Source organism: Littorina saxatilis, linkage group LG9, assembly GCF_037325665.1.
Source record: "Littorina saxatilis isolate snail1 linkage group LG9, US_GU_Lsax_2.0, whole genome shotgun sequence".
Classification (NCBI taxonomy): domain Eukaryota; kingdom Metazoa; phylum Mollusca; class Gastropoda; order Littorinimorpha; family Littorinidae; genus Littorina; species Littorina saxatilis.
The window spans coordinates 63,822,322-63,953,226 of NC_090253.1; the positions used below are offsets into that span (position 1 = coordinate 63,822,322).

Here is a 130,905-nt window from a genome sequence, read left to right on the forward strand (position 1 = left end):
GCTTTACACATTTTTCCTACCAAAATACATGTGACCTTGAGCCAAGGTCAAGGTCATCCAAGGTCATGCAACACAAAGCTGTTAATTCAAGACATAGGAAGTACAATGGTGGACTGGGTGGCCGAGTGGTAACGCACTTGCGCTCGGAAGCGAGAGGTTGCGAGTTCGACCCTGGGTCAGGGCGTTAGCAATTTTCTCCCCCTTTTCCTAACCTAGGTGGTGGGTTCAAGTGCTAGTCTTTCGGATGAGACGAAAAACCGAGGTCCCTTCGTGTACACTACATTGGGGTGTGCACGTTAAAGATCCCACGATTGACAAAAGGGTCTTTCCTGGCAAAATTGTATGGGCATAGATAAAAATGTCCACCAAAATACCCGTGTGACTTGGAATAATAGGCCGTGAAAAGTAGGATATGCGCCGAAATGGCTGCGATCTGCTGGCCGATGTGAATGCGTGATGTATTGTGTAAAAAAAATTCCATCTCACACGGCATAAATAAGTCCCTGCGCCTTGAATATGTGCGCGATATAAAATGCATAAAATTAATAAAATTTAAAAAAAAAAAAATCCCTGCGCTTAGAACTGTACCCACGGAATACGCGCGATATAAGCCTCATATTGACATATTGACTGACTGGCTTATTGGCTCTTTCTACCATGAGATATGGTCACTTTTAGTGGTTCACTACCTTATTTTGGTCACATTTCATAAGGGTCAAAGTGACCTTGACCTTGATCATATGTGACCAAATGTGTCTCATGATGAAAGCATAACATGTGCCTCACATAATTTTTAAGTTTGAAACAGTTATCTTCCATAGTTCAGGGTCAAGGTCACTTCAAAATATGTATACAATCCAACTTTGAAGAGCTCCTGTGACCTTGACCTTGAAGCAAGGTAAACCAAACTGGTATCAAAAGATGGGGCTTACTTTGCCCTATATATCATATATAGGTGAGGTATTCAATCTCAAAAACTTCAGAGAAAATGGGAAAAATGGGAAAAATAGCTGTTTTTTAAACAACATTTATGGCCCCTGCGACCTTGACCTTGAAGCAAGGTCAAGATGCTATGTATGTTTTTTGGGGCCTTGTCATCATACACCATCTTGCCAAATTTGGTACTGATAGACTGAATAGTGTCCAAGAAATATCCAACGTTAAAATTTTCCGGACGTCCGGACGGACGGACGGACGGACGGACGACTCGGGTGAGTACATAGACTCACTTTTGCTTCGCATGTGAGTCAAAAATTGAAAAATAATATTTAATTTTTTTTGTCTTTTTCAAATCAACTTTAAGGTGGCAGTACTACCTAAGATTTTGACAAAAAATCTATTTTCCATTCCATAATGTGTTATTTTAAAACAGAAATGCCTCAAAATTGTCAAACATTTTGAATTTGTTGTCGTAATTAGTGCCAATATCGTATTTCTACACAGTTGATGTGTCAATTTTGACATTCTCATTTTGACGCGTAAAAAAAGTTTGCGATTTCCTGTGATGTTTTTTGAAGTATTATAGATACAGTGTTGACATGTTGCACAGTTTTAATATGTTTCAAAACATTCTGGTGTTCATTGTGTTTGAATTTCTAAAACAACAACCACACTGTGGAGCTGTGTGCCATACATCAATAAACCAATTTCTGCACACCCCAGTCTGCACGGAGTATTGAGGCAATGTTGTCTCAACATTGGTTTATTGTTGGATATCAAGCTCACTCTCACAAACGGTGTTTCTTCCATCGCCACACCGCGATCGGCAATCTCTTGCTGCGCCGCGGGCGCAGCTGTCACCGAGTGTTGCTCGATCGAGATAGCAAACGTTGGCTCACAGCGAATTGCGGGCTCGCGCAAGATTGTGATGTCAGACGACTTTCGACGCATGCGCCAATCAAGAAAATCGCCAATCTCTCGTGCAGTCGGTCCCTTCTGCGGGATGGGTTACACCTTGGAGTAGCGTGTTCGGCGGATGGGTCGGGCTGCACGTGAGAGGGGTCCTGTATCGTGTGGCAGTTGTGTGTGTAGGGCCTATTGAGTAAAATATTCCTACGCCTAGATATGTGATTGTTAGCTTTTGCATTCAGTGTAGTCAGTCAGCTTTTGTACACCGGCGCAGCAGCAGCAAAGTTTTTTGCCAGCAAAGCTGACTTGGACATTTTTACTCAGTTCTTTTTACTTCAAAAATTCTATACGCAGCAGTGCAAAATGACTGACAGAGACAGTTCCAAATTCAAGTTTGACAAGTGGGTAAAACAGCTCCCTTCTACGGTGGCAGAAATTTTGGTGGAGGCCGGTTTTGACACGCACATCGCACTGGTAAATGCCACGAGGGCCAGTGTGACTGAACTCAAACTAAAGCCGGGCCACCATGTTGCTACTTTGGCTCTGATACGTGAACTTCAGGGTGACGATGGGCCACTGTCAAGAGAGCAGGCAGCGGCGACATCATCGGCGACGACAGCGGCTACGGCAGCAACGTCCCTCGACGAGTTATTGCAGAGGTCAACGACCGGCACGGGCGCCGCGACGCCGCTGGACGGAGGCCGTGTAGACCTGGATCCTACAGTTTTTCTGAACACACAGCGTGTGTGTGATGGGGTCGGGGGTGTCTGTAGCTTTCCCATTCCTGAATTAAATTGAACCTTGAAAATCGACTCTTTCTACATACACGAAATTATATAAATTTAAGAAGGCTATTAAAATTATACTGCTCATTGATCTGAATACGGTTCTTAAAAATTGAGTGAGACTTGCGTGTGTGCTTGATAGTATATTTGAAGGTGTGTTTTCTGGAATATTGTATGTGTATTTGAAATGTTACATGCTTGTGGTTATATGCGTGCATGTGTGAGGCCTCGTGAGTATGTACGGGTTTGTGTGTTGATGTGTGTATGTGTGTGAACGTCGCTAAAGTACTGACGCCTTCCCTGTCAATTATTTGTTATATTTTTCACCACGTATGAATGAATTCTTGACACACACATTCAACTTAATTTCAAATGCCGGATGCAAATGCAACACATTTGAAATAGTTTTAATCTTAAAGAGTATCACTGTATGTGAATAGGTTTTAAAAGTTATATAAAATGCTAGGGGCAATATTGGTGCAATGTTGTGATAGTGCTGATAGTATTTGTTTTCATTGACATGCTCACAATTAATCCTGTGCAAAAAGTTCATTTTTGAAAGAACAAAATAGAATGAACTTTTTTCACAGGCTTAATTGTGAGCATGTCAATGAAAACAAATACCGTAAAGTACCTTGTAAGCGCCCACCCCCCCTGTGCACCAATTCCGACCCAAAGTAGGGGGTGGGCGCTTACTAGGTACTACACCCTATGCACGAGCAGTTTTCAGTAAGAAATGTGATCTTTGATCACTTCGTAATCATATCTTCTTTCTTTTTTCATCTTCCATTGTTTTTTTTTCTTGTTCGTATTGTCATTAGAAGAGCTTGGGGAGACAAATGTCGTCGCATCCTTTTCTTGTCTGCAGAGGTGCCGCTGTCGGCCGCACTGTGTCTCTGTTTCCCTTGAACAAGGGGTACGTCTTCTGGATATGGGCAGCAGTCTATTTTACTTGGCCAAAGACTGTTTTCGGCACAGACAGAGAGAGAGAGAGAGAGAGAGAGAGAGAGAGGAAGGAGAGAGAGAGAGAGTGTGTGTGTGTGTGTGTGTGTGTGTGTGTGTGTGTGAGTGTGTGCGTTTCCATTGACGTTATTATCCAAATAGTCAAGAGCTGACAGCTTAAATGCAACAGTGTACGATTTGATCCGCAGCATCTTGTAATCATTGACTTGCAGGCGTTTAGATCCAAGGCGTGCAGACACACGTGATAGGGTTTGCAAGAAAGGGAAATCATTCACAAAACTAGCAGATCAAGTGCGGAATTTTTATTTCCCCTGATTTTAATGGTGTAAAGTGGGGGATGGGCGCTTACAAGGTACTATACCCTATGCACGGTTTTGGACTAAAAGTGGGGGGTGGGCGCTTACTCGATACTGGGCGCTTACAAGGTACTTTACGGTACTGTCAACGCTATCACCATATTGCCCCAACATTGTCTCAACATTGAAATCCAACATTGTTCCAACATTGAAATCCAACATTGATCCAACATTGAAATCCAACATTGTTCCAACATTGAAATCCAACATTGAAATCCAACATTGTTCCAACATTGAATTCCAACATTGATCCAACATTGAAATCCAACATTGTTCCAACATTGAAATCCAACATTGATCCATCATTGAAATCCAACATTGTTCCAACATTGAAATCCAACATTGTTCCAACATTGAAATCCAACATTGTTCCAACATTGAATTCCAACATTGATCCAACATTGATCCAACATTGAAATCCAACATTGCCTCAATATTGAAAAAATTTGCACTTCCAATGTTGATCCAATATTGACTTTCAATATTGAGCCACTGTGACCGGCAATGTTGCCTCAATATTGGGGCAATGTTGATGTGCTGACTGGGACTATGTTTATTGTTCCTTAACATTGAATGTATGATTTAATTTGTGACCAAAGTTTTACTGAAATTGGATGATATATATATATATACCACCAACATAATGCCAGGTAGAACGGTCAACTTCCCTTCACAACTTAGTTAATCACAGGAATTCTTTAGGGGAAAAGAACTCCATTCCTTCAAACAGCGCAATATTCGTTACACTTTTCCTTTCTATACATACCTTCAGCGCTCTTACGTATTACATTTTGACGAAGCTCACTGAAATATGCCACACAAAAAAACCCTAGAGTCTGCCAAAGATCAACTAAAGCTGAACATGTTTCAAACTAGATTATAAAACAATCTAAGCACAAATATTCTTTGTATATGACTGTGTGTGTGCGTGTGTGTGTGTGTGTGTGTGTGTGAGTGTGTGAAAATATTAAGCTTTTCCTTGAGCGTATGATTTTGGAGCCATTCCATGGAATGTGTTTTGCACAAAATTATGATGTCCATTGACGTTTCTAAAAGCGTTCAAATGTCCTATTGATGTTGAAGAGCTAGAGGACATTAAATTTGTCCTGTGAACATGTATGAATTTGTAGGAACATCCCTGATATGCTGCAAAACAGACACTTAAAACTCTTTAAACTATATGATTGACTTTCAAGGGAATATTAATAGAACCTACCATCAAATATGGGCAAATGAAGCTAATTGCATTATCCGCAAGTTTAAGCAAACGTGCGGCGGAACAGTTGACACAAGGTCACAGCGCGCGCGTGATATGTGATATGTACCGCAAAGTTTCTCAGCACTCATTGGAATATGGGGAAGATGCACACACCTACAAAGTTTCTGTTCTATGCATGCTCAGCTCACATAGGATCTTGAAATGAAAAATGTACACATGATCAGCAAAGTGTTTGTTCACTGCATGTTCAAAGTCAGGAATGAATCAGGGTCTCCCTGAAGACTGGGTCTTGCCACCTGATGACCTGTGCTTTCGCAAAAATGGCCTGGTCAAAAACGAGGACAATGTGTTGCAGTTCCAGTTCCCTTGAAGCCTGAATGTATGGCAAGAACCGTCGATGTGTTTGTTGGACTGCTGACTATCATAGGCAGGCACCGAACCTGTACAAGTAGGAAAACGTACAAGCGGGGTAAAAGAGCATAATTGTGCTTGAAGTAGATAAAAAGAACAACAAGTTTGTTTGTGTAAGTACGTGTAAATGAATGTCTGTTTAAAATAATAAAACATTTTGGTTGCTTGTGTTTAAATTTTTTAATTTTTTTTTATTTGTGTGCCTGTGCTAGGAACAAAGATAAAAGAAACACCTTTAAGGATCCAGTGTTTAAAAAAACCACAAACAGACATGTCCAATAAAGTGGAAGGGTAACAAAAACCAAAATAAACATTTTAGGTGTATACATGTTTCTTTTCGGTTATTTTGTTAAACAGGTACCCAATCTGTACAACACATTACACAGGAAAACGTGCAAGCCGAGAAAACAATCAGATGCTTGAAGCAGAAAAAACAACGAAAAGTTTGTGTGAGAAAGTGTAACTACATTTTTGCTTAAAAAAACCCACCATTTTGGCTGCTTGAAAAATAATAATAATGAAAGTATATTTGGTGTGCCTGTGCTAAGAACAAAGATAAAAGAAACAGTTTATGGTCCCAGTGTTTAAAAAAAAGAAAAAAGTTACATTTCCACTAAAGTGGTTAGTTACAAAAAACATGTTAGGTTTATACGTGTACAGTGGAACCCACATTTATGACCTCTAAAAATCTGAGAAAACCAGGTCTTAAAAAGGAGAATCTTAAATCGGGGGTAAATTTAGAGAAGTTATGAACAGAAAATTTGAAATAGTAAGGTCTTTAAATGGAGGAAGTCTTAACTTTGGGGGTTCCACTGTATACACTTACAAGACAAGAGGCGAAGCCATCAAGGCTCACGTAAGAAATCGACAAACAGTAACACAAACTCAATCACTCCGTCACACACACACACACACACACACACACAAACACACACACACACACACACACACACACACACACACACACACACACACACACACAGAAAGAGCATAGGTGAAACTGTGCAAGAAAGCGAGACACTAGATCTAGATCTGTCTGTCTGCATGTACACTAGTCTCGGCCCGCTCAAAATAATAATGACCGAGACTTTCAGTACTTCCTTCGCGTGACGTCTAACCCTCTTACGTCATAATGTGACGTCAATGTAATGTGACGTCTTCAAATGTTAGAGTTTCTACCACAGACATACACACGCACGCACGCACATACGCACATACGCACGCACGCACAGACAGACAAAGTTACGATCGCATAGGCTACACTTACGTGAGCCAAAAACAAATGTCCTCACTTCCTTTCAACTTTAAAAAAAAGTGACAGCGTGTTAGAAAATGTTAGTGGAAACCAATTCCAATGTATTCGTTACACTGTTACTGTTAGTATATATATCTATTTTGTATGGAACACAATTCATCAAACCTACTTTCGACATTGGCGGAATCTGCAATCTTGCGCTGCAGCATTGAATCCAGTCCAATTGGGTAAGGTCTGTAGATGCAGCATTGAATCCAGTCCAATTGGGTAAGGTCTGTAGATGCAGCATTGAATCCAGTCCAATTGGGTAAGGTCTGTAGATGCAGCATTGAATCCAGTCCAATTGGGTAAGGTCTGTAGATGCAGCATTGAATCCAGTCCAATTGGGTAAGGTCTGTAGATGCAGCATTGAATCCAGTCCAATTGGGTAAGGTCTGTAGATGCAGCAGAGTAAGCTTTGCAAAGAAGGCTAGTTGGTCAAGTGCCAAGGGGAGGAACTGCAGGAGAAATAATCAGATACATAAATGGTGGAAATGTATAAAAAAAACACGCTGTCGCTGGACCCGAGTACTCTTCAGACTGGCTCGCTCCCCCAGTATGAAAGTTTTTGTCTTGTGCACGTGGATTTAAAAAAAATTAAATTTTTTTTAAATTTATTTTACACAATTAAAAAAATTATTAGAGTAAAATAAAACATTAAAACGTTCATAATAAACAAAAGTAAACAAGAATTAAAAAAAAAAAAAAAAAAATAGACCGCCCATGCCGGGAATCGAACCCGGGTCACTTGAATTTAAAAAAACAAACAAAAAAAACCAAATTATTTATTTTACACAATTAAAAAAATTATTAGAGTGAAATAAAACATTAAAACGTTCATAATAAACAATAGTAAACGAGAATTTAAAAAAATAAAAAAAATATATAGACCGCCCATGCCGGGAATCGATCCCGGATAACTTTGGCCATAGACTCTCTGGTGCTCTCTGTCTCTCTTTCACCGAGACCAATAGTTTCTTTGCCGAGACCAAATCCCCATCGGCTGTCTTGCAAATCATGCTTTTCTCGTCACTGCGTGACGTGTTCGGCTCAGCCGCCTACAAGTCTCCCCTTTAGTTCAGGCTGTTCGCAAAGCGACCAGCCTCCCACCGCAAAAACTCCCCCCTTAAGAGTCGTTTTGGTGAAATATTTCGCATTTAGGTCCCAGGTAACACTATGAAGTTTTAATACGATCAATCAAGTTAGTGTATCGACTTTTGAACGAACTGCGCCCAGTAGTTTCCCAGCAATAAGCTGTTAAGTCGAGACAGACAGACAGACAGACAGATACACACACACACAGACACACAATTAAAGTCTGCAGGACCCTCATACTGCGTACTCGGGGATAAAAAACGCTGGCGCTGGACCCGAGTACTCTTCAGACTGGCTCGCTCCCCCAGTATGAAAGTTTTTGTCTTGTGCACGTGGATTTAAACAAAAAAAAAATATTTATTTTACACAATTAAAAAAATTATTTGAGTAAAATAAAACATTAAAACGTTCATAATAAACAATAGTAAACAAGAATTAAAAACAAAATTAAAAAAATAGACCGCCCATGCCGGGAATCTAACCCGGATCCCTTTGGCCACCAAGCCACCACCTTGAATCACTGACAGAGTGTCCCTGTCGCTCTCTCTCGTGCTCTCTGTCTCTCTTTCAGTCTCACCGAGACCAAACCTGCACTGTAGTTTCTTTGCCGAGACCAAATTAATCCCCACCCGCTGGCTGGCTTGCTCGCATGCGATACGCATGCTTTTCATGACGCACGCGTTTGGCTGTTATATCAGCTCAATGGCTGGCTGTCGCTCCGATTGAATTCGTCCAACCGTCAAGAACTTTTGTGTTTTTTGGGGCATTTAGGTCCCAGGTAACATTATGAAGTTTTAATACGATCAATTGGACCTATTATCAAGTTAGTGTATCAACTTTTGAACGAACTGCGCCCAGTAGTTTCCCAGCAATAAGCTGTTAAGTCGAGACAGACAGACACACACACACACACACACACACACAGACACACAATTAAAGTCTGCTGGACCCTCCTACTGCGTACTCGGGGATAACATCATTATAGGGGGTGTGTACAATGTGTTTCAACTATTTATCTGTGCAGTTAAAACTCAGATCTATACAAAAACAATGACATGTAAACAGAACAGAACATGTGTGTGTCCAAGCATTAGGCCAAAAAAAAAAAGTCTGTTTACGGTAACCCGACCGACCCTAGTTTTTAGGCCCGACCCTAATCTTTTTTTTGGATCGTCTGAAAAAACAACAACAAACGCATCCAAAATAGAGCTGTTTGCGCTCAAACAGCAGACGACAGAAGGGAGGTAAGCTCAAAGTACTGTTTGGAGTAAAGGGTCGTCACTCGTGTTACTTCCGTTCAAAATGGATGCACGCAGTGGTGTTTGCCACCCGCTAGCTGTAAAGCTTGATAAATGTTGTCATGAAAAGGATGGGGTGAAAATTATCAGTACCTGTCCAGCGAGTTTTAGTATCATTAACGTTTTTCATGAAAATTGAAAAAAAACAGAAAAAAACAAGAAGGGCAAAGCGCATACGACTCACATGCTTGACCTTGACCTTTACATGACCTTGACCTTCAGCTAAACCTAGCAATGACATCATACACTAAGAACTGCTTTACACATTTTTCCTACCAAAATACATGTGACCTTGACCCAAGGTCATGCAACACAAAGCTGTTAATTCAAGACATAGGAAGTACAATGGTGCTTATTGGCTCTTTCTACCATGAGATATGGTCACTTTTAGTGGTTCACTACCTTATTTTGGACCGGCACGGTTGGCCTAGTGGTAAGGCGTCCGCCCCGTGATCGGGAGGTCGTGGGTTCGAACCCCGGCCGGGTCATACCTAAGACTTTAAAATTGGCAATCTAGTGGCTGCTCCGCCTGGCGTCTGGCATTATGGGGTTAGTGCTAGGACTGGTTGGTCCGGTGTCAGAATAATGTGACTGGGTGAGACGTGAAGCCTGTGCTGCGACTTCTGTCTTGTGTGTGGCGCACGTTATATGTCAAAGCAGCACCGCCCTGATATGGCCCTTCGTGGTCGGCTGGGCGTTAAGCAAACAAACAAACAAACCTTATTTTGGTCACATTTCATAAGGGTCAAAGTGACCTTGACCTTGATCATATGTGACCAAATGTGTCTCATGATGAAAGCAGAACATGTGCCCCACATAATTTTTAAGTTTGAAACAGTTATCTTCCATAGTTCAGGGTCAAGGTCACTTCAAAATATGTATACAACCCAACTTTGAAGAGCTCCTGTGACCTTGACCTTGAAGCAAGGTAACCCAAACTGGTATCAAAAGATGGGGCTTACTTTGCCCTATATATCATATATAGGTGAGGTATTCAATCTCAAAAACTTCAGAGAAAATGGGGAAAATGTGAAAAATAGCTGTTTTTTAGACAACATTTATGGCCCCTGCGACCTTGACCTTGAAGCAAGGTCAAGATGCTATGTATGTTTTTTGGGGCCTTGTCATCATACACCATCTTGCCAAATTTGGTACTGATAGACTGAATAGTGTCCAAGAAATATCCAACGTTAAAGTTTTCCGGACGGACGACTCGGTTGAGTACATAGACTCACTTTTGCTTCGCATGTGAGTCAAAAAGCTTGAGTTATTTTATTTTCCTTTTTTTTCTCCCATATTTAAACTTTCAAACCATTTCCAAGTGAAGAGAAAGTTACATTCGGACAGGACACAGACACAGAATGGAGCTCTGCAAATCACAGAAAGGAAAGGACAAGGCGGTACACAAAGGTTACTGCTATCGGACAGAAACGACAAGGCGGTACACAAAGGTTACTGCTATCGGACAGAAACGACAAGGCGGTACACAAAGGTTACTGCTATCGGACAGAAACGACAAGGCGGTACACAAAGGTTACTGCTATCGGACAGAAACGACAAGGCGGTACACAAAGGTTACTGCTATCGGACAGAAACGACAAGGCGGTACACAAAGGTTACTGCTATCGGACAGAAACGACAAGGCGGTACACAAAGGTTACTGCTATCGGACAGAAACGACAAGGCGGTACACAAAGGTTACTGCTATCGGACAGAAACGACAAGGCGGTACACAAAGGTTACTGCTATCGGACAGAAACGACAAGGCGGTACACAAAGGTTACTGCTATCGGACAGAAACGACAAGGCGGTACACAAAGGTTACTGCTATCGGACAGAAACGACAAGGCGGTACACAAAGGTTACTGCTATCGGACAGAAACGACAAGGCGGTACACAAAGGTTACTGCTATCGGACAGAAACGACAAGGCGGTACACAAAGGTTACTGCTATCGGACAGAAACGACAAGGCGGTACACAAAGGTTACTGCTATGGGACAGATCGTGTCAATCAGACATCTGGGAACGAGCGCTTGTGACACGCACAATAGGTACTCGAAGCAGAATTTTTTTGACAAATGGACACAGAAAATAAAATCGAAATTTTTAATCCTCGACCTTTTTTTTAATTTTTAAATACCCGACCTTTTTTAATCATCGACCTTATGTCCCCTAGACGTTTTGCTGTTGACCTTTCGTCACCCTCGACCTTTTGACTCTTGACCAAAATGTCCTCAACCTTTCGTGCCTCGACCTTTTGGTTCACACCACTGAAGAGGGTTTTGTGTTGTGCGTACGTCTGAGGTATTCTTTGCTGTACTTTGCCATACAGTTTTGAAATGTATGTGCATGGGCGCGCGCATGGTGTGTTTGTGCCCGCGTGCTCTTTTCTGTGGAAGAAGACACATTTTCCTGCTATGGACATGAATTGTAATAGATACTGTACATGTTTTACACCGGATACTCAAAATTGGGCTCTTTTCACTGGTCAACACATGCATACTATAGTGCAGAAGGGCCGTCTATGTCACCAAAAGTGGGTGGATTCCCTGTAGGTGGATTTCCTGTATACAGGGATTACACCCGGGTGCATTTCCTGTAGCGTTCCGCCCATCTCAGTGAAAGTCATGTGATGCTTAGACGGACATTGGTAGAATTTGATGTTTTTCTATCTTTATTTGATTTCATACGATTCCGTTTTGCAATTTGTATTGAAAAAAAGTTGAAATCGATAACTAAATGAAAGAAAACACAGCTAAAATAAATTACTCGCAGTAACGACATACTGCAAAGTGTTCCAGTCTTTTCACTTCCGTTAGACACCATGAAATTACTTCAAGCTTACGAGAGTGAAAGTGAAAGCGATTCAATGGACGAGAGTACAATGTGGTGGAGAGATGTTTCAGATTATCCGTCTTTCTCGCTGCGCCAAAGCACGTTTGCTCGCCTGAATGCTGCATGCGAATTCAGAAATTTTAAAAGATTCTTCTGTCAAACTGCCATTTTGGAAGGGGAAGTAACACCAGGCAAATTCAAATCGGTTTACAGCATTTATACATGCTTGGAACGAGATTGAGCGTTATCGTACTTTCCACTTTCCTACAGGGAATCCACCCGGGTCTATTCCCTGTATACACGGAAAACGCCTACAGGAAATCCACCCACAGGGAATCCACCCATTTTTGGTCCACATAGACCCCCTCAGCCATCGTAGTCCATGCAAGCATTGTGTTTTTGAAACATACGCACACACGCACACTCACTCAGGTTGGGACGATTAGCACAGTCCACGAAAAGAGTCATTTATTCCGGTCTCTTGGCAGCAGAATACTGACCAGTGATTTACACATGAATACCTCCACACCAGGGAAGGCTGCTGGTGCAGTTTTTTGTATGTTGAGTATAGATTTCAACCTCTCTCTCAAGAGCTGTTGCACAACTTTCCATGTCAAGTATAGATTTCAACCTCTCTCTCAATAGCCGTTGCACAACTTTTTATGTCAAGTATAGATTTCAACCTCTCTCCCAATAGCCGTTGCACAATTTTCCATGTCAAGTATAGATTTCAAGCTCTCTCTCACCACAGATTAAGAGTTGTTAAACAACAGATCAAAACCACTCGGTCGAAAGCATACACAACTTATTTGGAAGCAGTGAATGTCAGTGACGAGCTCTACACTGAATCACACACTGGCTGCTATAAGAGAACCATTTCTCTTGCACATGCTGCAGGCAAATAACCCAAAACAAAGAAATAAACTTTAAGGGAAGTCAATTTTTTTTCAGTTCCAAAATCTAGCCACAATTTCTTGTAAATAAAGTACCCTTAATGCAGCCCTCACAAAGAGAATAAGCAAACGAATAACCAAAGGATTGCTACTATCAGCTGCTGTGAATATCAAATAAAGAAAGCTTTTACCATATGACAAGCACAATTATTGAAGATCCCGAGACAAAAAATACAAGTCTATTATCCAAGACATATTGTAAAGTGACTGGAAACACAAATGTAGCTTGCAACATAATGTTATAAATACACATAAACCAGAAACCTAAGGCCAAAAAAAAAAGGTCTGTTTACGGTAACATAGGCCAAAAAAATAGGGTCGGTAGGTCGGGATTTTTAATTTTTTTCCCCCAAAAAACCATATTTTTACGTTATTTTGCCAAAAAAACAAGATTTTTTTTTTCCCCCCCCAAATGCCAAAAAAAAGTCTAGGGTCGCGCGAAAAAACTAGGGTCGGTCGGGTTACCGTAAACAGACCTATTTTTTTTTGTGGCCTAATCTCAGGTTTTCAGGATTAACTGCACATTATAAGACATAACTCAAATGAAAAATAAAATAATGATTTAACTTCACATAGACAACTCAAATGAAAAGAAAACTTGAAACCAAATAAGTGTGTAACTATTCCCTGTATGCAATAATCCTGAACAATGGAGAAACAACAAGTCGCGTAAGGCAAAATTACTACATGTAGTCAAGCTGTGGAACTCACAGAATGAAACTGAACGCACTGCATTTTTTCACAATGACCGTAGTCTGCCGCTTGTGCAAAACGGAGTGAAACTGACGAGCCTGTTCAGCGCGGCAGTGGTTTCGCTGTGCTGCATAGCACGCTTTTCTGTACCTCTCTTCGTTTTAACTTTCTGAGCGTGGTTTTAATCCAAACATATCATATCTATATGTTTTTGGAATCAGGAACAGACAAGGAATAAGATGAAATTGTTTTTAAATCGATTTCGGAAATTTAATTTTGATCATAATTTTTATATTTTTAATTTTCAGAGCTTGTTTTTAATCCAAATATAACATATTTATATGTTTTTGGAATCAGGAAATGATGTAGAATAAGATGAACGTAAATTTGGATCGTTTTATATATAAAAAAATATTATTACAATTTTTAGATTTTTAATGACCAAAGTCATTAATTAATTTTTAAGCCATCAAGCTGAAATGCAATACCAAAGTCCGGCCTTCATCGAAGATTGCTTTACAAAAATGACAATCAATTTGATTGAAAAATGAGGGTGTGACAGTGCCGCCTCAACTTTTACAAAAAGCCTAGCCGGATATGACGTCATCAAAGGTATTTATCGAAAAAATGAAAAAAACGTCCGGGGATATCATTCCCAGGAACTCTCATGTCAAATTTCATAAAGATCGGTCCAGTAGTTTGGCCTGAATCGCTCTACCCACACACACGCACAGACAGACACACACACATACACCACGACCCTCGTCTTGATTCCCCCTCTATGTTAAAACATTTAGTCAAAACTTTACTAAATGTAAAAACAGAAAGAAATTTGAAGAAACAAATCCATATACACAAAAATCTATCCCGAAAAATCTGATTAATTTCAACCATGCCACTGACATAAAAATAAGTGGCGATACATTTCAAAACAGACTGGGTAAAGAGACGAAAGACAGAAACCAAGCCTGCGTTGAAATCAACTCCAGAAAGAGACAGATTTTAAACATTTTCTACCCAAAACAGTCCCTGTATATATATAATCTTATGGAATAATGACATGTCCTATCTTTTTCTCCACAATTCGGACAGTCTGTCAGCTTACAAACAATACTGGACAGGTTGTACACCTACACTATCTTTGTCACACAATTTTACTAACATCAAGTATCTTCCAAAAATAAACAAAATCTATGAATAACTTAACAAGTTCCTGCTGACAACCACAGACTCGCACATTCAAATCCATTCACAACCGTTTATCAAAATGACCTATATGTAGATATGTAATCTAAATTTGACAAAAACAGTAGCTAATCTACCCATATAACTTTTGTTACCCCCCCCCCCCCCCCCCCCCCCCTACTGTTAAATAATGCATGAAGATATTTGCTAAGACTGAAGGATATTGTGTTTGATCTCGCTGATCCCTACTTTTAACTTGCACATCTGCAGACTGCTTGAAATGAAAAAGGACCTTCTGGGAGAAGAGAATCAGACGTTGTGTAAAGCCGCAATGCAGGGAAAAGGGGGGAAAACTCAAATTCATATGGCAAATATTCAATGACCAACATTGTGTAGAATTTACACAATTGTAATCACTCTTCTTCTAAAAATATGGTGTCACCCTGAAAACTATGGACATAGTTAACACAATGTTGTGTCCCAAGAAATACTGAACCTTGCCTACAGCTTTCCTCCAGTCAACTCTTTCCCTGCACAGGGCAGGCTGAAGACTGAGAGAGTCCACAGAAAGAGAAAACACTGCTTCACACATCACAGTTTTCAGCTGACAGTAACCTGGCAATGCCATCCACACACACTAAGCAAAGTCTGTCGCTCTGAAGGACGCATGGTATGCCGTCAGGTACACGGTCCAGTGGTCTACTGAGACTGTGATTCAGCACACCATGGTCGACTGACGTGAGCCGTCTTCGCTGGAAGCTACATCAGGGGCGAGAAAGGCGTTGGTATCAATATGCGAGACTGCATGTGACGAATTAACGGAACTGAAAAAAAACCAAACCATTTTCAGTGTTATCATTTTCAAATGAACAAGCAGAAAGCATTTTCATCCTTATAATTTTTGTTTTATTTTCATTGGATTAATTTTTTGTGAGAGTTATACTGTTCATGTCTCTGAGTATGAGATACACCAAGTTTATATCTCCTCATGTCATTAGCAGACACGGGTCATGTAGGTAAACTTGTGTTTCATCCTCCCATATCAAATTTTCCTAAGATATTTTTCTCTCCTTTAAATTAAGTCACGTTGTTATATGTCAAAGCAGCACCGCCCTGATATGGCCCTTGGTGGTCGGCTGGGCGTTAAGCAAACAAACGAACAAACAAACAAAAGTCACGTTGACCGGTGTTTTGAAGAGGTGTAGAATTCACCGAATGTTCAATGATGGCTCTGCGGATTGGAGATTTACTTGATTAGAGGATTATCAATAACTCTTGTGCTTGTATACTGGTACATGTAAACAGAGACCTCAGTGTTAACCTTCACCCGGCTTCCTTGGGCGTGGACGACCCAGAGCCTCACAGAAGTGTCTGTATCTCAGCAACTATTGGGAGTTTTTTGATTGAGACTTGAAGGTTAACATTACTAACTTCTTGGATCTTAAATCATGAGGGGGGGGGGGGGGGGAGGAGGACAGGTGTACCATTGCATAAGTGGTTACATCCCATGCTGCAGTACGTACCTGTGTAGGCAACACACTCGTCCCAACCCGGTCTCTGCCACGCCGCCTCTCGCGTCTGTTTCCTCGACTCCAGGTCAGTGTAGGCTGTGCACACAAACATTGCATTACACCATCAGTCAAGCTGTCCACCACAACTTTCTTTCTCCCTAGCTCTTTAAACAAAGGATGATACCTAAGAAAAAAAGGTCCTAAGATTGCTTCAAAAGTTATACCACAAGATTGTGTGTTACAACTGATGCTATGCTACCTTGCTCATGTTTTAGACCATCATGAATGTAGGACTCCTCATGTTTTAGACTGTCATGATAGTAGGACTGCTCATGTTTTAGACCATCATGAATGTAGGACTCATGTTTTAGACCGTCATGAATGTAGGACAACTCATGTTTTAGACTGTCATGATTGTAGGACAACTCATGTTTTCGACCGTCATGATTGTAGAACAACTCATGTTTTCGACTGTCATGATTGTAGGACAACTCATGTTTTCGACTGTCATGATTGTAGGACAACTCATGTTTTCGACTGTCATGATTGTAGGACAACTCATGTTTTCGACCCTCGTGAATGTAGGACAACTCATGTTTTAGACCGTCATGATTGTAGGACAACTCATGTTTTAGACCGTCATGATTGTAGGACAACTCATGTTTTAGACTGTCATGATTGTAGGACAACTCATGTTTTAGACTGTCATGATTGTAGGACAACTCATGTTTTCGACCGTCATGATTGTAGGACAACTCATGTTTTAGACTGTCATGATTGTAGGACAACTCATGTTTTAGACTCTCGTGAATGTAGGGCTGCTCATGTTTTAGACCGTCATGATTGTAGGACAACTCATGTTTTAGACTGTCATGATTGTAGAACAACTCATGTTTTAGACTGTCATGATTGTAGAACAACTCATGTTTTAGACTGTCATGATTGTAGGACAACTCATGTTTTAGACCATCATGAATGTAGGGCTGCTCATGTTTTAGACCGTCATGATTGTGGGACAACTCATGTTTTAGACCATCATGATTGTAGGGCTGCTCATGTTTTAGACCGTCATGATTGTAGGACAACTCATGTTTTAGACCGTCATGATTGTAGGGCTGCTCATGTTTTAGACCGTCATGATTGTAGGACTGCTCATGTTTTAGACCGTCATGATTGTAGGGCTGCTCATGTTTTAGACCGTCATGATTGTAGGACAACTCATGTTTTAGACCATCATGATTGTAGGGCTGCTCATGTTTTAGACCGTCATGATTGTAGGACAACTCATGTTTTAGACCATCATGATTGTAGGGCTGCTCATGTTTTAGACCGTCATGATTGTAGGACAACTCATGTTTTAGACCATCATGATTGTAGGGCTGCTCATGTTTTAGACCGTCATGATTGTAGGACAACTCATGTTTTAGACCATCATGATTGTAGGGCTGCTCATGTTTTAGACTGTCATGATTGTAGGGCAACTCATGTTTTCGACTGTCATGATTGTAGGGCAACTCATGTTTTAGACTGTCATGATTGTAGGACAACTCATGTTTTCGACTGTCATGATTGTAGGGCAACTCATGTTTTAGACTGTCATGATTGTAGGACAACTCATGTTTTAGACTGTCATGATTGTAGGGCTGCTCATGTTTTAGACTGTCATGATTGTAGGGCAACTCATGTTTTCGACTGTCATGATTGTAGGGCAACTCATGTTTTAGACTGTCATGATTGTAGGACAACTCATGTTTTAGACCATCATGATTGTAGGGCTGCTCATGTTTTAGACTGTCATGATTGTAGGACAACTCATGTTTTAGACCATCATGATTGTAGGGCTGCTCATGTTTTAGACCGTCATGATTGTAGGACAACTCATGTTTTAGACCATCATGATTGTAGGGCTGCTCATGTTTTAGACTGTCATGATTGTAGGACAACTCATGTTTTAGACCATCATGATTGTAGGGCTGCTCATGTTTTAGACCGTCATGATTGTAGGACAACTCATGTTTTAGACCATCATGATTGTAGGGCTGCTCATGTTTTAGACTGTCATGATTGTAGGGCAACTCATGTTTTCGACTGTCATGATTGTAGGGCAACTCATGTTTTAGACTGTCATGATTGTAGGACAACTCATGTTTTCGACTGTCATGATTGTAGGGCAACTCATGTTTTAGACTGTCATGATTGTAGGACAACTCATGTTTTAGACTGTCATGATTGTAGGGCTGCTCATGTTTTAGACTGTCATGATTGTAGGGCAACTCATGTTTTCGACTGTCATGATTGTAGGGCAACTCATGTTTTAGACTGTCATGATTGTAGGACAACTCATGTTTTAGACCATCATGATTGTAGGGCTGCTCATGTTTTAGACTGTCATGATTGTAGGACAACTCATGTTTTAGACCATCATGATTGTAGGGCTGCTCATGTTTTAGACCGTCATGATTGTAGGACAACTCATGTTTTAGACCATCATGATTGTAGGGCTGCTCATGTTTTAGACCGTCATGATTGTAGGACAACTCATGTTTTAGACTGTCATGATTGTAGGACAACTCATGTTTTAGACTGTCATGATTGTAGGGCTGCTCATGTTTTAGACTGTCATGATTGTAGGACTGCTCATGTTTTAGACTGTCATGATTGTAGAACAACTCATGTTTTAGACTGTCATGATTGTAGGACAACTCATGTTTTCGACTGTCATGATTGTAGGGCTGCTCATGTTTTAGACCGTCATGATTGTAGGACAACTCATGTTTTAGACCATCATGATTGTAGGGCTGCTCATGTTTTAGACTGTCATGATTGTAGGACTGCTCATGTTTTAGACTGTCATGATTGTAGAACAACTCATGTTTTAGACTGTCATGATTGTAGGACAACTCATGTTTTCGACTGTCATGATTGTAGGGCTGCTCATGTTTTAGACCGTCATGATTGTAGAACAACTCATGTTTTAGACTGTCATGATTGTAGGACAACTCATGTTTTCGACTGTCATGATTGTAGGGCTGCTCATGTTTTAGACCGTCATGATTGTAGAACAACTCATGTTTTAGACCATCATGATTGTAGGGCTGCTCATGTTTTAGACTGTCATGATTGTAGAACAACTCATGTTTTAGACCATCATGAATGTAGGACAACTCATGTTTTCGACTGTCATGAATGTAGGGCTGCTCATGTTTTAGACCGTCATGATTGTAGAACAACTCATGTTTTAGACTGTCATGATTGTAGGACAACTCATGTTTTCGACTGTCATGATTGTAGGGCTGCTCATGTTTTAGACTGTCATGATTGTAGGGCAACTCATGTTTTCGACTGTCATGATTGTAGGGCAACTCATGTTTTAGACTGTCATGATTGTAGGACAACTCATGTTTTAGACTGTCATGATTGTAGGGCAACTCATGTTTTCGACTGTCATGATTGTAGGGCAACTCATGTTTTAGACTGTCATGATTGTAGGGCTGCTCATGTTTTAGACTGTCATGATTGTAGGGCAACTCATGTTTTCGACTGTCATGATTGTAGGGCAACTCATGTTTTAGACTGTCATGATTGTAGGACAACTCATGTTTTAGACTGTCATGATTGTAGGGCTGCTCATGTTTTAGACTGTCATGATTGTAGGGCAACTCATGTTTTCGACTGTCATGATTGTAGGGCAACTCATGTTTTAGACTGTCATGATTGTAGGGCAACTCATGTTTTAGACTCTCGTGAATGTAGGACAACTCATGTTTTAGACCGTCATGATTGTAGGACAACTCATGTTTTAGACTCTCGTGAATGTAGGACAACTCATGTTTTAGACCGTCATGATTGTAGGACAACTCATGTTTTCGACCCTCGTGAATGTAGGACAACTCATGTTTTAGACCATCATGATTGTAGGACAACTCATGTTTTAGACTGTCATGATTGTAGGACAACTCATGTTTTAGACCATCATGATTGTAGGACAACTCATGTTTTAGACTGTCATGATTGTAGGACAACTCATGTTTTAGACTGTCATGATTGTAGGGCTTAGTCTTAAAACACCTGAAGCTTAGCTATAAGGTCTTGAGCTTGAAACTAAAATCCCAAAAAACATCCTCAACTGTTCAATTTTCTTTTTTTTAATGGTCCATCTTTACCCCAAAGTGACTTTGGCTAAAACTTTAATTAGAAGGAAAAAAGTGAAATAAAGAAATGTGTTCAAGTTTGTGGAGAAGGTTGTCCTTAAATAAAGAAATGTGTTCAAGTTTGTGGAGAAGGTTGTCCTTGAATAAAGAAATGTGTTCAAGTTTGTGGAGAAGGTTGTCCTTGAATAAAGAAATGTGTTCAAGTTTGTGGAGAAGGTTGTCCTTGAATAAAGAAATGTGTTCAAGTTTGTGGAGAAGGTTGTCCTTGAATAAAGAAATGTGTTCAAGTTTGTGGAGAAGGTTGTCCTTGAATAAAGAAATGTGTTCAAGTTTGTGGAGAAGGTTGTCCTTATAGATAAAGAAATCACTGTCTTTAAATAAAAAAATTCCTACCTCCGCAGAAAAAACAACAAGATACCTTGAACAGTCAAACTAAAAGTAATTCACACATACAAACACATGCATACGCAAACATACACACAATCCATACAACATGCACTATGTTCAATGAGAAGAAGATCAAATTAATACCAAAAAAAACCATCTCCGTTAGTCACACATGCAGACAAATTGATCATTTTTCTGAATATTCAGTTAGTACAGGATGGTATATTCATATAATATGTCATGCCTATACAAGTTTAATCTCTGAACTATCAATGTACACTACAGTTAATCTACATTCTGATACACTGAGGTAGACAAAAAGATTTATAATCATATAAACATAAAGCCAAATAACATAATACTATCAACTTACCTTAAATTTATATTCATGTCTTAAAGGATTTTTTTAAGTGGCTCAACTCATTTACAAATTAATTCTGACAACTGTGATAGATCATCTCAGAAATCAAGCCAAGTACAGAAATTAACAGAAATCTTTTTTTTAATGATAAATCTGACTTTGATAAAGACTGAATGTAGTAATCAAGTTTGTAACAATCTCACGGTGAGGTTTTCATAAACACCATATGAAGTGTTTACTTGTGATTAAATATAAAGTTTCAAATATAAACTTTGATTTAATTAATATATACTTACCAACTCACATAGATAGCAAAAACTTCATTTTGTTGCTAAGGTATTGAAGCACTCATCCGTGATAACACGGGAGGTAACTCTTAAAAACAAAACTCTATACTATATAAGGCATGGTCCATGGTAGTTACCTCCCCTACCAGTGTCCTGCGCATGCGCCAGACATACACCGGTGACACTCATTCCGTTCTGAAACACATACCCCTTTAACACAATATGCGGGGCAGGTTGGGAGGGAATTCAGTATGTGAGTTGGTAAGTATATTAATTAAATCAAAGTTTATTTCAAAATATTTTCGAGAGCGATGATCTGATTCATTCTTCGGGGTCCGGGAACGGGGAGACGAACATCGGCAGACGGCGATAGTACCACATGCGCCCGGAGGCGTAGAAGCGCGTGGTGAGATAGAGTCCATTCTGTGTGGACCATCTTGGCCGACCGACTTAGAGAGTGCGCCAAGCTATTCAGCCTCCTAGAAAGGTACTTCGCTGATAATAAGATCTCATGGTGGTAACACCACATCTGAATCTCGCAAGCTCGATGTGAAAGCAATAGTGAGCGAGAGCGCCCCTGCTAGTTGAGATAAGACACCACTGTGGTGTTGTCTGATTGCATCAACACATGTTCTACCCTGACAAGTGGAAGGAATTCTATAAGAGACAGAAAAACTGCTTCCATCTCTAGCATGTTGATGTGCCAAGAGGCCTGCGCCAGCGTCCACTGACCGAAAGTCGTGTGGTCGTCTATATGAGCCCCCCCACCCCATGAGAGATGCATCCGTGAAGAGAAGCTTCGATGGTGGAGGGAGAACCAATGGGAACGCCTTGCATGAGCAATGGCGTGAGTATTCATTGTTTGGTCGTGTCTGTGAACCAGTCGTGAAAAGACACTAACATGTTCCAGCCCTGCAATTCTGGTTCCACTTGGAGTTCAGGGCTTCTTGAAGGGCCGCTTGTACAGACTCACCCAAAGGGATCAAAACGGCCATGGATTCCATTGACTTAGAATCGAAGTCAGCGCCCTGACTGAGGCTCTGAATTAAATTTTTTAATTTTTTTAAATTTCAAAAAATAAAATAAAATGTAGCTACTTCTGATCTGTTTTGTGTATCAAAATGTGGAAGTAAGCGTCGGTTCGGTCAATGAAAGTGACCCAATAGGAAGGCCTCAGTGCCTCCCTCAATGAAGTGGGTGTCTCCCTTGTAAACGTTCTCTTTCTAAGAAAAGGTTTAAATGAGACAGTTCTAGAACCGGACGCTATGTGCCCAAGGCTTTTGGAATGACAAACAGAATTCCACAGCCACAGCTCTCCTCTGAGGCAGAAGGGAGACCCCGGCCTGTAATAGAATCCCTGGCTTCTACTCTGGCCGGAAACGAAAAACAGGAGTTCTGGTCAATGTGCTCTGTGCGTGCTAAATAGGAAGCTCTGCCAGGGGAGCGTCATTAAGGGTTAGGCTTACGGCCTGACCCCCGCTCTCCGAAGAAGGGCCAGTTCTTGGGGAAGGTTCGAGGCCGATTCTTATCCCGAGAAGACGAACCAGACTTCGAACTCTGGTCAGTGTTAGCTGGCGCCGAGAACTAAGGAGCGGGAGGTCCGCTGCGTTTGGCTTGTTTCTTGAAAATGCCAGCTCCGAAAGCTTAACAGACTGTAAGTCTTTGGCCTGCTGGTGCTGCTAATGCAGTGCGTCCAGCAGATCATGTTCGAGAAGAAAACCTTCGAGAAAGGAAGCGATTAAAGTCTCGCCTAAAGAACCATTCGTTCAGCTGAGACCTTCTCCCAAGCTGCGAACAGCAAAGCTACATCCTTTGGCTCTGCGTCCTGAAGGAACACAAAGGGATCCAGTGAGGACGTAATTGCACGAGAGAGATAACGAATCAAAGTCTCAGACAAAGACGATAATTCTAAAGAAGTGGAGCCGCATTCTTCCACAGCTCGGAGATCCTTGTCCTTGCAAAGAGACAGTTTCTCTTTGCTATAATCATCCTAAAGGATGTTCGTCAAATCCGGTGTAACCGGAAGCGGTTCCGTAGTTAGAACAAAAGAATAAGTTAAGTTCTTAGGTTTGGTGTTAACCGAGGCCTACGGATAGCGCTCAGCGAGTGATGTGCTAGTCTTGCGCAGGTGACGCAGGCCAAGGCAATGCCGCAGCAGGTGCTTCACCGAGCGCTGCCAACGAAGGAAGTGGTGGAAGATGAGAATCATTTGAGAAAACTTTTGCAAGTTCAAATGCCACCGAGGGATGCTCTAAGAACTTGAAGTTTGAAGATTTTCCTGAGAAGGCTCAAATCAGCAAAGCTGAAGGTGGAGGAACAGCAGATAACGACGCTACCGCTACTCCCTCCGGGAAATAGTGTGTAGTGACCTCTGCGGCTAAAGCCAACTTAGTTGGCAGAAACTGGAAGTCGAAAAAAGGGCATTCCCATCTGCCTCAGAGGCATCGTCTTCCACATCCTCATCACCCTGTTCCGGAGTATCCCAACGATCATCGAAAGTGTGAGATCCGGAAATCGACCCCGCAGAGGCAACATCGGCCGAAGCCGGAAATGATTGGGAAAACCCCCCGGAAGTTGGACATCCTTGAACGGATCCTCCATCGACCTGCCTCATGCCAGCTGAACAACTGGAAGCGGAAATGGTTGTAGCCTGTATAACGGCGCCGGAAACCGCCGAAGCGAACCGGAAGCCAAAGGCTGATGAGTGCCGACCGCCAACACCGACAGTGTTATTGGCGGAAGGCGATACCATCCTGCTATCGGAAACCCAACCGAAGAAGCGAAAGCGGATCCAACAGCGGATCGATAAGCATCAGCCTCCGACCACCCGGAAACCGCCGAAGCGAAACCGGAAGCCGAGGCTGATGAGTGCCGACCGCCAACACCGAAGTGTTATCGGCGGAAGGCAATACCATCCTGCCACCGGAAGCCGCAGCCGCGGAAGCGGAACCAGCAGTGGATTGGTAAGCATCAGCACCAACCGGACCCATAGAATGGCAACCGGAAGATCCTGTTGTCCTACTACCGGAAGTAGCGGACACATGCTCTTCACACCCCAACCCGTACCCCGGTAGGGCATAAGGCTGACGTGAGGAATGAACCTTTTGGCTGGGTATGCACTTCCGCTAAAGCGGAAACTGTTGCCGCAGGTTTGCGTACTTCGCCAAGAACACCTCCTGCCGACGCGTAAGCGCCGAGAGGACCAGGAGGTGCTGATGTCTGAAAATCAGACACAAATTGGTTCTGCAACCACGTCGGCAGACGTAATGGTTGCAGCTGGCTCTGAACGAACCCGCGCAAGAGACTTTGCGTTACCAAAACCTGACGCGGGTTTGCGTGCTTCGCCAAGGCAAACACCGCCTGCGACGCCAAAGTGCCGAGAGGACTGGGCGGTGCTGATGTCTGACAGGCAGACAAAAGTTCGTTGACAGGAAAACCTGACTACGACCTAAACGCATCTGTCGGCTCTGCAACAACGTCGGAAGACGTAATGGTTGCAGAAGGTTCGTAACGAACCCGTGCGAGCGACTGTGCGTTATCTACTCCGGAACGGAGCAGCAGAGAAGCCTAACTTGCTATTAGTTTACAATCAGCAGTTAACATGTCCTGAACCTCAGAATAAACAATGACAAAAAGAGGACGAGAAGCTCCTCTCGCTTAACTTCATTATGGTTGTAACACCTGTGGTTATTAACCGAAGGTGAAATGTCAACTGAGGGAGAAGCGGTATCTATCAACAATAGAATAGAATGCTGCTTATCAGGTTAAAGTCCCAACCAAAGACGGCTTCTCACTAAGGAACCTTTTAGAATTTTGAGAGCTATGCAGAGTAGTAGAAAAAGTTTGTGGTTTAGCGCCAGCTTTAACCGTTTTGCCCAATTAAGAAACAGGTGAGCAAGTCTGCTTGGCAGAGCTCTTAGTTTTCTCTTTATGTCTAGGTTGTCGGCCATTTTAAAAGAAACAAGAAGGGCAAAGCCCATACGACTCACATGCTTGACCTAAACCTAGCAATGACATCATACACTAAGAACTGCTTTACACATTTTTCCTACCAAAATACATGTGACCTTGACCCAAGGTCAAGGTCATCCAAGGTCATGCAACACAAAGCTGTTAATTCAAGACATAGGAAGTACAATGGTGCTTATTGGCTCTTTCTACCATGAGATATGGTCACTTTTAGTGGTTCACTACCTTATTTTGGTCACATTTCATAAGGGTCAAAGTGACCTTGACCTTGATCATATGTGACCAAATGTGTCTCATGATGAAAGCAGAACATGTGCCCCACATAATTTTTAAGTTTGAAACAGTTATCTTCCATAGTTCAGGGTCAAGGTCACTTCAAAATATGTATACAATCCAACTTTGAAGAGCTCCTGTGACCTTGACCTTGAAGCAAGGTAAACCAAACTGGTATCAAAAGATGGGGCTTACTTTGCCCTATATATCATATATAGGTGAGGTATTCAATCTCAAAAACTTCAGAGAAAATGGGAAAAATGTGAAAAATAGCTGTTTTTAGACAACATTTATGGCCCCTGCGACCTTGACCTTGAAGCAAGGTCAAGATGCTATGTATGTTTTTGGGGGCCTTGTCATCATACACCATCTTGCCAAATTTGGTACTGATAGACTGAATAGTGTCCAAGAAATATCCAACGTTAAAGTTTTCCGGACGTCCGGACGGACGGACGACTCGGGTGAGTACATAGACTCACTTTTGCTTCGCATGTGAGTCAAAAATGGCGGACCACTGTTAGGGTTACAAAAGACAAGTGGCAAAACTTTCAAAAACGCTAAGAAATCTTCTCGTTAAACAAAACAGGAACGCTCTCACCCATTCCTGAAGAAGTGAAGAAGGACGTTGATATGTTACCAAGATTCGATGGCCTTCCCTGAAAGATAGGCCGATGGCCTAAGAAAAAGCCTGAGCACCTCAAACACGTCATGCAACGTGGGTTGAAGGAAAAGGAATGAGTGTCACCGGTGTATGTCCGGCGCATGCGCAGGACACCGGTAGGGGAGGTAACTACCATGGACCATGCCTTATATGGTATAGAGTTTTGTTTTTAAGAGTTACCTCCCGTGTTACCACGGATGAGTGCTTCAATACCTTAGCAACAAAATGAAGTTATTGCTATCTATGTAAGTTGGGTAAGAATATGTAATTTAATGTTAAAATATATCCCACATTAAAGTGTTTACTAGTTTACATACTCGTGATTTAATGTTAAGTGTTTACAAAATGCCCCACGATTAAGTGTTAACATATTCATGAGCAAAGTATGTTTACATACCTGCAGTGATCGTTTACCCTATTACTGAATATCAACATACCTCACAGTAAATTGTTTACATACCTCACAGTAAATTGCTTACATTAGCCCACTGTAAATTGCTTACATAGCCTACAGTAAAGCAGAAGTGGTCTATGTCGACCAAAAGTGGACAATTTCCATGTAGGTGGATTTCCTCTAGGCATTTTCCCTGCATACAGGGAATACACCCAGGTAGATATCCTGCAGCATTTCGCCAATCTCGCTGAAAGTCACATGATCAGCGTAGCACAATCAGTAGAATTTGAGGTTTTTAACTTTTTGGGGGGTATTTCTTAGAAATCTAATTTCTAAAGCAAATTTTATTGAGAAAAAAAGTTGAAATCGATAAGTAAATGAAAGAAAACGCAGCTAAAATAGATTACTCACAATAACGACATACTGCAAAGCGTTCCATAGTCTTTTCACTTCCGTTAAACGCCATGGAGTGACTTCAAGCTTACGAGAGTGAAAGTGAAGGCGATTCAATGGACGTACCAGCGATGAAAATAGTATACCTGTTGGGGGTGTGGGAGAGATGTTTCTTTAACTACATCCATTCGGATTATCCGTCTTTTTTTTCCAAAGCATGTTTGCTTGGCTGAATGCCGCACACGAATTCAGGATTTCCAAAAGATTCTCCTGTCGAACCGCCTTTTTGGAAGGGGAAGTAACGCCAGGCTAATTCAAATCGGTTTACGGCAGTTATGCGTTTGGCGCGAGATTGAACGGTATTATTCTCTCCTACAGGGAATCCGCCTGGGTGTAATCCCTGTATACAGGAAATCCACCTACAGGGAATACACCCACTTTTGGTTGACATAGACCCCTTCAGCTGTACTGTTCCCATAGCCCACAGTAAAGTGTTGACATAGCCCACAGTAAAGTGTTGACATAGCCCACAGTAAAGTGTTGACATAGCCCACAGTAAAGTGTTGACATAGCCCACAGTAAAGTGTTGACATAGCCCACAGTAAAGTGTTGACATAGCCCACAGTAAAGTGTTGACATAGCCCACAGTAAAGTGTTGACATAGCCCACAGTAAAGTGTTGACATACCCCATAAGTGGTGCACCACATATTGCTGGCCTAAGTGACTGAAGTAGCCGGCTACGGGTTCGTTGTTTCCCTGCCTATGCATTATACCGCGAGCCCTATATCGCGGGACAGAAAACACAACACATGCACAGGGCGTTGCCATGGCTGCCAAGACCCACACAGCACACGCCGACTTCACACCTTTCTTTGCGGCCCGGTGACGTTGCTTGTCTGTCTTAACGTTATACGTCGAGCCCTAAATGCCATTCAGACAAAAAACACATGCACGGGATGTTATCATTCCCAAAACCCAAACAGCAGGCAGTGAGTATTGTAACATCCTAAAGGGTACTCGGCTCACCATCAAATGCCCGTGTGCATGAGCTTCCCACCGACCTACAGAAACGTTTGAGCTGCCAGTGATATAGAAGGATAGTGGGCAAAACAACATGCACCTCCAGGTTCACGTCTTAGAAGCTGAAAGGCTAATTTTCTTTGAACAATGTTTTGATTTTGCACATCTGAATGTATCCAAAAAGGATCATCTAACAAAATTACAGTCAACGTCTATTTTTTACTCTGCAATATGCAAGGAAAAATAGCCTTCAGCTTCTTTTGCATAAAAGAAAAAAATGCAGCATAAACTGAACAGTTTGAAAACACTGAAAGATGATAAATATACAAATGAAACAAAGAATTTCAAACTGAACGGATGAACAGCAGACACAATTTCATCTGATGCATCTCCCTGAAGGCAAGAGCAGTCACACATGAAGGGGCAGCTGACAATGCCATGGCAACAACTGGCCATTTGGGGGCGAGCCAGACTGGAGGCAGGGGTTGGCGGGGATTACACTGCTACACAATGTCACAGTTGAACATTGAAAGAATCCCCGTGACAAAGATGAGCAACACGCTCTGAGAGTTGTCAATAAAGGGAACCTCTTCATAGTGATCGACCCAAAAAAAGCAACGACACAAAAGAAAGAACACAAATCAGAAGACCAAAATCCATCTTTTACATGGGATAAGATTATCCCTCCCCTTGCACACATGCCAACATTCAACAGCCTTGGGGTTTCTGTTCACAGTGCTATTTGTATCAATCAATTTTCTAAAAGCCACTATGGGCTCTGAACAATTCGATTCAACAAACAAATTCCAACTCCTTGCAGGAAGCAGTCAGAGTGTTGATTATTGTCATGTGTCTAAGTGGAAGTATGGTATGATCCCAGAAGCCTTGCCAGACAACAAATGGCGAGCAGAACTTTTTTTCCACAAAAAAGATGGTTACCGACCGTACTCTAATGCAAGAGAAAAATGGAAGAGGTTCACCCTTATGACGAGCCTGTCAGGCTGGGGATCTATCAAAATGGGTAGATGTTCACACTGCAAATATCAACCTCAACTGGCTACAAATTAGTCTCTACTCTACACATATAATCAGGGTTTTCCCTACAAGCTGAAAGTTAACAATTATTTGTGCCTTGCTGTCAAACAAACAAAAACGACAGGTTATAAATTAGTGTTAAAAAAATACACTCAGTCCCTCTCTCAGAAAATAAAACAGAAATGTTTCACTTTGCACACTGAAATGTTAAAATAAACGTACGTGGCATATTTGAACAGAAAGCAAAAGCAAAACATTATTCAAAGTTGGTAATTCTGAGTAAATACTTCTCTGTATATTTTGTTCCAGTTATCACAATTCATTTGTGTGCGCAAGTTACTTACTTAGTATGCTTTTACATAACGAACCATTTTTATTTCTGTTCACATACTACTCCGTCTTTTCATTTCTGAGAGAGGGTAAAAGTATAAAAGATAAAAGCATGCATATTAAATATTCACCACTAGTAAAGTAAAAGTACAATCACTCTGCCAAAACTGCAAAATGTCAGGCAACGACAAGTCAAAACAGGCAGACAAGCACTGGAATACACACAACAACATCTCTAACAAGTCTACACAACCAACACATGTAGCAGCACCAGGCAGGCTCATGACCAGATGTGAAAGTAACTTTACAGTGTGTTTGAATTAGTTTTACTGGGACTTCACTCATTTAAAAACTCTTTCAGTCAATATCAATATGTAAAGTTAAAAGAAAGAAGTGCAATACTTTTCTTGGCTTCACAACACATTGTACTTCAAAACACTTAAAACTGATGCAATTTCATTTGCACATTATAGTTCTCTCAAATGTTTATCCCCTTATTAAAAATGATATTTTCTTATTCAACAGTTACTGCTGCTAGTAAATCCTGTTCCATGACTAAATCATGATACAATTCAGCTATGGATACAGTGACACCACAGTACAGCACGACTCTTTGCTTTGTCACAGCCACACAAAACCAAGACCTGGCCAGGCAGCTGTCTACAAAAAACGTCAAATACACTTCACACAAAGAATAAAGCAAACAAAGCATCCAACGTGCTAAAAGATGTGAATGCAAGCAACAACAAACGGTAAGCATCAAGACAGAAACCGACGTCAGTGAACCACAGACGACGGGTCCAGCTGTCGGCAAGCCTGGGTCGTGGGGCCACTTACCCCAAATGTGATGCACCATATACAAGTCACCCATCTGCGAGAAATACCCCGCTACTGGCTCATTGTTTGTTCCGCGGCTTTTAATGCCTCGCGCCCTTTTAGTGGAAATTGGAAAAGAAAAGACTGACTGGATTAATCACCTGTGCAAAATGTTGATGCCATCATGTACATGAAACAGCAACACAATGTCACAACACCTGTTTGGAAGCTGAACACTCAGCTGATGAATATGTCAAACAGAACATAATTAGGCCTAAAAAAAAAATAGGTGTGGTTACGGTAACCCGACCTACCCTATTTTTAAGGGCCGATCCTATAACTTTTTATTACATTTGTCAAAAAAAAAAAAAAAAAAAACCCAGTGCAAAAAACGCAATGAAAGCGAAAGCGCCCGTGTCGCACACTTATTTCCCTGTCAAGTAGGTTTAATTTGTATACATTAGAAAAAAAAGTAAAAAAAAAAAAAAAGTGATTGCCTACCTACCTACCCTATTTTTTTTGGCTCGTAACCACACCTATTTTTTTTTTTTTTGCCTTAATGTAAGAATCATAACATTTTGTTAGGAAATGTAAAATAAAATTGAAATAGCCCCAACAGTAAAGGGAAACAAGAACAAGCTACAGTGGAACCCCCTTTTAAGACCTCAAAGTCTGAGAAAATCAAGTCTTATAGGGAGTCTTGAAGTGGGGGTCATTTTACACAGGTTATCAACACAAAGTCTGAGAAGACAAGGTCACAAAGGAGGGAGTCTTAAAAGGGGGGGTTCCCAGGGGCTCACATCCACGTCGGACATACACGGATATTTTTTCCAAATGTCCTTTTCATTTTTCATGCAAGAGGACATATGTCCTATTGTTTTTGTCACAAAGTGGTCATTGTCCGATTATGCTTTCATTTGATCTGGAAATTGTCAGTACTTTCCAATTTACAGTAGTTTGATTTGCTACGATGCGTATCTCCAAGCAGACAAAACCATGCCGTTAGTGTACGTTTTGTTGCCAGAAAAAAAAGGTCCTATTCATTTTTGTTTTGTTCGGGACAAATGTCCTATCGCTTTTGCATTGTCCAGGACATTTGTCCTATGCCATCTCTCATGGATGTGAGCCCCTGGGTTCCACTGTAAATAAAACTACAAAGTGAATGCAACATATACAACCTTGCTTCAGCTAAAAGCTTTACACCTGCCCTGTAAAGCACAAGTTTGGCTTGACAACAAGTGTAACACGGTACCGACAGTATATTATTTCATTTCTCTCACACACCTTCCTCCATGTATACATCGCCACAAATCCTCACAGATTTACAGAGATGGCCAAATCGTCCGCCCGATCGCCAGGGGCGAGTAAAAAATCCACCGGGCTAGTAGAAACCGCCTGGCAACTCGCCCGGCTGGCCAGTGAACAATCTGGTCCATTGCGACTATTTTGGTTGTCATATCGAGTTTCAAAGCCATATAAACACCGCAAATGCAGCAACAGTGGTATGTACCTGGCCAGCAAAATTTCTGGTGGGCTAGTGACTTTCTTGAATTACTTGCCTGGCTGGTGAGTTAAAATGTTGATATTTGACCATCCCTGATCTATCAAGGCCTTCCCACACGACAAGACCATCCTTCCCCTCAGTCATACAGTGGAACCCACATTTTAAAGCCGACCCCGCCCCCAACCCGAATTTAAGACCCCCCCCTTTTTTTTAATAGATTTTCTGGGCATAACCGCAGTATTCTACTCCAATTATAAGACTTATCCCTCATTTTTAAGACTGGGTTATCAGATTTTTGGAAGTCTTTTCAGGGGGGTTCCACTGTCTATGGAAAGTCTTAAAGCTGGAATGCTTTCTCCACAGAGTGACGCTCTTTGCTGAGTTTACTTTTCCACTGAAACTAATAAGGCGAATCTGCAAAACTCATTCAGCACAAAACTGGTACTTTGCACAGGACGCAGCTGGGCTGTGGATGACCGATGTCATCTATTTGGTGCACGTCCCATGGCCCAGCCCAGAGATGCTCTTATCACATGACAAGAACAACAACAAAAATTGATTCCGCCATATAGCATGACAGCCATTGGTATTATAAAGTTTCAAAAGTAAACTTTGATTTAATTAATATACTTACCAACTCACATAAATAGCAATAACTTCGTTTGGTTGCTAAGACATTGAAGCACTCTTACATGGTAACATGGGGAGATAACTCTAAAACAAAAACCACATGCCATATAAGGCATGGTCCGTAGTGGTTATCTCCCCTACCGGTGTACCGCGCATGCGCAGGATGTATACCGGTGACACTCATTCCGTCCTGAAACATTTACCCCTTTTACAATTTGCGGGGCAGGCTGGGAGGGAATTCAGTATGTGAGTTGGTAAGTATATTAATTAAATAAAAGTTTACTTTTGAAACTTTATATTAAATAACATATTCTTACCCAACTCACATAAATAGCAGATTGCTAATTTAGGCGGTGGGAAAATGTACTGACAGTTAACATGTTGTAAGTATCTGGCCTGCAGCTACCATAGCTGGCAGACCCAAAGTTCCATCCTGTTGGGCTGGCAGACCATGTGTACTATAACAGCGGGTACTTAAAATATCCCGCAGATAGAAACTCTTTTGCTGTGAGCTTCTCTTTGTTAGAGAAGAGTCCGCGTGCAAAGAAGAGGATTCGAAAAGAGAACCTTCGAGCAAGGAAGAGATTAAAGTCTCGCCAACAGAACCATACTGTCGGCCGAGGCCTTCTCCCAGGCGAACAGCAAAGCTACTTCCTTTGTATATGAGCCAATGTCAAAAGGTGCTGTCTAACAGCTTCGAAAATCAAAGTACATCCACAGTAAAATGACTGGTGTTTTGAGTAGCTTAACACATTCAGTATATAGTTTCTGAAGGAGAGAAGGTGACATCTTTCACAACGGCTGTGTTATTTGGCCGTTAAGTTGAGGCTTGACGAGTGTCTCTTGTGGCATGTAAGGACATAAACCTGATTTTTTCCATTTTTTTTCTAGAACTTTCATTTCTACTGAGCTCGCATATGAGTATTGGGGTGTAGATTAAATATAATCAAGGTAAAAGCGCATAAAAGAAAGAAATTAAAAATTTTGTGGAAAAAAATTAAATTTGATAAAAAAGTGTCTAGTGTGACATTTTACGACAAAGCTTAAATTAGCCAGAAATGGTACCAAACTTCAAAATATAGTGGTTATTTTCATTGTTTTTCCTTTTCACCGACAGTTTTTGTTCAAAACTGGTTCTTTTGTGTATCTAGTTGAACAACAACATTTTTTGGAAGCTTTTTTAAAGTTTGAGTTTTTGTGACGCAAAGAGTCACGCTAGACACGCAATTTTCAAACTTTAATAATTTCTTTAAAAAGCGGACAAATGGGACGAAAAACACACAGAACTATGTATTGGGGTTCATGCAATCATTTGGTTTAAATCCAACTGCCCAGAAAAAAGCTTATTAGCATTTTTTCTAAAACTATCGAGAGTACTCAAACACCTTGTCAAAATACGTCCCTAAAAAGCACTAATTTGCGTAATGAATGAGGAGCAGAATTTTAACTGTTTATAGTTAGTCTTTGGTTTTTCTCTGCGATCATCTTTATTCATTAATCTCTCAGAAAAACCAAAAGTTCCATCTGAGTGTACATTCAGTAAATAGTTACAGAACTTATAAAATACCTAGCGTACCCACAGCACCTTTTGACATTGGCTCATATGCGTCCCGACAGAACACAAAGGTATCCAGTGAGGACGTAACCGCACTAGGGAGAGAACGAATCAAAGTCTTGGTCAAAGACGATAATAAAAAGAAGTGCGGCCACAATCTTCCACAGCCAGGAGATCCTTGTTCTTGCAAACAGACAGTTTCTCCTTGCTATAAACATCCAGATGGATGTTCGTCAAGTCCGGTGTAACCGGGAGCGGTTCCGTAGTTAGAACAAAAGAATAAACTAAGTTCTTAGGCTTGGTGTTAACCGAGGCCTACGGATAGCGCTCAGCGAGTGATGCGCTACTTGCGCGGGTGACGCAAGCTAAAGCAACGCCGCAGCAGGTGCTTCGCCGAGCGCTGCCCACAAAGGAAGTGGTGGCAAAGGAGAATCATTTGAGAAAACTTCCACAAGTTCAAATGCCAACGAGGGAGGATCTAAGAACTTAAAGTTCAAAGATTTTCCTGAAAAGGCTCAAATCAGCTGAATGTGACGCAAGCCACGGCAAAGCCGAAGCAGGAGCTTCCCCATGTGATGCCAGCAAAGGCAGAGGTGGGGCAAAAACATCGTTTGAGAAAACTTTTACAAGTTGAAAAGCCACCGAAGGAGACTCTAAAAACTTAAAGTTCGCAGATTGTTCCTGAGAAGGAGCAAAATCAGCCAAAGCTGATGGTGAAGTAACGGCAGATGACGATGCTGCTGCTAACCCCTTCAGGGAAATAGTGCGTAGTAACCTCTGCTGCTAGTGCCAACAAAGATGGCAGCTTAGCCGAAAGTCGAAAAGAGGCATCCCCATCTGCCTCAGAAGCTTCGTCTTCCATATCCTCATCACCCTGTTCAGTAGTATCCCAACGATCATCTAAGGGATGAGAACCGGAAACCAATCCCGTTGAGGCAACATCTGCCGAAACAGGAAAAGGTTGGGAAAAAAGATTCCCGGAAGCCGGAACTCCGTGAATGGATCCCCCATCCACCTGCCTCATGCCAGCTGAAACACTGGAAGAGGAAGTGGATGCAGCCTGTGTAACAGCAGCGGAAACCGCAATAGCGGAACCGGAAGCCGAAGGCTGATGAGTGCAAACTACCAACACAGACGTGTTAGCGGCAGAAGGCAATACCATCCTGCCACCGGAAGCCGCAGCCGCAGAAGCGGAAGCGGAACCAGCAGTGGACTGGTAAGCATCAGCACCAACCGGACCCATAGAATGGTAACAAGATCCTGTTGTCCTACTACCGGAAGTAGCGGACACATGCTCTTCACACCCCAACCCGTACCCCGGTAGGGCATAAGGCTGACGTGAGGAATTAACCTTTTGGCTGGTATGCACTTCCGCTAAAACGGAAACCGTTGCCGCAGGTTTGCGTACTTCGCCAAGAACACCTCCTGCCGACGCGTAAGCGCCGAGAGGACCAGGAGGTGCCGATGTCTGAAATCAGACAAAATTTGTCGAAAGGAACCCCTGACGACAAGTCCAACACCACTGTTGGATCTGCAACAACCTCGGCAGATGTAATGGTTGCAGAAGGCTCTGAACGAACCCATGCGAGAGCGCAAAAAACACCGCCCACGACGCTAAAGCGCCGAGAGGACTGGGCGGTGGTGATGTCTGACAGGCAGACAAAAGTTCGTTGGTAGGTAAACCTGACGTCGACCTAAACACATCTGTCGGCTCTGCAACAACGTCAGTAGACGTAAAGGTTGCAGAAGATTCGGAACGTGCGAGCGACAGTGCGTTACCTACTCCTGAAGGGAGCAGCAGAGTAGCCTAACTTGCTATTTGTTTACAATCAGCAGTTAACATTTCCTGAACCTCAGAATAACGATGACAAAAAGTCAAGAGGATCCTCTTGCCTAACTTCATTATGGTTGTAACACCTGAGGTTATTAACCGAAGCCGAAAAGTCAACTGAGGGAGAAGCGTTCTCTATCAACAATAGAATAGAATGCTGCGTATCAGGGTAAAGTCCCAAGCTAAAGATAGCTTCTCGCTAAGGAAACTTTAGAACTTTGAGAGCTATGAGTAGTAGAAAAAGTTCGTGGTTTAGCGCCAGCTTTAACCGTTTTGCCCGATTGAGAACCAGGTGAGCGAGTCTGCTTGGCAGAGCTCTTAGTTTCTCTTTATGTCTAGGATGTCGGCCATTTTGAAAGTCAAACATGGTGGACAAAAGTTCAAAAGACAAGTGGCAAAACATTCAAAAACGCTAAGAAATCTTCTCGTTATACAAAAAAGAAACGCTCTCACCAATTCCTGAAGAAGTAAAGAAGGTCGTTGATATGTTACCAAGATTCGATGGCCTTCCCTGAGAGATAGGCCGATGGCTTAAGAAAAAGCCTGAGCACTTCAAAACACGTCATGCAACGTGTGTTGAAGGAAAAGGAATGAGTGTCACCGGTATACATCCTGCGCATGCGCGGTACACCGGTAGGGGAGATAACCACTACGGACCATACCTTATATAGCATGTGGTTTTTGTTTTTGAGTTATCTCCCCATGTTACCACGTAAGAGTGCTTCAATGTCTTAGCAACCAAACGAAGTTATTGCTATTTATGCGAGTTGGGTAAGAATATGTAATTTAATTGTCCTGGTGAACCTCCCTGGACAGATTGGTGGTGGTCAACAGCAATTCCATGCACAGAAAGGAGGTATCTTTAAGTGCTACATTATGTTGCTTTTTAATTTCAACAGGAAAAGCATAATGGAATATTCGACTTCAAAAGTTTACTTCACAAAGCTTGCTGTACTTTGGCACTGAATTATCGAAAAAAAGACTGTAAAATCTTGGTGAAGCCAACTTGGGGCTCAATAAAGGGGGGCTTTTACAGTCAGACCAGAGCCACAATTCAGGACACATGAACTTCATTTTGGGACTGACCGAGGCTGGTGCCTTCTGTGACACAAACACAAAATAAGGAGAAACCTCCAGTGAAACTTCAGTATGAAGCTAAGCTAGTCTAACATACACACATAACTGAGACAACTGTAAGAGACAGAATGAAGACCACCACTCACCAGTTGTTGCCCCACTCGATCATCGTCCCTGGCTGAAAACAAAACACAACTTTATTCATTCACTGTCGGTCCGAAGTCAAGCATCACACACAATGTGCAGAAGTTATTTCCCTTCTTCAGCTGTCAAATGACCATGGCATACACTTTGTGTGTGTGTGTGTGTGTGTGTGTGTGTGTGTGTGTGTGTGTGTGTGTGTGTGTGTGTGTGTGTGTGTGTGTGTGCATGCACATGTGTGTGTGCATGTGTGCGTGATTGTGTGTTTGTGCATGCATGCGTGCGTGTGATGATCGCCTTATTATCTGCTGTACAGGTGAGTGTGATGAAGTTGACCACAAAATATTTAAGGACAGACTATAATTATGCCATTAAGTTTCACTGAAATTGATGTTGACCGATGTTGCCAGTATTACAAGAATAGCACACGAATACACAGGAACACAGAGCAGCCATGCCTTGAGTGTGTAGCTGCGGAGTTCATAGATGTTGCTCGGCGGTCGGGGCTTCAACTCCGGCCAGAAGCTAAAGGCCAGCAGGATCTGATTTTTACGATACCTCAACATCTTGTTGCGGTTCTTGCGAAACTCGATGAAATCCTGAAATATCACATCAAAAAGGTTAGCCCAGGACGCTACGAGCAGCAAAATACAAAAGATATATATAATATAAATCTCTGTGGCTGGGATGCCAGTAATATCAAAGCAAAGGATAAGCCCCCTCTATATATGTAAAGCGCTTAGAGAACGTCAAGCGCTATATAAATCGCCCCATACATACATACATATACAGCATTTTTAAAAGAATCCACGCTATTCTTAGCTCTGTCTGCTCAACAGTTTCACCACATGACAGCCAGCAGTTGTATGACTATCAAAATATTATGAAACAGCATCTATTTGTTAGTAAAAAAAAAAAAAAATTCAATATAAGGAAAAAGATTAAAAATCAAACAACATTCACCCTTGTTGTATCACTATCAGAACGTGATGTAGCAGTGATGGCGCTAGTATTTTTTCAAACCGGTACGCAAACTTTAATGATGCACACAGTCAAGAAAAATCCATGTAGGCTGGTCATTGGAACCAGTAAGAGTCCAACTCAGAGTACTGCTTTTGTTGTTTTACCAGCAAAAAAAACGGTAGTTCTAAAAATCAACCGGTAGGTCATACCGGCAGCCAATTTTGTTCCGGTATTTTCTCATTTCAACCGGTAAAATACCGGTAATTACCGGTTAACGCCAATACTGTGTAGAACGTGCAAGTACCTGGTCTGTTCTGTATATCCTGTTGGCTTCGTTCAACACTGGATAGCCTCCCTTGTACGACCAGATGTGAACTGTCAACACAGAAACAGGCAAGAGTAGAATGAACATTTCTTAAAATCATAAATCTTAAGATTAAAATGGCAAGGGGTCCCCTCTAAGAACAAACAGCTCAGAGTCTTACACAACACAGCTCTGACACAAGAACAGACACTAACGCTAAACAACAACATGCAAAGACATCTTTTAGCTCAGTCTCGCACAGCAATATTCTGTCCAATTTAACGAACGGTAAGAGCACGACAGAAAGATCATGTCCAGTAGTTTTGTCATAACCTGTCTGTAACACTTCCACAGCACAGTAATAATTATGCAGCAGACACAACTCAGCATACATGTGTCTCAGTGGCCATACATGTGTCTCAGTGGCCATACATGTGTCTCAGTGGCCATACATGTGTCTCAGTGGCCATACATGTGTCTCAGTGGCCATACATGTGTCTCAGTGGCCATACATGTGTCTCAGTGGCCATACATGTGTCTCAGTGGCCATACATGTGTCTCAGTGGCCATACATGTGTCTCAGTGGCCATACATGTGTCTCAGTGGCCATACATGTGTCTCAGTGGCCATACATGTGTCTCAGTGGCCATACATGTGTCTCAGTGGCCATACATGTGTCTCAGTGGCCATACATGTGTCTCAGTGGCCATACATGTGTCTCAGTGGCAATACATGTGTCTCAGTGGCCATACATTCACATGCTTAACAGTTGAACGAAAAAAAACCTCGAAAAGCAGTGATGTTTTGTGATCATTACTGTGGGAAAGAGAAAGGGTCTTTCTCTACCTCCTATCATTTAACAGTTTTTTCCAACCATCACTTATCTCTTTTTGCTCAGTAGCTGGATGCACCTTCTTTTTCCTGTTACATTTTGTCTTTTGTGGGTTAGCTGGATAGTAAATTTGTATAAGTCATGTCTGCAGTGAGCAAGTATCAGTTGAATTAAACTCACTTTTTGATGCCTCGGAATGACAAGAATACAAGTGTTTGAACGACAAGACATCATTCAAAAGTAGGACCAAAAGCGTATGAAATAGGAAACTGCCCTTTGGTAGGACTACTACACAGAGCAAATCAGTTCACTTACAATTTCACGATCGAAACTGTTTTGAATTAACACCGACCTATTTGCATGTTTGGAACACTGCTTACTTGCTTCATCCTGGTCACCAATCTCCACCGTCCAGCTGCCAATCAACTCAGACCCCGCCTTCTTCTCGTCCATCAGCTGCTTGAATATTTTGCTGCCAAGTCAACAAAAACCAACTGTTATCACACCAATAGATTTTCGGAAATAACTCCGTTGGGTTTGTATGGGTCGTGGAAGGGTGAATACTCTCGTGATTCCTCTGACAAACATTGGAGGGGCCAATCACTAGTGGCCCCTCCAGTGTTCACGTGTTTCCGACACACCCCTCACTAGTGACTGGCCCCTCCAGGTATTTTTTTTTTTATAAGACTCATCCCACCACACTCCCTCCCCCAGTATATATATACTGAACGGCTAAAGTTAGGGACCGCCCTTGAAAAAACCAGCTGACTTCATCTGTGCCAAACGCCTTGTTCCTAAGTTTATAAAACCAAATGGCTGTCAGGCCGTACACACCAGTGGGTGAGCAATGCTGTGTTAGCAGAAAACTTGCTCGGGATCCACGGAGGCCTGGCTAGGGCACGAGACAGAAACTGCCAAACTGCAAAAAGTGGACTATTTTTACGCTGGTGCGTGGGCAAGCCTGGGCGGGAAAGATGAAAAATTCGTTATGCACGTGCAGGGGGGATGTGTTGAGAGTGAACTGTTGTCACCAGTTAGGCTTTATAGCCCCGCGATTTTCCACTAGCCACCATCTTCTCACTATGCCTCCCAGACGAAAGGTGACCACCTTCAACAAAGCCCGGGCCATCGCATGGCTGCAAGATGGCGTAAGCAAGCGATAAGTGGGCAGACGACTTGGAGTGTCCCATTCTGTCGTGGTCAGGCTGCATCAGAAGTTCCAGGCCACCAACAGCGTTCTGGAGAGGCCCAGGTCAGGACGGCCTGGTTTTGTCAAGGGCGGTCCCTAACTTTTGCCGTTCAGTATATATATCTCCTCTCGGCAGATTTGAAGGTTCACATATAAAGTTGAGTTTGAGACTACCAGTAGTATATGATTACCTATTAACCTGCATTAATTATTTAAACATTATGCAACCACCCCCCGTCCCATCCCCCTTTCTGGAACACTTCTGTGGAAGAACAGTTACTTACAACTGGTTGAGATAGTCCTCCATGCAGTCTGGTTTCACGGCATGAACTGCAAATGTTAAACAGATATGATCAACGGTCAGCCGAGGGTGTACAGACTTACACCTTTAAGCTACACCGAGCACATTACAGATAACTCACACTGATAATGAAAGCAAACTCAAGTCTCTGGAAAGAGTTCAAAGTTCTTAGTTACTTTCTCAGCCCACTTTCACACACCCAGAGCTCAATGTAACAAGCAATCTTATAAGCTTGAACATCATCTCGTTTCAGTCACAATCAGGTAGGTGCGGGACATTAGCAGGGTTTGTACAGTGCTTTTGTTATAAAATTCAAGGACTTTCAAGACCTTCTGAAGAGAAAATCAAGCACCTTCTTACCTTCAAAGCTCGCAATGCAACCATCGTTGGTTATTATACCCCCTTCCCGCACGCCGATTTAAATCATTGGATGTTCAAAAATGAATGATTTAATTTTTGTCAAAGGCGACAGATTCGTAGCAGATGATGGGTTTGAAGCAGACAGACTCAAAAGGGACTGTAGGTTACTGTTCAACTTTTTCTTTGAGGTTATCAAATACAAAATCATAGCATTGTTTATTGTGGGTGGTTGTTGTGTAATCAGTTTGCAGCCTTAGAGTTTTTAAGGACTTTCAAGGATCTTGTCAATTTTTTAAGCACTTTCAAGGCCTTGAAAGTGACCCCTCCAAATTCAAGCACTTTCAAGGATTCCAAGCACCTGTACGAACCCTGCATTAGTATTCATGCTTGAACCAGGAATGCTTAAATCTAAATAAATTAACTCGCCAACCGGACGAGTAAACATAACGAGAGTCACTAGCCCAACAGAAATGTCACTAGCCGGGCAGTACCACAAAAAGTTATGATGATACAACGGCTGTCAGATTATTTTGAAGACACAAAGTAGTGGTGATAGGACAGACAACTTGGCTGCGGTCAGCGATAAATAGGTTTTCCCAGATGCCGTCTTGAAGACACAAAGTAGTGGTGATACGACAGACAACTTGGCTGCGGTCAGCGATCAATTATTCAATAGATTTTTCCAGATGCCGTCTTGAAGACACAAAGTAGCGGTGATAGGACAGACAACTTGGCTGCGGTCAGCGATAAATAGGTTTTTCCAGATGCCGTCTTGAAGACACAAAGTAGTGGTGATAGGACAGACAACTTGGCTGCGGTCAGCGATCAATAGGTTTTTCCAGATGCCGTCTTGAAGACACAAAGTAGTGGTGATACGACAGACAACTTGGCTGCGGTCAGCGATCAATAGGTTTTTCCAGATGCCGTCTTGAACACACAAAGTAGTGGTGATACGACAGACAACTTGGCTGCGGTCAGCGATCAATAGGTTTTTCCAGATGCCGTCTTGAAGACACAAAGTAGTGGTGATACGACAGACAACTTGGCTGCGGTCAGCGATCAATAGATTTTTTCAGATGCCGTCTTGAAGACACAAAGTAGCGGTGATAGGACAGACAACTTGGCTGCGGTCAGCGATAAATAGGTTTTTCCAGATGCCGTCTTGAAGACACAAAGTAGTGGTGATAGGACAGACAACTTGGCTGCGGTCAGCGATGAATAGGTTTTTCCAGATGCCGTCTTGGCTGGCTTTTTTGCATTGTTTTTCACAGAGATTGCACTCAAAGTATCAGCAACATTATGATATGCTTCAGACGACTGGACATTTTACAACTTGAGCAATTGTTGCCACAGTCGGCTCCTGCATTGGGAATTCAGATTCAGAAACCAGAATTATTGCTCTCCCACCTAGCCACCTCCGAGACAGTTTTTACTAACCCGGTGGATCTCTGACTTAGTTTTACCAGCCTCTGGCGGGTGATTTGGCTATCCCTGTTGTACCTTAACGGATACATCCAAATCTTTTTCACAGCCTCTAAAAAAAAAAAAGTGTTTTCATTTCAATTAGGCCTAAAAGTTTCCTGTTACCCTGACCGACCCTGTTTTATCCTCCCACCCCAGAGCTTGTTTTACCCTTAAAATAAACAGAAAAAAAGACTCAATTTTACGGACTTTACAATGAAAGCTACGCTTCTCCGACATCTAGGGGACACAGCTCACATGTGTTCGGACTAACAAAAAGCTACATGCACCTTGGGATTTTATTTTTTAAACCCTGACAACAAAATGTTACAGACCTACCAACACTAATTTCATTGGCCATTTCATTGGAAACAAACAATTTTATTTTGGCCTTAGGCTTATCAATATCATTATCACACCAAAACTATCATGTTGACCTTACACTGAATCTCATAGACGGTCTCTTTGCTAGAGAGCTGCATGGAGTGGGATTCCCTGCTGGGTTCCAGGGTTCGAACTGACAGCAGATTTGTCAGCCATCCGCGTTTCTTTTCGTCCCCTGATCCAGCGGCCTTGTTTTCATCTTCACTGTCCTGCTCTTGTGGAGGTTTCTTGGACATAAACCTGCAACAGAAATGAAAACAAGAAGAGCAAACGCTCGATCGAGTCACTTTCGCAGTTCTGAATATTATATGAGGCATCAGATGGACAGGAAGAAATTGCTATTCACAACACAATGCATACCTGAAGCATACCTGTGACCTTGAAAAAGGTCAAAGGTCACCAAAGCAGACGTCAAAGTGTAGAGGTCACTGGGAGTCACGTTCACATAAAATTTGAGCCCGGTCACTTTTATAGTTTCCGAGAAAAGCCCAACGTTAAGTTGTGTGTTGCCGAACAGAAAAGGCTAGTTATCTCCCTTGTTTTTCTGATAACGTTCGTAAAAGGCTACAGATGTAAATACTTTGATGTAAAGAATAATCCTACAAAGTTTCAATCACATCCGATGAACTTTGTCAAAGATATAAAATGTCTAATTTTTCCTTTGACGCTGACCTGTGACCTTGAAAAAGGTCAAAGGTCAACGAAACCATCGTTAAAGTGTAGAGGTCATTGGAGGTCACGACTAAACAAAATATGAGCCCGATCGCTTTGATAGTTTCCGAGAAAAGTCCAACGATTACCTGTATTGACCGGAATTGACAACTCATAGTTTTAAAGTGTGTCCTTGGTGTACACATCATCTTAATTTAAATAAATTCTTTCTTTATTTGGTGTTTAACGTCGTTTTCAACCACGAAGGTTATATCGCGACGGGGAAAGGGGGGAGATGGGATAGAGCCACTTGTCAATTGTTTCTTGTTCACAAAAGCACTAATCAAAAATTTGCTCCAGGGGCTTGCAACGTAGTACAATATATTACCTTACTGGGAGAATGCAAGTTTCCAGTACAAAGGACTTAACATTTCTTACATACTGCTTGACTAAAATCTTTACAAAAAGTGACTATATTCTATACAAGAAACACTTAACAAGGGTAAAAGGAGAAACAGAATCCGTTAGTCGCCTCTTACGACATGCTGGGGAGCATCGGGTAAATTCTTCCCCCTAACCCGCGGGGGGTATTTAAATAAATAAGCAACACACACAACGCACACATGTCATGTGCAGTTTGTTGCCCACTAAAGGAATCCACCCAGGACGTCAGCTGATGTCCTACAGGCAGCGTAAGGGTTTAGACAATTTACCTTTCCAGAACTCAGGACAGTGACTCAGGTATTGTTCATTTGAGCTCAAACTGCGGGACCTTCAACATCCAAGAAATTGGATCCGGTGCCCCACGGGAAGAAGAAGAAACTCCTTTCTGTGTGCCTGTCTCTATTTTCCATGATTAGGTTTGTTTGGTTTTTAGTATGTGTGTGTGTGTGTGTGTGTGTGTGTGTGTGTGTGTTCTTCTCTATAATCTATTCCCCTCCTCCTCCCTCTCCCCCCCCCCCCTCCCCTCCCTCCCTCCCATCCATTTCCTTCCACGTCTCTTGAATTTGAAATTGCAGATTGTTGGGTTTTGCATTGTGCAGATGCGTGTGACTAAGCTCATCTAAATCAAAGAGCAGTTACAGTACCCTTCACCTTTAGTTCATGCGACAACCCACAGCTGTATACATGCACAACAATGAAAGCTGGTTGATCTGGACTGAAATTTGAAGACAACAACCTGAAGGTCAGCAAAACGGCAAAGTTTTTCAAGTGTACAATTACAACCAGATCATGCTAATAAATAATGCAGCACGTATGCAAAATTGTCCTCGTTTAGTTTAACTAACCTTGCGCTGATGGGACCTTGCCAACCCTGCAAAGAGGGAAGACAACTGACTGGACGAAAGAGTCTTCTGCTAAGCCCGGCCATTGCAGCCATGTTGCTTGCGTAAAAATACTCACTAAGCAACACACAAACTAATGTAGCGTGTCCGCGTATACAAAACCAAACAGTTACAAGTTTAATAAGGAATGATAATTGAATTTAATTTCAAATGTGTCTCCAAAGTTGTAGAGTAAAAAAATTTCTAAGTGGGGCAAATTTGTGATATTACTTTTAGCCTCTTTACAAAACTGTAAAAAGTTGGAATGACACAATCGAGAAAACCAACAGAGTAAAAATAGTTCAAAAAATTAAACACAAATTAAAAGTCAAGATGTTTCGTTTTATTGAATGAAAACACCTAAAACTCACAAAACAGCACGCAAAAAAATAACGGATGCACTCGACTAACTTGATTTCTACTTTTGGGATTACCGTCTGTTTTGTTCGACAAACCGTCGTCTGCTGTTTTGTTGATAGTGTTCGTTGCTCGCAAATTCAGCAGCCATGGATTTGAATTACGATGATCAGTCCGCGCTGGAGGACTATTTCAAGCACACTTTCCAAAAGAAACTCCTTCTGTAAGTGTTGTGTTTGGTTTGTCACACTGATGTCACACAATGACTGACCGACTCAGCCATACTAGATACTGACGAATCCACTGCTACCCCTCCCACACCCCCACCGGCCCCTCGCTCTCCGACGCTTGTGCTTGCTTGTTGGTTTGTCTGCTTGCTGGTTTGTCTGTTTGTTTGTTTGTTCATTTTTTGAACAAGTAAACAATCTACTCTGCACGGGTTTGAAATGAAGCCCGCTCTAAATTCAACTGAGCGGTCTGCTGTCTGGTCAGTTCTCATCATAGTAAGACAGCCGACCACAAAGGGCCATATCAGTCAGGGCGGTGCTGCTTTGACATTTAACGTGCGCAACACACAAGACAGAAGTCGCAGCACAGGCTTCGTGTCTCACCCAGTCACATTATTCTGACACCGGACCAATTAGTCCTAGCACTAACCCCATAATGCCAGACGCCAGGCGGAGCAGCCACTAGATTGCCAATTTTAAAGTCTTAGGTATGACCCGGCCGGGGTTCGAACCCACGACCTCCTTACCACTAGGCCAACTGTGCCGGTATTATTATCGGTGTGTTGCGTGGCAAACCATTAGCACAGATTATGTTCTTAGTGGATGATGACAAAATGTCATGGAATTACATTACTGTTGTTGTTTGTTGCTGTTGTTTTCCTCGGAATACTGTAGGCAGGTTTTCCGTGGCATTTTCTGCATTTACTTAAGCTTTTTCCTCGGATTAGCCTGGTTTGTCACAGTTTTTCATACAACAATGCTACGGTAAAGAGGCCGTCGTTTTCCACTGCCACCAGGTCCCCCAGACATAACTTTATCCTGTCCAGCATGTAGACCAATTCGAAAAAGGATGGTAATACAAAATGCCGCAGAAAACCCGAATTTTGTCACCATACGCCAAGAATACATATGATGCCCGCCGTGTTGCTATGCCAACAGGTACATGCCGCAGCGCGAGAAGGAGCACCTGACGCCCGCCACGCAGATCCTCGAGAAGAGGCGAGAGTTGGAGGAGGTGGAGAAGGCTCGCAAGGCGGAGAAAGAGGTACGGAGGTGGTGTTTGTGGTGTTGTCAACAAAGGGGGGGGGGGGGGGGGAGGGTACGGTCTTTGGTGGTTATGGTGGTGCTTGCGGAAGGTGTGAAGAAGGCATATTTGATAGTGTTGGGGATAATGCAAGCTGAAGGATGACGAGAATGCTGTTGATGATATCGACAACAAGTACGACGACGACGATGATGTCTTTTTACAATGTCAACCGGAAAGACTCTTGCAACACACTGGGGTGAGGTAGATATCCAGCAAAACAAGTTGAACAACGATGACGACGTTGATGATGATGATGATGATGATGATGATGATGATGATGATGATGATGATTATGGCGATGATGATGATGATGCTGATGATGATGATGCTGATGATGATGATGATGATGATGATGATGATGATGATGATGCTGATGATGATGATGATGATGATGATGATGATATTGCAGGAATTCAGGATGAAGATGGAAAGTCTTGCGGCACGCAGGGACGAGATAGAGATCCGGGAAAACCAACTGAAGGAATCCCTCCTCAAGTTCGACACTTTCATCAAGGTCAGTGTCAAGCTCTGTCTTCTTTCTCACTCAAAATACACGGACAAATAGCAGGCAGCCAGACGCAAAGGTAGTCAGACAGACAGACAGTACAGATAGACTTGTAATGCTTTTAGTTGCTGAAGGCTTCTCAAGGGGAAAGGTTTGTGCTGTGTGCACCGAGCAAATGTAGTCAGACAGACAGACAGTACAGATAGACTTGTAATGCTTTTAGTTGCTGAAGGCTTCTCAAGGTGAAAGGTTTGTGCTGTGTGCACCGAGTGAGCACCAGCCATACCGATACACCGTCAAGTGTCACTATTCACCACACCTGCACACAACAAGACCAACTCCGGGCATAACTCTGTCGTGTTTGACAGGGTTGTGAAAGAGTCAATGCTCTTGATTTTAGTGAGGCAAGTTTTCTACACATGTCCACGTGTTTCGAGACACCCCTCGCTTAGTGACTGGCCTATAATGTCACGTGGGAAAGTTTGATTCAAAACACTATATTCACTCTTTCACTACCCACTCAAACCCGAAAGAGTTATTTCCGAACATCGTCTCTTGACACCTGTGTTGTCATGTGATAAGCACACCTGTGTTGTCATGTGATAAGCACACTTTCATTCACCTACAAATACAAAATCAGATCGGTTGATATTGACACTTGTTTACACCTATAGGGATAGAGATAGCTACCTGTTATGACCATAGTGTGTGTGACGTAATGACTATGATGTGTGTGGCGTAACGACCAAGGTGTGTGTGACGTATTGACCATCAATCAATCAATATGAGGCTTATATCGCGCGTATTCCGTGGGTACAGTTCTAAGCGCAGGAATTTTTTTGTTGATTTTTTTTATGCAATTTATATCGCGCACATATTCAAGGCGCAGGGATTTATTTATGCCGTGTGAGATGGAATTTTTTTACACAATACATCACGCATTCACATCGGCCAGCAGATCGCAGCCATTTCGGCGCATATCCTACTTTTCACGGCCTATTATTCCAAGTCACACGGGTATTTTGGTGGACATTTTTATCTATGCCTATACAATTTTGCCAGGAAAGACCCTTTTGTCAATCGTGGGATCTTTAACGTGCACACCCCAATGTAGTGTACACGAAGGGACCTCGGTTTTTCGTCTCATCCGAAAGACTAGCACTTGAACCCACCACCTAGGTTAGGAAAGGGGGGAGAAAATTGCTAACGCCCTGACCCAGGGTCGAACTCGCAACCTCTCGCTTCCGAGCGCAAGTGCGTTACCACTCGGCCACCCAGTCCATGATGTGTGTGACGTAATGTCCATGGTGTGTGTGACGTCATGACCACGATCTGTGTGTGACGTCATGACCATGGTGTTTGCGACATAATGCCCATGCTGTGTGTGACGTAATGACCATGGTGTGTGTGACGTAATGCCCATAGTGTGTGTGATTTAATTCCATGATGTGTGCAACGTAATGATCACGGTGCGTGTGACGTAATTCTTTCTTTCTTTATTTGGTGTTTAACGTCGTTTTCAACCATTCAAGGTTATATCGCGACGGGGAAAGGGGGGAGATGGGATAGGGGAAAGGGGGGGGAGATGGGATAGAGCCACTTGTTAATTGTTTCTTGTTCACAAAAGCACTAATCAAAAAATTGCTCCAGGGGCTTGCAACGTAGTACAATATATGACCTTACTGGGAGAATGCAAGTTTCCAGTACAAAGGACTTAACATTTCTTACATACTGCTTGACTAAAATCTTTACAAACATTGACTATATTCTATACAAGAAACACTTAACAAGGGTAAAAGGAGAAACAGAACCGTTTGTCGCCTCTTCCGACATGCTGGGTAGCATCGGGTAAATTCTTTCTCGTCCCAACCAATATGGGACTCCCCCTAACCCGCGGGGGGTGTGTGACGTAATGACCATGATGTTGTGACGTAATGACCATGATGTTGTAACGTAATGACCATGTGTGTGACGTAATGACAATGATGTGTGTGACGTAATGACCATGCTGTGTGTGACGTAATGACCATGATGTGTGTGACGTAATGACCATGCTGTGAGTGACGTAATGACCATGATGTGTGTGACGTATTTACCATGATGTGTGTGACGTAATGAACATGGTGTTTGTGACGTAATGAACATGATGCGTGTGACAGGAAAACGATGCCAAGCTGACCAGGGCACGCAACAAGGCCAACAGGGAGAGAGAGGCCATATATCAGAAGGAACATGAGATTGATTGGTAAACCCGGCTCTCATCTATCTGTCTGTCTGTCTGTCTGTCTGTCTGTCTGTCTGTCTGTCTGTCTGTCTGTCTGTCCGTATGTCTGTCTATCTGTGTCTGTCCGTCCATCATTCCGTCCGTCCGTCAACCCCCCCACCCCCCCCACACACACACACACACTGACACACTTAAACACAAAAAAGAACGCATGGTCACAGAGTGGTAATCGGTCTGTGTCGTATAGCGCTGGGGCCCAGATGGCATCCTTTGTAGAGGAGAGCACGGGCTGTCCCGTGTGGTTCTCGCCATGCCCGCACGGACCACCCGCTGCACGTGAAGGACCACTTGTCATTTTCATTATTTTACTACATGTTCATGTATCCCATTGCTTGATCATTCGGGTGGCGTTGCCTAAGTGACACAAGTTGGCTACCAAAGAATATGGGTATATTTAGGTGGGATCAGCCAGCTCAACTTCTGGCAGAAAGACTGAGGTGTTCAACGTGAAACACTGAGTGGTGACGCGGGGCTGGGCGCGGATATCAACGTGAAACACTGAGTGGTGACGCGGGGCTGGGCGTGGATATCAACGTGAAACACTGAGTGGTGACGCGGGGCTGGGCGTGGATATCAACGTGAAACGCTGAGTGGTGACGCGGGGCTGGGCGTGGATATCAACGTGAAACACTGAGTGTTGACGCGGGGCTGGGCGTGGATATCAACGTGAAACACTGAGTGGTGACGCGGGGCTGGGCGTGGATATCAACGTGAAACACTGAGTGGTGACGCGGGGCTGGGCGTGGATATCAACGTGAAACACTGAGTGGTGACGCGGGGCTGGGCGTGGATATCAACGTGAAACACTGAGTGGTGACGCGGGGCTGGGCGTGGATATCAACGTGAAACACTGAGTGGTGACGCGGGGCTGGGCGTGGATATCAACGTGAAACACAGAGTGGTGACGCGGGGCTGGGCGTGGATATCAACGTGAAACACTGAGTGGTGACGCGGGGCTGGGCGTGGATATCAACGTGAAACACTGAGTGGTGACGCGGGGCTGGGCGTGGATATCAACGTGAAACACTGAGTGGTGACGCGGGGCTGGGCGTGGATATCAACGTGAAACACTGAGTGGTGACGCGGGGCTGGGCGTGGATATCAACGTGAAACACTGAGTGGTGACGCGGGGCTGGGCGTGAATATTAACGTGAAACACTGAGTGGTGACGCGGGGCTGGGCGTGGATATTAACGTGAAACACTGAGTGGTGACGCGGGGCTGGGCGTGGATATCAACGTGAAACACTGAGTGGTGACGCGGGGCTGGGCGTGGATATCAACGTGAAACACTGAGTGGTGACGCGGGGCTGGGCGTGGATATCAACGTGAAACACTGAGTGGTGACGCGGGGCTGGGCGCGGATATCGTCTCACCAGTGTCCGTCCCGGACTGGATTGGAACCCATGGCCAGAGCCCAGTGCTCTGCCGACTGAGCTAGCATGCTTATAGTCATAATAGCACCTGTGTGGTTTCCCGCAAGGGGTTCACATGCACTTGTCATAGTCTACTTGGATCATGACATTACACGTTATGTTCTACAGCCTCCTGGAAGAGAAACAGAACCTGGAGTGGCAGCTATGCAAGCTGAAGCACCACACGACGCGATACGACATGTTCCACGAATTCCTGCGTGTCGTTATGGCTGAGGGTGGGGGGTACGATGAGCCTCGCGCAGTCATGACTCGACACAAAACTCTTACCAGTCTCCTCGTGGTGAGTGGGTCTGTCTGTGCGTTTGTCTGTCTGTCTGTCTGTCTGTCTGTCCGTCTGCCACAGAGCAGGGTCCCCAGTAAGATAAATTGCGTGCCGTTATGACTCGACTCAAAACTCTTACCAGTCTTCTCGTGGTGAGTTTTTCTATGTGTGCCTGCTTGTATATCTGTCTGTATATGTGTCTGTCTGTTATGGCTGAGGGTGGGAGGGTACGATGAACCTCGCGCCATCACGAGACGACAGGAATCCGCTCTGTGGGTGTCTGGCCTGTATTGCTGTGGTTCACAGGGCTGAGATGCACGACAAAGTTGCCACCCAAACTGGAGCCACCCGCAGTGTTGGATTGGTTGAAAATGAGATGTGTTGTGATTTCAACGAATCAGAACCCGCGGTTTTTTCTCTCCTGTTTGGGTGGCACCCACTTCCGGTTCGTGCCCCTCAGCCCTGTTCTCCACAGGTAACATGGCCTAATTAAACTTGTCGTGAATTGAGCCTACCGCTCTCTGGACATGATTCGATGGCCTGGCTTGATTTCTGCTGTCAGGCTTATATGGGCTGCGGTGAGGTGCTTTTCCTTGGAAAAAGGGCAATCAAACTCACGTGACAAAATAGGCCTATCTTTGAATTATCGAGTGGCTAGTGATTGGCGTACAATGTCTCGCGGGTTTCTTTGCCCTCTTTTTTCTCTTTAGGAAAAACAACCCTCTGCAGCCCATACATTTTATGTTATGTTATCTTATATCGCGGGCGTATCTCCAGACTCGGACTCAAGGCGCAGGGATCTATTTATGCCGTGTGAGATGGAATTTTTTACACAATACATCACGCATTCACATCGACCAGCAGATCGCAGCCATTTCGGCGCATATCCTACTTTTCACGGCCTATTATTCCAAGTCACACGGGTATTTTGGTGGACATTTTTTATCTATGCCTATACAATTTTGCCAGGAAAGACCCTTTTGTCAATCGTGGGATCTTTAACGTGCACACCCCAATGTAGTGTACTCGAAGGGACCTCGGTTTTTCGTCTCATCCGAAAGACTAGCACTTGAACCCACCACCTAGGTTAGGAAAGGGGGGAGAAAATTGCTAACGCCCTGACCCAGGGTCGAACTCGCAACCTCTCGCTTCCGAGCGCAAGTGCGTTACCACTCGGCCACCCAGTGGAGCCTCCGTCTTAAAGTCAGGTCTTACAAAAGAGGGAGTCTTAAATTTTGGGGTCTTAACATGGGGGTTCCACTGCATTTCCGAAGATCGTCAAGTCTCTGTATCTGTTGCTATAACTACGCGTGAAGCATTGATCTGTATGTGTCGCTGTGAGCAACTACACACAAAGGAATGATCTGTATGTGTTGCTCTCAGCAACTTCACGTGAAGCAATGATCTGTGTGTGTTGCTCTCAGCAACTGCGCGTGAAGCAATGATCTGTGTGTGTTGCTCTCAGCAACTGCGCGTGAAGCAATGATCTGTGTGTGTTGCTCTCAGCAACTGCGCGTGAAGCAATGATCTGTGTGTGTTGCTACCAGCAACTGCGCGTGAAAGAGAAACTGCGCAACGCCATGCTGGAGGCGTTCCGACGCAACATGGCGGGGTTCAGGGAGGAGATGGAGGACGTGATCATGCGGCAGCACAACACCATCTCCAAGCTGCAGAAGAAGCACGAGCTGGCCAACGCCAAGCGCCTCCACTGGGAGAACGAGTACAACCAGGCCGTCACCGCAGCCTCAGAGAAAACCATGTTGGAGGGCAAGCTCAGGATGTGAGTATGGTAGAATAGAGTATGACATAATATTATATCACACGATACAATACAAAGCGATATCATGTTTTACCGCACAATACATATGAGAACGAGTACAACAAGGCCGTCACCTCCGCCTCAGAGAAAACCATGCTAGAGGGCAAGCTCAGGATGTGAGTACGGATACAGACACAATGCAATACAATGTAATGCAACACAACACAACAAAATCAAAACACACCACAATACCATACCATACCATACAATACAATACCATACAGTACAATGCAATGCAATACAATACCCCCCGCGGGTTAGGGGGAAGAATTTACCCGATGCTCCCCAGCATGTCGTAAGAGGCGACTGACGGATTCTGTTTCTCCTTTTACCCTTGTTAAGTGTTTCTTGTATATAATATAGTCAATGTTTGTAAAGATTTTAGTCAAGCAGTATGTAAGAAATGTTAAGTCCTTTGTACTGGAAACTTGCATTCTCCCAGTAAGGTCATATATTGTACTACGTTGCAAGCCCCTGGAGCAATTTTTTGATTAGTGCTTTTGTGAACAAGAAACAATTAACAAGTGGCTCTATCCCATCTCCCCTCCCTTTCCCCGTCGCGATATAACCTTCGTGGTTGAAAACGACGTTAAACACCAAATAAAGAAAGAAAGAATGCAATACAATACAATACAATACAATACAATACAATACAATACAAAACAATACAATACAATACAATACAATACAATGGGAATGCAATGCAATGCAATGCACCTGGGAGAAAACCTTGCTAGAGGGCAAGCTACGTATTTGAGTTCGATAGAACAGAATACCATACGATACAATACAGAGCGATGCAATACAATGAAATACAATACAACACAGCACAAGACAGTGTTTTGAACGCTTTCATCTGACCTTGTTCGTACCATTACAATGAAATACAATACAACACAGCACAAGACAGTGTTTGAACGCTTTCATCTGACCTTGTTCGTACCATTACAATGAAATACAATACAACACAGCACAAGACAGTGTTTGAACGCTTTCATCTGACCTTGTTCGTACCATTACAATGAAATACAATACAACACAGCACAAGACAGTGTTTTGAACGCTTTCATCTGACCTTGTTCGTACCATTACAATGAAATACAATACAACACAACACAAGTCAGTGTTTTGAACACTTTCATCTGACCTTGTTCGTACCATTACAGGGCAGCGCGTAACATGTACGTCATTGTCAGAACCCGGATGAAGAGACCAGCGCTTTCCGAAGAATTCCGCGAACACATGAAACACGTAACGTGCATTCCGTGGCGCTGTCACAGCGCTGTGTTGCTGCATGTACCTCTGTTCCTTTGTATGTTTCGCACGTGCTTGTCAAGTTTGGTTTGGTTTAGCCGTCTGTGTGATTAACCCGAGTTTTTGCTTCATATTCACGTTGGCAGTTATAGCCAATCACAAAATGCTGATTGTTCGTATTCTCCATTTGAAGAGAATAATACTGATTCCCCCCTCTGCTTCTCTCCCACTGTAAACTGGAAGGGCCGTTTATTTTTCGGTAAACACCCATCAACCAAAAAGCAAATGCACACCACGCTTTAACACAAATAGTAATGGTTAATGAATTTTGTGGTCAAATGACTTGAAGAGAAAAACGGTGCATTTTCATGGAAGCTCCTACCCTTGATCGAAAGGCAACTTCGCGAAGTCTGGTAACCGACAATTCCGTGCCAAAGCTTCATGCAGCCAGCGTCGTCAAGTCTGGTAACCGACAATTCGGTGCCAAAGCTTCATGCAGCCAGCTTCGTCAAGTCTGGTCACCGACAATTCCGTGCCAAAGCTTCATGCAGCCAGCGTCGTCAAGTCTGGTAACCGACAATTCCGTGCCAAAGCTTCATGCAGCCAGCGTCGTGAAGTCTGGTCACCGACAATTCCGTGCCAAAGCTTCATGCAGCCAGCGTCGTCAAGTCTGGTAACCGACAATTCCGTGCCAAAGCTTCATGCAGCCAGCTTTGTCAAGTCTGGTAACCGACAATTCCGTGCCAAAGCTTCATGCAGCCAGCTTCGTCAAGTCTGGTAACCGACAATTCCGTGCCAAAGCTTCATGCAGCCAGCGTCGTGAAGTCTGGTAACCGACAATTCCGTGCCAAAGCTTCATGCAGCCAGCGTCGTGAAGTCTGGTAACCGACAATTCCGTGCCAAAGCTTCATGCAGCCAGCGTCGTGAAGTCTGGTCACCGACAATTCCGTGCCAAAGCTTCATGCAGCCAGCGTCGTCAAGTCTGGTAACCGACAATTCCGTGCCAAAGCTTCATGCAGCCAGCTTCGTCAAGTCTGGTAACCGACAATTCCGTGCCAAAGCTTCATGCAGCCAGCGTCGTGAAGTCTGGTAACCGACAATTCCGTGCCAAAGCTTCATGCAGCCAGCGTCGTGAAGTCTGGTAACCGACAATTCCGTGCCAAAGCTTCATGCAGCCAGCGTCGTGAAGTCTGGTAACCGACAATTCCGTGCCAAAGCTTCATGCAGCCAGCTTCGTCAAGTCTGGTAACTGACAATTCCATGCCAAAGCTTCATGCAGCCAGCGTCGTCAAGTCTGGTAACCGACAATTCCGTGCCAAAGCTTCATGCAGCCAGCGTCGCGAAGTCTGGTAACCGACAATTCCGTGCCAAAGCTTCATGCAGCCAGCGTCGTGAAGTCTGGTAACCGACAATTCCGTGCCAAAGCTTCATGCAGCCAGCGTCGTGAAGTCTGGTCACCGACAATTCCGTGCCAAAGCTTCATGCAGCCAGCTTCGTCAAGTCTGGTAACCGACAATTCCGTGCCAAAGCTTCATGCAGCCAGCTTCGTCAAGTCTGGTAAACGACAATTCCGTGCCAAAGCTTCATGCAGCCAGCGTCGTGAAGTCTGGTAACCGACAATTCCGTGCCAAAGCTTCATGCAGCCAGCGTCGTCAAGTCTCGTAACCGACAATTCCGTGCCAAAGCTTCATGCAGCCAGCGTTGTGAAGTCTGGTAACCGACAATTCCGTGCCAAAGCTTTATGCAGCCAGCTTCGTCAAGTCTGGTAACCGACAATTCCGAGCCCTAGCTTCATGCAGCCAGCTTCGTCAAGTCTGGTAACCGACAATTCCGTGCCAAAGCTTCATGCAGCCAGCGTCGCAAAGTCTGGTAACCGACAATTCCGTGCCAAAGCTTCATGCAGCCAGCGTCGTGAAGTCTGGTAACCGACAATTCCGTGCCAAAGCTTCATGCAGCCAGCGTCGTGAAGTCTGGTAACCGACAATTCCATGCCAAAGCTTCATGCAGCCAGCTTCGTCAAGTCTGGTAACCGACAATTCCGTGCCAAAGCTTCATGCAGCCAGCGTCGTGAAGTCTGGTAACCGACAATTCCGTGCCAAAGCTTCATGCAGCCAGCGTCGTGAAGTCTAGTAACCGACAATTCCGTGCCAAAGCTTCATGCAGCCAGCTTCGTCAAGTCTGGTAACCGACAATTCCGTGCCAAAGCTTCATGCAGCCAGCGTCGTGAAGTCTGGTAACCGACAATTCCGTGCCAAAGCTTCATGCAGCCAGCGTCGTGAAGTCTGGTAACCGACAATTCCGTGCCAAAGCTTCATGCAGCCAGCGTCGTGAAGTCTGGTAACCGACAATTCCGTGCCAAAGCTTCATGCAGCCAGCGTCGTGAAGTCTGGTAACCGACAATTCCGTGCCAAAGCTTCATGCAGCCAGCGTCGTGAAGTCTAGTAACCGACAATTCCGTGCCAAAGCTTCATGCAGCCAGCTTCGTCAAGTCTGGTAACCGACAATTCCGTGCCAAAGCTTCATGCAGCCAGCGTCGTGAAGTCTAGTAACCGACAATTCCGTGCCAAAGCTTCATGCAGCCAGCGTCGTGAAGTCTGGTCACCGACAATTCCGTGCCAAAGCTTCATGCAGCCAGCGTCGTCAAGTCTGGTAACCGACAATTCCGTGCCAAAGCTTCATGCAGCCAGCGTCGTGAAGTCTGGTAACCGACAATTCCGTGCCAAAGCTTCATGCAGCCAGCGTCGTGAAGTCTGGTAACCGACAATTCCATGCCAAAGCTTCATGCAGCCAGCGTCGTGAAGTCTGGTAACCGACAATTCCGTGCCAAAGCTTCATGCAGCCAGCGTCGTGAAGTCTGGTAACTGACAATTCCGTGCCAAAGCTTCATGCAGCCAGCGTCGTGAAGTCTGGTAACCGACAATTCCGTGCCAAAGCTTCATGCAGCCAGCGTCGTGAAGTCTGGTAACCGACAATTCCGTGCCAAAGCTTCATGCAGCCAGCGTCGTGAAGTCTGGTAACCGACAATTCCGTGCCAAAGCTTCATGCAGCCAGCGTCGTGAAGTCTGGTAACCGACAATTCCGTGCCAAAGCTTCATGCAGCCAGCGTCGTGAAGTCTGGTAACCGACAATTCCGTGCCAAAGCTTCATGCAGCCAGCGTCGTGAAGTCTGGTAACGGACAATTCCGTGCCAAAGCTTCATGCAGCCAGCGTCGTGAAGTCTGGTAACCGACAATTCCGTGCCAAAGCTTCATGCAGCCAGCGTCGTGAAGTCTGGTAACCGACAATTCCGTGCCAAATCTTCATGCAGCCAGCTTCGTCTAGTCTGGTAACCGACAATTCCGTGCCAAAGCTTCATGCAGCCAGCGTCGTGAAGTCTGGTAACCGACAATTCCGTGCCAAAGCTTCATGCAGCCAGCGTCGTGAAGTCTGGTAACTGACAATTCCGTGCCAAAGCTTCATGCAGCCAGCTTCACGAAGTCTGGTAACTGACAATTCCGTGCCAAAGCTTCATGCAGCCAGCGTCGTGAAGTCTGGTAACCGACAATTCCGTGCCAAAGCTTCATGCAGCCAGCTTCGTCAAGTAGACTTTGCGCAATTAATGTGAGGCTTTATTGTTATCCTTTGAGACATGAAACGTAGGCGATACTTTTTCTAAGGAAAAGTACATGATCAAGATGAAGAGCAAAGTCTGGACTATAAGGCCAAAAAAAAAAAGGTCTGTTTACGGTAACATAGGCCAAAAAAAATAGGGTCGGTAGGTCGGGATTTTTTTTTTTTTTTTTTTTTTTTCCCAAAAACCATATTTTTACGTTATTTATTTATTTTTTTTCCCCCCCAAATGCCAAAAAAAAGTCTAGGGTCGCGCGAAAAAAATAGGGTCGGTCAGGTTACCGTAAACAGACTATTTTTTTTTTGCCTAATGAAGGCGTGTGTTGTTGCAGGTGCACAACTACATAACAGACCTCAAGAAGATCATCGCAGAACTGAATAAAGGTACAGTACCTGTGTTTTGAGGATTTGACCCTCCAAATACTCTCTTGGTTTAAACAAGTTTATTCAGTAAATTTCATTAGAATATTGCCGCATACATGAAATAAGGAACATGGAGCACAACAAGCTAGGCTTATGAGCGTACTCTTAAAAGCAAATGAAATTTGGCGGACGATTGTAATATAACAAGTTTGAAATAATGTCAAAATAATAATGGTGAATTATGGTAGACAATCATATAACAATAAAAGGAACAACAAGTCGCGTAAGGCGAAATTACTACATTTAGTCAAGCTGTGGAACTCACAGAATGAAACTGAACGCACTGCATTTTTTCACAATGACCGTAGTCCGCCGCTTGTGCATAACGGAGTGAAACTGACGAGCCTGTTCAGCGCGGTAGTGGTTTCGCTGTGCTGCATAGCACGCTTTTCTGTACCTCTCTTCGTTTTATCTTTCTGAGCGTGTTTTTAATCCAAACATATCATATCTATATGTTTTTGGAATCAGGAACCAACAAGGAATAAGATGAAATTGTTTATAAATCGATTTCATAAATTTAATTTTGATCATAATTTTTATATTTTTAATTTTGAGAGCTTGTTTTTAATCCAAATATAACATATTTATATGTTTTTGGAATCAGAAAATGATGTAGAATAAGATGAACATAAATTTGGATCGCTTTATATAAAGAATATTTTTATTACAATTTTCAGATTTTTAATGACCAAAGTCATTAATTAATTTTTAAGCCACCAAGCTGAAATGCAATACCGAAGTCCGGCCTTCGTCGAAGATTGCTTGGCCAAAATTTCAATCAATTTGATTGAAAAATGAGGGTGTGTCATTGCTGCCTCAACTTTTACAAAAAGCCGGATATGACGTCATCAAAAGTATTTATCGAAAACAAGAAAAAAACGTCCGGGGATATCATTCCCAGGAACTCTCATGTCAAATTTCATAAAGATCGGTCCAGTAGTTTGGTCTGAATCGCTCTACACACACACACGCACAGACACACACAGACACACAGACACACACTCACAGACACACACACACAGACACACACACACACACACACACACACACACACACACACACACACACACACACACACACACACACACACACACACACACACACCACGACCCTCGTCTCGATTCCCCCTCTATGTTAAAACATTTAGTCAAAACTTGACTAAATGTAAAAAACATAATGCTAAACTAACAACAGTACTCACACGCGCACACAAATACTCTCGTATGTTATGCACTTTATTTGTCACATGTGTATGACTCCCATAGTTTGTTCTTGACCACCTCCCCCCCCCCCCCTTTTTTTTTAAATTTTTTTAACTTTTTTTTTATACAAAGCCGAGTTTTCCCGTGTAACATTCCCCTAATGGCTTTGCCGTGAGGGCGTAAAACTTACATTTTCTCCCCGTCTCCCTCTACCCGTGTCTCTCTCTTCCTACTCCTCTTCCTCTCCCTCCCTCTCTCCCCCCTCTATCTCTCTTTCTCTCCATTATTTGTCTATTCACATTCTCAAGTTTATAACGTTTTTGAAGATACGCCGTGACATGCTAAGAATGCTTTTATACTAAACGGCAAAAGTTAGGGACCGCCCTTGAAAAAAACAGCAACAAGTGGACCATTTTTACGCGCCAGCAAGCCTGGGCGGGAAAGATGAAAAATTCGTTATGCACGTGCAGGGAGGATGTGTTGAGAGTGAACTGTTGTCACCAGTTAGGCTTTGTAGCCCCGCGATTTTCCGCTAGCCACCATCTTCTCACTATGCCTCCCAGACGAAAGGTGACCACCTTCAACAAAGCCCGGGCCATCGCATGGCTGCAAGACGGCGTAAGCAAGCGATAAGTGGGCAGACGACTGGGAGTGTCACATTCTGTCGTGGTCAGGCTGCATCAGAAGTTCCAGGCCACCAACAGCGTTCTGGAGAGGCCCAGGTCAGGACGGCCTAAGAAGACAACACAGCGTGAAGATCGCTTCATCAGAAGACAAGCTCTGCAGCAGCGAGGCACCACTGCAAACATCATCAGGGGCCAGCTGAGGGTGGCAACAAACACCAACGTAAGCACGAAAACCATCCGCAAACGCCTGCACGAAGTTGGCCAGCGATCACGTCGTCCAGCTCTACGGCCACGATTGACAGCAGCTCATCGCCAGGCTCGTTTGGCGTTCTGTCACAACCATGCCAGGTGGACACGCCAGCAATGGGCCGATGTGCTGTTCAGCGATGAATCCCGCTTTAATCTGCACCATCATGACGGTCGGGCTCGTGTGTGGAAGCGTCAGGGTGAGGGCCATCGAGCACCTGTTGGATGAGCTGGACAGGCGAGTGAGGAACAACCGCCCACCCCCAAGGAACCTGCAGCAACTGCTTCAGTTCCTGCAAATCGAATGGCAGGCCATTCCTCAGGCCTTCTGCAGGAAGCTGGTAAACTTGATGCGGAACAGGACTGCAGAAGGCATCGCAAAACGCGGCGGACACACCCATTACTGAACTGTTCGGAACTTGCAAATTTTGTTTTCGACCCCCATGTTGTTTCAGAGCTTGTTGACACGTAATGCGTGAATGAAATGTCACCATATTTTGGAAAAGGATCGCAGAGATAATGAATTAAACATGTCACAAATTTGATTCGATTTTGTTGGGTGGTTTGGAAGCTGTGTTAACTGTTTGTTTGAGTAAGTGGTCCCTAACTTTTTCCGATGAGTATATTTTCTAACCTGTGCTGTGGTTGCAAATGTTACCCATTGTTGTAGTTCTGCTGACACTGAGAAAGCAGAAATAGGAAACAAATACTGAGTGCTAACTGCCAAAGATTTAAAAAAACAAGAAATTCCTCCGAGGTAGGAAAAACACCCCCGTCCTTACCATTCTCACTGCCACCAACTGAGAAGGTTATTTCCCTTTGACCATTAATATGTCCCTCTATAAGTCCTTGTAGAATCTTAATCCACCAATAACTCCCTAACCGTGTGTTTGACTGGTCCCAATTTTTGTAAGGACCGTCTCAGGAATGTATAGAACCTGTTCACCAAGTTTGGTGACGATCGGTCCGTTCATTCTTGAGATCTATATGCGAACACAAACACACACACAAACAAACAAACAAACAAACACATCGACCGAATCCTATACACACCCCTATACCGGGGGTGTAAAAATGAGTACAAATACGGCTCTGTGAATGTGGTATACAAGGCCCTCTATCTTCAAATGTCCAATATAAAAAACACACAAGACAGGTTGGTTGTTGGAACGTTTGTTATTGACAAAACAATACGTTACATTCACACATATATTCAATGTGTTCAATGTTTCTGGTGTCAGAAAACAAAGGGAAGTAAGCGCTGTAAGTAAGTATCTGTGTTAATATGGAAATGTAATTGTAAGAAGTCAGCTAAGAGACATTAACCAATGGTCTCCCCTTTCCAGAGGAAGCGGCCAAGAAGAAGGAGGAAGAGAAGAGGAACTCAGCACGGAAGTCACATACGTCGTGAGTGGGGAGCAGGGAGAGGCTACTCCAGCCATACCTATCTGCTGCAGCGAGCAACAGACTTGGGTCGCTTTTCGTTTGTTTTGGGTGTTATTATTATTTTTATTTATTCCCACAGAGTTTTGTATGTTTTTTGTATGAAAGATCCATCCACTGTCAACGTAAGATCAAATTTAGTTGAGAAACTCGCATAGAAAATGGCGTCTTGCTAAATCTGCATATGATGTGTAAGCGCATGCTTGTGGTTTGAACGTGTTGCAAGAATTGTACACATATAAGACGACTGTTGACAGTTTGAATGACACTGTTGTACTAGAGATGCGGAGAGTAACGTGTGTCTGTGAGTCATTAACTGCGCAAGGGAAGTTCACCTTGTTGTTTTACTACAATCACTGTATGCATGGTGTCAGGTGAAAATAAATGTCTTGTTTGAGTTGCAGCTGCCTTTGACAGAATGGATGGACCTGAATACGGTTCAACAGACATACACGTAAAAAGAGATTGACACAGAGTTATAGAATGCACCCACATTTACCACCATAAGTACACACACACACACACACACACACACACACACACACACACACACACACACACACACAAGCGCGCGTGCGCATTTTTATGCACGTTTCGAAGAAAAACAGACAATTCTGGTACAAACTCACAGTTTTAATAACGGACACAATTTGACACAAGCAGCGAAATCGCATATGACAGAAAATCAGATTGAACATATTGAGATATTTGGTTGTAACTGAGTAGGAACAGAATTAAAACAATCTCGTGCGATTTGCACTTTCTAGAAGTTGATTAATAAGTTATTGTATGACACTGATAAGAGACACAGGTCATCATTCTAATCTGTTGAGGGCCGTTTATTAGACCATTATTAGTCGTTTTGATTTGTCAACAAATTAACTGATAAAGGCGACCAAAAATGAAGATGAATGCAGAGTTATCATATGCTCAAAATCTACGCAAAAATAATTATGTGAGAAAAGAATCGTGAACATGCGTATAAGCTAGACAGCGACGGCAAATAGGTGTGTTCAAGGTCCCCACTGTCAAGGTCAAGTTCAAGGTCCCCACTGCATCCAGCGAGGCCAGGAGTCGTGAGTCTCCTTCTCCTTCCCCTGCTCCTACATCTTCCTCTCCTGCTGCGCGTGCCACGCCATGAACTTCTCCCATTCGCTCTTCTCCTCCTTCTCCTCCTGGGGGTCCTGGCTGTTCTTGGGATGCCAGCCCTGCCAGCCTTGCCAGTTCTGCCACTGCGGCCATTCGTTCTTCATGTCCTGCATCTTCTTGTCTTCTTCCTCCTTCTTCTTCTCTTCCTTCTCCATCTTCTTCTTCTCTTGTTCCTCTTTGTACCAGTCCATGAACTTGTCAAAGGCTCCCTTCTCCTCCTCCTCCTCCTCCTCCTTCTTTCCTCCCTCCGGCTGCCACTCCATCCACGCTGGCCAGCTCATCCCCTGCTTCTCCTCCCCCTCCTTCTTCTGACCCTGACCCTCCATCTCACCCATGACCCCCCACACCGAGCCGTGACCTTGAACCATACCCATGGCTTTGTGGTTGTCCATCCTCATGGTGTTCATCGTCCACGTCATCCACTCAGCCATCTCGTTCACCCCGGGCATGGCCTGGTTGTCGCCCTTGGCCTGCTGTTGCATCATCTGCATGGCGTGCATGAGGAGGTGCATCATCCGCCAGGTGGCGTCGCGCTGCCCCCAGTGCTGCATCATGTTCATCTTCTGCATCGCCTCCATCATCATCTGTCGTGCATACAGTCACAGTGTCAATGTTCATCATCAACATACATTATGTCGTGCATACAGTCACAGTGTCAATGTTCATCATCAACATACATTATGTCGTGCATACAGTCACAGTGTCAATGTTCATCATCAACATACATTATGTCGTGCATACAGTCACAGTGTCAATGTTCATCATCAACATACATTATGTCGTGCATACAGTCACAGTGTCAATGTTCATCATCAACATACATTATGCATACAGTCATATTGTTAATGTTTAGCTTCAACATACAATATGCATACAGTGACATTGTTAATGTTCATCTTCAACGCCTTGCAGAACAGCGAAGACTTTAAGCCGCTACGTACGTTGGCCCCGCATGGGCTCACATTAACACTGTCGTAGGCACGCACGCACTCACATTGAGAGAGAGACTCAAAGAGAGAGAGAGAGAGGGGGGGGGGGGGGGGGAGGGGGAGTGGGAGAGCATACCTGTCAAGTCTTACGTTTTTCGCGTAATTCTTACGGAATTTTGATGTTTTTCAAGTCTTACGGCGTATGCCGAAGATCTTACGGTTTTTACAAAACAATTTGGTCAAATAAAAAAAAGATCGCAAAGGTTCGTCCGAGAACAAAGTAACAGCTAAAAAATCTCGCGGTAACTGATCCGGCGGAAGTACAAGGCAACGCGCATGTGCACACCGTCAGCGCGATCTGAATGAGTACTGTGCGACAACGCTTGACCACACGCGACCTCAAATTAAAGCAGTTACATGTACTATTGTTGTTGTTCTCGTTATCTTCCAGGTATTTTCTCACGTAGTACGAAGTTTTAAGCAATAGAAACGAAACTAAGGGAGTTGTGATGCATTTTCGAAGAGCTAGCGATCGAAAGTGAAAGTAGCCGGATTCCTGTCACATCCGATCATGTCGGACTTGTTTTTAGAACACGCGCGACCTCAAACTAAAGCATTTACATGTAATATTTTTTGTTGTTCTAGTATCTACACAGTATTTTCTCACGTTGTACCTAGTGTGAAGCCATATACATAAAAATAAGGGCGTTATGATGCATTTTCGAAGAGGTAGAGAGCGAAAGTTGGCACCGGATGTCTTGTCACAACCGATCATATACGACTTGTTTTTAAAACATGCGCGACCTCAAACTAAAGCATTTACATGTCATATTTTTGTTGATCTGGTATTTGTCCTTGATTGTTGAGACACACATGAGTTTCTGGCTTGTAACTTGTGTGTTTTACATGTTCTCTTTGGATCAAATGTTCTCTTTTGCACATTGTGGTGGGGGTTTCCATTCATGATTGAATCACTGTGCTCAATGAATGAATGTTGTTAAAACACACTTGTCTTGTGCCTTTACTATCAAGTGGTGTTTTTGTGCATTCTGGGAACAAACGTGTGAGGGGTGTAAATCACTAAATTTGTGTCTGGTTGAAAGTGTACTGTCTTTGTCCAATTTAGGTGATTCTGGGTACAATAAATTTACATTTAAACATGCTTTGCATTTCAAAATTACATAAAATAGTGCAGTTCTCTGTTGAGAAAAGTTTGTTTTTCTTATGTGTGAAATAAGGCTGATTTCTTGTTTTTGTGTGTGTATGTGTGCATGTATTTAGTTCTTGTGGTGATTAATCTAACGACTTCTGCAGTTTTGCACGTTGTCTTATGCTTTTTGGTGCAAACGTATGGTTGTGTTAGCAACATTTTATGGTGAGAGTCCACAAGAGCTTGACAGGTATGGGAGAGAGAGAGAGTGAGTGTGAGTGAGAGAGAGAAAGGGGGGGGGGGGGGAAGAGTGGGAGAGAGACAGCGAGAGAGAAAGTAATCCTAGAGGTAAACATTCAGGAGGGGAAACGGAAATCAACGTGTCGGGAAAACGGCGAATCGTTTGTTTCATCTTCTCTTGTCTTGTCATGTCTTGTCTTCTCTTGTCTTGTCTTGTCTTGTCTTGTCATGTCTTGTCTTGTCATGTCTTGTCTTCTCTTGTCTTGTCATGTCTTGTCATGTCTTCTCTTGTCTTGTCATGTCTTGTCTTCTCTTGTCTTGTCTTGTCTTGTCTTGTCATGTCTTGTCTTGTCATGTCTTGTCTTCTCTTGTCTTGTCTTGTCTTGTCTTGTCATGTCTTGTCTTGTCATGTCTTGTCTTCTCTTGTCTTGTCATGTCTTGTCATGTCTTGTCTTGTCTTGTCATGTCTTGTCTTGTCATGTCTTGTCTTGTCTTGTCATGTCTTGTCTTCTCTTGTCTTGTCTTGTCTTGTCTTGTCATGTCTTGTCTTGTCATGTCTTGTCTTCTCTTGTCTTGTCATGTCTTGTCATGTCTTGTCTTGTCTTGTCATGTCTTGTCTTGTCATGTCTTGTCTTGTGTTCTTTTGGTCAACAACAGCATCAAGAAGAACAGTCTTGACCACCCTTACCTGCATCATCTTGTGTTCCTCGTCACTCAGCTTGTCGTTATCCTTCATCTCTCCCGTCATGCCCCAGTTGTCTTTAGGGCTACAGGCTGTGCAGCCACCCTTTGCGGGCCGACCGTTCATGGTCCGCCACTGCCACGTACCCATGGCCCCGTGAGCCTGCTGGTGGTCCGTCTCCATGGTCCGCAGACCCTCGTTCATCATAACCATGTACTTCATGCGGGTCAGGTCCATCTTCGTCTGAAACAATTCAAAGCAAATCACATTCAGACCTGAAAGTGGCGAGTAGAAATGTTCATCTACTCGCCAAATGCGAGTAAAGTTGCTGAAATAAATTGTTGGTTTGGCTAGTAAAGTTTGCTCTCTGGCTAGTAACTTTTCAGAATCACTAGCGAATACACCATTTGTTGGACTTTGGGGCTGAAATTAACTTTATCATCTCCAATCTGTCAAATGTCATTGGTGACGCATACACATGAAGACAAACGGAAGACTAAAACATTATTTAGATTAAAATAAATGAACTAACAAATAAGATTTTTTATATAGCCAATGATCTTGCTGAATACAAATAATCTCTCCGTAAAGATACAGGGGAGGGGGGGGGGGGGGTCATAAAGAAACCAAGGGGGAAGCTTTAAAGGCCAACACCGGCTGGTATGCGGGTGAAGTGTTTTTCGTGTCTGGACTACTTGCTTGCAACGTTTAATCTAGCTCTGTGGCCTTCTACTTTGACAAGGCTTTATGCTCTGGAGACGGATGTTCGGCTTTAATCTAGCTCTGTGGCCTTCTACTGTGACAAGGCTTTATGCCCTGGAGACGGATGTTCGGCTTTAATCTAGCTCTGTGGCCTTCTACTGTGACAAGGCTTTGTGCCCTGGAGACGGATGTTCGGCTTTAATCTAGCTCTGTGGCCTTCTACTGTGACAAGGCTTTATGCCTTGGAGACGGATGTTCGGCTTTAATCTAGCTCTGTGGCCTTCTACTGTGACAAGGCTTTATGCCCTGGAGACGGATGTTCGGCTTTAATCTAGCTCTGTGGCCTTCTACTGTGACAAGGCTTTATGCCCTGGAGACGGATGTTCGGCTTTAATCTAGCTCTGTGGCCTTCTACTGTGACAAGGCTTTATGCCCTGGAGACGGATGTTCGGCTTTAATCTAGCTCTGTGGCCTTCTACTGTGACAAGGCTTTATGCCCTGGAGACGTATGTTCGGCTTTAATCTAGCTCTGTGGCCTTCTACTGTGACAAGCCCTGGAGACGGATGTTCGGCTTTAATCTAGCTCTGTGGCCTTCTACTGTGACAAGGCTTTATGCCCTGGAGACGGATGTTCGGCTTTAATCTAGCTCTGTGGCCTTCTACTGTGACAAGGCTTTATGCCCTGGAGACGGATGTTCGGTTTTAATCTAGCTCTGTGGCCTTCTACTGTGACAAGGCTTTATGCCCTCGAGACGGATGTTCGGCTTTAATCTAGCTCTGTGGCCTTCTACTGTGACAAGGCTTTATGCCCTCGAGACGGATGTTCGGCTTTAAGGCGGTCTTGAATAGAGCCTGAAGATGACTTCGCGGCGAAGACGAAATCTCAGTGCCAAAGCTTCGTGCAGCGAGCTCCATGAAATAGACTTCGCGAAGTGGACATCGCCCAGTTAACATCAGGCGCTACTGTTTCATCAGATGGGGTCAACTTGGGGTTTGGTGATGAAGATAATTTACAACATACATCACAGGAGCAAAATACATACCCGTTAATTAATCCGTATATTGACCAGCAAAAAACCCATAAAACGCTCAGATAGGAGTTGCAATAAAAAGAAAACACAACCCTAGAGCACACAGAAATGTTGACACAGGAACGATAGATTATAATTATCTGTACCAGCTTGGTCGGTTCAAATTAAGTTTTGCAGACCATGTCAGTCTGTTTTGGCCTGGTAGAACTGTCAGTAAATGCACAAGACGAGTTAAAGATTTCAATCAATCAATGAGTCTTATATCGCGCATATTCCGTGGGTACAGTTCTAGGCGCTCTGCAGTGATGCCGTGTGAGATGAAATTTTATACGGCCAGTAGATTGCAGCCATTTCGGCGCATATTTACCTTTCACGGCCTATTATTCCAAGTCACACGGGTATAGGTAGACAATTATTAACTGTGCCTAAGCAATTTTGCCAGGAAAGACCCTTTTGTCAATCGTGGGATCTTTAACGTGCACACCCAATGTAGGGGAACACAAAGATGCAATATGTGTGCCTATAAATATAGACAACTCTGGATGCTATGTATTAACCATCTACGGAACTTGTATTTTACAGTATCATTTTAATAGACAAGCCACTTCTGAACTTGAAATATGGATACGCCAACTGTTATTTGTATAGAAAGGAATGACAACTCTATCTGACTATAATCCAACCACTGTTGAACATGGAATACGCTACAATTAATGGTTACGCGCCCCGAAAGCTAGCTCCAGAAGAATAAGCAGACAAAGTGTGTGCTGACCTGTCTCTCCTTGGCTAGGTGTCTCGCAGCACGTACTGTGGCCAGGGCGGACAGGCGGTACTCACAGGCACACATCCACTGAGTGTCGTCTGGCGGACATACACACTTCATGTCAATCAGTGTTGTTATTACACGTAACACACAGTAGTTATCAGGTAAGGGTTCAAGACATGATTCAGGAGCGTAGGACACACAGAAATTGCGATACGCACGCACGCACACACACACACACGCGCGCGCACACACACACACACACACACACACACACACACACACACACTCTCTCTCTCTCTCTCTCTCTCTCTCTCTCTCTCTCTCTCTCTCTCTCTCTCTCTCTCTCTCTCTCTCTCTCTTAAAACCACCAAAGCATTAACAAGTCGTCACGCTCACAAGATATAATTGCCTATGTCATTTTTCATGCATTTGAGAAAAACGTAAAACACTTGTTTGGTTTGTGAGCAATCTGCCTGTCTCAGTTTAGGTATAAGTTGCACACTGCCTATCTCCAGCGGTCAAAAAGAGTTGATAGCAGCATTTTCAATAAGCACAACTGCAAAAGCGTTTTCATACCTTCCCATTTTCCAAACAACTCTCTAAATATCAAAACAGAAAAGTGCCTAACTCAGAAACGAGAACGGCAGTTTTGCTTACGTAATCGTGGCAATGGTTTCTGATGGTCTGAGATTTTGTACTCTCTAACACATGACAGGTACACTTCCAGTAACTCCCCCTGCAGTCTCACTGCAGAAATGCCTAACACTTGAGTTAGGTGTTTTTCTTATGAACGTGACGAAGTTCTCTCTGTCGCTCCTTCAGGACTGAATGATCATTCCGAGTTGGAATGACGAAATATATTTTACTGTCAAGATCTAGTCTTTACCTCTAAACACAACAACAATAAAACACAATGAACACGGCTGGACCAATCAGAACTCACTGACGAAGTGTCTCTCATAGTCCCTCCATGTAAAGTAGCCGTCCCCATCCATGTCGATGGCGTCAAACTCGAGGTCAGCAGCGGCCATGTCCACCGAGTAGCGCTCAGCATCGAACTTGAGGAACTCCACCCGGTCCACCTTGCCGTCCACTGTGGTGACCACAAGTTTACACTACACATTTACACTGAACAAGTTTACACTACACATTTACACTGACCAAGTTAACACTACACATTTACACTGAACAAGTTAACACTACACATTTACACTGAACAAGTTAACACTACACATTTACTCAGAACAAGTTAACACTACACATTTACTTAGAAGTTAATACTACATATTTACTCTGAACAAGTTAACACTACACATTTACTCTGAACAAGGTAACATTACACATTTACACTAAACAAGTTAACACTACATTTACACTGAACAAGTTAACACTACACATTTACACTGAACAAGATTAGTTAACACTACACAATTTTACACTGACCAAACTCCCTCGCACATTTTAACGGCAGGTCTCCCGCCGGGAAAAAGGACACAGAAATTACGTTTGTCTCTGTGCTTTTGTCATCATGATTAGTTGAACATTTGGCCTCTGCCAAACAGTAGTATGACACGACCTCATTTACATGATAAACACACATGTTAGGGGAAAATTAGGTCTCTGGCAGACAGTATTTTGATATGACCTCATTTACATGGTATACACACATGTGAGTATATGGTCTAGTTGTGACATGACTAGTCTGTCTCACGTATGATCGATACATGCATGTTGAGCATGGTTCGCCGTGTGAGAATGGTGGTGAGAACATTGTTTGATCTTCATTTGCTGCAGCTAGGTGACGAGTGTCTTTCTACTGACCAACATCAACAGATGAGGGGGTTCATACACTGTATTCTGGATCAAAATGTACACTCTAAAGGCGGTCCTCGACTTCGCAAACATTTCGCGATGTCTTTTTATCGAAAACTCTACTTCGCGTAGTGGTTTGTTTGTTTGTTTGCTTAAGCCCAGCCGACCACAAAGGGCCATATCAGGGCGGTGCTGCTTTGACATATAACGTGCGCCACACACAAGACAGAAGTCGCAGCACAGGCTTCGTGTCTCACCCAGTCACATTATTCTGACACCGGACCAACCAGTCCTAGCACTAACCCCATAATTCCAGACGCCAGGCGGAGCAGCCACTAGATTGCCAATTTTAAAGTCTTAGGTATGACCCGGCCGGGGTTCGAAACCACGACCTCCCGATCACGGGGCGGACGCCTTACCACTAGGCCAACCGTGCCGGAGTGGACATCGCCCAGTCAAGGACAGGCTTAAACAAAAGTGTTCACATTTTGAACACATTACTGTTACAAGCTTTGAACACATTGCGATATAGAATATAACAACACGAGTAAACACTAGTGTTTACCATTTGAACACGAGTAAAAATTAATGTATTTTGTGTGCAGCTTTTGCAAGTAGAACTATTTATGTACTAAGTTACAATGTGTTCAAAACTTGTTACAGAGATGTGTTCAAAAGTGGAACACTTCTGTTGAGAGTGTATGAGAGCAAAGAAGAAAAGTAATCTCTATACTGACTGTTGTGGTCGATGCTCATGAGCTGTTGCTTCATCTCCATCACCGTCACGTTGCCGTCAAAGTTGTAGTCCGCGTCCATTGTCATCAGCGTCGCGTCAACCACCGCTTCGCAGTCGTCATCGTCATTCCTGTCGACATCATCGTCATCGTCATCGTCATCATCATCATCATCGTCATCATCATCATCATCATCATCATCATCATCATCGTTGTCGTCGTCGTCGTCATCATCATCATCATCATCATCATCATGTCAACTTCAATTGCAAATATGGTTACAGTGTATGGTAAAATCGACTCACTGTTGCTATCATCCAACCACTTCTCTCCCCTTTCATTCATTTCCGTTCCTAGAGTTCCTTCCCTTTTTTGCGTGTTTCCCCTCCATTTTCTTTCAAACCTTGTTCGTTCCGTGTTGCGTCTGCTTTTTGTTGTCTTTTGTGTTCTTGTTTTTCCTGATGAAGCTTCCATAAGCGAAAATTCGTACCGTCTTGTCTCGTTCTTGTATTGGTGAGTACAGTATTCCTTTGGTTTTTTTTAACTTTGTTCATCTTACCACAGTCACTTCGTTGTTTAGATTAAAAAGACCCAAACAATACTGTACTCCTGTATTGACCAAGACGACGTGGTTACAGTTTCAAACAATGTCGTCCCTAGGCTCCCCTTCTTTTAACTTTAATATTCTATTCAAGACAACTTTCCTTTTCAGGGATATTGAGTAAACAACAGCTCCCTACAGCCAGTGTCAGGGAATAAAAGTATGGTCGTAGTGATAATTAACTGTGAAAGCTTACCACACGGGGTCGGGGCAGTCGTACACAAAAGGCTTGATGGGCAGACCCAGCATTCGGCGAATCGTCTTGTCTTTCTGGAAACACCAAACACCGTGTGACCCTACTTTCCTTGAGGCTATGATAATAATTGCATTAACCCTTTAATACACATTTGACGTTTTCCGGAAATAACTCTGTCAGGATTTTCAAGCATTCTCTCAGGCGCAACTCTGCCACAGCGATTGAAAATCCTCACATAGTAATTTCCGAACATAGTTAAATATTGCTTATGAATGCTTTGCTGTCTTGATGTTTGCTAACTGTTTAAATACAATGGCCTTTTAGTGTCCCCCCGCCTTATATTAATTCCATTGTAAAACGGACAATATTGTTGTTGTTGTTGTTGTTGTTGTTGTTGTTTCTATATGACCAACAGTAACTCACCCTCTGCATGAATCGGAACAGTTCCTGTTTGGTCGTTCGGTCGTCGTCTGCAATGTATCAAATAAACATCTAGTACGTATATATCTAATTTACATTTTGTTGTCAGAAGTGAAACCGACTTGAAAAAGAAACGTTATTTTTTTAAATTTTGAATATATATAACACAAATCTGGAAGAAAATGGAGAAACATGTTCAAAATGATTCAAAAACAAAATTAGCTGAAAATCCCACCATTGCTTTCTTTGCAACGAAATTTCACAGAGTGATAATACCAACGCCCTCTAATCACTGGTGTTGTCACGTTCAGCAACTTAAATTACAATCCATAACCGAAATACTTAGACAAACAAGAGCACCAAGCAAAAATGAGTTGAAAACAATTGGGTCAAGTATGGCTCAGTTGACGTCACGAATATTATCTGACTTACGGTTGGCGTCGGCCCACATGATGATCGTCCTGACGTCATCAGCGTTGAGCGTCAGGTCGTTGTTGTCGTCCAGGTAGTCGAACAACACCATGGCAACCAAGCGGTTCTGACCGTACGTCTCCGTGTTGCGTGACACCCAGTCCGAGCGACTGACACTGCCTTGAGCACGCGCAACACATGACAACAACACCTCAGCCAATCACAAAGAAAGCAGTAATACATTAACGAAGCACAACGTTCTCTACTTGAGGGTACACCATAAGATACCGTGCTTTTGCCTAAACCATCAGCCCATTATCGCCCATTATTACCAGTATGTGTACATGTATGGAATCGTCCACAATTAACGGTGTTTGTATATGTGTGGAATGAGATCGTCCTTCCGCTGGAGCACATTATAATACCTATATACAAAGCCTGGCTGATTATTGCGCAAAGAAATTGGAATTTTTTTAAGCAGATTGACATACATGTAGTTGTCTAGCCTGGCTATAGAGTTTTGTTAATTTTTTTTATGTTATTTTTTTATTTTTTACATGTGTTTACAAGTATTTTGGACGATGTCAGTAACAAACGACCCCTTTATTCTCTGTCAAAATGAATGAGTTCAAGAATTCTGTTTTGTTATTTAAAAAAGGTAGATGAATTCAATAAATCCTCTCTTCTTTCAATCCTGTTCTCAAAAGGCCGAATCGGGATCGTTGTGCAGAAATATTAATGCCTTACCAGTTGAAGAAAATCGACTCATCTCTGCGGCAATCTCGTCAGTAGTGATGACGTCATCTCTGTTGGCGTCCACGTGACTGAAGAATAGATCGAAGTCATACTCCACATCGTAGTGCTTGCCCACACTGAAACACAGCGCACAGTCATGACGGTCAATCACAACAACAACAACAAAAACAACACCAACAACAACAACAACAACAACAACAACAACAACAACAATGTATGTATGTATGTATGTATGTATGTATGTAGGTATGTATGTAGGTATGTATGTAGGTATGTATGTAGGCATGTATGCATGTGTATTGGTGTGTCGGTGTGTCAGGTGTGCAAGAAAAAAGGGTATTTTTATATCATGGGTTTTATGAATTTTCTTCTTTTATTCTTTTATAGTTATTAATTAATGACCTATATGTGCTGATGACTAAATTAATTTCCTTTGTTGGATCAATAAAATGTTATGAGTTATGAGTTATGAACAACAACAGAATACTCCACTTTACAACGAAATCAGGGGGTGGGGGGCATTGAAAGACCATTGTATGTACAGTTAGCAAACATCAAGGCAGCAAAGCCTTCACAAGATATAAACGATGTTCGGAAATAACTATGTAAGAATGTTCCAGCGCTGACGCTGTGGCAGAGTTGCGCCTCAATAATATAACACCAAAGATGCAACAACAACAAAACCAGACACGCACAAAAAACATCCTGAAACTCCATGGATCAAAGCACGATGTTGCTTTCTTGTCGTGCAATGAAAGGAATAGAGACATTCCGGTAATAACTGTTTGGGGTTGGTTGTGAAAAGAGGAAATACTCTTGCTGTCATTGAGGCAAACTTTTCAATGTGACATTATAGGCTATTGACTAGCAAGGGGTGTGTCTGAAATACGTCGACAAGGAGCACGTGTAGAAAGCTTGCCTCACTCTTTCACAACCCATACATACCCGACACAGTTATGTCCGGAATTCGTCTGTGTGGTGAAATGTGAATTATGTTGCGTGATGCTGAATTAAACAACCATTGGCATTTGGGCAGAGATTTACGTTTTCATTTTTGTGTTTTACAAACATTGATCCTGTTCATTTAATACATAGCATCTCTCTAATCGTTGATTAACATATTAATCAAAATATTCGGACAATTCACATTGAACAACTGGCAGTGTTTACCGCTATAGGATATGGCCAGAGAGTAACTGTACCGGTGTGATACAGACACCCGTTTATTTGTAAGCGATGAAAGGAATGAGAACTCACAGGAAGGGTCTGGATTTTGACATGTGAACCTTCTTGGCTGCCGCCTCCACCCACTGAAAATAGAAGACATTGTCATCCGCTCACTTTGGGTTTGTTTGGGTTTGTTTGGGTTTGTTGGGGTTTGTTGGGGTTTGTTTGGGTTTGTTTGGGTTTGTTTGGATGTGTTTGGGTTTGTTTGGGTTTGTTTGGGTTTGTTTGGATTTGTTTGGGTTTGTTTGGGTTTGTTTGGATTTGTTTGGGTTTGTTTGGGTTTGTTTGGGTTTGTTTGGATTGTTTGGGTTTGTTTGGGTTTGTTTGGATTTGTTTGGATGTGTTTGGGTTTGTTTGGGTTTGTTTGGATGTGTTTGGGTGTGTTTGGGTTTGTTTGGGTTTGTTTGGGTTTGTTTGGGTTTGTTTGGATTTGTTTGGATTTGTTTGGATTTGTTGGGGTTTGTTTGGGTTTGTTTGGGTTTGTTTGGGTTTGTTGGGGTTTGTTGGGGTTTGTTGGGGTTTGTTGGGGTTTGCAATACAGTGGATCTCTTCTTTGTAGACCTCCAAACATCTGAGAAAATCGAGTCTTAAAAAAAAGAGGGGGGGGGGATTCTTAAATTGGAGGTACATTTAAAGAGGTTGACCTCCACAAACCTGAGAAAGCACGGTTTTAAAAGGGGAAGAATGTTAAAGTGGATGGCATTAAAGTGGGGTTCCACTGTAGGTCAATTATTCTGACCAACCGTACCAAGGCAGCCAACTATGAATACACTGTAGGTCAATTATTCTGACCAACCGTACCAAGGCAGCCAACTATGAATACACTGTAGGTCAATTGTTCTGACCAACCGTACCAAGGCAGCCAACTATGAATACACTGTAGGTCAATTGTTCTGACCAACCGTACCAAGGCAGCCAACTATGAATACACTGTAGGTCAATTGTTCTGACCAACCGAACCAAGGCAGCCAACTATGAATACACTGTAGGTCAATTGTTCTGACCAACCGTACCAAGGCAGCCAACTATGAATACACTGTAGGTCAATTGTTCTGACCAACCGTACCAAGGCAGCCAACTATGAATACACTGTAGGTCAATTGTTCTGACCAACCGTACCAAGGCAGCCAACTATGAATACACTGTAGGTCAATTGTTCTGACCAACCGTACCAAGGCAGCCAACTATGAATACACTGTAGGTCAATTATTCTGACCAACCGTACCAAGGCAGCCAACTATGAATACACTGTAGGTCAATTGTTCTGACCAACCGTACCAAGGCAGCCAACTATGAATACACTGTAGGTCAATTATTCTGACCAACCGTACCAAGGCAGCCAACTATGAATACACTGTAGGTCAATTATTCTGACCAACCGTACCAAGGCAGCCAACTATGAATACACTGTAGGTCAATTATTCTGACCAACCGTACCAAGGCAGCCAACTATGAATACACTGTAGGTCAATTATTCTGACCAACCGTACCAAGGCAGCCAACTATGAATACACTGTAGGTCAATTATTCTGACCAACCGTACCAAGGCAGCCAACTATGAAAACACTGTAGGTCAATTATTCTGACCAACCGTACCAAGGCAGCCAACTATGAATACACTGTAGGTCAATTATTCTGACCAACCGTACCAAGGCAGCCAACTATGAATACACTGTAGGTCAATTATTCTGACCAACCGTACCAAGGCAGCCAACTATGAATACACTGTAGGTCAATTATTCTGACCAACCGTACCAAGGCAGCCAACTATGAATACACTGTAGGTCAATTGTTCTGACCAACCGTACCAAGGCAGCCAACTATGAATACACTGTAGGTCAATTGTTCTGACCAACCGTACCAAGGCAGCCAACTATGAATACACTGTAGGTCAATTGTTCTGACCAACCGTACCAAGGCAGCCAACTATGAATACACTGTAGGTCAATTGTTCTGACCAACCGTACCAAGGCAGCCAACTATGAATACACTGTAGGTCAATTATTCTGACCAACCGTACCAAGGCAGCCAACTATGAATACACTGTAGGTCAATTATTCTGACCAACCGTACCAAGGCAGCCAACTATGAATACACTGTAGGTCAATTGTTCTGACCAACCGTACCAAGGCAGCCAACTATGAATACACTGTAGGTCAATTATTCTGACCAACCGTACCAAGGCAGCCAACTATGAATACACTGTAGGTCAATTATTCTGACCAACCGTACCAAGGCAGCCAACTATGAATACACTGTAGGTCAATTGTTCTGACCAACCGTACCAAGGCAGCCAACTATGAATACACTGTAGGTCAATTGTTCTGACCAACCGTACCAAGGCAGCCAACTATGAATACACTGTAGGTCAATTGTTCTGACCAACCGTACCAAGGCAGCCAACTATGAATACACTGTAGGTCAATTGTTCTGACCAACCGTACCAAGGCAGCCAACTATGAATACACTGTAGGTCAATTATTCTGACCAACCGTACCAAGGCAGCCAACTATGAATACACTGTAGGTCAATTATTCTGACCAACCGTACCAAGGCAGCCAACTATGAATACACTGTAGGTCAATTATTCTGACCAACCGTACCAAGGCAGCCAACTATGAATAGACTGTAGGTCAATTGTTCTGACCAACTGTACCAAGGCAGCCAACTATGAATACACTGTAGGTCAATTATTCTGACCAACCGTACCAAGGCAGCCAACTATGAATACACTGTAGGTCAATTGTTCTGACCAACCGTACCAAGGCAGCCAACTATGAATACAAAAGTTCATTCCATAATAAACGTGCCCCATCCACCTTTTTAACACTTATTGAACAATTCAACTCTACCGTTATGAAACTATCAGTGACGTTGCACTTGTCTAGGATTAAAACTTTCATTACATTTAGCTCAGAATCCCTGATTGTTTTGTGCCAAATAAGTAATGAATTTTGTAGGAAAGGAATGAGTGACAAAAGAGTCTATGCAAACTCGCGTTCTAAGAAGATATCCAAACCTTTCAACTTACAACGTTCAAGGCCTTTTGGAAATCTTCAACGCTTGGGGTGTCTGAAAAAAAAAGAATAAATTTCGTATAGTGATTGCAAGCACAACTGTATACATGTTAAGAAATTAGCAGTGATCTAGGGTCCCGACAGCCTAAGTAAACAAGCAACATGGCGGGCAAGCAACTCATCAACCTACCAGCCAACCAACCAAGCCAAACCACACATACACATTTTGCTGGGTGGTGTCCTGCATGACGATTGGTATGACGCCAATGGTCAGTAATCAAATAAATGGCGTCGCCTTTTGACTCAGAACCCGATCCCTAGAGTAATTCTAGTAATCATCAGCAGCATCACCGTCGAATGACGTACATGAACGTTATTCTTCAGTTTCATCATTATTGAAAACACACACACACACACACACACACACACACACACACACACACACACACACACACACACACACACACACACACACACACACACACACACACTAGTTACAGTAACAAAACAAACACAACAGCATGAACAACTGTTAACACGGATTTTTCTGAGCAGCATTTATCTAAGACGATGCAGTGTGAGGAACAGACCGTTCGTGGTCCTGGTTATTTTCAAGTGTGAATCTGTTCGATCCTAACACAAACACTGATAATATACGCCGCCTGTCTCTGTTTGCGTGGGGTCGATGCCATGTGCAAGGCATTTCTTTGTTTCGTCAAACACAAGCCAATCTCGTTCTGCGCCAGTTTTTCCTTGACGCTTTTCACCGTCGTTTTGACTTTTGGGGCAAACTGTATTTTGTGTGACAAACTCACTCTCCATCGTCTGGTTTACGTCTTTTCTCCGGCGGTTTAGTTAAAGCGTCGCGAAATCTCTACATTGTTGCTCAAACGCGTGTACAAAGTCAGTGAAAGTTCGAAGTTTGGACTGCTGCTGGAAGAAAAAGAGGTAGTCTCGTGCGACGCGAGAACATGGCGCCCAAAGATGGCGTCCAGTAAGAGACAAAAACGCGAAAGCCTCTTTGCTCGCCGGCCGGTCCGATTAACAGTGTTGCGTTTGCGGCTTTATGGTCAATGAATTTTGAGGTCGCCAAGCAGGCGGGCGAAGAAGACATTTTTATTCGCCCAAGGCGATGTTAAGGTACAGCCATAGCAACACACTCACTGGATTCTGTGAAGACCTGAATGGAGACATCCTGTTGACTCAGTACACCGTCCCCGAAGTCCGCCACGTTGCTGAAGACGTTGACCTGCGGGTTGCACGGGGGCGTGAAGTTGGCCGGCACGGGCACGTTGGGGTCAGGGTTGAGGTCATCCAGCAGGTCAAACATGACCACCAGCACCTCGGAGGGCATGAAGGGCAAGCGACGTCGGTAGTCGTCCAGGAACTCCGCCTGGTCCACACGGCCGTCTGCAACAAGGGATCGCTCGGTTTGTTTTGTCAATAGTTGAACGTTCCAATAACGTGCAATTGTTGTTCACATTCAAAGAACAAGAAAGGTGAGTTGTTGTAACGTTGCTATTGACGAAAATACGTTACAGTCACAGTTATATCGACCGAACGGTCTTTCAGTTTGTGTAATTTTTGGGTTTGTGCAATTCTTGTTATTTTCATCTTGAATTTTGGAAGCAGTCTCTCTGTTTAGGGATTTGGACTTGAATCAATCAATCAATCAATCAATCAATCAATCAATCAATCAATCAATCAATCAATCAATCAATCAACCAAACGCAATCTAAACACTTAGGAAATGCATTTTGAAACAAGAGGGAATTACAGATTGCCGTCAGCACTTGTGTAGCAATTAAAGAACTCTCTATCTGGAAAAATGGCGAGCATGGTAACCCAGCAGACGGGCGGAGGTTTGGGGAGGGAAATGCGAGATCATGAGCAAGACACAGTCAGAAGAGAGGAACACTTTGTACGACGCCCCCATCCCCCCCCCCCCCCACCCACCCCTTCCCCCATCCCTTCTCCTACTTCACCCGCCTCCATTTTTAAAGTGGATAAATTCACCTCTATGTCAAGCCTCCCTACTGTTTAAGATGTACTGTTCGCAGATATCTGGTAGTCTGAAAGTGGAGGTTTCACTTACCTGTGTTGACATCAGCCTGGGCATAGAGTGCCTGCGCGAACTCGTTGGTGTCAATCCGGTTGTCTCTGTTGGTGTCTGCCTGCTGGGCCTGGCTGGAGTTCCGGTATTGCTGCAACAACTGGTTGGGCTGCGTCCCGTTCCTGGGGGAAGAGGTACGATTGTAAGATACTGTGTGTGTGTGTGTGTGAGTGTGTGCGCGTGCGTGCGTGTGTGTATGTGTGTGTGTGTGTGTGTGTATAGACAGAGAGACGGAGGAGTAACCTTACATCATTATCATGTCCATCTTCCAGTGTGCGTCCTGGCATGTTGCCATGGCAACGAGGAAAGCCACGCCCACCACGTGACCAATCATTCTGCGAACCGAAAAAAGACAAATCGTTTGTAAAATGACGTTTCTGTCCACATCTCCAAATTATCAAAATATGACGATATAAAAAAGAAAACAAATAAGATAGAATGAAATAAAATGCAAGTCGATGAAGCTGACATAATAAAATAAAATAAAATGAGGCATTGTTCTTTGATAGAAAACTATCATACCAGTAGATGTTCCATTACTGCATTAGCACAAAGTACCTTCAACATTTCTCGAAATAGGTGAAGAACACAAACATTCAAATATTTCACAGGTTTCTCTGCAAAACCACCGAAAACAAAGTATTTGTAGCTGACGAGGGCTAATGCCAATCTCCAACGCTTAATTTTCAGTTGAATAATCGTACATTTAGTTCACCATATCTCTAAAACTGGGAAAAGGAGGAAATAATCAGTCATTTTAGACAGAACACTAGGAAAGGGAAGAAGATAATCAGTCATTTTAGACAGAACACTAGGAAAGGGAAGAAGATAATCAGTCATTTAGACAGAACACTAGGAAAGGGAAGAAGATAATCAGTCATTTAGACAGAACACTAGGAAAGGGAAGAAGATAATCAGTCATTTGAGACGGAACACTAGGAAAGGGAAGAAGATAATCAGTCATTTAGACAGAACACTAGGAAAAGGAAGAAGATAATCAGTCATTTAGACAGAACACTAGGAAAGGGAAGAAGATAATCAGTCATTTTAGACGGAACACTAGGAAAAGGAAGAAGATAATCAGTCATTTAGACAGAACACTAGGAAAGGGAAGAAGATAATCAGTCATTTAGACAGAACACTAGGAAAGGGAAGAAGATAATCAGTCATTTAGACAGAACACTAGGAAAGGGAAGAAGATAATCAGTCATTTGAGACGGAACACTAGGAAAGGGAAGAAGATAATCAGTCATTTAGACAGAACACTAGGAAAGGGAAGAAGATAATCAGTCATTTGAGACAGAACACTAGGAAAGGGAAGAAGATAATCAGTCATTTGAGACGGAACACTAGGAAAAGGAAGAAGATAATCAGTCATTTGAGACAGAACACTAGGAAAGGGAAGAAGATAATCAGTCATTTAGACAGAACACTAGGAAAGGGAAGAAGATAATCAGTCATTTGAGACGGAACACTGGGAAAGGGAAGAAGATAATCAGTCATTTTAGACAGAACACTAGGAAAGGGAAGAAGATAATCAGTCATTTGAGACAGAACACTAGGAAAGGGAAGAAGATAATCAGTCATTTGAGACAGAACACTAGGAAAGGGAAGAAGATAATCAGTCATTTGAGACAGAACACTAGGAAAGGGAAGAAGATAATCAGTCATTTGAGACCGAACACTAGGAAAGGGAAGAAGATAATCAGTCATTTAGACGCCCCCCGCGGGTTAGGGGGAAGAAGTTACCCGATGCTCCCCAGCATGTCGTAAGAGGCGACTAACGGATTCTGTTTCTCCTTTTACCCTTGTTAAGTGTTTCTTGTATAGAATATAGTCAATGTTTGTAAAGATTTTAGTCAAGCAGTATGTAAGAAATTTTAAGTCCTTTGTACTGGAAACTTGCATTCTCCCAGTAAGGTCATATATTGTACTACGTTGCAAGCCCCTGGAGCAATTTTTTGATTAGTGCTTTTGTGAACAAGAAACAATTAACAAGTGGCTCTATCCCATCTCCCCCCTTTCCCCTATCCCATCTCCCCCCTTCCCCCGTCGCGATATAACCTTGAATGGTTGAAAACGACGTTAAACACCAAATAAAGAAAGAAAAGAAAGTCATTTAGACAGAACACTAGGAAAGGGAAGAAGATAATCAGTCATTTGAGACGGAACACTAGGAAAGGGAACAAGATACAATTCAGTCATATGAAACGGAAAGACTTGAAATGAAGGCCAGTGTCAGCTTCATGGTAAGTCAAAGAAAATGTTTATCCAACTTCGTACGTATATTGAAACAGCACGGGGCGGCAAGTTCATATTATTTGCAGGACGTTGTCATTCTTATTTCAACCTGTCGCTCTGCCAATATGCAAGACATTTAATTTGCGCTGGCCGGGGATATGTCGCACTCCCATCTCATTTCTATGGATGGTATATCTCGCGCCATGCTTATGTTTATTCAAACGCGACCTGAAAGGAACGAGAGTGCGGGGGATGGGTAAGACCAACAGCTAGCGGGCAAGCTACCTCAGGCCATATGTATGGAGGGAATAAAGGGTCACACGCCGGGGTCACACTGAAGACACAGGCTGCTTGGAGTCTCCTCCCGCAACACAGGCAACTCATCGAGTGTGAGTAAGACGGAGTCAGAAAGAAAAGATCTCTCTGTCAATGTAACAGCTCTGCACATACCCCTCTGTCAATATCTGTCCCCGTCCTTTGGTAACATTAAGTGTATTTACGCCGGTGGACACAAGGAATTAGTGACGACACATGAAACAGTGTCTGCGTTTACATAAAGAATATTAACAAAAATGCATTGCGTTGTATACAAAATAAACACTGCGGTGCCGACTTTAAAGGACAGTCTCTACACAGGCGGTGCACTTAGGGTATATAGTATGTATGTCGGAGTAGAACGATCCTCGTTTCCAATAGAAAAGCTGAAAAGATATTTTGTGATTTGCAAGACGGTTTATACACATGGGAAAGAAGGTATCTTTGATAGATTAAACAAATTGAAAAAGAGAATTAATCTATCCATTAAATGATCAGCCAACTAATCGATCGACCAGCCATTATTAAATGAATGGACGAATGAATACATGAATGAATGAATGAATCAATCAATCAATTAATCAATACATAAATGAATGAATCAATCTATCAATCTACCTATCTACCTATCTATCTATCTATCTATCAATCTACCTATCTATCTATCTATCCATTCACTCATCACAAACACATGGAAAGAAAAAAAGGTCGAAATGTCAATCAAAAAGTCATTTTACTGCTGCATTCTGCAGCTCATTTTTCCCCCCATGGCCGGCAAACCAGTCTCGGAGAGGTACTATTGTGATGGAAGGAAAAACGTCTCCCGCTGCCATCGTTATAGGAAAACTGATGTAATGATCTTTCGAATTTTGAGATTGTTTGCAAAAAGGGGGACTACTTTCACAACTTTGTTACGTACTGTCTGATGAAAACCGTCGCCAAGCTGTACATGTTTAATTTTGGGGGACTTCACAGGATCCAATCTAGGTACATACAAACTTCTTATTTTTTGTTTTTTTGTTTTTTTTTGGGGGGGGGGAAGTTACAAAAGCTGAAAAATGTATTTTGCTTACAAGTATGTATTCCTACCCTCTACACAATCTGTGTACATTTCGTATGTTCTGAGTGAAATATCGACCAGCCTGGGTACCATGCTCCTTTGCATTCTGATGTTTGACATGTTAAAAGTACGTAGTATGGAATCAACATGGATTTCTTGCACGTTATTCGGCATCCTTTGTTCATGTTCATTGCTTTAAAAACCACATAATCTCCAAAGATTACAACTGATGACAATTAATTTTACTATTCAGCAAAAGATAAATACTTGTGTGATATGACAAGTTTCTATTATGGATCTCTGAGGTTTATGAATAAAACAGCTGACGGACATCAACGACGATGAAAAAAACCCACTAAAAACAACGACGTCAACAACCTCACACGCTTGGCAGAGTTATTCCAGAATCAATATTTGACAGTCTTCTTCAGACCTCGCTACCACAGAATTTCAAATCAGGAGCTGGTCTTTTTTGTGTTAAACATTGGTATAATTTTATGCTTATTGCTTCTTGGTCTAAATTTCCTTTCTTATTAATGTTCTTTCCTTTCACCCTATAATTTCTCCTTATTTATTATTGTTATCAGCGATCTAATTTATCACGAAAAATCACACAAAAAGATGCAGATTCAGTTATATGAGAAAGAGGACCAAACGTGTGAAAATTCAATGTTTTTAATTTTTCTTTATTCGCCATTTCATTATTTTCTTTCTATTCTGCTTAAAAACGCAGAATATATCATTACCAAAGGCTGGGAATTCACCCCGATATTGCTGTTAAAAAGGCATCCACTCAGATTATCCATACCGTAACCATCTTTCTGCTTTTTGACAACCATGACAAAGACTAAAACTTACTTTATTAACATTGCAACGATGAGTTTAGCAGCCTGATTTGCACTTCCGCTTTCACAGCAAGATAAAGATGTAATTGTCATTCAGCAGTTCACAAACAAACAAGCAAACAAACAAACCAACAACAAAAGAGAAAAAAAGATGACAGAGCACATATCGCCTCCCAAAAGCTAAGCACTATAGTTAGTATAAGGCAGAGCACCCACCTGACGCTTGAAGTGTGACAGCAGACGACAAGGAACTGATCCACCCGTCCTTCTGGCCACCCGGCTCGCAGCCACCCGGTTAAAATACCACCCTCCTCTCTGCGCGAGAGCCGCCCACGGAGCTAAAAATAGCGCTGCAGCAGAAACCGGCCAGCACCCGCAGAGCTTGCGTGGGGGTCAAGGGCCACCGGAAATGAACTTTGCACATATCATATTGCCATGCAGTGTTTGGATTCTCTTGAAATAAAGAGTTTGTTCCCAGTGTGTCAACTGCAAGTCCTTTCGGTGTTTTTTTTCTATTTCTATTTCAGTCATGAGTTGTGTAACTAACGTGAAAAAAGCTACTAAAAACATGACCGTACAAACAGCATCATCAGCTGAGAATTTGAGGGAAGTTTCTCAACACATGCATCTTTCTTCGAGGTACTGTCAGATTAAAACCGGAGCGATCAAATAACCTGAAAAAATCACATTACTGTAACAACAATAAGCAGAAGGCCTACAACATTAAGATAGCAGCGTGTGTATGATGGGGGGCTGCGCGCGTGCGTGGGTGTATGTATGTGTTTGTCTATCAGTCTGTCTATGTGTGTGAGACTGTCTGTGTGTCTGTGTGTGTCTGTGTGTGTCTGTGTGTGCGTCTGTGTGTCTGTGAGTGTGTTTCTGTCTATTTGTCTGTCTGTGTGCGTGCGTGTGTGTGTGTGTGTATAAACTGGGTGAGAGCAGGACGGGCGAAAAGAAGACCGTTCGGTAGAGATTGGTTGTCTGCTGCGTGACTTTTCTGTGTTCACCCTTCCACATGATACCCGTAATAGATAGCCTGCTATTGTTCCAAAATCATGAATCAAGAAGGTGTTGATTTTTAGAACATTTAATCGTGGATTAAACGAAAGTCGGAAACATCCCCTGCTACATCGACCAGTAGTCTGTGAAGTTGGAGATAAGACAATGAACACAAACTAAACTTAGCTCAGTTAGGTGTCGCTTTTTGGATGTGAAAATGTCGAGGCTCTCGGGATTGTTTGCTGGTCGTGCCTCTTCAGAGACCACGATGTCGTTGAACTGGTGTAAATTGTGTTTTGAAGACAATCACCAATGACTACCCTTTATTGTCTTTTGATTCTTCACCCTTCCAGAATGTTTTGTTCAAAGAAATCGTCCATGCTTTGTTTATGGCTGTCTGGAACAGTAGATCTAACGTTCGTGAGAGATAAAAAAAATAAAAAAAAAATGTACTCGAGTCGTCACGATATGCAATCCCTTGTTGATATATCACGCACAGACATTCCTTATCAAAATATGATATCTGCATACGTATACTTTTCTCCAACCAACGCAAAGAAATTACCATCTTTCACAACAGCGGGAACTTTCTGTTGAAGAGAAGAACAATGTTGTCTTGATGCTGTGCTAACACTGACACTAAGCTAAAAGCGAGCACGAATGGATCCCGATAGACGAGTGTTTGCACGGACGAACGAAATTAAAAGATAGGACTGTGTGGTGAAATGACAAGCGTATTTTGTGGGCCTTTTTTGCGTATGGTTTTCATTTTTGTCGACCTACGTTTCTGAATGAATACGGTTTTTAATTCTGATGGGTTTTTTTCTTTTATTTTACGAACAAACACAACTTGAAAATGAGCAACGCTCTGGAGGTGTATACTTATCTGTACACTTTACGTTTGTGTGGTTTTTACATTTAGTCAAGTTTTGACTAAATGTTTTAACATAGAGGGGGAATCGAGACGAGGGCCGTGGTGTGTGTGTGTGTATGTGTGTGTGTGTGTGTGTGTGTGTGTGTGTGTGTGTGTGTGTGTGTGAGTGTGTGTGTGTAGAGCGATTAAGAGTAAACTACTGGACTGATCTTTATGACATTTTACATGAGAGTTTCTGGGAATAATATCCCCAGACATGTTTTTTTCAATTTTTCCATAAATGTCTTTGATGACGTCATATCCGGGTTTTTGTAAACGTTGAGGCCTCATTTTTTTTAATGAAATTGATTGAAATTTTGACCAAGCAATCTTCGACAAAGGCCGGACTTTGGTATTGCATTTCAGCTTGGAGGCTTACAAATTAATTTCATTGTATTCTTCATCATTTTGTGATTCCAAAAACATATGAATATGTTATATTTGGATTAAAAACAAGCTCTGAAAATTAAAAATATGAAAACTATGATTAAATTTAAATTTCCGAAATCGATTTAAAAACAGTTTCATCTTATTCCTTGTCGGTTCCTGATAAAAAAAACACCCATATAGATATGATATGTTCGGATTAAAAACAAGCCCAAAAAGTTAAAAACAAAAAAAGATTAGAGATACAGAAAAGCGTGCTATCCTGCTCAGCGCAACCACTACCGCGCTATTTCACTGCCTTTGCCACGAACGGTGGATTACGAGTACATGTATACGGTCTTGCTGAAAAAATGCAGCGCGTTCAGTTTCATTCTGTGAGTTCGACAGCTTGACTAAATGTATTTTCTCCTTACGCGACTTGTTCTTCTTCTATTCGAATGCATGATGCATGCATGTAGTACTATCACACATTCCAATAGTTGATGTAAATGGAAGGATGGATGCGTAGGGAGAAAATGGTAGTGGTCGGCCGGGTTGGCAACATAGAATAATAAAATAAAATGTATAAGAGAGAGAGAGAGAGAGAGAGAGAGAGAGAGAGAGATAGTGTGTGTGTGTGTGTGTGTGTGTGTGTGTGCGTGTGTGTGTGTGTGTATATATATATATGTGTGTGTGGGTGGGGGGGGGGGGTGGGGGTGTGCGCGCGTATGCGCGTATATATATGTGTGTGTGTGTGTGTGTGTGTGTGTGTGTGTGTGTGTGTGTGTGTGTGTGTGTGTGTGTGAGGAATTAAATAAAAAAGATGAACCTCACACGTGCACACGACAAGACAAAGAATAAATCAAATGTTTCTTCGGGCAGAAAAAGAAATCAAAAGAATCCACGGTAGACACATAGCTAACCTTCACAAAGAAATTTACATTGAAATAATTAGATGCATACAGAACACGACCAAAATTAATATCAACAGGAGGCACACCGCTGATATTTCATAATTGAACATCTCTCAATCGTGGTCCGCGTACCGAGAGGAGGCCTCTTCAAACACCATCAACATGTTCTCTGCTTGGGTCGAGTACACACGGAATCAAAGTGAAGAATACTTATAATGGGCTGACATTAGGATCACCCTTTTCTGTGACCTATTACAGGTAAGAGACTCTCAGTTAACAAATACTCTGTGTGTAAAACTGAAAGAAAGAAAAAAAGATCGCGATGCCTATCCCTGAGAAAAAGTGCTAAATTTTGTTGAAGAGAATGATTTGTGACATCTAAAAAGGAACCATTGTTTCTGTAGTGTAACCTCGTTACAGTCTCATTTCGTAACCCCGTATCACAACTGTGCCGTGAAAAAGAGACTGGGTGGCCGAGTGGTAACGCACTTGCGCTCGGAAGCGAGAGGTTGCGAGTTCGACCCTGGGTCAGGGCGTTAGCAATTTTCTCCCCCCTTTCCTAACCAAGGTGGTGGGTTCAAGTGCTAGTCTTTCGGATGAGACGAAAAACCGAGGTCCCTTCGTGTACACTACATTGGGGTGTGCACGTTAAAGATCCCACTATTATACATGTATTCTTAAACGGATTTTTGTTTTGATGTACAATTTTCATTCCATTTTCTTTTCATGTTTGCTTGCTTTTTATTTAAACTGTACAATAGCCGCCATTTATATGTATTTATCTAGAAAACTGTAAACACCACTATAAGCGTTATGCTTGTTGTTGTTTACTCTATATGCGGTTTTTTTGTAAATAATGCACAAACGTTGAATAAAACAGTTTAAACCAAAGATCCCACGATTGACAAAAGGGTCTTTCTTGGCAAAATTGTGTAGGCATAGATAAAAATGTCCACCAAAATACCCGTGTGACTGGGAATAATAGGCCGTGAAAAGTAGGATTTGCGCCGAAATGGCTGCGATCTGCTGGCCGATGTGAATGCGTGATGTATTGTGTAAAAAAAATAAATCCATCTCACACGGCATAAATAAATCCCTGCGCCTTGAATATGTAGGCGATATAAATTGCATAAATTTTTTTTTTAAAAATCCCTGCGCTTAGAACTGTACCCACGGAATACGCGCGATAAAAGCCTCATATTGATTGATTGAAAAAGACCCCGCCATTCTGGTACCCAAATGTTTCAGCGATGAGACAATAAAATAATGAAAATTATATGTAGATACACATATCTAACATCTAGAGTTTAGATTCGTTATTGTTATTCATATACGTCAGGACGTTGGTTCTCACTGTTTTGTTCTAAATAGCCAGACTGTAAGGTGTGCGATGCTAAAAGTTAAACCATGTGAGTCTGCATTTTTCAGCGATTTAAGTGGATCTGTTTGCGGGTAAAGTCCCTTTCGGAAAGAGCTTGAAATCTAGAGTACATTAGGTATAACGCTTTTTTTCTCGTCCGTTAGGTCCTCCAGAATGGCAAGTAGCTGTCCCAGTTACTATTTTCAGCATCAATAGTCACGGCGTTGTGTGCCTTACTCACTGGGCCACTTGCTACTTTTTTTTTTTTAACCCTTGTGAGAAAGTTGTAGAGCTATATGATACAAAAGGGCACCAGAATGTCCCCAGTTATTTCCTAGTCCATTTATCTCTTTCATAAGAGTACAATTTTATCTTCTGTTTGCAAACACGATTTGGGGAACTTGCGGCAAAAACGTGACAACCAAGCCCACGCAAATCACCGCTACGATGACAATGACAAATCACCGCTACGATGACAATGACAAATCACCGCTACGATGACAATGACAAATCACCGCTACGATGACAATGACAAATCACCGCTACGATGACAATGACAAATCACCGCTACGATGACAATGACAAATCACCGCTACGATGACAATGACAAATCACCGCTACGATGACAATGACAAATCACCGCTACGATGACAATGACAAATCACCGCTACGATGACAATGACAAATCACCGCTACGATGACAATGACAAATCACCGCTACGATGACAATGACAAATCACCGCTACGATGACAATGACAAATCACCGCTACGATGACAATGACAAATCACCGCTACGATGACAATGACAAATCACCGCTACGATGACAATGACAAATCACCGCTACGATGACAATGACAAATCTGTGGAATACTGGCCAGCCGTGTCAATCATGCGTGTCGGAGATGAAGTCTGTCTTGTGGAAAGAGCTACCCACGAGGAACATGCGTCCACTCTGTATTGTGTATTATCCCAAATTTTTTCTTGAATGGAGTACCCGTCCAAGTAGTTTGGGACTATGTGTACTTAGGTGTACTATTTAACTATAATAACAAATTTCATAATGCCATGAAACGTCAATGTTTGATTGGTAACCGTGCAATGTTCTCGTTAATTCGAAAATGTAGAAAACTAAATTTACCAATTGACGTGCAATTGGATCTTTTTGAGAAGTGTGTACATCCAATTTTGCTGTATGGTTGTGAGGTGGGGGGATATGATTCATTAGACATATTATCAAGGTTTCAATTGCGATTTTTAAAAATGCTTCTTGATGTATATAAAACTACACCCACCTGTATGGTTTACGGAGAGCTTGGTCGTTATCCAATTAATTAGAATTGAGGTACAAAGTTCAGTTACTGGTTTATTGGTATAAACTGATGAAAGAAATGAACGATGGTGCGAATAAGATGTCCTGTTTAATGTTAAAGCTACATTTGAAGTTGTACCATGTACAAAACGTTAAATTGCCCTGGTTGTCGCATGTCAATACTATGTTAAATAAGTTGGGTCTATCATATTTATGGACAACTCAGAGTCTTGCCGTCTCAGGTTTTAAAAACGTTGTAAAGCAAAGGCTAAGAGATCAATTCCTGCAGGAATGGAACACTGACGTGAACGCCAACAGCTTGTGTTTTAATTACAGAATGTATAAAAAGGATTTTTGTCTGGAAAGGTATTTGCTTTGTTTGCCTAGGAAATTCCAAGTTAAATTAGCAAAATTTAGAACAAGCAATCATAAGTTGCCAATACATCAGCTTAGATTTTTTAATGCTCCTAGAAATGAAAGATTGTGTGATATGTGCGATAAAAATGAATTAGGTGATGAGTTTCACTATTTGTTCATTTGTACCGACGAAAGTATAGTGTCTGAAAGAAGAAAATTAATTAGTCCTTATTACCGATCTCACCCAAATTGTTTAAAATATGAACAGTTAATGAATTGTAAATCTAAGATAAAACTAATGAAGCTAGCAAGATTTGTAGCCCACGTTATGATTTTAGTATGTTAGCGTTATATCTAGTTTCTTTATTGGTATGTATATGTATGTAATATATGCTTTTGTTTTGTTTTGTGTTTTTACAAAAGATGCATGGCATAAGGGTATTGCTAATTTATTTCGGCTGTATATTATCGTTGTCCGCTTAATGTATATATATTATCTGTCTGATCTCTTACCTGATTTTGTTAAACCTATTTTTCTTTTATTTTTGTTTGTATGTATGGAAGTGTATATTGCCAATTTATTTTGTTTGGTTGTATAGTATTGTTGTATTTGTCCGCTCAATTTGTATACATTTATTAACTGTCTGATTTGTTACCTTTTTTTTGTTAAAATTATATCTTTGTTTCAAAGCCCTCTGGGCCCAAAACAATAAAATACTTGATACTTGTGTGTGTCGGGGGGGGGGGGGGGGGGAGGCAGGGAGAGCGAGAGATGCTGATGTTAATGGAACTTTATTTAACAAGCCTTTTGTTAAACATGTCCTTACATCCAATACAAAATGATAATAGGGAACAAACAAATAAACAAACAATCAAACAAATAAACACGCACAAAAAACACAAACAAACACACAAACAAGCAAGCAAAAGCAAATAAACAGAAAATGAAATGAAGAGAAAGGGAGATCGAGCGGGCGGGGAGGAAGGGAGACGTAACTTGTCAAGTTTGACTCACATAGTCCCGGGTTCATAATGTAGGTTTATTGAACTTTGAAAGCGGGGCCCACATTATGACCCCGTAGCAGCTTGACAAAAAACAAGTAAAGAAATGTGCGACTTAAGTGGGCTACAGAACACGGAATAAAAAAAACCAAGAAAGGTGTGTTGTTAGAACGTTTAATTATTGACAAAACAAAACAAAAACATATCTTTTTTTTAAATTCTAAATGTTGGAACATTGGCAGTCTCTTTGATTCTGGATTTCTGATGAACACGGGGAAGAATATTTTTTCATTCTTATGTAATATTATAATGGACAATAAATTGCTGTTATTGTTGTTATTGTTATTGTTATTGTCTTTACTTCGTTAAATTCGTTATTCATCATGAAAATAAAGTATTATCTGCTAAAGCAAGGATCTTAAGTTTGATTCCTGTGCTGTGTCTCAATGTTGATTGTATTTTCTGTCTCTCATCAATTGAATCAAAATGGATTGATCAAGATAACACAGGAGAGTTGAACACGGTCTGTTACGCGACATCAACACTTATGATTTTGTAGAATGTATCTGTGAGTTTACGCATGGTGTATTATGGGAAAGGTCCTCCAGCAAATGAAGGTTAATTCGCCGTTCAGCGAAAATATTGTGCAAACTGCGTGTCTGAATATTTTAAGTTGCTGATTTTCGTTCGTCCCGCCCAAAGACATTTGTATTGCCATTGCTTAGCTAACGGGTGGCTGTGTGTGTATGTGTGTGTGTATGTGTGTGTGTGTGTGTGTGTGTGTGTGTGTGAGAGAGAGAGAGAGAGAGAGAGAGAGAGAGAGAGAGAGAGAGAGAGAGAGAGAGAGAGTGTTTGTGTGTGTGTGTGTGTGTGTGTGAGAGAGAGAGAGAGAGAGAGAGAGAGAGTGTGTGTGTGTGTGTGTGTGTGTGTGTGTGTGTGTGTGTGTGTGTTAAAGTGTATGTGAACTTACTTTTCTACCAAATGTGGTACATATCCGAGTTTCATTGATCCGTGTCGACAGGGAAGAATAAAAGTATTGATGGAACTGCCATCTCATGCACTTTCTAGGTCCTCAAGTGACCAGGTAAGTATGCATACATGTCTACACCTTTTGACCCCCATCCTGTTTCCCCCTCCACCGGCACCCGCCCGCCACCTACCCACCCGGCACCTACCCACCCGCCACCTACCCACCCGGCTGTCCTCTCGCCCTGTGCACACACTTACAGGAGAACTTCCCTTTCGTTCAAGCGTACCTCAAGTGGTGTATGAGACCCAGGCATCTCAGGTGTGAAAGTCTTGCCAAATATTATCCCAGCAAACACGAGAGTCGAGTGCTGGTTCTGGAGATTTCGCAAAGCATGTGACCTCATTTCAGAGTCATGGGGTTCGGTGAAAGAATGTACTTCTCAGTGAAATGTTACAGTTATTATATGAAATCTGGGGTTAACCGCCTGGGAATATGTGGGCTGAGGCTATAGAGTGTTCACATAATAAGAGCAAGCACTTCAGTGTTCATCTTTTGTGTTTTTTTACTATGAGAGCGCAACAAATGATGAAACTGGGTCACACACACACACACACACGCACACACGGAAATACAAACACACACACACACACACACACACACACACACATACACACACACACACACACACACACACACACACATACACTCCAGTATAGTGACAGACAGAAAGACAGACAATTAAAAACAGACAGGACCGACCAACGAAACACGCGCACGCATCACCTCACATTCCAGCAATACAAAACAAGAAATCTTATTAACATGTTTATAAAATAATGCTTTCTTCTCATTGACTACTTGTAATGACCAGTATCAGTCTAGAAAGACACTACAAAGCATTTTGCAACATGTCATAATATTAAAGTGTACACAGCGCGGTTTATCAGTGAAGTAAAACTAGAAAAATACGGTCACTTTCATTAAACACATGAATCTCTGTTCTGTTTGTAAAGCGCCGGGAGCACGTATTGTCAAGTAAAACACAAGTATCCTTAGTACTGATGAGTCATCGAGTTTCAATATCGTCGTGACTAGATAAAAACTGTGCAGTGAGTACAGACTCAAGTCTTAATGCTGACACACAGGAACGATACATATTTCTCAAACATTTCTCAAAGCTTTGTCATCTTTCCAGATACCTACTGGATAATACTGATCAGCGTATACACGAAAAATGATGGTTGAAATACTTTCAAGCGAGTAACAAGCCTATAGCCTTGAGGGACTAAACTGAAACTAACGCTGGTGGTTGTACATTTCTGCTATACACTTCAGGATTCTTCTGAAAGACATGATGATCGTGAGATTGTGGTCTGGAAAAACCCGCTTCTCAGACTCCCTGAAGCAGATAACAGCCGCATCTCACCAGACTCACACACGCAGTTTTAAACCTTTGACTAGAAGGCACTCATCAAAAAGGTAAACGGTTATAGGGCGTCACGTCTATGAGCAAGATTACAACACTCGCGCCGTGTGACTAGTACACTACATATTTTGTAATACCGAGTTCACTGCTGACAAAGAAAGCACCATGTCTTTATCACGCAGACTGTAGGATAATAGCCACACAAAAAACATGCCTAAAATAAAAAGAAACAATGTGTAGAAAGAACGAAGAAAAATAAAAAAAGAGAATCACTTATGGTTTACCATGGACAGAGAAAAAAAAACTTGACTAAATGTAAAAAGAACAAGAACAAAACAATGACCAAAATGCTAAAAAGAATAGTTCCTGTTAATTTACAAAGATCCTACACAGACACAATGAGTATTTCAAGGTACTGAGGCTAAAGGGCACTTGGGTTCTGTGACGCTAAATCAACGTCATCAACAACAAAATACGAACACTCTGCATTAAATCCAGCAATGTAAAATGATATGTATGTTATTGTCCTCTGGCTTCCAGCCAATCCGAAGAGAAAGAGATGGTGCTTCCTGTGTTTGATATATGCTTTGTCGTACAGGTCAAGTAATCAGTTTTTGTCATTGCCGTGAGCTGCCCCTTTGACAAAGTACATGCCCAGCAGACCGGGCAAGTTCCCTCTACCTCCCCGGGCAGCTGAATCTTGATGCCCTGATCCTGACGAGGTAGAGTCGTTTTCCTTGTTTCCCGAGTTGTCGTTCTTGGAGTCAGAGTTGCTCCCCTTGTTGTAGTGGCGGCCTCTGCTCCAGGGACTGGGGTTCCAAGGTGTCGGGGGCGTGGCGGGACTCTGGTCGCTCATTGGTTGCCATGGGAACGACCTCCTCGCCCTTGACCTTTCAACATCCCCAGCAGGTCCTTGACCTTCTTGACGCAGGGGTCCTCTGTGGATGGCGGGCCCTGGGAAGGAGTTGCCTCCCCTCCATGGAGGCCTGGCCTCTGCAAAGCCGGGCCGCTGCGGAAAGGGGGGAAGGTTGACACCCCAGTCACCTGCACCCCGCCCCTCTCCCACTCGCCCAGAGAAGACCCCGCCCCCTGGAAAACGCCCGGGGAGGTTCGGGGAGCCCCCGATGTTACCGCCGCCGGCCGGAAACCCACTGGGGATGTTAGACGGGAACCCCACGTTGCCGGCCCCGCCTGGACGTCCCCCTTGGATGTTGGACGGGAGCCCGATGTTCCCGCCACTGACTGGGAGCCCGCCTTGGAAGTTGGACGGAAGCCCGATGTTCCCGCCACTGACTGGGAGCCCGCCTTGGAAGTTGGACGGAAGACCCCCTTGGATGTTTGACGGGAGCCCGAAGTTCCCGCCCCCGACCGGGAGCCCGCTGGGGAAGTTGCCGGAAAGCCCTGAGTTGCCGCTCCCTGGGAACTGTCCCCGGATGCTGGGCGGGGGCCCCATGTTGCCGGAAAGCCCGGAGTTGCCGCCCCCTGGGAACTGCCCCTGGATGCTGGGCGGGGGCCCCATGTTGCCGCCTGGGGAGGGAAAACTGCGGAAGAGGTTGCCTGGAAGCCCTGCGTTGCTGGTGCCGGCTGGAAACCCCCCATCTCCTCCCATGATGTTGCCTGGACCCCCGATGTTGCCTGGACCCCCGATGTTGCCGGTTGGGGTCTGAAAGGCGGGGAAGGCGTTGCCAGGGCGGGCCATGTTGCCGCGGCCTGGGGGGAAGTTTTGCGTGGAGTCCCGGACATACCAGTTGTTCTTGTCCCACCAGGGGAGCCCCGATAACCCGTCCCGCCCCCCGGCCTGTGCGCCACCAGGGAAGGTGTGACCGTTGTCATCATAGCGACGGGGCCCCACGGTGCCGGGTAGCGGGGTGGGGGTGTCGCGCGGGGAGGTCCGGCCCGGCTGATTGCGCGGGGTGTTGACAGGCCCCTGCTCGCTGTTGACGCCTGGTGACCCTGAACCTGGCCGGGTGACGCGGGGCGGGGCCGACCTCCTGTTGGTGAAAACACCGTATTCAATTTTTTTTTCTTTTCTATCGTGTTTTTTTCCCGAAATAAGAAGGAAAGTGACAGTGTGAGAAATACCTTTTTGTTGTTGCTGTTTTTTATTTTTTATTTTTTTATTTTTTTTATAAAGTTAGGGGAGTATATCTTATGTAATTAAGACATAATTTTAATTGTTCATTCCATAAAAAAAATTGTATCCTAAAAAAAAAAGAAGACGATATTACAGACCTGTTGATGGTGCTTGGCGTCCCGGCCCGGCCTGGGGCCTCTCGCCTGCTCCTCCTGACCTTGTTGTTAAGGTCGCTGCGGTACTGGATCCGGTACTGCCAGGGGTTCCACCAGCTGTTGGAGTTCCACCCCCACCAGGGGAAACCCCCGTCCTGACCGCTCCTGCAAGCACACAGAGGTGGCAAGACCAAGGCACTGCACTGAAGGGGCTGAATAAAGTTGAAGTCCACAAAAATATGTCGTCTTTTAATGCTAGGCTCAAATTTTTCGGGAAATTTTAAAGAGATTCCTCGACAAAGTAAAACCCGCGCCGCAGAAATTAATCTGAGATCGCAAATCGAATCAATACCAGCGTACAAGATTGTTTGCGCATTGTTTGCGCATTTGAAAAGAAAACGATGATTTTGGTTGAACAACATAGCAATTTGAAAATGTGCCAAAGATTGAAGTAAAGCAATGTTTTTCTTTCACCTTCTACTGATAGCAACTGTTAGCAATGACAAATTAATGTATTGGGGTATGCACGTTAAAGATCCCACGATTGACAAAGGGGTCTTTCCTGGCAAACTTGTATAGGCGTAGATAAAAATGTACACAAAAATACCCGTGTGACCTGGAATAATAGGCCGTGAAAGGTGGATGCAGCGCCTATAGGCTGTTGATCTATTGGCCGATGTGAATACGTGATATATTGTGTAAAAAATTCCATCTCACACGGCATTAATAGGTAACATGCGCCTTGAGTCGCCTTGTGTGGTGAGATACGTGCGCGATATAAATCCTCGTAAATAAAATAAATAAATAAAATAAAATAAAGGACTCCCCCCAAAACTCGCTAATATCCATCCGTGCAATCCCCCTCCCACACGAAGACACACCAACGAACAGACAGACGCAGGGAAAGGAGGACAGTCAAACAGACAGACTCACTCGGTCACTCGCTGATCGCACACACACATACCTAGATCTTCAACCCACCCGTAATCACTCCACGGTCCTTGGTAACGAGGGAAGCTCGCGCCACGCCCCCTTGGCAACCACTGACCACGCCCCCTGCCGCCGTCAGCCAACCAGCGACCGCCAGTCAAACTGAGGGATCTGGGCGAGGGACGATAGGAAACATAACTGGGACGAAAAGCGTAGTGTGAAGGGCGGAAGGAATGGGATCGGAGACGAAAGGCAGGGCGCGGTGCATAGTAAACTGGACGAAGCGCCTGGGTGTATGAGAGGGGGTAGGGAGGGAGACAGTCAGTGCAGCCTGTGTCGGGAACTACCTGACCATAGCCCGGCATATCGCTTGACCAGTCGGGGTTCCACCAGTCCGGGGTGCTCCAAGGGCGGGATCTGTAACAGGCCGGGGGAGCTCGTCTTTAGTAGCAGTATTTGATGTTGCTTAACCTTCGCCCGTCCGGGTTATCGACTACACACGGAAGTCCTCGTGGGGCCGTGCGGACCCATGCTTCTCATTTTCTTCTTTGAGAAACATGGGTCCGCACGGCCCCACGATGTTTGTAGTCTAAATATGACCTTTTATTTTAATTATTTCTCGCTGAAATTGTAGGACATAAGAGCTTTGTAGGTGCCTGAGGCATTCGTAAAAGCTCATTAAAAAATTCCAACAAGTTTAAGAGATATTTGCAATTAAACACCCTTCTGGGTTCACACGGACCCACGACCACCGGCGAAGGTTAAACCTAAATGTGTTTTGACATCCTGTCACGAACAATTCCCAAGCTAAGGGCGAGGAAGCCACTGTTTCCAGTATGCTTTAAGCTTCATCTAGGCTGTTGATAAAGAACTGTCGTTCTTTGGTTCATAGTGCTTCTATACTTCTTTTAACAGTGATATCTTCATTTGAACAATAGTTTGCAAGACGATTGTAGCAACGAAGGGAAATAACTGGAAACGGCAGAAGGGTGTACGTGGTGACTTCTCAGGTTGCGCGAGCTTCCCTTAGTACCACGAATAGCATAGTGATAGCAGAAAGAGCACCAACTTTTTAATTAAAATGATCTGCAATAATCATTCATTCTCTTTCACTCGACTAAACGGAAGGAAGAAGAAAAGACGACAAGCCTTACCCGTAGTCCATACCGCTCCAGTCACCATAGTGACCGACAGGGCAGTCGTCACGCCACACTGTCTCCCAGCCAACCTCAGTGGGCACAAGATTTAAACCCGGCCCCTGGCCCGCCCAGCCACCTCCGCCCCCCGGTTTTCCTCCTCCTCCTCCTCCCCACTGTCCGCCTCCTCCTCTTGGGCCCTGAGTCCAGGGACCTTGACCCCACGGCGCGTCCCACAGGTCAAGGTCGTCCATGTCGTCCCAGAAGTTTGGCCCGTAGGCCCAGAGACCGAACCAGTTGTCCCACTGGCTGGAGTTGCCCAGGGGACCGCTCGACGTGGCGTTGAAGGAGGCCGGGTTGTAGAAGTTGTTCCAAAAGTCAGGGTTGTTGATGTCGATGTAGTTGTAGTTGCTCAGGCGGTCGTTGGGGTCACTGGTGGTGATGTCGTCGCTAGGCAACGAGCCGCTGCTAGGACTAGAGCTGTCCCCGCTACTGGCTTGAGAACCTTGTGAAATTAAAGAATAAGAGTTAAGACATTGGAAACTCAAATGTAATAAAGAATAGAACACATACTGAAAACACAAAGACAAAACTGTAAGACTAGTCAAAACGTGTGCTTCGTATTTCGGCTTAGTGTGTGCTTTAAATAACACCGACGTTGTTACAACCACGCAGAACAGAATAATCTTTTTCTCTGCTTCTGTCATTATCATTCAAAACTACATTTTTTTCAACGCAACGCAATACGATTCACAATGTCAAATGCAACCATACCTGGTGCGTCTCGTTCCGTAGTGGCCGCGCCCTGCCCACTGCCCGACTGTGCCGGACCTTGATGCCCAAACCAGTCCTGGTCGCCGTCCCAGCCTCTCTGGTCCCAGTTCCAGTCTTCCGTACCGGTACCGTAGTTCGCAAACGAGTTGGCGGCCTGTCCTGAACCAGAGCCCTGCCCCGGGTCCTGAGTGGAACCCGGTCGCTGCCTCATGTTCCTGTCACGAGGCGGAGCGTTGGAGGCGGAGCCTGGGGACTGATAGAATCCTCCTCCCCTGGGCGGGCCCCACTCTCTGTCCCTGGAGCTGTGGCCTTGTGCTGGGGCTGTGGAGCGCATGTGCTGTTTGGGGGCGGTCTCGGCGTCAGGGGTAGAGGCCGGGCTTCGTTTCTCCAAGCGTTTCTCCAGTCTCGCCACAGCCTCTGGGGAAAATCGCTTCACTTTGTAAGGGACGTTGCGTTCTGCGAATCTCTTGTTAACTTGAATGACAGTTTTCACGTTTGCTTTGTCCATTTGAGACTGAGCTTGTCCTTTTGACTGGATGCCAGTGAGGTTCACTGCGCTGCGTTTAGAACGTGACGTTTCCGCTGGCTTTGTTTCTCCTTGCGCCTCAGTGGGCGTGGCTTTGTCAGCCGTGCTCTTCTCAACTCTGTCGTCAGCTGTGTTGTCATTGGAGGAATCTTCTTTAGAATAGTAGAAGGAGCTCAGAGGGTCAAATCGGTTTTCGTCCACATATTCATTCCCGAACAGGTTCGCTTCGTTCCGCATCTGGTTGTCTCCCCATCCCATTGTTGGACTGTTTTGATACCAATTCCGAGACGGGTTGTACTGATTCTGGTTCCACGATGACCCGTACTGGTTCGGGTTCCATCGTGGGTAATACTGAAACTGGTTCCAGCGGTTGCCAGAGGACCCCCATGGCGAGTTACTATAGGTATTGTACCATGGCTGGCTGAACCGCATCCACTGCCGGTTGTTAACATACCTTTGCCCGTACTGGTCCCACTGCCAAGGGTACGCGTTCATCCCACCCCTCTGCTGGCCCAGTTTGGGGTCTTCTGGTTTATCTTCTACATTTGTCGTGTCCTTCTCAGAGTTCGTGGAGTCTTCAGCGCTCCGTTTCTCCCTGACCTTCTCAGTGGTAGTCGCACCACCATCATCCGAGGAGAAGGAGAACGGGTGGGAGCTTCTGTACCCGGACTGGAAGTTGTTCCAGGACTGACCTCCGCCCCAGCCATTAAAGGAAGTGAAGCGCTGGTGGGAGTTATAGCCCCTGTAGTGCAACCTCTGTCCCATGCCGGACCCCCAGGGTCGCCCCATCCCCATGTACGTGGGTCTCCCCCCCATCATCGACATGGATCGCCTCCCCATCGACATGCGTGGCATGAACGTGGTCATGTAGGGACTGACGCGGTAACCTCTCATCCACCGCGACACTCTGGGGTCAGAGTCGTCAGAAGACTCGTCCTGGGCGTGTTCCTCCACACTGCGTTTGTGAAGCCTTTCTTCGGCTTGTTGGGGAGAGGTCTTGCTATCTTTGGAGAAAGAGAAAGGGTAAGAACTTCCCATGCCGTTCCAAGTGTTGCCCTGGTTCTGGTTCCAGCCCCCGTTCTTCATGTTCATTCCACTGCCTGGCATATTGTTGCCGCCATTACCGTTCATGTTGAATCCGGGCCAGAAGTTGTTGAACATTTGACCTTGACCCTGACCCCCGCTCCACGGATTTCCTCCCATCCTGCCAGACATCCAGTTATTCCCTTGCCACATTTGTTGGTTGTAGCCTTGGTTTGGGAAATACATCTGTCTGGAAGTCTTCAGGTCTGGGCTTTCTGTGTTGTCGGATTGGTGAAGTGTTGAACGTTTCTCTCTCCCGCTATCAGTGTCTGCTGCTGGTTCTTTGGAGAATGAGAAAGAGGTAGGGCGTCCCATGCCGTTCCAATCGTTGCCCTGGTTCTGGCCCCAGCCCCAGTTGTTCATGTTCATTCCACTTCCTGGCATATTGTTGCCGCCATTACCGTTCATGTTGAATCCGGACCAGAAGTTGTTGAACATTTTACCTTGACCCTGACCCCCGCTCCACGGATTTCCTCCCATCCTGCCAGACATCCAGTTATTCCCTTGCCACATTTGTTGGTTGTAGCCTTGGTTTGGGAAATACATCTGTCTGGAAATCTTCGGGTCTGGGCTTTCTGTGTTGTCGGATTGGTGAAGTGTTGAACGTTTCTCTCTCCCGCTATCAGTGTCTGCTGCTGGTTCTTTGGAGAATGAGAAAGAGGTAGGGCGTCCCATGCCGTTCCAATCGTTGCCCTGGTTCTGGCCCCAGCCCCAGTTGTTCATGTTCATTCCACTTCCTGGCATATTGTTGCCACCATAACCGTTCCCGCTGAATCCGGGCCAGAAGTTATTGAACATTTGACTTTGACCCTGACCTCTGTTCCATGGGTTTCCTCCCATCCTGTTATTCACTTGCCACATTTGTTGGTTGTAGCCTTGGGTTGGGAAATACATCTGTCTGGAAGTCTTCGGACCTTCGCTATCTTTGTTGTTAGAATGGCGAAGAGTTGAGCGTTTCACTCTCGCGCTATCAGTATCTGTTGCTGCTTCGTTGTGATCATCTTCAGAGTTGTGATCTTCTGTGCTCTGTGCTGTTTTCTCTGTGTTGGAGTCTTCTTCCTCCGAGTACCCAAAGGGCTGGTTGTTGAAGCCAGACCACATCCAGTTATAGTTGTCCCTGTCGTAGCTGTAGGAGTTCCAGTTGTAGTTGCCCCACATGGGGCGGTGCATGTTCCAGTTCCACCACGGCCAGAAGTTGTAGTTGTGCATGCCGTACCCCCACCAGCCGGGCCAGTTGTTGTGGTAGTTGTTGTTGTAGCCGTACATACTGCCCGTGTTGTAAGGAGAGCTGGGACCACCCGCCATGTTGCCCACGCTCCTCTTGGCTCGCTGCTCGGCTTCTGCGTTGTTTTCCTTGTCCTCACTCTCTGCCTCTGTCGCCGCCTCTGTCCGGGCGTTCTCTGTCTGCTGACGGAATGCTGGGTCGGACGGTTGTGCTGGGTCGGTCTGCTGGGAAGTGTTGGGGTTGTACCGAGCGTAGTAGCTCCACGCAGGGTTCTGGCGGTACCTATTCTGGTTCCCCATTCTGTTGTTCCACATTTGCCTGACCCAGTATCGGAACGCTCTCAACGGCATGCGGCGTCCCACCACGTAGTAACGCCAGTACATGTTCCCGTACCGATCCCGGTAAAAGTAGCCAGAAGGATTTTCATACGTGTTGCCATAGCGACGTGCGTCCCAATACCTTGGCCTGCTCATCAGATAGGATCTGTAGAGTCGCCACCAGTACTGTCGATACATGTTCCCGGGCCAACCGCCGTAGCCACTCATTTGCCTGGCAACATCAGGCTCGGCCCCTGAATCTGTGTTGTCCGTAGCGTTTGTGTTCGTTTCATTTTTTGCAGACGTTGCTTCTGCCTGCGCGCTGCGTTTCTGTCTGAGTTGTTCAGACAGTTCTTGCGATGCATGGCTCTCTGATTCTGCTGCCTGGGAGAAGCCGAAAGGTCGAGACGAGTCCATGTTTCCCCCTAAATTCCCCATTGGCTGCTGCCTGCTGTAGGAATTGCCTGGAGGATTTGCGCCGCCATTTTGCATGTACTGGAACATGCCTTGGGGAAAGCCTTGATTTCCGTCCCTCATCCAACCGTAGTTATTCTGGTTGTTCATCCACATGGGCCCATAGCTGTTCCACCTCCAGTTGTTGTTCCCGTAACCAGGCCAGTTACCATAACTATACAACCAGTTTGGCCAGTAGCCTCCATTGCCACCCATCATTCTGGAGACAGTTTCTTCTGTCTTCCCGTCAGCACTTCTCCTTGCACGAACAGGCTGAGTCATGGGGCTGCCTGTCTTCCCATCAGCACTTCTCCTTGCACGAACAGGCTGATTCATGGGGCTGCCTGTCTTAGAGTAGTGAAATGGATAGAAGTTGTAATTTCTGTAATTGTTCCACATCCTATTGTTGTACCAGTTACCAGGCCAGTATCTCTGTCTGTTCCACATGTTCCACCAGCCTGGCATGTAGCCACCATAGCCACCCATCATTCTGGAGACTGTGTCATCATCTGTTGATTGTTTTCCATCTGCATTCCGTTTGGAAAGCAGATGTTCCTTGTCAGACTCGTCTTGCTGCTCATCTCCCGAAAAGGAAAAAGGATGGAACCCATTCCACATCCAGTTGTGATAGTTCCAGTTGCCAGGCCAGAATCCATAGCTGTGCCAGTGGCCTCCCATCATGCTGGACACTTCTTCGTCGTCCTGTGTCTGGTCAGCACTTCTCTTGTCCCGGGGTTCAGAGTCCATGGATTTGTCGCCCTTTGAATAATGGAATGGGTTTCCGTAGTTTCCGTTTCTGTTCATCATCCAGTTGTAGTTGTTCCAGTAGCCAGGCCAGTACCTGTTGTTGTTCCACATCTGAGGCCAGTAGCCACCATAGCCACCCATCATTTTGGACACTTCTTTTTCTGCGATCTCCCCAGTATCCCGCCTTTCTCGAACGTGCTGGTTTACAGGAGTTTGTTCTCCCTGTGAGAAATAGTGAGGGTAGTAGCCTCTGTAGTTGTTCATCATCCAGTTATTGTTCCAGTAACCAGGCCAGTTCCTGTTCCACATATGTGGCCAGTAGCCGCCATAGCCACCCATCATTTTGGAAACATCTTTGTCTTCTGATTTGACTTCAGCATTCCTCTTTGTTCTTACACGCTGATTCATGGGGCTACCTTGTGAGTAGTAGTAAGGGTAGTGACCCCTGTGGTTGTTCCACATCCAGTTGTTGTTCCAGTGACCAGGCCAATATCTGTTGTAATTGTTGTGCATGTTCCCCCACTGAGGCCAGTAGCCGCCATAGCCACCCATCATTCTGGACACTTCGTCATCTTCTTTTTTGTCATCAGCGTTTCTCTTGGCTCTGATGGGATGCTTCATAGGATTGCCTCCTTGCTGTGCGTAGTAGGGGTAGTAGCCTCCGTAGTTGTTCGACATCCAGTTGTTGTTCCAGTAGCCAGGCCAGTATCTGTAGTTGTTGTACATGTTCCAGTTAGGCCAGTAGCCACCATAGCCACCCATCATTTTGGAAACTGCATCGTCTTCTGACTCGTTGTTATCTCCACTGCGTTTAGACCTGAGGAGCTCTTTTTCAGGTTGCTGGTGTTCTCCTTCGGTACCAAAGTGAAAAGGGTAAAACCTGTTCCCCATCCAGTTGAAGTTGTTCCAGCGCCAGTTATTCCAGTAGCCAGGCCAATATCCATAGCCACCCATCATTTGAGAGACTTCCTCGTCGTCTGTTTGCTGCTTGGCATCAGCACTGCGTTTTGACAGCAGGTGCTCTTTTTTAGGGGCGTCTTGGCTTCCTTCTTTGGCAAAGTGGAACGGGTAGAATCTGTTCCACATCCAGTTGTAGTTGTTACCGCGCCATTGATTCCAGTATTGTGGCCAGTACCTGTTGTGGTTATACATGTTCCACCACTGCCCTCCATAGCCACCCATCATTCTTGAAACATCTTTGTCTTGTGTTTTGTCTTCAGCATTCCTCTTTGTCCGGACCTGCTGATTCATGGGGCTGCCTTGTGAGTAGTAATAAGGGTAGTTACCTCTGTAGTTGTTCCCCATCCAGTTGTTGTTATTCCAGTAGCCAGGCCAGTAGCTGTTATGGTACATGTTCCACTGAGGCCAGTAGCCGCCATAGCCACCCATCATTCTTGAAACCTCTTCGTCTTCTTTTTTGTCTTCAGCGTCTCTTTTTGTCCTGACAGGTTGCTTCGTGGGGTTCTGTCCTCCCTGTGAGTTGTAGTATGGGTAGTAGCCTCCGTAGTTGTTCCTCATCCAGTTGTTATTCCAGTAGCCAGGCCAGTATCTGTAGTTGTTGTACATGTTCCTGTTAGGCCAGTAGCCACCATAGCCACCCATCATTCTGGAAACATCGTCACCATCTTCCTTTTGATCAGAGCTCCTTTTTGTGCGCAATGTTTGGGTCATGGGGGTTTGCCCTCCTTGTGAATAGTGGTAGGGGTAATACCCTCTGTTCCACATCCTGTTGTAGCGCAATGTTTGGGTCATGGGGGTTTGCCCTCCTTGTGAATAGTGGTAGGGGTAATACCCTCTGTTCCACATCCTGTTGTAGCTATTCCAGGACCCCGGCCAGTTTCTGTTACGCATGTTCCAATACTGAGGCCAGTAACCACCGTAGCCACCCATCATTCTAGAAACGTCTTCATCATTTGCTTGCTGTCTTCCATCGTTTGTTTCTTGCTGGCCGTCATTTTGACTGGCATCAGAACTGCGTTTGGAGAGCGTGTGTTCCTTCTCAGGCTCTTCCTGTTGTCCATCTTTGGCAAAGTAAAAAGGATAATGACTGTTCCACATCCAGTTTCTCGGCCAAAAGTTGTAGTTGTACATGTTCCCCCAGTGGCCGCCATAGCCACCCATCATTCTAGACACATCATCTTCTGACTCTCCCTGAGCGCTTCTCTTTGCTCGAATGTTTTGGTTCTGCCCTTGCCTTGAAAAGGAAAAAGGGTAGTAGCTTCTGTAGTTGTTCCTCATCCAGTTATTGTTCCAGTAGCCAGGCCAGTATCTGTAGCTGTTGTACATGTTCCACCATTGGGGCCAGTAGCTACCGTAGCCACCCATCATTCTGGCGACAGATTCTGTGTCCTGGTCATCGGCTGCACTGCGCTTGGAGAGGAGGTGTTCTCTGTCTGACGGTCCCTGGTTACCGTCCTGGCCGTAGTGGAAGGGATACTGTCTGTTCCACATCCAGTTGTTGTTCCTGTTCCAGTTGTAGCCAGGCCAGTTTGGGTAGTAGTTGTTCCTGTTCCCCCAGTACGGCCAATAACCACCCATCATTTTGGAAACGGCCTCCTTCGATTCTCGTTCGTCAGTGCTTCGTTTTGAGATCAAGCGCTCCTTTTCATCGTCGGTTTTCTCCCCAGATTTGGAAAAGTAAAAGGGGTGGTAGAAGTTGTTCCACATCCACTGACTGCTCCAAGTGTGAGACATAGACCAGGAGCTACTGCCCCACATGTTCCACCACTGCGGCCAGTAGCCGCCATAGCCACCCATCATCCTTGACACTTCATCATCATCATCATCCTTGTCGTCGGCGCTTCTCTTTGAACGCAGGTTGTTGCTCTTCGAGCTGTCGTCTTTTGAGAAGGAAAATGGGTAGTGACCGTAGTGTCCATGGTTGTTCCGCATCCAGTTGTTCCCGTAGTTCCACTGTGGCCAGTAGTTGTAACGGTTCCACCAGTGAGGCCAGTAGCCACCATAACCACCATAGCCACCCATCATTCTGGACACTCCTTCTTCTCCGTCATCCTTGTTCTCGACACTTCTCTTGGAGCGGAATGGTTGGCTGGCAGGACTCCCTTTTGAGTAAGAGAAGGAGTAGTAATGCGGATAAGAGTTTTGCATCCAGTTATTGTTCCAGTAGCCAGGCCAGTAACGTTGCCTGTTCCACCACTGAGACCAGTAGCCACCATAGCCACCCATCATTCTGGAGACCTTGTCATCATCCGTCTCTTTGTTTGCATCTCTTTTTGTTCTGACACGTTGGTTCATGGGAGACTGCTTGCCCTGTGAGAAGTAGTAGGGATAACCTCCTCTGTAGTTGTTCCTCATCCAGTAGTTGTTCCAGTTGCCAGGCCAGTATCTGTGGTTGTTGTACATGTTCCATGAGTTAGGCCAGTAGCCACCATAACCACCCATCATTCTAGAAACTTCTTGGTCGTATATTTTCTCGTTGGCGTCTCTTTTTGCTCGGGCATGTTGGTTCATCGGGTTTTGTCCTCCCTGTGAAAAATGATAAGGGTACCCACCTCTGTAGTTGTTCCACATCATGTTGTTATTCAAAGAGCCAGGCCAGTACCTGTAGTTGTTGTACATGTTCCACTGAGGCCAGTAGCCACCATAGCCACCCATCATTCGGGAAACATCTTCATTATTTGTTTTGTGTTCAGCATCTCTCTTTGTCCTGACAGGTTGCTTCGTGGGGTTTCGTCCTTCTTGTGAGTAGTAGTAGGGGTAGTAGCCTCCGTAGTTGTTCCTCATCCAGTTGTTGTTCCCGTAGCCATGCCAGTATCTGTTATTGTACATGTTCCAGTTAGGCCAGTAGCCACCATAGCCACCCATCATTCGTGAAACATCTTCAGCTTCTGGGTTCTGGTCAGCACTTCTCTTCATCCGCTCCTCTCGGTTCATGGGGTTTTGACCTCCCTGGGAAAAGCCGTAGGGGTAACCACCTCTGTAGCTATTCCACATCCAGTTGTTCCAGGAGCCAGGCCAGTATCTGTTGTTGTTCATGTTCCACCACTGAGGCCAGTAGCCACCATAGCCACCATAGCCACCATAGCCACCCATCATTCTGGAGACCTTGTCATCCCCTGTCTGCTCTCCAGTGCTTCGTTTTGAGCGGGTGTTTTGTCTCATAGTGCTGTCTCCCTGCGAGAAAGAAAACGGGTAGTCATAGTTGTTCATCCTCCAGTTGCCGGGCCAGGAACGGTAGCCGTTCCACATGTTCCCATGCCAGGGCCAGTAGCCACCATAGCCACCCATCATTCTGGAAACTTCGTCAGCTTCTGGCTTCTGACCAGCACTTCTCTTCATCCGGGCATGTTGGTTCATGGGGCTTTGTCCCCCTTGTGAGAAGTAGTGAGGGTAGCTGCCTCTGTAGTGGTTCCACATCCTGTTGTAGCTGTTCCAGTTGTGACCGTAGCCAGACCAGTGATTGTTGCCCATGTTCCACCACTGGGGCCCGTAGCCGCCATAACCACCACTCATCATTTGGGAAGCTTCAGGTTGCTGTTTGCCAGCAGCACGCTTTGAAATGATGTGTTCTCTTTCAGGTTGTTCACTGTTTCCTTCTGCAAAATAAAACGGTTGGTTAAACCTGTTCCACATCCAGTTATTGTTCCAGTAGCCAGGCCAGTATCTATAGTTGTTGTACATGTTCCATGAGTTGGGCCAGTAGCCGCCATAGCCACCCATCATTCTGGACACTTCCTCATCTGTTTCTTCTGTGCTTCGCTTGGACATTACATGCTTTTTTTCTTTCTGTGTTGTGGAATCTACGTCTCCTTTGGAATAGTGAGGAAAGAAGCGGTTGAAGAAGTTCCACATCCAACCAGGCCAGTCCTGTGGGTTGGTCCACATGCTCTCCATGCCGGGATTCCCGCCCCATCCCCCGCCCATCATGTTGGATGTTTCCTCTCCTTGCCGGTGATCCGCGTCACGTTTCTTCATGTTGTGAACCTCTGAAGATGATTCGTCACTCTCTGGGCCTGCCTTGGCAAACCGTGAACTCCACCCATAGTTGTTCCACATCCAGTTGCTATTCCACTGCCAGTTGTTCCAGTAGCCGGGCCAGTACCTGTAGTTGTTGTACATGTTCCACCAGTGAGGCCCGTAGCCACCATAGCCACCCATCATTCTGGAAACCTCATCGGTTGGCTGTTTGTCCATACTTCGCTTCGAGATGAGGTGTTCTTTCTCAAAAGTTTCTTTGTTTCCATCCGTCGCAAAGTAGAAAGGATGGTGTCTGTTCCACATCCAGTGTCCAGGCCAATTGCTGTGGTAGCCACCCCACCCCTGGGGCCAGTAGCCACCCATCATTCTAGAAACATTGGCATCTGGTTCACTGGTGCTGCGTTTTGAGATGAGATGCTCCTTGTCAGGATGGTTTTGCTGACCTTCCTTCGCAAAGTAGAAAGGATACTGTCTGTTCCACATCCAGTTCATGTGGCTAGGCCAGTAGTTGTACCAGTGAGGCCAGTAGCCACCCATCATTTTGGAAACTTGCTCATCTTCTGAATTCTCATCAGCATCTCTTTTTGCTCGGATAGGTTGGCGCATAGGGCCTTGCCCACCCTGGGAGTCGTGGTAGGGATAGAAACCTCTGTTGTTATTCCACATCATGTTGTAGTTATTCCAGTAACTAGGCCAGTATCTGTTGTAGTTGTACATGTTCCACCATTGAGGCCAGTAGCCTCCGTAGCCACCCATCATTCTAGAGACTTGGTCGTCTGACGTCACAGTCTCTGCACTCCGTTTAGAGACGATGTGTTCTTTTTCTGAAGCTTCTTCTTTCGTTCCATCTTGAGAGAAAAAGTGAGGACGGAAGAAATTGTTCCATATCGGGTTCCAGTTCCATGAGTTCCAGTTCCATGAGTTCCAGTGTCCAGGCCAGTGACCTCCATAACCGCCCATCATTCTGGACAACTCATCGCCTGTCGTTTCTTGCTCTGAGTTTCTCTTTGCGCGGACTCGCTGGTTCGAGGGTGTATCTTTCTTTGAGTAATAGTAGGGGTTTCTATAATTGTTCCACATCCAGTTGTGGCTGTTCCAGTAGCCAGGCCAGTATCTGTTCATGTTCCACTGAGGCCAGTAGCCGCCATAGCCACCCATCATTCTGGAAACTTCTTCATCTGTTTGCTGGCTATCAGTGCTTCGCTTCGCAAGAACGTGTTCCTTGTCTTCAGACTTCTCGGTGCTGCCATCTTGTGAAAAGTAGAATGGATTGTAGAAGTTATTCCACATCCAGCTGTTCTGGTTCCAACGCCAGTAGTTCCAGGAGCCAGGCCAGTACCTGCCATAGTTGTACATGTTCCACCACTGGGGCCTGTAGCCACCATAGCCACCCATCATGCTGGACACTTCGTCATCATCTGTTATTTCTTCAACATCTCTTTTCGTCCGGACATATTGGTTCATGGGACTCCCCTGCGAGAATCGATAAGGATAGTAGCCTCTGTAGCCGTTCCACATCCAGTTATTGTTCCAGTACCGAGGCCAGTATCTGTAATTGTTGTACATGTTCCGCCAGTGGGGCCAGTAGCCGCCCATCATTCTAGAAACATTGGCATCTGGTTCACTGGTGCTGCGTTTTGAGATGAGATGCTCCTTGTCAGGATGGTTTTGCTGACCTTCCTTCGCAAAGTAGAAAGGATACTGTCTGTTCCACATCCAGTTCATGTGGCTAGGCCAGTAGTTGTACCAGTGAGGCCAGTAGCCACCCATCATTTTGGAAACTTGCTCATCTTCTGAATTCTCATCAGCATCTCTTTTTGCTCGGATAGGTTGGCGCATAGGGCCTTGCCCACCCTGGGAGTAGTGGTAGGGATAGAAACCTCTGTAGTTATTCCACATCATGTTGTAGTTATTCCAGTAACTAGGCCAGTATCTGTTGTAGTTGTACATGTTCCACCATTGGGGCCAGTAGCCTCCGTAGCCACCCATCATTCTAGAGACTTGGTCGTCTGACGTCACAGTCTCTGCACTCCGTTTAGAGACGATGTGTTCTTTTTCTGAAGCTTCTTCTTTCGTTCCATCTTTAGAGAAAAAGTGAGGACGGAAGAAATTGTTCCATATCGGGTTCCAGTTCCATGAGTTCCAGTGTCCAGGCCAGTGACCTCCATAACCGCCCATCATTCTGGACAACTCGTCGCCTGTCGTTTCTTGTTCTGAGTTTCTCTTTGCGCGGACTCGCTGGTTCGAGGGTGTATCTTTCTTTGAGTAATAGTAGGGGTTTCTATGATTGTTCCACATCCAGTTGTGGCTGTTCCAGTGGCCAGGCCAGTATCTGTTCATGTTCCACTGAGGCCAGTAGCCGCCATAGCCACCCATCATTCTGGAAACTTCTTCATCTGTTTGCTGGCTATCAGTGCTTCGCTTCGCAAGGACGTGTTCCTTGTCTTCAGACTTCTCGGTGCTGCCATCTTGTGAAAAGTAGAATGGATTGTAGAAATTATTCCACATCCAGCTGTTCTGGTTCCAACGCCAGTAGTTCCAGGAGCCAGGCCAGTACCTGCCATAGTTGTACATGTTCCACCACTGGGGCCTGTAGCCACCATAGCCACCCATCATGCTGGACACTTCGTCATCGTCTGTTATTTCTTCAACATCTCTTTTCGTCCGGACATATTGGTTCATGGGACTCCCCTGCGAGAATCGATAAGGATAGTAGCCTCTGTAGCCGTTCCACATCCAGTTATTGTTCCAGTACCGAGGCCAGTATCTGTAATTGTTGTACATGTTCCACCAGTGGGGCCAGTAGCCGCCCATCATTCTAGAAACATTGGCATCTGGTTCACTGGTGCTGCGTTTTGAGATGAGATGCTCCTTGTCAGGATGGTTTTGCTGACCTTCCTTCACAGAGTAGAAAGGATACTGTCTGTTCCACATCCAGTTCATGTGGTTAGGCCAGTAGTTGTACCAGTGAGGCCAGTAGCCACCCATCATTTTGGAAACTTGCTCATCTTCTGAATTCTCATCAGCATCTCTTTTTGCTCGGATGGGTTGGCGCATAGGGCCTTGCCCACCCTGGGAGTAGTGGTAGGGATAGAAACCTCTGTAGTTATTCCACATCATGTTGTAGTTATTCCAGTAACTAGGCCAGTATCTGTTGTAGTTGTACATGTTCCACCATTGGGGCCAGTAGCCTCCGTAGCCACCCATCATTCTGGAAACGTCTTTGTCTTCTGTTTTGTCTTCAGCATTCCTCTTTGTTCTGGTATGATAGCTCATAGGACTCCCTTGCGAGTTGTAGTGAGGGTAGTAACCTCTGTAGTTGTTCCACATTCCGTTGTTGTTCCAGTAGCCAGGCCAGTATCTGTAACTGTTCCACCACTGGGGCCAGTAACCGCCATAGCCACCCATCATTCTGGCGACAGATTCTGTGTCCTGGTCATCGGCTGCACTGCGCTTGGAGAGGAGGTGTTCTCTGTCTGACGGTCCCTGGTTACCGTCCTGGCCGTAGTGAAAGGGATACTGTCTGTTCCACATCCAGTTGTTGTTCCAATAGCCAGGCCAGTATCTGTAGCTGTTGTACATGTTCCACCAATAAGGCCAGTAACTGTCGTAGCCACCCATCATTCTAGAGACTTGGTCGTCTGACGTCACAGTCTCTGCACTCCGTTTAGAGACGATGTGTTCTTTTTCTGAAGCTTCTTCTTTCGTTCCATCTTTAGAGAAAAAGTGAGGACGGAAGAAATTGTTCCATATCGGGTTCCAGTTCCATGAGTTCCAGTGTCCAGGCCAGTGACCTCCATAACCACCCATCATTCTGGACAACTCGTCGCCTGTCGTTTCTTGTTCTGAGTTTCTCTTTGCGCGGACTCGCTGGTTCGAGGGTGTATCTTTCTTTGAGTAATAGAAGGGGTTTCTATAATTGTTCCACATCCAGTTGTGGCTGTTCCAGTAGCCAGGCCAGTATCTGTTCATGTTCCACCATTGAGGCCAGTAGCCGCCATAGCCACCCATCATTCTGGAAACTTCTTCATCTGTTTGCTGGCTATCAGTGCTTCGCTTCGCAAGGACGTGTTCCTTGTCTTCAGACTTCTCGGTGCTGCCATCTTGTGAAAAGTAGAATGGATTGTAGAAATTATTCCACATCCAGCTGTTCTGGTTCCAACGCCAGTAGTTCCAGGAGCCAGGCCAGTACCTGCCATAGTTGTACATGTTCCACCACTGGGGCCTGTAGCCACCATAGCCACCCATCATGCTGGACACTTCGTCATCGTCTGTTATTTCTTCAACATCTCTTTTCGTCCGGACATATTGGTTCATGGGACTCCCCTGCGAGAATCGATAAGGATAGTAGCCTCTGTAGCCGTTCCACATCCAGTTATTGTTCCAGTACCGAGGCCAGTATCTGTAATTGTTGTACATGTTCCACCAGTGGGGCCAGTTGCCGCCATAGCCACCCATCATTCTGGACACGTTTTCGTCTTCTGATTTATCTTCAGCATTCCTCTTTGTTCGGACACGCTGATTCATGGGGCTGCCTTGTGAGTTGTAGTAGGGGTAGAATCCTCTGTAGTTGTTCATCATCCAGTGATTGTTCCAGTAGCCAGGCCAGTGTCTGTTGTAGTTGTTGTACCAGTGAGGCCAGTATCCGCCATTGCCACCCATCATTCTGGAGACCTGGTCGTCTTGACTGTCGTCAACACTGTCTGCACTGCGCCTGAAGACTGCATGCTGTTGACCGAGTGGGCCTTGTGGAGAAAAGACATTAGACATTAGGGGGAAGGGGGATCTCTGACCTTCATTGCTGCTCCACATAGCACTGGGGCTCCAGGCTGCCCCGTGGGGCCAGGACTGCTGTGTGTTCCACGTGCCTCGCCACTGAGGTCCGTAGTGGCCGTTACCGGACATGCTGTTCCAGAGGCTCGGGGAGTAAGGTCCGTAGTTTCCGAAACCCATCTGTCTTGCCGTCTTCTCGTCTTTTTCAGATGCTTCTTCTGTGTTTATGATATCAGCATTACGTTTGTATATTGCGTGCTGTCCGCCATAGCCTTGCATGGGGCTGCCGAACTGCTGGCTTCCTGGTGTAGAACGCAAGTTCATGTTGCCAGGGAAAGAAGAACCGCGGTTGCCGTAGTTTCCCCACATGCCCCCGTTAGAGTTCCACGTGTTTCCCCCTGGCATCATGCTGTTTCTGTTCCACCATTGTGGTTGGTAGTTATTGTAGTAGCCACTGTAGCCATTGTTGTAGTTGTTCCATCGATTAGGAGAGTACTGTCCATAGTTTTCAAATCCCATCTGTCTGGCTAGTTTGTCTTCTCTAACAGCGGAATCTTCTGTGTTGTCATTGTTAGCACTGCGCTTGTACATTGAGTGCTGCCCACCAAAACCCTGCATGGGACTCCAGAACTGCTGGTTTCCTGATGCAGAATGGAAGTTCATGTTGCCAGGAAAGGAAGAACCGCGGTTGCCGTAGTTTCCACCCATGCCGTTAGAGTTCCACATGTTTCCCCCTGGCATCATATTGTTCCTGTTCCACCACTGAGGTTGGTAGTTGTTGTAGCCACTGTAGTCATTGTTGTAGTTGTTCCAACGATTGGGAGAGTACTGTCCATACTGTCCATAGTTTCCGAATCCCATCTGCCTGGCTAGTTTGTCTTCTCCAACAGAAGTTTCCGTGTTGTCGTTGTTAGCACTGCGCTTGTACATTGTGTGCTGACCGCCATAGCCCTGCGTGGGACTGCCGAAGCCTTGGCTGCCTGATGGCGAATAGAAGTTGGAGCTACCAGGCCAGAAGGAACCTCGGCTGCCGTACTTTCCCGACATGGGGCCAGAGTTCCACGAGTTTCCTTGTGTCATCATGTTGTTTCTGTTCCACATGTTCCACCATTGTGGCTGGTAGTTGTAGTACCCGCTATATCGATTGTTGTAGTTGTTCCAATTAGAGTTTTGTCCATAGTTCCCGAATCCCATTTGTCTGGCTGGTTTATCTTTTCCAACAGCAGTTTCTGTTTTGTCGTTTTCAGCACTGCGCTTGTACATTGTGTGCTGACCGCCATAGCCCTGCGTGGGACTGCCGAAGCCTTGGCTGCCTGATGGCGAATAGAAGTTGGAGCCACCAGGGAAGGCATAACCTCCACTGCCGTAGTTTCCCGACATAGGACCAGAATTCCACGAGTTCCCTTGAGACATCATGTTATTCCTGCCCCACACATTCCACCCCTGAGGTTGGTAGTTGTTGTAGTGGCTGCTGTAGCCACTGTAGCCATTGTTGTAGTTGGGAGAGTATGATCCATAGCTCCCGGATCCCATTTGTCTGGCTGGTGTGTCTTCTTCAACAGCAGTATCTTCATTGTGAGCACTGCGTTTGGACATTGTATGCGGACCGCCATAACCCTGCATGGGACTGCCGAAGCCTTGGTTACCTGATGGTGAATAGAAGTTGGAGCTGCCAGGGAAGAAAGACCCACGGCTTCTATAGTTTCCCGACATGGTGCCAGAGTTCCACGAGTTTCCCTGTGTCATCATGTTGTTTCTTCCCCACATGTTCCACCATTGTGGTTGGTTGTTGTAGTATCCGCCGTAGCCACTGTAGCCATTATTGTAGTTGTTCCAGCGATTGGGAGAGTTGGATCCATAGTTTCCGAATCCCATCTGTCTGGCGGGTTTGTCTTCCCCAACAGCAGTTTCTGTGTTGTCGTTTTCAGCACTGCGCTTGTACATTGTGTGCTGTCCGCCATAACCTTGCATGGGACCACCACGACCTTGGAAGTTCATGTTGCCAGGGAAAGAAGAACCGCGGTTGTCGTAGTTTCCCCGCATGCCGTTAGAGTTCCACATATTTCCCCCTGGCATCATGTTGTTTCTGTTCCACCACTGAGGTTGGTAGTTGTTGTAGTTGTTCCAGTGATTGGGAGAGTACTGTCCATACTGTCCATAGTTTCCGAATCCCATCTGTCTGGCTGCTTGGTCTTCTCCAACAGCGGTATCTTCTGTGTTGACGTTGTCTGCACTGCGTTTGTAAATTGTGTGCTGTCCGCCATAGCCCTGCATAGGACTGCCGAAGCCTTGGTTTCCTGATGCGGAATAGAAGTTGGAGCTACCAGGGAAGGCAGAACCTCCATTGCCGTAGTTTCCCGACATGGGGCCAGAGTTCCATGAGTTTACCTGTGTCATCATGTTGTTTCTGCTCCACATGTTCCACCACTGAGGTTGGTTGTTGTAGCTGCTGAACCCGTCGTTGTAGCCGTTGAAACCATTATTGAAACTGTTTGAAGGGAAGCTTCCATAGCTCCTGCCGTCCATCCATGCGGCGACTTTATTGTCTTCGCTGGAAGCTACTTCCTCTTCTGTGCTTCGTTTCATCAAGTTTCGCGGGTTTTGTCGGGGCATGAAGTCTTGCGGGTTTCCGTCAGCACCCCTGTCAGAGAAATATTCCCGGGGACTGTAGGAGGGGTAGCTGTTGTAGCGGTCACCTCCGCCCCACCACTGGTTCGGGGGATCTCTGCCAGTCACAGGCGGGGCATACCGAGAGATGGAGTTCCAGTTGTAGGGCGAGGCTTGCGGGTTATCGCCCCATCCAGACGGCATCTGGCGCGTTGTTGGCAGCCCGCCACCCTGAGAGGGCCAGTCCCCGAACTGCTGCCATGGCTGGGAGTTCCCTGATGGAGAGTTCCAGCCTCCTCCGTAACCTTCTGGGTTGTTGTTGACGTCGCTGCCTGGCATCCAGGAGTCCCTCTGGTCACAGTCACGGTCGTAGCTCGGCCAGCTCCTGCCAAGGATAGGATTCCTCGAGCTCCATGTGGCCCTGGCTAGCTTGTCGCTGTCACTGTCTGTTTCCTGTTTAACCTCCTCCGCAAGGGTAGAGTTGGTGTCGTGTTCTGTGCTGTTAGTCGTGGAGTTTCCATCAGGAGTAACGTCACTCTGAGCAGTGGGAGATGGAGGAGGGGGTACAGCTGGAGGTGAGATGGTCTCAGTGTCACCAGAAGTGTTCTCAGTGTGGCTTCCATGGCTACCATCAACGACGTTTCTCCGGAAGCGGGAGCCGCCCAGCGTGGGCCGACTTTGCCCGCCTCTGCCCTGTGTGGCCCCGGGTCTGCTGCCCATGACGGGCTTACCTCCTCCTTGCAGTCTCTCCGTCGTCGTCTCCGCGCGCTGCCCCTCTCCCCGCGTGATCTGCAGGTTGGGCTGGTTGCCTCCCCTGTCTCCTCCTCCCTGCTTCCTGCGCCACGGCCAGTTCTGGGTGTTCGTGGCGTCACTCCCGCCGCCAGGCTGGGCCCAGGGATTGGGGGCGCCCTTGGAGAAGATCTGGTCCCAGAGCTGGGGGTCGGGCGGGGTCCACGCGGGGTCCTGGCCTGACGTCATAGTGTCGTTGTCCAGTCCGGATAGCAGGCGGTTCCAGAACTCCTCCGCGCTGTTCTCGTCCTGTCCCTGACCCCCGGGCATCGTGGGGGGTCTGCCCAGCGGGAAGGAGGGACGGTTGGGGTTGGCGGGGAAGCTTGAGGGTCGCTTGGAGGGGTTGGGCATGAAGTCTCGCGGCGCGGGTAGCATGAAGCTGTTTGACCCTGGGCTGTTGCCCGGCCTTCCCGCGGGAAAATTGAACCCTCCCCCGCTGACGTCATTGCCAGGGTTACCACCCCCGGGTCTCTGCATCCCGCCCCCGTACCAGTTATCTCCCGTGGGCCGCTGTTGGTTCCACCAATTGGCTCCCCCTTGTGTGTTCATTCCCCTGCCACCGGCGCCGAACTGTCCCGGGTAGTTGACGGTCCTGGGCACGTTCTGCAGATACGTCCACTGCAGGAAGTTCTCGGGCACGCGGTTCCGCTGTCGCCAGTCAAAGGGAGAGTACCAGCCCCCTCCCCGCCAGTCCTTGCCAGTACAGTCCCCTTCACGGCACCCTCCGCCCGGCCCTCCTCCCCTCCCCCAGATGCGCTGCCACAGCTGCTCTGTCTGGCGTCTCCACTGCCACTGTTTCGTCATGTGCCACCGCATGGCCTGGCGCAGCGACCCCACCGGACCCTGGAATAGGAACGTGCAACTTTACTCACACATTCGCCCCAAACAGGGTCAAGATGAAACAAGTCAAGTATTTTAAGTCAAGTATTTTATTGTTTTGGGCCCAGTGGGCTTTGAAACAAAGATATAATTTTAACAAAAAAAGGTAACAAATCAGACAGTTAATAAATGTATACAAATTGAGCGGACAAATACAACAATACTATACAACCAAACAAAATAAATTGGCAATATACACTTCCATACATACAAACAAAAATAAAAGAAAAATAGGTTTAACAAAATCAGGTAAGAGATCAGACAGATAATATAATATACATTAAGCGGACAACGATAATATACAGCCGAAATAAATTAGCAATACCATTATGCCATGCATCTTTTGTAAAAACACAAAACAAAACAAAAGCATATATTACATACATATACATACCAATAAAGAAACTAGATATAACGCTAACATACTAAAATCATAACGTGGGCTATAAATCTTGCTAGCTTCATTAGTTTTATCTTAGATTTACAATTCATTAACTGTTCATATTTTAAACAATTTGGGTGAGATCGGTAATAAGGACTAATTAATTTTCTTCTTTCAGACACTATACTTTCGTCGGTACAAATGAACAAATAGTGAAACTCATCACCTAATTCATTTTTATCGCACATATCACACAATCTTTCATTTCTAGGAGCATTACAAAATCTGTGCTGATGTATTGGCAACTTATGATTGCTTGTTCTAACTCAATTATTAAAAATAAAATAATATCAAAATAGAGAGAAAAAAGTCAAAATGATAGCACATTACATTATACTTGTCCATAATTGTTATTTGATTTTAAGAACACGTTTAAAGGCCGGCGTCGCGGGCACGGCAGATGAAGTTCCGTTTTCTCGTGCCTGTAATGAATCTGGTGTCTAAATATATCCCTGTGGCCATCTACTACAGCAAGGATTTGTCTCCTGGAGACGGATGTTCGGCTTTAAGAGCAATATTTTCTGTTAACTCTCTCTTCAGACTTTGATTTGATATGAAGTTGTATGACATAATCTTAACTCTCAACTGACTTATCATTTAAACACCTATTGTCACATTTATTTCAACCATTGGAATATTAAAGTACAAAAGGTCATACTCTGGCTTGGGGAGAATCTTGAAACTTCTCGGACAGTTTCACGAGATCCAATATGGCGCGGCGTGCATCACAGAAACAGAGGACTCGTCCGCCTGAAAGAAACATGTCGTTCTGTAATTCTATAATGACAATCAAAGTAGAAACAGGTAGATGTTTTGTCTTGGAATCGGTGTACGGCACAACACATACTTTTAGGACCAAGGACAATGTAACACACTAGGAAGATCGTCGAAATATTTCAACTTATCGCACACGTACACACTCACACACACACACACATACACACACACACACACACACACACACACACACACACACACACACACACACACACACTCACACTTACCTGCCAGCATGAACTGCACATCCGCGTTGTCATAGCGACCGTCTCCGTTCCTGTCGTAGACGTCGAACATAACGGAGGCGGTGGGCCCCTTCACGCCGTAACGCATCGACTCGATCATCATCACCTCCATACGGCTCGCCCATCCGTCACCTATACATATAGATTATCCCTTTAGTATCACACGCCCCAACACATCGACTCGATCATCATCGCCTCCATACGGCTCGCCCACCCGTCAACTATACACATAGAGTATCCCTTAGCACCACCCGGCGTAACACATCGACTCGATCATCATCGCCTCCATACGGCTCGCCCACCCCTCATCTCTACATATAGAGTACCCCTTTAGTATCACACGCCGACTCGATCATCATCACCTCCATTCGGCTCGCCCACCTGTCAACAATTGAGGTCTAACGAATGACGTATCACAACGTGCGCGGTCGTCCTTGGCGGTCAAGAAAGCCGCGGGCGCCGCCGCGATCATTGCGCAGACGACACTTTTAGACCACCAATATTTTTTGTGCGCATCACGTGCTCCACATAAATCGGCCGGAAACGAAGCAATTGGGAAACCTGGATACACATAGAGTACCCCTTTAGTCTCACAGGCCGTAGCACATCGACTCGATCATCATCACCTTCATAGGGCTCGCCCACCCGTGTTTTGTACACATAAAGTACCTTTTCAGTACCACCCGGCGTTAGAGTTACATGGTGCATCACGCTTTGCATGTAGGAACACCTGCGATAAAATTGTATGGAATTCCCCTACACGTCCACGCGACTCGCCAACCGGGTGTGACGCCGTCATCTTGGCCCTGCCGTCATATTACCCCCTCGAATTATTTATACTCGAGACTGAAATGTTGTTTTCTGGAAACATTAATGAAGTGACATTATTTAAGGACGAAAAGCATGTCAGTTTTTTGCATGTGAAGAAAATTGGTGATGAAATTGAATAGATTTCACCCCAAAAATTGATTTAGAACTTCGAACACGTGTACCGATTGGTTACGTCCCTTGAATGAAAAGGGACACATTTTAGGATGAATCAAATTTCTAAGTTCAATACAAAAAATTGGTTGGACAAATTTGGCCCCATGAATGTAAGGTACTCAAGGTCGCTCATCAGTACTATCGAAGGGTGTTTTTTTGCTCAGTGTGGAGTTTATGCAAGATCAACGAGGCCGAGAATCGTAAGATGACGGCGGGGCCAAGATGACGGCGTCACACCGGTGCCTCCACCCTCATCTTTAAGACGAAAGTATCGAAATATGTATACAGTATGCAGCTATAAGAATCTGTCAACCAGCTGCGGTCCGGGCGTAAGATGTACCTATAGTAACTAGTCAGTTGTTCACCCTACTGCAAGATATCATGGTTTACCCAAAATCAACTAATACAAACCGATGTCATCGTGGAATTTGGGCGTAACACGATCTTGGCTAGTTTGGTGTTTTTGAGCTTTAGACTATAAGTAAATCACTCTCGACGAAACATATTCTCTTAAATGCGATTGACAATGCACGATTTAACATTCTTTTTAACTTTCTACCTATATCAGGAACGAATATAAACACTTTTTTCATAATAAAAAAAATCAGTTTAGTCCTACTCCCGCAAAAGCGAGCTGTTTAAACGAGTTACGAGAAAATTCCACGAAGTCTTCGAAACGCTAGCATTATTTACAGTCGCGCTGTCCTGGCATATAACCACGTCAAGTCCAAAATAGACGCTAGTTCTGGGGACAGCAGTCGCGCTGGCTAATTAGACGGTCAATACTACACGTAGAACATACACTAAAATAAAACGCTAGCCTTTGACCTAAGGGCAGTTTGTATTGTTTCCTGTGCTGACTGACCGTTCCTGTCGTAGTAAGACACCCGTTTCCGGAGCTCGCCCTGTGTGATCCACCCGTCAAAGTTGTCGTCCATGTCCATGGCTGCCCGGGTAGCGTCCACCCGAGGCCGGCACCCGAAGGACTGCCTGTATGAGGGTTGGAGTGCAATCATTCTGAGTGTTTGTTATGAAAAGTAAAGCGCATGACAGTCGACGAAATACCCAGTCAGACAGACAGACAGACAGACAGACAGACAGACAGTCAGACAGACAGACAGACAGACAGACAGACAGACAGACAGACAGACAGTCAGACAGACAGACAGACAGACAGACAGACACACACACACACTCACACACACACACACACACTCACACACACACACAGACACACTCTCACACACACACACAAACACACACACTCATACACACACACACCAGTTGAATCAACTTATTTATTTCTACCTTTACATAACCACTATTGAATATAACCACCATTTATTTATTAAACAAAGAAAATGCAGTTCTGTAGCACACCAATCTGCTTCAGAGTAAGAGAAGTAACTCACCACCAGGGACTGGGGCAGTCATACATGACGGGACGAATGGGGGTGGCCAGGCGACGTCTCGCTCGCTTGTTGTACTGAAACAACACGGGCATGTTTTTACACCCCCGGTACAGGGGTGTGTACAGGATTCGCTTGATGTGTTTGTTTGTTTGTTTGGATGTGTGTTTGTGTTCGCATATAGATCTCAAGAATGAACGGACCGATCGTCACCAAACTTGGTGAACAGGTTCTATACATTCCTGAGACGGTCCTTACAAAAATTGGGACCAGTCAAACACACGGTTAGGGAGTTATTGGTGGATTAACATTCTACAAGGACTTATAGAGGGACATATTAATGGTCAAAGGGAAATAACCTTCTCAGTTGGTGGCAGTGAGAATGGTAAGGACGGGGGTGTTTTTTCTACCTCGGAGGAATTTCTTGTTTTCTTTATATTCAAATACTCTCAACGAATCTGGATTGCTTTTACTTGCAGAAAAAATACAATATTTTGCAGTCTATCTGTTTCCGATTTTTTCTTGAAGAAAAATTAGAATTTGTTCTTCGTGTGAACATTAGATAAAGGTATAAGGTCCCAAAAGAGCACACAGAGAGAGAATCAGTAAAACCTGACAGTTCCTGCCTGACAAATTGTTGCTCTTGGGATCACGTGACGATCTTGTTTTGTAAAGTACACAATTGTTTGATTTAAAGTCCCAACAATGTATCAGCATATGCATTCTCATTTTTATTCCAATATTAAGTTAAAAATCAAACAAAAAAGCAAGCAACGTTTTAATTCAAAACCAAGACGACACAGCGAGACCAAGGTGCGTACTGACGGTGACAGTAAATACATTCAAGGTGACAGTTTGTCTTTAAAATCAATGGAAATCTCTTCTCCCTGTCTGTAAAATAGGCAAGTATTGACTACTCACCTTTTCCATGAAACGATGGAATTCGATCGTCGTAACTTGCATGTCACCTGGTTGAGTAAAGAGAAAATGTACATCTTAATTAATGTTTTTGAATTCAACATATACAGACTCAGGGCTCCCAAGAGTGCGCGTCCCTGCGTCCTATACGCACTTGAACCCGAAAACACGTACTAGAAATTCGTGGAGCGGGTCCCGGGACGCACTAAAACTAAAGACAGCGGGTCCCGGGACGCACTAAAACTAAAGACAGCGGGTCCCGGGACGCACTAAATATCCATTATCGTGCGTACGCTGGGTACTTTTTAAAAAATTTTTTTTTTTTTTTAGACTGCAGTCGTTATCCTGCAGTCGTTATCTAAGTTTGGTGCCAATTTCACGCAGAAACAACATCGAAAGGGAGGCTGACACCGATGCAGATGTTGCTGTGTCCCTCTTATACACTAGGTCCAGCCCTGGAGGCAATACAGTCAAAATGGTCATGAGTTTCACAACCAACAAAATACAGGTAAAACCATTGTGAGTACAAAGTGTGTTAAAAAAAAATCCCTGCGCTTAGAACTGTACCCACGGAATACGCGCGATATAAGCCTCATATTGATTGATTGATTGTACTGACGGTTCCTGTCTGCCTCCTTAAGGATGAGGGCAATGTCGAGGTCGTCGAGGTGGAGGTCTTTGTTCTTGTCCCAGTAGTCAAAGACGACGTTGGCCAGCCACTCGCGGTCACTGAACTGCTGCAGGTTGCGCTCCGTCCACCGGCTCCGCTTCACACGGCCTGGAAACCAGAGGTAAGATCAGATAAGATGGGTTAAGATAAGATAAGATAAGATACGATAAGATGATAAGATGATAAGATGAGATGAGATGAGATAGATAAGATAAGATAGGTTAAGACAAGACAAGGCAACATAAGATAAGTCAGGACAGGACAAGACTGGATAAGACAAGACAAGACAAGACAAAACAACAACAACAACAACAACAACAACAACAACGTCGATTTGCTTACATAGAATAAGCTAACAACAGACACACTTTAGCATATCAACCCGGCTTATTCCAACCCCAAATAGCATCTAGCTGACTGAAGAGGACGGTGACCTACCATCGGGACTGTAGCGACGGAACTCGTCTCTCAGCTCCTTGAATGACACCAGGGAGTCGTTGTTCCGGTCCACGCTGGTGAACCACCTCTCGTAGTCAAACTCGCGGTCCCAAGGGTTGCCCGGGCTGTGGACAGTAACATGGTGTGTTAACGGTAACATGGTGTGTTAACAGTAACATGGTGTGTTAACAGTATTGAACCAGCTATCGTAGTCAAACTTCCGGTTCCAAGGGTTGCCCGGGCTGTGGACAGTAACATGGTGTGTTAACACTAACATGGTGTGTTAACAGTAACATAGTGTGTTAACAGTAACATTGTGTGTTAACAGTAACATGAGGTGTTAACAAAAAGATGATGTGTTACAAATAACATTGTGTGTGAAAAGCAAAATTATAACCCACACTTTAAAACAATGTTCTGACTCAAGCCCTTCAGCACAATGGTTGCTCGGACTATTAACATGTAACTTGAACGCTCTGTCAAACTGGTCACCAGAGTCATTACAACTAAATTAAATGTGTTAACAATAAATCACAAAAATACAGGTATGCGTTTGTAGTGAAGTTCGAAGACTGTTCCAACAGTTTTGGGACTGCCAAAGCCACACACACACATTGGCTACCGAGTCATTCATTTTCTGTAACGAACAATAAATATGAAAGAGAGAGAGAGAGAGAGAGAGAGAGAGAGAGAGAGAGAGAGAGAGAGAGAGAGAGAGAGAGAGAGAGAGAGAGAGAGAGAGAGAGAGAGAGAGAGAGAGAGAGAGAGAGAGGGACTTAGACTTAGACTTAGAACATTTTATTCACATAAAGGGTAGACATTTTAGGCCATAGGCTTAATCTTACAATGTGCCCTTTACATTCACACAAACACATATTCACGCGTGCGCCCGACTAGAATCATAGAAACATCAAACATACAGTAATAATAAATGAGAAAAGTAGTAGAAAATACATGAATGGAACATCAATAAAGCAATTACAGAGTGGAACATTAATTACGCAATCACACTTGCGCACTCACACGCAGACGCACAAGGAGGAACACATATAATACTAATAATAATATACACACAACTAAGTGCCATTCAACAAGCACACAGTGAGCCTACCAAGACAGGTAGATTTAGCATTATGTAGGCATGCAGCAGTCAATATTTCAGAGTAATAAAATAATTATAATTAACAAAGCTAGCTACAATACCGGCAGCGTAACTTATGAAGACCTCAGTATGTATTTCCTGAGGGAGGTTTTGAATGCGTTCAATGAACGGCACGTTTGTACATTCGAAGGAAGAGAGTTCCACAGTGAAGGTCCCACAAAAGCAAAGCTAGTTTTGTATAGATCTATGCGAGTCCTTGGTAATATATATATAGATTTGTTTGACACATAGCGCTCGGAAGCTTTAGTCAAGAATGCATTTAGGTATGGTGGGGCCAGCTCATTGAGCGCCTTGCCTTGTATATTAGAATTAAGATGTTGTAATCAAACTGCTGTTGAAGTGGAAGAATATTGGCTACCTTCAACTTTTCTGACGTGGACAGATAAGGATTGGTTACAATAAGCTTAGCACCTCTTCTGTGCAAGGAGAGAGAGAGAGAGAGAGAGAGAGAGAGAGAGAGAGAGAGAGAGAGAGAGAGAGAGAGAGAGAAAGCGCGACAGAGATAGATAGACAGACAGACAGACAGACTGACAGACTGACAGACAGGCAGGCCAGGCACATACTCACATGTGTGGTTGGTAGTTAATGGTATACAGGCGGTCCGCTGCCGCAGCCACCCACTGAAGGAAGAAAAAATCATAAAGCCATTATCATCATCGTGCATTCACAATCAAATACAGAGGAAGACTGACAGAAAAGCGGGTTTAAAAAAGGAGGAAGTGAAACATAGCAGAATACATTAAACTGGTTGCTTTTTGTGATTTTGTCGTTTTGCAAGCCCACGTCAATTATCCGTGATCATAGATACACCGAGGGTTTTACCTACATCACAAACATCCTTTCGTATGAACGCTTACCGCTAGGGGACATAATAGCTGCTTGCCTTTTTTTCAAATAATTTATTTCGTATCGAACCCCAGTGGGTCATTTGTGTACTGGCGCCAGACGGAACTTTCGAAAGTTGGAAAGTACGAAAGCTGAATGTAGGTCAAGAAAGATGGAGGTATGTGACCAGATGACGAGAAACGACTAAAGCGCATGCGCACGGTTAGCAAACACGAACAAAGTGGGTCATTCTGATAGTGCAAAGTATGGATTAATCACCGTGTAAACCTTTTGTGAGAGTAAATTGGGATTTTAACCCTTGGAGTTGAAAAAAGTATTTATCGTCTTTCGCATATGTTTACATGTATTGAAACACATTGTGAAGGATGAAAAACATGTTTTTATTTTTTTTAATTTCCTTGCTAATTCTTGGTCTTCAAGATAAGCCTATTGTTTTATTCTCCAGAAAGAAGTGCTATCGGTAAACATAGCTTTCTAGCCACGTGGACCATTGTGTAAACTACATGCAAATTCGTGTGTCAAACAGGGAAGAAAATATATTAACAAAAATGCCCCTCTCTGCTTAGAAAGAAATCAGAACGTAAAGTGCCATGTAGCCAGGAGAAAATGTGTTCTTAGCCAAGGACAGATCTGTGGTGGTTACATGATCCTTCACAGGGAGATGAGTATCATTATTTGTTTGTTTGTGACTTTTTCAGTGAAAAAAGAGCAGAACTTAATCCACCATTCTACTGGAAAAAACCAAATTCACTTAAATACAAAAAAAAATTTGTATCAAGAAATAAGAAATTGTTGACGAAACTCTTGGAATTTATAAAATTAATTAGTAGCAATTTTTCATAGTGCTGGGATTTGTTAACCGTATTTTCGTTTTGTGTCCCCCATTGCCAGGAATCAATGTGTGTGTGTGTGTTTGCATTTTCTGTACTATAATATTTTGTGTTCACTGTTTGTGTACTTTTGTTTTCCAAATATTTATTTCATTTTTTCTTTTCTTATCTTCTATTTTTCTTTTTGTTTTCGTATATATATATATATTTTTTTTTTATCCCTTGGTACTTTGTGCATTTTTGAATTTGCGAATATTGTTTATAATGCCCCTGGGTAATGAACAATAAAAACTTGACTTGACTTGACTTGACTTGGTAAAGACATATCTTTTAACGTGAGAAAAACATTGGAAAGAATATTTAGAGAATATTTAGAGAAGAACATTTTCATGAAATATCAAAACACTTACCCTCATCAAGGACTTTCTGTAGTCCTCTTTGGTTGACCTTTGACCTGGCAAAATAAGCACAACACGACATAAGTGACATTCACACGACAACACATCTCACGATTTATTTGCCGCAGGCCATGCTTCGCCTACACTAGTTGTAAGCGCTCGCCACGGATTTCCAGTTTCATCACAGACAAAGGGCAGTTTAACGATTACCAGTGGCTTGTGGAAACCTGGAGACTAAACTTTCTTCTCAAAATGCAAATCGTGCACGATATTTGCAGGGCCGGAGCCAGGGGGGGGGGGGGGGGGGGTTCCAGGGGTTCCGGAGCCCACCCCTGGAAAAAGCATGTACCTTGCTTTGAGTGGGTTTTTTTTTTTTTTAAATTTTAAATAAATTTTGTGTGTGTCTCTAACAAATTTTATTCAATGTGAAATCCGATGAGAAAAAGGTACCCCCCCCCCCCACATAGCTGCTCTTAACCCTCAAAACAAGGCCCAGAATGCACCAGATTGCACAGATTTTAACCGTTTTTCAAAGCAGGCGCGCGCTTGTGGCTTCGCCACTTCGCTGATTTGCCCCCCCAAAAAAGGAGGAACCCCCCCCCCCTTACAACTCATTTGGTCCGGCCCTGTATTTGTGGACATTTTCCTCCCTGTGATGCTTGCAATTCACTGTATTCGATATTGAAATCACATTGCTCTTTGAACAAACTTGATTTTTCCTGAACTGCAACGCGCCTGTTTGAAAAGATGGCAAAGAACAAGAATGTACGTAAAGTTTTCTTTCACCATCAACATTACCACCGCCACCACTGCCACCACCGCCATCATCATCATCATCATCATCGTCGTCGTCGTCATCATCGTCACCGTCGTCGTCGTTATCATCGTCATCATCATCATCATCATCATCATCATCATCATCATCATCATCATCATCATCATCATCATCATCATCATCATGCGCAAGGAAAGAAGCGTCATGCAGCACTCACTGTCACCGAGAAACTTGCGAGCCGTGACGTCACGCGGGGTGAGGACGCCGTCGCCATGTTTCTTGTCGTTGTCGCGGAACAACCCGCCGCTAGGACTCAACCTCGAAAACCTGAAACATCCCGTATACATTGCAGCAACGGCATATATGTTGATGTCATTCATTGATGACTTTAATGGATATGCCATTTCCAAGCGTTTCCTTGGTTGCTCATTTAAGCGTTTACGTTCAGTAAATCATAGACAAGTGCATGTACATATAACTTGGGTAGCATGGACACTGGAGGAAATGACATCGATTTAAATATGGAGAATTTTTTTATGAGGAGACAGAAAAATTTATTTATTTCGCACATGTTTTATTATCAATAGTTTAACCTGAGTATAAAAGTATAAATTAATAACTTCTTTTCGCTATGTGATATATGCCGGACTGAAAAATACCTGCATCAACATCATCATCATTACCATCGCCATCATCATCATCATCATCATCATCATCATCATCATCATCATCATCATCATCATCATCATCATCATCATCATCATCATCATCAATGTTGCTTCTTAGTCGGAATTCAACATACATGTCGAAGTACTTGTTGTTGCGGTTATCGCTGACGTCACTGCTCTTGCGTGTGCCTCCGTCATCATTGAGGTCATCCAGCAGGTCAAACATGATGACCAGCAGCTCAGAGGGCAGCCCGAACTGACGTCGGTATCCGTCCACAAACTCCGCTTGCGTCACACGCCGGTCTGTAACATGACGTCGGTACCATGTGCATCAGTCATTCATTACGTTAAAGTAACGAACAGCTTTCCTTCACGCTTTGTCTCCATTTGTATGGTTGTGGTGTTTGCGTGTTTGATAGATTGATCATAATTTGATTGGTTGATTGATTGGTTGATTGATTAGTTGATGAGTTAATTTGTTGATTGATTGATTGATTGATTGATTGATTGATTCATTGGTTGATTGGTTAATTGATTGATTGATTGATTCATTGGTTGATTGGTTAATTGATTGATTGATTGATTGATTGATTATTTGGTTGGTTGATTGATTGATTGATTAATTGATTGATTGGTTAATTGATTGATTGATTGATTGATTGGTTGATTGATAGATATATTGATTGATTGATTAATTAATTGATTGATTGATTGATTGATTGATTGATTGATTGATTGGTTGGTTGGTTGATCGATTGATTGATTGATGGATTGATCTATTTTGGACCCACCTCTCTTCTGGTCGGTAAAAAAGAAGAGTGACTGCTGGAACTCGGTGTCCGTGATCTTGTCATTGTTGTCTCGGTCAGCCGCCCTGGCCTGGTCCGGTCCTCCCTGGTACACGCTCAGCAGGCGGAATCTGCACACGGCGTGTTGTTGTTAACATACATACATCTTCTCTCCGTCCTGTGTAAACCAGCGTGTAAAGCACCAGCGATCAGTACCTGGGATGAGGCTATCTTTCAGCTTGTATAATTTACAGAACATTCATGAAAACATGAAATTTACAAATGTCACCCACTTTTTTCATACAGGATCAATTGAGTTGTTTGCAGTTTCAATGCGACTCTAGCTCTATATATGCATGTTAGCAATATCATGTTGTTATTGTGTACCTCTGAATCTTAAATACAAACACAATGACAGAGTAACACAAACCGAGTGAGCGGCATCTTCAAAGAAACGTTAGCGGTTTGCGGAAACTCCGCCTGCTTGGGCAATGCAAAGATGCAGCTCATTTGATGGGATCGCAGCCCTGTTGCGGAAGTACGTTTGTATGCGGGCAATACTTTATTTACACCAGTACAGCAACACACGGTATTACATGTTCGAAGTCTAAGTCGACCAGCATCTTAAAAGAGCAAAGTTGTATCGTTTTCCGTAGCCTTCCACCCGTCATCAAATAGAAAGAGCTGCATCTTACACGCACCAGTCACCTCAGTCATCCACCTCGCTTGACATACATCCGGATCCCCTACTTTCAAACTTTTAAAACTTCGAACTGTACTGACTTTGTCTTGATGATAAAATAATTCTTGCGTGTTTTCTCACAAATTGTCAATTTGTTTGTTTTAAAAATGCGTCCAATCCGCACCTATACGTCCTAGCGAAAACAATTCTTTGAAAAATGCTCGCTCTTTATGGAGGGCACTGAGCTAGGGTGTTCTCTTGCGGTAAGTGTTTAAACGAAAGTATAATTGTACTGTATGAAAAGGCCTGGCGGTGTCGGTGGCCAGAAACTGATGGTTTACGGGAGGTGGAGTGGGCCTCCAAACCTTGCTGGTGTATATGTATGTGTATCAGGTACAATTTCTAATTCCTTGTCTTTCTTTCTTCCAATATACTTTCACATTTTTGTGAGGTAAAAATTCTTCTTAAACTTGTCTAGCCTTTACAGTAGGGCTACCTCAATGTACAATCCTACAAATACTCACACAAATCGTTCCCTGGGTTCAGCTCGCACAGCACCCAGCAGTCCTGTGGTTACCAAGGTAACCACTACTGACGACAGCCCCATCCTGTTGTTGTCACAATGAATTCACATGACTGAGTGTTGCAACCAAACCAACAAACATACAGGTAAATCCCACATACGAATGAAAACGGAGCTTCTTAGGCCCTGTCATCAAAACGCTTGACAAATACTGTGAAAAAATATGGTTAAATGCATCTGATGATACAATCTTTTTCAAAAGTGAGATGTTTAAATAGTATAGGGCACAAACACAAAACTGAGTTCTGCCTCTCGATGTTTTTTTTGTGAGTCTTTTTTCAATCTTTGTAGTACACATGCAGTTGTAATGTAACCATACAATATTCATCAGTCCGTGTCACATAATGTTCCTGTTCCCTGTAAAGCTGACTGTAGATGTGTCTACAGAGACAAAAAGATTATATCATAATAGGTGTCTCATACTGAATATATCACCTACAAAACCAGTGAACAACCGCCTATTTGTTGGTAACATTTTTAAATAAATGTAACCCAGATATAATTATATAGTGAGTGTCAGATTATTATTTTCAGGTTTGAGAAACGAAGGGACGTTAGCGCTCTAAATGTAAATGCATACGACATGTTATTTCAGATGGACTTGTCTTTATGTGTAAAATAACCTTTTGAATGAAAATTGCTCTAAACACTTGCACCCCCCCACCCTCCCTTCCACCCTCACCCCAAGAAGGAAGCAAACAAAAGCACAAGCAGAATTTCATCTGATTGGTGTTTTTAGACATCAGACTGTCAACTGATATGTTCATTGAGCACGTGCAGTGCCGACGGGTTGCATTGTACTCTGTTGTCATGAAATGAAACACACACATAACATTTTTTAACTGTGCGACCAAAGATAAATCCCCTCACCCGTTCTAATTTGCTTCCATGCTTTCTTTCTGTTTTGGGTTTGGTTTTGCTGGTAATTTACTCAACACACTGATACATTCTCTTACCCCTGCTACTTTGCTTCCATGCTTTCTTTCTGTTTTGGGTTTGGTTTTGCTGGTAATTTACTCAACACACTGATACATGTCTTGCGAGAAGAGTGTGACATT

General features: G+C 44.1%; 4 protein-coding genes across 7 annotated transcripts; 1 reads left to right on the plus strand and 3 right to left on the minus strand.

Moving 5' to 3' along the window:
* Positions 1-12,551: 12,551 nt before the first annotated feature.
* LOC138976773 (protein NipSnap-like) lies at positions 12,552-45,109 on the minus strand. 3 transcript variants are annotated; one of them, XM_070349660.1, is made up of 10 exons: positions 44,998-45,109; positions 43,116-43,297; positions 40,836-40,881; positions 39,743-39,834; positions 38,531-38,601; positions 37,722-37,862; positions 37,269-37,300; positions 28,011-28,105; positions 16,460-16,543; positions 12,552-15,760 (listed from the first exon to the last, which is right to left on the minus strand). In XM_070349660.1, exons 1-10 carry the CDS (start codon positions 45,087-45,089, stop codon positions 15,696-15,698), a joined length of 900 nt encoding a protein of 299 aa, XP_070205761.1. In that variant the 5' UTR covers positions 45,090-45,109; the 3' UTR covers positions 12,552-15,695. The 3 variants fall into 3 exon arrangements, with proteins under 3 accessions (XP_070205761.1, XP_070205760.1, XP_070205762.1); XM_070349659.1 differs by lacking the exon at positions 28,011-28,105 and adding an exon at positions 30,547-30,641; XM_070349661.1 differs by lacking the exons at positions 12,552-15,760; positions 16,460-16,543; positions 28,011-28,105 and adding an exon at positions 31,534-31,733.
* Positions 45,110-45,461: 352 nt separating this feature from the next.
* On the plus strand, positions 45,462-62,214 carry LOC138976775 (coiled-coil domain-containing protein 42 homolog). 2 transcript variants are annotated; one of them, XM_070349662.1, is made up of 9 exons: positions 45,462-45,613; positions 46,557-46,662; positions 47,114-47,218; positions 49,369-49,454; positions 51,036-51,207; positions 52,737-52,969; positions 54,175-54,259; positions 58,204-58,255; positions 61,715-62,214. In XM_070349662.1, the coding sequence occupies exons 1-9, from the start codon at positions 45,540-45,542 to the stop codon at positions 61,777-61,779; spliced, it is 978 nt and encodes a 325-aa protein (XP_070205763.1). In that variant the 5' UTR covers positions 45,462-45,539; the 3' UTR covers positions 61,780-62,214. The 2 variants fall into 2 exon arrangements, with proteins under 2 accessions (XP_070205763.1, XP_070205764.1); XM_070349663.1 differs by lacking the exon at positions 54,175-54,259.
* A 215-nt stretch (positions 62,215-62,429) lies between these two features.
* Positions 62,430-84,547, minus strand: LOC138976776 (uncharacterized). Its single transcript, XM_070349666.1, has 15 exons — positions 84,425-84,547; positions 79,996-80,082; positions 79,730-79,869; positions 78,799-79,044; positions 77,649-77,689; positions 74,648-74,700; positions 73,382-73,506; positions 72,656-72,814; positions 72,227-72,273; positions 71,804-71,877; positions 71,010-71,137; positions 69,404-69,553; positions 68,467-68,555; positions 65,968-66,204; positions 62,430-63,544 (listed from the first exon to the last, which is right to left on the minus strand). Exons 2-15 carry the CDS (start codon positions 80,079-80,081, stop codon positions 62,915-62,917), a joined length of 2,205 nt encoding a protein of 734 aa, XP_070205767.1. The 5' UTR covers position 80,082; positions 84,425-84,547; the 3' UTR covers positions 62,430-62,914.
* An 8,673-nt stretch (positions 84,548-93,220) lies between these two features.
* Positions 93,221-121,184, minus strand: LOC138977321 (uncharacterized). The gene is made up of 9 exons (XM_070350221.1): positions 121,093-121,184; positions 120,546-120,670; positions 118,679-118,828; positions 118,333-118,424; positions 98,896-117,196; positions 98,140-98,626; positions 97,037-97,402; positions 96,059-96,220; positions 93,221-95,817 (listed from the first exon to the last, which is right to left on the minus strand). Exons 1-9 carry the CDS (start codon positions 121,182-121,184, stop codon positions 94,434-94,436), a joined length of 21,159 nt encoding a protein of 7,052 aa, XP_070206322.1. The 3' UTR covers positions 93,221-94,433.
* Positions 121,185-130,905: the final 9,721 nt, after the last annotated feature.

Excerpts from the sequence above, each read along its gene's own strand:
- LOC138976773 (XM_070349660.1), bottom strand. The coding sequence starts at position 45,089 with ATGGCTGCAATGGCCGGGCTTAGCAGAAGACTCTTTCGTCCAGTCAGT. Across the intron at positions 37,863-38,530 it reads GGATATACAGAACAGACCAG|GATTTCATCGAGTTTCGCAA; the intron begins GTACTTGCACGT and ends GTGATATTTCAG. Across the intron at positions 15,761-16,459 it reads CGAGTGTGTTGCCTACACAG|TTCCGTTAATTCGTCACATG; the intron begins GTACGTACTGCA and ends GTTTTTTTTCAG.
- LOC138976775 (XM_070349662.1), top strand. The coding sequence starts at position 45,540 with ATGGATTTGAATTACGATGATCAGTCCGCGCTGGAGGACTATTTCAAG. Across the intron at positions 49,455-51,035 it reads AAGGAACATGAGATTGATTG|CCTCCTGGAAGAGAAACAGA; the intron begins GTAAACCCGGCT and ends TATGTTCTACAG. Across the intron at positions 58,256-61,714 it reads CATCGCAGAACTGAATAAAG|AGGAAGCGGCCAAGAAGAAG; the intron begins GTACAGTACCTG and ends TCCCCTTTCCAG.
- LOC138976776 (XM_070349666.1), bottom strand. The coding sequence starts at position 80,081 with ATGATTGGTCACGTGGTGGGCGTGGCTTTCCTCGTTGCCATGGCAACA. Across the intron at positions 73,507-74,647 it reads TCAAAATCCAGACCCTTCCT|TGTGGGCAAGCACTACGATG; the intron begins GTGAGTTCTCAT and ends GCTGTGTTTCAG. Across the intron at positions 66,205-68,466 it reads ACCTAGCCAAGGAGAGACAG|ACGAAGATGGACCTGACCCG; the intron begins GTCAGCACACAC and ends GAATTGTTTCAG.
- LOC138977321 (XM_070350221.1), bottom strand. The coding sequence starts at position 121,184 with ATGCCCGTGTTGTTTCAGTACAACAAGCGAGCGAGACGTCGCCTGGCC. Across the intron at positions 120,671-121,092 it reads GACTGCCCCAGTCCCTGGTG|GCAGTCCTTCGGGTGCCGGC; the intron begins GTGAGTTACTTC and ends ACCCTCATACAG. Across the intron at positions 118,425-118,678 it reads TGTGCAGTTCATGCTGGCAG|GCGGACGAGTCCTCTGTTTC; the intron begins GTAAGTGTGAGT and ends TGTTTCTTTCAG.